Source organism: Pseudochaenichthys georgianus, chromosome 14 (assembly GCF_902827115.2).
Source record: "Pseudochaenichthys georgianus chromosome 14, fPseGeo1.2, whole genome shotgun sequence".
Taxonomy (NCBI): domain Eukaryota; kingdom Metazoa; phylum Chordata; class Actinopteri; order Perciformes; family Channichthyidae; genus Pseudochaenichthys; species Pseudochaenichthys georgianus.
In genome coordinates this window covers 22,528,584-22,668,583 of record NC_047516.1, presented here as the reverse complement: position 1 = coordinate 22,668,583, position 140,000 = coordinate 22,528,584, and the positions used below count along the sequence as shown (strand labels likewise).

General features: G+C 40.7%; 7 protein-coding genes across 10 annotated transcripts in view; 5 read left to right on the top strand and 2 right to left on the bottom strand.

Annotated features, from left to right (window-relative positions):
- The window catches only part of taf6 (TAF6 RNA polymerase II, TATA box binding protein (TBP)-associated factor), a 13,746-nt gene extending 11,439 nt beyond the window's left edge, over positions 1 to 2,307 (bottom strand). The window contains exons 1-5 of the mRNA XM_034098977.1: positions 2,103 to 2,307; positions 705 to 862; positions 501 to 587; positions 222 to 375; positions 66 to 122 (exon numbers count right to left, since the gene is read on the bottom strand). Of these exons, the coding sequence (XP_033954868.1) occupies positions 66 to 122; positions 222 to 375; positions 501 to 587; positions 705 to 860 (454 nt within the window). The 5' untranslated portion in view covers positions 861 to 862; positions 2,103 to 2,307. The remainder of the gene's footprint in view (positions 1 to 65; positions 123 to 221; positions 376 to 500; positions 588 to 704; positions 863 to 2,102) is intronic.
- Positions 2,308 to 2,571: 264 nt separating this feature from the next.
- mrps31 (mitochondrial ribosomal protein S31) lies at positions 2,572 to 8,232 on the top strand. Its single transcript, XM_034098268.2, has 7 exons — positions 2,572 to 2,743; positions 3,622 to 4,104; positions 5,118 to 5,270; positions 5,753 to 5,899; positions 5,973 to 6,049; positions 6,964 to 7,104; positions 7,559 to 8,232. Exons 1-7 carry the CDS (start codon positions 2,637 to 2,639, stop codon positions 7,792 to 7,794), a joined length of 1,344 nt encoding a protein of 447 aa, XP_033954159.2. The 5' UTR covers positions 2,572 to 2,636; the 3' UTR covers positions 7,795 to 8,232.
- A 1,453-nt stretch (positions 8,233 to 9,685) lies between these two features.
- LOC117458900 (forkhead box protein O1-A-like) lies at positions 9,686 to 29,734 on the top strand. Its single transcript, XM_034099634.2, has 4 exons — positions 9,686 to 10,439; positions 23,968 to 24,159; positions 24,614 to 25,770; positions 26,447 to 29,734. The coding sequence occupies exons 1-3, from the start codon at positions 9,894 to 9,896 to the stop codon at positions 25,745 to 25,747; spliced, it is 1,872 nt and encodes a 623-aa protein (XP_033955525.1). The 5' UTR covers positions 9,686 to 9,893; the 3' UTR covers positions 25,748 to 25,770; positions 26,447 to 29,734.
- A 12,167-nt stretch (positions 29,735 to 41,901) lies between these two features.
- On the bottom strand, positions 41,902 to 50,371 carry LOC117458969 (uncharacterized). 3 transcript variants are annotated; one of them, XM_034099742.2, is made up of 4 exons: positions 49,964 to 50,371; positions 49,483 to 49,612; positions 46,371 to 46,718; positions 41,902 to 42,746 (listed from the first exon to the last, which is right to left on the bottom strand). In XM_034099742.2, the coding sequence occupies exons 2-4, from the start codon at positions 49,553 to 49,555 to the stop codon at positions 42,640 to 42,642; spliced, it is 528 nt and encodes a 175-aa protein (XP_033955633.1). In that variant the 5' UTR covers positions 49,556 to 49,612; positions 49,964 to 50,371; the 3' UTR covers positions 41,902 to 42,639. The 3 variants fall into 3 exon arrangements, with proteins under 3 accessions (XP_033955633.1, XP_033955635.1, XP_033955634.1); XM_034099744.2 differs by lacking the exon at positions 49,964 to 50,371 and adding an exon at positions 49,744 to 49,946; XM_034099743.2 differs by lacking the exon at positions 49,964 to 50,371 and having other exon boundaries at positions 49,483 to 49,737.
- Positions 50,372 to 59,625: 9,254 nt separating this feature from the next.
- Positions 59,626 to 62,884, top strand: thy1 (Thy-1 cell surface antigen). The gene is made up of 4 exons (XM_071205465.1): positions 59,626 to 59,668; positions 60,220 to 60,263; positions 60,359 to 60,685; positions 60,772 to 62,884. Exons 2-4 carry the CDS (start codon positions 60,233 to 60,235, stop codon positions 60,876 to 60,878), a joined length of 465 nt encoding a protein of 154 aa, XP_071061566.1. The 5' UTR covers positions 59,626 to 59,668; positions 60,220 to 60,232; the 3' UTR covers positions 60,879 to 62,884.
- An 11,132-nt stretch (positions 62,885 to 74,016) lies between these two features.
- Positions 74,017 to 85,136, top strand: f11r.1 (F11 receptor, tandem duplicate 1). 2 transcript variants are annotated; one of them, XR_011644362.1, is made up of 10 exons: positions 74,017 to 74,183; positions 74,309 to 74,415; positions 78,351 to 78,410; positions 78,490 to 78,606; positions 80,083 to 80,226; positions 81,740 to 81,942; positions 82,038 to 82,140; positions 82,661 to 82,768; positions 83,292 to 84,042; positions 84,158 to 85,136. XR_011644362.1 is itself a non-coding variant. In XM_071205457.1 (10 exons), exons 1-10 carry the CDS (start codon positions 74,364 to 74,366, stop codon positions 84,191 to 84,193), a joined length of 912 nt encoding a protein of 303 aa, XP_071061558.1. In that variant the 5' UTR covers positions 74,345 to 74,363; the 3' UTR covers positions 84,194 to 85,136. The 2 variants fall into 2 exon arrangements, 1 of the variants encoding a protein (XP_071061558.1); XM_071205457.1 differs by lacking the exon at positions 74,017 to 74,183 and having other exon boundaries at positions 74,345 to 74,415; positions 83,292 to 83,304; positions 83,967 to 84,042.
- Positions 85,137 to 85,719: 583 nt separating this feature from the next.
- Positions 85,720 to 115,749, top strand: ubash3ba (ubiquitin associated and SH3 domain containing Ba). Its single transcript, XM_034098630.2, has 14 exons — positions 85,720 to 86,441; positions 100,373 to 100,426; positions 102,494 to 102,680; positions 104,383 to 104,581; positions 105,200 to 105,369; positions 107,412 to 107,620; positions 108,902 to 109,046; positions 110,400 to 110,520; positions 110,603 to 110,725; positions 110,839 to 110,931; positions 111,763 to 111,907; positions 112,053 to 112,159; positions 112,609 to 112,718; positions 113,345 to 115,749. The coding sequence occupies exons 1-14, from the start codon at positions 86,314 to 86,316 to the stop codon at positions 113,480 to 113,482; spliced, it is 1,929 nt and encodes a 642-aa protein (XP_033954521.1). The 5' UTR covers positions 85,720 to 86,313; the 3' UTR covers positions 113,483 to 115,749.
- The last annotated feature ends 24,251 nt before the right edge of the window (positions 115,750 to 140,000 follow it).

Sequence of the window (140,000 nt, the reverse complement as noted above, 5' to 3'; positions counted from 1 at the left end):
CTTTTAAAATCTTTCATCCAAGGTTTTTAGCGTCTTTTATAGGAAAGATTCTAAACAAGGCTTACCTGGTGGTGGATTTTCTGGAATAGAAGGTTGCACCCCCTCAATGCTTAACCAGTGGGCTGTGAATAAGTAAACAAGTATGGTTATACAAGGTTTAAGTTAAAAAAACATTTATGATTCGGGAGTATAAGGGCATGTAATAGTGATTATATGGATACCTTTGAGCGACACATCTAGGGGAACTCTGGGCAGCGGCGTGTTAATAATGTCACTGAGGTCGACTTCCTTTTCCTCATAGAAATGAAGCTCTCTCCCACCACCGCTTGCAAAGCGAAAAGGGATAAACTCTTGGGTCTGGAACCCATACAGCGGCTACAACGAGAGGAATTTAGTCACAGTTAGTTAAGACATTTAAAAAAATAAAAAAGGCACCTAGAAAAAAAAGATCCAGCATCCATTCAGTGGTGCTTAATCAAGTGATAAAAGTTCTCCCTTACCTCCACGTTTTTTAGTTTGAGAGCATTATCTATGTCACTGGTGGTTAATTTACGTCTCTTTCCATGATGCATGAATTTGAGCGCATCCTAGGTAGAAAAACAAAGTAAAAAAATCAAACAAAATGTAAGACATTGAAGAATGTGGTTTCAGAGCAGTTGGCAGAACCACAAGAAAAGTGTCTGCTTCAATCATCTGGGACTTACCTGTGCAATTTCCTTGATTCTATAGCTGACTTCTTCACTCAGGGCCGCGCAGCTTTCCTCCTGCAGCTGCCCCACTCCCACAGACTCTGCCATGGCCTTCATGGACTCTGTGGGCACCGTGACCGTGCACTGCTTCGGCCGACGTTCCTCCGCCATGGCTACAAAAAGTTCACAAGTTTGTAAATATCACTCTTCACAAAAATACAAAAAACAATCGAACTATTCCACTTATTCAGGAGACAACCATGTCATCCAAGTACAACATTAGAATAGATTACTGCCATTAATGAACACTCAATGGGTCTGAAGCCACAAACAGCATTCATGACGTTACAGTGAAAGTCTTGAAGTAGTTGTGAGACAAACTATATAACCTTTAGTCTACTTCTATAAGCACCATTGTAAGGAAGGGGCTGCAGGTTTTTATTGCAGGGATTAGCATAATATTATGGAGTGGGTGTTTCACTAAAGTGTATGGAAGGTTTACCAAAAGAAACGTAATGTTGTGTTGTATAAAATCTCTGTTAATGTTTGTCAGAGAACATGTGGGAAACCCAATACAGGAAGAAGTATCTAAGGTCTTATGAGATCATGATTACAAATCAAACACGTTATATTTGTCGTAAACCAAGCAGCTCTTTAAGATCGATAGATAGACACTTTGATGATCCAAAATTGGGAGATTATTTTTGTTAGAGCAGCAATGTGTTCATTACAGCAGCAATGTGTTCAGGCATTACACTATTTAAACAACAGTAACACATATATATGACAGTATATAAATGACAGTTATGTAAAGTAGCTGTTATGGAGAGGGAGAAACTCAAACTATGCGGCAATAACGCATGTTTCATACATGGTGACATAAATGAAAGAGGAAAATGGTAATTCGTTTTGATAATGCAAAACGTATTGGTTTCAAAACTCAATATTGCAGTTAATGGAACTTTCTGGAAAATAGTGAAGTGTCAATATGTTGCACAGACGGAAGGCGGAAAGCTGCCTCAAAAGATTTTCGCTCATCAGTGCCCCAAATTATGATAAATATCCACTTTGATCCAATAGTGTATCTTGTTTATAACTCAACATGCAAAGGTCTAGGGGACAAATGCATTTTAACAATGGTTTTATATACTTTAATTGTGTAAACAAACACTGAGCTACACAGAAAGCGGGTAACCACTTTGACGGATAACAACCAACTAGCTTCATACACCACTCAAGCTACATACAAAGTATATTCAATCAGACCCAACAAAGTTATGCAAAAAATAAAAACAGCGTTCGTTTTAAATTCATTCAAACCAATGCATGGTTCTTTAATATTAACTTTCAGTGAGATGGATTTGATAAACGTTAGCTTGCATGCTAACAACTTAGCTTCCGTTGACATTTTACCTGTGTGAAGTTGTCCTCTCCCTTCTGAATTTAAGCAGGAATGTACACGAATAAAACCAGGCAATGTTAAGATTTGAAATAATATTTTCTTCGCAAAGCTAATTTTTCTCGATGAATATCCATCTCTTGATATAAATAACTAACTCATTTACGAATTGGAGCTGGGACCACCGCTCGTGAATTAGCGCTTATGTTCCATCGCCATTTTGAGTCACGTTCAGGGTTTGATCTCGCGAGACTATAATTGAGGAAATCACAGACAGAGCATCCGTTTGTTTGAAAAGTAATTTATTACAACTCGATTAAGTCACCGTTTTTTAAAATCTTAAATTTACGAATAGTACACTTGAATAGTAATACTTATATTACAACTTAATTAAATGCCAGTTCGACCTACGGGACTCCCCTCCCTTTATACAACAGTGCTCCCCGGTGTCCGGAACCAATGTTATCCTCGAGATTACGGGGGTGACTTTATGGTGTAGCACTAGAGACACATTTCAGGAGCGTGGAAGGGCATTGCAAGAAGCAATCATGTACAGATTTTTATTCCGGACTGTTTACACGGCTCGAAAATCTTCTGTCCGTATCTATGAGGCGTGTGTGTTGCCAGCTAAATGTGACAAAGCTGCAGTTTTTAGGTGAGTGAACAGTACATATGATAACATACTACAGCGTGACTGACGAACGTCCGCAACTACATAACAGGTCGTTAAGGAGTGTGTTCAGTGTTATAACTAGATTATAATGTGCATTTCCAAATAGCTAGAAAATTCTTTCCATAAAAGCTAACGTGTAAACTATTAGCTTATGATGGTACGGGACATTTTGTGTGACATTTCTGTGAGCATAGGTAGGTGTATAGGAACTATATTGCATTTAAAGGTCATAATAACATTGTATTGCACCCCATGTCCCATTAAAGCATCATATAATTAACAAGAGTACACTAGTTTCTAGCACATAATACATTGTGACATTCTCATACATGGTTTTATAGAATCACAATATTGTCACCCCATTACAATCGTTTCATGTACATCATGTGTGTATGTAACCTAATTCATGGCAATATATGTGCATATATTCTAATGGTTTGTGTCTCCATGTCCCTATGTATGTATTCATGTTCATCTCTGTGTATCTGTTCCTGTATATGTGTGCATGATCAGAGATCAGTTATTTTAGGTTTGACTCGTTTCAGCCAGTGTTTCACCGTTTTCAGATCAGTTTGGGTTTCTATTTCCATTGGTTCTGATTTCATGTGTATTCCTTTCACAAAAACGGAATCTAAGAAATAGTTCAAGTGACCCCCTTGTGACAGCCTGGATAACCCAACATCTCACTCACTTTGCTCAGTATTTCACTGGGTGAGAACAGGAAGTGTAATTGTAGCCTAAGAGCTGATTTTCTACTTTTTGTATTGAATTTTGTAGTATTATTATTACTCAAACTTGTTTGCTTCCTTACGATTCACACACGTATGATGATTAACTGAGTTTTCTTCTCTTTAATATAGGTTTGCAAATGGAGGGGGAGTCAAAGCCCTCAGCACATGTTCTGTCAGGCTCTGTGAAAAGAAAGACAATGTTGCCTCATCTATTGAAGAGGAGAAAACCCTTGCAGAAAAACCAGTCGACCCGACAGAAACACCAACTTTGGTGACACAGAAAGCTGAAGATGACAGCAAAGTCATCCAAAGGGAGGAGGAGCCGGTGGTGTTGAAGACGGAGGATGAAGGTACGACGCAGCAGCAGGTGGATGTTAAAACTGAACAGGTTGAGGCAACACCAGCAGAAGTGAAAACTGTGGCAGCTAAGAGTGGGAAAGACAGTCTCCTTGATATTCTTGGAAGCATGAAGGTGGCTGTAACCAGTAAGAGGAAGCTCAGAAACTTGAAGGCGTGGCAAAGCGAGGATTCTACAACCGACTCAAAGCCAGCAGCTATGGAGAGCACCATCAGTATGTTTCAGAAGGCCACCGAGGAGGCTTCATCCCAGAGGTGAGAAGGGGGTTGAAATGTATGGCATCACAGCAGCAAAGGCAGAGTGCAGATTAAAGGGGACCTATCATGCAAAATGCACTTTGTGATGTCTTTTTATACGTAAATATGTGTCCCCGGTGCGTCGGGGAACTCATGCAGCGTCAGGAAATAAAAAAAGGGCTCACCTCGTGATAAACCTGCAAGAGAAAAAGCATTTGAGCTCCATACTATTTCAGAAATAATCCTAGACGTGGTTTAAACAGGATGGCGTTTTATCACAACCGAATTTAACTTTATCTCCGGTAGAATTCTGATCAGGCATTAGCGCCGCCTCCTCTTCTTTATTTATTTCAAGCTAAGGACCCACAATCTGTGTATCTCTAACAGGGCTGCAAAAGAGGGGTTTGAGTAGTATGAGGCATGTCTACAATGGGGGATCTGTTTGGTATTTGAAAAAAAAAAAAAACAGACATGTTTTATATAGGTATGGCCCTACAACATATTTTTTCAAATATAGCATGATAGGTCCACTTTAAAGTAGAAAGCGTAGACTTACATAGAAAAAAAGTAGCAGTTTTCTTAAAAAAAGTCACTATATACACTAGGGATGCCAGCGATTATTCGAATATTCGTTACAGTCTCCATAATCGAATATTATTTTTAAAAATCGATTTTATTTATATATATATATATTTTTTTTTTTATGTATTTTTTTTTTTTCTGGCTTAGTTTCAACCAAAATATATATAAATATATATATACTAATAATAGTAATAGTATTAATAATTGTAAATAGTCATTGGTCACACCACCAGTTTGTTTTACTGTAAACTTGGAGGAAGCCTGCGTGCAGAGCAGACTGCTGCTGCAGCATGCTACACTTTAATTCATTTGGTCTTTTTACAACCAAAGTTCGATTGTTTGACCTTTGTGCCTTCACACTTTGAACTTACACCCTGATCTTGATGACATCTGGTGTGTCTTTCACCATCTTCTTTTAATGAAGTACGCCGCCTTCTTCCTCTTCTTAGTGAGACTCTGGATCCTCAGCTGGTTGCGGCTGCGTCTGCTGCCGCCTCCACCCTCCCCGACAGCAGCCAGGCCGCGTCGGAGCTGCTCCGCCAGCTGAGGCAGCAACAGACCGTCACTGAGGCTCAGAAGAAAGGGGACATGAACATCCTCGGGTATGTATCCAGTATTTTAATGTTAATGGGTAATTATTTGGCTTGTGGTATTGTATTCTATATTTGTACGCAGCAGAAGCTTTTATATTTTATGCTCCACAAATCTGGAGTAAACTTCCTGAACAGCTGACGTCTGCGCCAACAACGAGATTGTTTTAAATCAAGCCTAAACACCTTTCTTTTTATTGCTGCATTTCCCAAGGTCAATTCAATATATGTTGTTATTATATTTCCGCACTTCTTGCAGCATCATCTGTATTTACAGTATCGATTTTAAACAACCTTCTATCCTCAATAAACAAATATTTAACATTGACGTTAAATAAGTTTGGGGTAAATTGTTTTATATGAATATTGGTGTGAAAATCAAGCAGTTTCATTATTAAAAAGTCTCAAATGTGATATTGTTTTTTGTGTTTTCATTCTGTATAATGGAAAACAAAAGGCATCGGTCTAAATGAATCCAACAATGTTTTTCTCAGAGACATCATCGCTGACATGAAAGTAGGAAAGAACCCCGACAGGAGGCAGAGCACCCGGCCGGCCAATCAGATCCAGTTTGATGACGACGGTCCAGGATACACTCACGTAAAGCAAATCAACACAGAACCGTACAATCCTCGGAAAAAGTAAATATCTCTCATCACATCTTTATTTTAAAATAGAACATGTGCTTGATTTTTTTTTTTTTTTTTTCTTTAGGAAGGTCTATATCTCAGGGAAAAGGCTCAACATCTTCCCTCGCACTACTGATAAAGATGGAGTTGAATCGGCAGTTGGTAATAAGCCATTTTTATGTTGTATTAAGACTGTTATTATGTATTAACTGCTTGCTTACAGTGGCTAAATCAATTGTGTATATCAGAGGTTTTCATAGGAGGGCTCTATACGTTTTTAGGGGAGGCTCAGTGTAAGTAACACCACGTAGAGAGAGATAGTTAATAGAGAAAAATACGTTTGAGGGAAATTCTTTTTTTCCAGATTCAGAAACAAAAGGAAGTCATAGGAAATACTTTTTTTGTATTTGTCCGTTATGACAAACATCAATATTAGGGTATCTTGGCTTAATTGTCGAGTGTCTATGGCAGTGTTTCTCAAACTTTTTCATACCAAGGACCACTTAACCAATAAAAAAACACTCGCGGACCACCTAACTCCACAAATATCCAAAATCACATCGTTTTTCTAGAACATATTACAAATCGCTTGAAAATGGGACAAACAAGTGGCAACATGTGTGATGAAGGTGTTGCGCAGGGCTATATCATGCAATTTAAAGTGAAACTTAAGCTCGCTCCATTGCGGAGATATTCCCGCGAGTGTGCGGAAAAACTCAAATTAATTAATTTATGTAAAATGTGAAATGTTACCAATATACTCACGGACCACACTTTGAGAAGCACTGGTCTATGGCATCAAAAAACAATGATGGGCATCTATGAATTGGGCAAAACTAAATAGGTAAACTAAGATGGGAGTCGAGGGGCTTCTTTTTACCATGCTTTGTATGAGGGGAGGTCCTTTAGAAATAACTGTTGTACTGAAAATAAGGCTTCAGTTGTGCTTATTGTCACTGGACAGTACACCATGGGTCTTGGTCTCTCCTAAAGCATTTTAATGTCCCAATGAAAGAGCTGTTGAAATGATCTTCATAAGGACTTCTGCCCATAACGCTGATGTGACTCTTCCACAGCCCGGCCAACTCTATGGGACATTGTTTTGGCTAATGATCTGTCTCTGAGCACCGAACAAACACACCGCAACGGGCTGGAGGAGATGATCCAGTGGACCAAAGAGGGGAGAATGTGGCAGTACCCGATCAACAACGAAGCTGGTGAGTAACACGTATCTAAAGAAAAAAAGGATACTCTCACGCAGGTTCACTCCGGTGCTACACATTTTCTTTGTTTCAAGATTTCTGAACCAAACAGAAGATCACCTTCATGTCTACACTCGCCATTCGCCACGAATCACACTTTCTTTCCTGAAACTCTCCTTCTCCTCCGTGCTCTCGCGAGACTTGACGTCACACTCATACACACATCATAAATGCACTTTGTGTGTTACAATACTGACACCTGCTGGTAATCTCCCAAAACATGTTAGCAATATTGTCTCTGAACATCATCATTTTAACACAACAAGTTATGTTCCTAACCACAAGCAATACGCAACAGCAGCATATCATCTTATACTGCTAACGTTTAACTACTGAATAAACCTGAATGATACGACGGTATGCCACAATGAAGGAATGACACTGACTGTTTCTTCTTACTCTCTGTTAGGACTTGAGGAGGAAGCCAGCGTCCCGTTCCACGAGCACATCTTTTTAGAGGAACACTTGCAGGAGGGTTTCCCCCGACAGGGACCGGTGCGCCACTTCATGGAGCTGGTGGTGGCCGGTCTGTCCAAAAACCCTTACCTCGCAGTCCAACAGAAGAGGGACCACATTTCCTGGTTCAGAGACTACTTCCACCAGAAAGAGGACGTCCTGAAAGAGGCTGAAGTTTACCTCAACTGAGACAATTGCGTCTGTTTTCAACATTTGTTGAATGGAGACACATAAAAGTAAGACCTGTTCACTCAGCGGGGCTTTGCAACTTCGATCATCTTTAGCATTTCAGTTTGATTTTATCACTGTTGAAGTGGCATCAAGTCTGTGTCCTGGTGGCAAACATTGTACATTATCTACTGTTTCTAAAATGTTGATCAGAGTTCTATAGAACCGCTGTTAAAAAGGCTGTGTGTATAGATTGATTGTACAAAGTATACAGAAAGTGTAAAAGAGCAAAAACCCCACGGCTTATTTAATTGTATTCCAGTTAGTGACGCACATGTACTGCATCACTGGTGATTTATTTAACCTTTACTTTCATAATCCAATTCTGATGCAGGCGATTTACTGGCTGATGTTTCAATAGTGTGGTGACACAATAAAATAAAAATGATTTGTATTGTTTGTATCTTGAATACCGTAATGCTTATATCTATCTATCTATCTAGTTGTTGTTGTTGTTGTTGTTGTTGTTGTTGTTGTGATACACACAAGTAGCAAGTGATTAACTAGCTTAAAATATTGTTTTAAAGAATTTATCAAAGCCCGTTCGTTTGTAGATTTAGGCTTCATTTAAAAAAAGCACTGGACCCATAAGTTGAATTGAGGTTTAAGTCGTTCAATTTCAAAGGAAACTGGTGGATGAAAATATTTTTGTGTGACGGGTCAAACAAACACCTTTGATGGTGTTTTTGCTGGCAGGCGGTAACACAAGTGTAACTCATGTGCACAACCTAGGACCTCAGATCGGGTTTACAGTAGGAGCGTAATAAGACCTTGAACCTCGTGCCCTCTGCAGGGGAAGTGCTTTTAAAGTTAAAAAACATGTTAACAATGTACGGCACAGATTCCATCTGGTCTAAAAACACTCTTGGTAATCTATTGTCTGAGAACGTGCGGAAAACGAGAGCTTGACAGTTGAGAGTGCCTCGTTTCCACATTTTGTTCACTTTTCCTTAAACACATGATTGGCATGATAAGATTTTGGCAACACTTCTCTTTTATGTGTATGAAGTTCAAAAAATGTGTTTTTGAGTGTAAGGAAAAGTCTTACACAAATAACCCACTAGATGGCGCTGCTGACAGCTTTGGGACAACAATGGGATATTCCAAAAGAAAAAGTCAACCCTGTGCAGTAACTTGTCCGTACTTTATCAAAACCTTTTGTCAATTGAAGGGACTGTTTCTGATGTCAAAATTATTAAAAAGTGAATTGCCAAACACATTATTTAAGGTTTATTAAAACAATATATGTGTTGGAAATAATCAAATATCCAGTTTATACATACATCTCTCCTAGTAATGTCACATCTGTAGATAGATCCCTATTTAAAAACCACAAGGTGTGTGATATTTATCAATCTTGGATGTTTTGGTGTGACTTGGCTGTAGATGCATGCATTGTCTTGAATATAACAGAACTACATGGCACTTGGCTTGTGGTGCTCAAAAGGGAACAACTGCATATAATATTTTTTTTAAAGTATTGTCTTTCACACAGCAACTCAAACCAAAGTAATCTAGATTGAAAAAAAACGTAACGCGTGAAAAGAAAAAAATATAGTTTTGATATTTCTTTAATTTAGGATAAAGACTTTATTTGTGTGTATATTTGCAGGACATCATGAGTGTTTGTAGTCTACAGCTCCTCATTACTCTAAAAAACCATGAAGAGTATAATGTGGTGTAATTCATAATTTCTTTAGGAAATTATTCAAACTCAACTTCCCTTTGTAAAAAAACCATTGTGCATTTATTTAACACGGCTTCTATTTGCCACCAGAGCATTTGAACGCACCTTCAAGTTTTATGAGCAGGATGACGGAGCCTGTGTGTGGTCCTTGAAGGCAGCATCACACTCACTGACAGTTGAGAGTAGAGACCAGTCGGTGCAGGATGGTGTGACTTCAGTAAAGACTTTGAACCAAACATTTATCCAACTTTTAAATTGCAAACCTCTTGTCTGGTGTGTGTGGACGCAAAACCACATTTACCTGTTGATTCCCCCCCACCCCCATTATTTATTTTTGTATGCGAGTGTCTGTGACAGTGAGTTTGACGCAGGCATGGCTGAGGTACCGCAGCCGGTCGAAATAGACCCGGAATTCGAGCCTCTCTCTCGGCCGCGGTCCTGCACCTGGCCGCTGCCCCGCCCGGAGCTCAGCGACCCGGCCGGCTCCAACACCTCCTCCCCGGCCCCCTCAGTGCAGCAGGAGCCCGGAGGAAATACCGACTTCATCAGCAGCCTCGGCTTGTTAGAGGAGGACTATGAAGAGTATGCGGAGCAGAGTGACTTTCAGTGTCGAGACGGGAATTGTGTCCCTCCACAGCAGCAGCACCACCTCCATCCCCTCCAGCAGCAGCCGCTCCCCGCTCAGCAGGTCCCCTCTCCGGGCGTCGCTCCTCCGGGCAGCAGCACCTCCGGACCGAGGAAAAGCAGCTCGTCCCGCCGCAACGCCTGGGGGAACATGTCGTACGCCGACCTGATCACCAAGGCCATAGACAGCTCACCTGAGAAGAGGCTGACTCTGTCTCAGATTTACGACTGGATGGTGAAGAACGTGCCTTACTTCAAGGATAAGGGAGACAGCAACAGCTCCGCAGGCTGGAAGGTGAGTGAGTGAGTGTTTAAGGTGAAGAAGCTGAGGTGCGTTCATGGTTGAGATGTAACCATTTAACGCCAAACCAGAAGTATAAACATAACATTAACACACGTGTCATTCAATGCTGTAACTTAGCAGCACACCTGCACAATACTTTCCAAAATACTTAAGTTGCTGAACACCTTGGTAAACTTTCTGATGCAGTTTTTCAAAAATGATTTTACTTTCTTTAAATACATGCTATTTAAAATTAAATAGCATATGAGATTAGTTTATTCTGCAGTAACTTAACTCTAGCTAACACTCAACAGAAGTTGGCTAAAATAAGATTGACTTTATTGATCCCAATTTGGGAATGTTTTCGTCACAGCAGCAGTACTGTAAACAAGGCATTGAGCATAATATGAAGATGAGAAAGGGTATACATAAACAAACAAACACTAGATATAAACAAATCAAAATAAAACAAAAAAGTAAAATTCATAATGACAGTGAAACATAGAAATCTGTAGACTATCTGTCGAATACATACATGCATTAACATTACGTGTGCAAAACATTGCATTTTAAATCAAATATGAATGTACAATGCTCAGTGTGAAGACAATACAGATAAATGATGGTTGTTAAAGGGGAACGTGTTGGAGCAGTTAGAAACAGGTTTCTATAATATTCTGTTCAATATTCTCCATTATAGGGAATTTAAGAAAGCATTCTGAAATGTCGCAGTAAATAACAAAAATGAATGATGGCTGAAGTCCATGTGTTTTGTACCTGTTTTTTCCTACTCCCAGTCAGTGTTGTCACAGCAACTGTTTCCCAAAGCAGCAAAATACCTCGTGTGACCTCACTCAGTCTGTCATGATGATGAACCAGACAGAGCACTTTTATAACTTTGCATGTGGATTTTATGCTCTGTACTTTTATTTCAAGCCAATACTTGTTTGCCATTCAGTGCTTTAGGTGATCATTCATTGGAAATATCTTGGCTTACTCATATTTTTATTAACACAGGTTTCAAAAACCGTCAATAGTGTATAATAATAATCATATTTATTCTTTCTTAGTGTCAATAAACTACTGTCTAGTGTATTACATTTCTATACTTCGGGGTATATTGTTTATACCCATTTCTACTGCCAAACTGTATATCCTCAGTACTCCGAGCCATGAATCTAATTGAATCTAAAACGAATGAATACATGAAAAACAATACTTGCTTCTTTATCTATCATTTAAAAGCTGCTCAGTGATTGCTCTTGAGTTTGGCTTCTAAACTTTGGCTTGTTAGTAACTTTGAAGTGTTGAAGTGGTTTCCTCTGTCAGCTATAGCACACGCCTCTCTGCTGTGTCAGTGAGGACACATAACGCTCTGAAGCAGCCAGTCGATCTTGCTGTAAACATCCCAAACATCCAGAATAGTTCTCTCTGTGCGGGAACAATCTATCCATTACAAGCACAACACATACTGACCCATGGTCTATGCAGCATTTCCACAGTCATGGAACATTTGGTACAGTCCTGGAATTTTACAAAGCTGTGCTTTCTGGCCCTGGAAATATCTAGCAGGGAAAAGCAGGAGCCTAATGCCTGTGCAAACATGCTAATCTGGGTCTTAGTAACGTCTCGCCGGGGTAAGGAAGTTACTCAGCCATGATGGATAGAAAGTGTGGACAGAAAAAGTGAAGTAAACGTTAATGAAACAAGCACACTCTAAAATAATTTCTGATTTCAGATGTGTAGCCCTTCCTGTAACCCTTGCGTTCTCACGAGACGTAATTTTGAAGTTATGTCAGGAAATGCCTTTGTGAACCTCCGTCAATTATAGTTTCAATTGTTCAAAAGCCCTTTGTGAGAACTCGATCACAGCTTCTGACTTATGGCTCTGGTTAGCCTCCTTTTCTTCATCTCTCTGCGGTTCATTATTGGCTACATGTACCGTCGGTGCAGTTGCTGGTGGGAGTGCATGGGGTTTTGGCCAGGGGAGCAGCATGGAGTCAACTGTGTCGGTGCTCTCCCCCTGACAATAACAGGAGGCGACACAAACAGCTCAATCAGTGTTGGGGAGTGTGTCGGAGGGGAAGGGGCTTAGGAGAAGGGAATGCTGGGAACAACGTCAAACATCCTCCATTCCTGAGCTGTGCGCTCATATCTTTGTGTCCCTGTCTTCTAGAGTTTCCTCAGCGGATGCTGCAGCCTGGAGAAAGGGATTGCTGCTCTTTATCCTGTCACTTCCTCCTCTGCCCTCTCTCAAGCTTTCTGTTGGAGGTGTTTGTTGGAATTGAGCACTGAGAGTTACACTTTTCAAAGGGCCAACTGCACCTTTATGCACCAAGATATTTAAATATGCGAATATATATCGACACAACTAACTTCAGCTAACTTCAGCTTCAGCAATCAATGAAATCTAACCAGACATTCAAACTACCTCAGCAGGCATCTTTCTCTAATCCTCCGCTGTACTCCACTCTACTGCTACTTAAGTGTGGACACAAATTGGATGTCTGAAATAGAAATCATCTTGTTAATACTTTAGCATTTAACTCCACATAACAGTCTTTTTCGCTGTAGCCACTCTTTGCATCGTGTGCCATTCAATAAAGCAGCAAATCCCTCTTTGACAATAGCACAAAGCTGTTTATCTTTATATTAAATCAACCTCTGCGTTCCTGAATGTTGGCATGCTTCGTTGGGCTTCGGAACCACCGGCTGATAGTTATTTTTACACTTTCCTGTTCAGAAAACACGACAGTCCCCCCCCCCACAATGAACTATGATGCATTTCCTGCAGAGTGGATGGAAAACAGTGCCATGTGTTAACATCCCCGCCCTGCAAGACACGAGGGTCAGGGCTGGAAAAAGAGGAGGGCCCGACAGGAGAGGCCAGACATCGATAAATGGTGTTTGTGTCTAATTCTATGTAAAGTCATTTTATTCCATTCCCCGCCATATGCTAAAAGAAATCATCGACCTGGTTGTTATGATCTTTTGTATCATCATGTGTTGACTTTACTATCCGCATACATGATTGTAATGAAGGATAGAGATAAGCCAGAGACCTCATGGTGGGTGGAGGGCGTTGAGTTTGAACCTCAGTGATTATACAGCTCCACCTAAATAACTGAAGGTGGGTGGAGGGCAGGGCGAGGGCAACGCTGCTGCAGCTATACTGTAGCTTCCTGTCGCCCTCATGTCATGGAAATAATGTTTTGTTTCCCTCCAAAACTGTTGCGGTGATAATGACGCCTCTACCACAAGAGAGGGCCCCTGCCAACTGGGAGGACTGGTTCCCATGGGGTGTTGGTGGGTCTAAGAGTGGCAGTGTGCAACATGCAAGGGTACTTTACCATCTTACTGGTAATGCCACTGTTTTTCTCAGCGAACTGTGACCTTAAACAACGATACTTTTCAAAGGTCATGAAGCGCGTAAAGGCCGTATCGTGCTGAAGCAGAGTCCTAAAATCCGGATATCAGTTCGCATTTTTGCAGTTCTGGGTTCCTTGATTTAAAGATATTGATGTTTTTTTGTTAGTATTGTTAAATGACTGAACCAAGCTTAAGATACTTTAACATTTGGCTCTACAACATCAAGTACGTCAGTAAATACCCAACTTGTACGTTTTTTTGTGTCTTAACAAAAGACGTCTGCTTACAAGTGTCCCTATTCTGTTCATTTTCAGGATCATATTTGTATTTTGTGACTCAACTGGGACATGTCTCCATGCTTTAATGTTCAAAAAGCTCTTTCTTTTTCTCATACTGCCTGTGTTACAGCACCTCTTTTCACCCTCTGTCTGAAACCAGAGCCCAGTCTGCTCTGATTAGTTAGCTAGCCGGCTCTGTTGTGATTGGTCAACCGCTTAGGCTAAAGGGCGGGACATCTCTATCACGTACAATGTTGCCAATAGAAGCACGAGTGGTACATAGTGATATCACTATGTTGCAGAAGTAAACAAAGGAGTCCAAAGGAGGCGTTTTTGGCAGGGGGAGAATGTGTGTGAGAGAAACTCCCTCTGGAGGGAGCTTTTTCCTTTAGCCATTGCAAACCATTTACATGCACAACAAACCCCAAAAAGCATAATAGGGCCTCTTTAATGAGACTGCAGATGTTGTTGTGGACATTAAACGCCATCAGGCCAAACACTCTGCCTTAGCTTAATGGTGTTGACATGTGGCTGAAGTGTAGTTTGTTTGTAGCCGGGGTTTTTTGGCCTGGTGATTGCACAAACCCTTTCCAAATCATAAACATTGTGTAAACGTGGTTTATCTTGCTCAACAAAATATGTAAGTATCATAAACTTCTGTTTGAAATCAAGTTTATTTTCTGCAATAACCCGAAATCCAGTAGAAATATCCCGTTGACCTTTTGACCAGGGAGCCAGAGTGATTTCAAAAATACTTAATCTCTGAAACTCTCCATTGGATTGTAGTCCATTTAGGTATTTCCATGTGTGTATGCAACAGCACTTTACAGACAATTACAATATTAACAAAGCACTTATATACTAATAAAGGACTGGCTTATCTAAAGCCAGTTGAGTAGCACTTGAAACGATTGGCTCTTTGAAACCTGATGTTCTTATATGATTCTGTTTTCTTCAAGGTTGTGTCTTCCTGGTCGAATGTACTTATTGTAAGTCGCTTTGGATAAAAGCGTCAGCTAAATGTAATGTACACAGTTCTGTGACCACCTGCAGTTGTTTGTACTCACTGTCAAGTGGTTTTATAATAAGTACATTATTCAACGCAGATGTCCAAAGGGCCCAGACACTACAAATCTGGCGCCTGATGTCTGCGTACGACCAGAACAAGTCCACAGACGACACTAACACTATTTATTCAAGATATGCTGAGCTGCTAAGTGAAAGAAAGTCACTCCATTGGAACAAAAATCTCCCAGTTCAAATGACAGAGCTCTGATGGAAGTTAGATATAATTGACCTATACTCTGACTTTCATCCAAATTAAGTTTTGTGACTATTGATGGCCAATGAAAAGTAACTAAAACCTAAATAAAGGATATACATTATTAATAAATCAGACCAGAAAGGGACGTTTATTCAGATAACCACAGGTATAACATTCAAACATTCAAAACCCACCTGTTCAAACTGGCATTTTCTCTATAATCTGTACCCTGTGTCCTTTTGTAGTCAATTTCCTGTTGTTTGTCTTGTCTTACCCCGGCTGATACTTCACTAAATACACTGTTTTAATTTGTAGGTAAAATTGTAAATGTAAATCTGTAACCCTGTAAGGTGTCCTTGGGTGTTATGAAAGGCGCCCCCCAAAATAAATGTATTATTATAATTATAATTATAATGTGGTGAGGCTCTCGGGATAGCACTGTTGTGCTATCGGCTTAATCCTGACAGACATTTTGATTCAACCACTGCACGGTTTGCCACACAATTTTACAAAATGAATGTTGCCCTGTGGATGAGTGACTTTGTTGATCCCATGCCTTTTTTCACGAGTCACTGTGAGATCTGTTTTCTGTGGTTATAAGTTTAAAGACTCGCCAACCATTGGATTGCCATGCATTTTGGGACACACCTTTTGTTTGCCGTCGGTGTGAATTCTAGGTGATTTCACGTCAAAGTTGTTAGTTTGTCAAACACTGATATAATGACTAAATACTTGCAAAGTTATGACATGCAGTATATTGCGGTGGTGGCGAAGTGGATAGGGACTTGGCAACTGGAAGGTCACCAGTTCAAGTGCTACCGAGGTGTCCCTGAGCAAGGCACCGTTCCCTACACACTGCTCCCCGGGCGCCGTTCATAATGGCAGCCCACTGCTCCTAACACTAGGAAAACAAATATATTGTTAAGTTTCCTAATGCTGTAGCAAATGATATTGGTAATAGTTAACATTATACTATACAACTTTGTCATCAATGGCAACAGTATAAGAAAAGCGTCACAGAGCTGCTAACATTTATAAACAAAATAACTTCTATTGTTTAATTACAATTGTTTGCTTCTTTATGAGCAACTTTTAAACAAATCAAGGGTTCTACTGAGGGTTTGTGAACTCGGTTTGAGGACACGGACTTGAAAAGAGGCCACTAAAAGAGGCAAGAAAAAGTCTGCTATTTGTCTTGGGATCACAAGGTTAAAAAAGGGAGGCCGACCCTTAACTTAAGAGGCCCACTGAAAGCTTCAAGTAACCCCATGAAGAAAAGGAGGCTTGGGGCAGGGGCTTTTCAATGAGGAGCGCATATAGCTTCTGGGAGGGAGGGGAGCCGTCAGCTGACTGGCTTTCTGTGGGCCGATGCCTGTGTACAGTCTGCTGTCTACACATGTGTGAGTCTGTGGAATCTACGGCATGTGGCTTTCTGCATTGTCCTCCAGTCCCACACAATAATACCCCCCCCCCCCCCCCCTATATTCTGTTCACAAAAAGAACCTGGCCTCAAATACATTATGCAAAAATATAATGGACATGGGTGCAGAGGCAAGTGGAGAAATATTGTGTGAAGACAAAGGAAAGGAATCGGAAGTAATTTAGATTATTGTCCAAGCCTGTACAAAAACAGTTGGCCTTTTTAACCTTTAAAGTGTGCAAAGAATCTCAGGATTAGGCTGTAGAAGCTTATAGATCAAGTTTGTAATCGGCTTAGTTTTTGTTAATATTAAGTTTTCTTGATCAGTTGCACATCAAGTGAGGATGTTTTAAAGTGTTCATCATGCTCATTTCCCTCCTGGTTGTATATTCAAGCCTGAGCTCCCAACACAAAGCTCCCCATTCCTTTTCATAGCCCCACTTTGAAGCCATCGCAGAAGTAGGTCACTCGGTTTGATGCTCAGTGTTAATGAAGTAACCTGTATTGTGCCGGGAGCCACAACGAGGCGACGTGGTCTGCCCACTGAGCTCAAGGGCTCTTCTTCTACAGCGCTCGCCTTTTTTTGTTACCGCCCTGTAACACTAAACTCAGGGCCCACACTCATTTTCATCTTCCTGGGTCAGAGGAGAAAGGGGGAGGGGTGCACAGGAAGACACTGTCAGGAAGTGGCTTGTCCTTTTACTGTAATCTCTGCACGTTCTGTGCGCTCTAATTCTCTTATTCACCCTGCATATCGTTCTGCTCTGTGGTGATATAGTAAAGTGACAACAGATATGATTTACTGTCAGACATCTTCAATGGTATTTTTGCACTCAGCAAGAGTCTTCATAAAGTGCAAGATAAAGAAGCAGTGTGAACACTTGTCTCACAAGATCAAAAATACATTTGCTATTTAAAAATAAGATGGTTTCCCCTTTTTTTCATTTAGCAGCTGAATACATTGCTGTCTTTGTGTCTTGCATTTTAATTAGACAGGAATAAAAAATATGGCTGCAGTATTATCTTTTAGCAGAATATTTTTTGCAATTATTAGACATTCAATTTAAAATAAGTAAGTATGTCAAGAGATGTAATGTGTCCCAATAAGACACACTAACAACAAGCTTTATCCTTATTTTATACATGATCTTTTTTTGTTGCATTAAACCACAGAAGTAATAGAAAGCCAATATTTGTAATAACATTCTGAACAACACAATGTCTTAAGGCACTGGCCAACAAACTGGTCAAGAATAATAGCCTGCCTAAGAGATTAGCACGCTTCCTTATTTGACTCTTAATGTGATTTTTGGACTAATATTCCAACTAGCAAGCCATGAAGCTTGATTAGAAAATATAAACATTATGCAACATTAGCTTAAAGCAAGATGGATACAATCTGGGAGGGTACTGATTCAAGTGAGACTTTACAGAAGACATTATATATTCTTACTTTTACAAAACTGCCACAACCTCACGTGGTTTAGTATTACCAATGGCTAATGGTTGCTAAAATGAGCTAATATTAGCTAACTTTAAGTAACTGATATTACTGAATACGTTTGCTTATTTCTGAACATTTCAATTAACTTGGTGTTTTCTATTATGGGATAAAATCAAAGAAAATTCTCTGGTGACATGCTGAAACTTAGCGTAGCAGTAGCATAAATATAGAAAACGTTAGCAAAATGCTACAATAGCTACACAGCCATAGGCTACCTAGAGTCTGCTAACAATATGCTACTGGTAATACGAGACCGTGGATCGTTTTGGCAGCAGCTTAACCTCTGAGTTTTACATGGTTGTATTGCTAAACTTATAGGCCAAGACATGTCTGCAAATTTAAAGTGACTCTCTTTTTCCCTCCATTATTTTCGTCACTCGCTACGTATCACGCCTCATTGATTTAAAGCGGAGTTACAGATATGAGTAGCAGATGGTCTCCCCAGTGGTTCTCCTGTGGGGATCCTCTCTCCAGTCTGTGGTTGCGTCTGGATCTATATGTAAAACGTTTGGATCAGTTGCACGTGAGGCCACTTTCACTGTATGGCTGCAGCACCTGTCCCTGCAACGGGACCTTGCTTGTTTACTCACCCTGCGACCGTTACTGCGATCTCATGCTTCACTACACAAGAAACAGCAGCTGTGTTGCTTGTTTTCAAGTCCAGTAGGAGGAGTCGCTTCATGCAGCAGCGGTTTGTCACATACAAATATGAACACAGATGATTTTGTGATCATTGAGTGCATTTGAAGAGTTGTAAGCTGTTGGATAATTCGCTAAAAATCTACCATAGAGCAGTTCGACTTGGACAGCAGAGAGACAAATGCTTTCTGCTGAAGATTTACATTGTTCAACATGTTCCATTTCTGAGGGCAAACTGTAAATAGATTTAGTCAGAAGCAATAAGACCTTTCCCATGTCAGGCATCCTTACACCCACTGACCTAGAAACAGAGCGATGTTAAAACTCTCATTCTTCAGTGTAGAGCCAGTTTGCGTCCGTTTAAGTCTTTCACAGAGACATATAAGCTAATGGATGAATTCTTAGCATATTACAATTATTAAAGGCAATATCAAGAATGGAAATAGATGTTCGGTAGCTACAAAGCTTACATTTTAAGCACATAAAAGTAAATGAACATGACTCTACCCAGTACCCGCGAACACAAAGCAAAACAGCATCATATTAAAATATTTTCTAATGACATATTTGTATCTATTGCATCCTATTTCTTCTACAAGCTTGTGTTTGATCACTGCTCAACGTGCTTAATAGATCCTTTACTTCACTTGCAGTCTGTAATCTGTGCCTGGGAACTCCCCTAGTAGCCGTGAAAGGTCAATGAGGAGCACACAGACTTCTTAATGCCCCACATTCATATGCAGCTACAGGTGCACATATTTAACTTCAAAGCCGGTTAAAACATGAGGACCGTGACAATATGTTTTATATAAAAGTTTAGCAGCATATAGGCCACCTTGGGTCAGGCTTTCAGGGGCATGATGTGTGAATGGGGCACCTCCTGAATTAGTGAGGCAGGGGATGTCTTTTGTTCTCTTTGGGCGGAGGTGAGGTCTGTCTCAGACGAGGATTATCCCTGGCAGAGTAGAGAAATTCCTCTTCCCAGGGCCCAGTCATGCAGCCCATGATCCATTGTAGGCAGTCAGCATTTGCATATCACTAGATCTCAGCTGTCTGCGAGCGAGACATGTCGTCTTGGTTTTAGTGAAGTTAGTTCACAGACTGAAGCTGTGCAACACATCGCTCAGATCTCTCGTCCTCGACTCATTTCCTGTCTTCTGGTTACAGATTGAGATCAAGTTAAAGGGAGAGAAGGTCATGATAAAATCATGTCAAATCACAACTATGTTAAAGGAACAGTTTGACATTTCAGAAAATATTTGCTCTCTTATTGTTTTGCACAAAGACAGAAAATGAGAAGACAATCATCTTGCACTTCAAATAATGCACAGAGTGGATTTATTTAATCTTTCATTTTGTGGAGTAACAATTCTATTTATTGAAACACAGACAGGTCACCTTTTTTATCGTCTTTAGTAAAAAACAATCAGACAAAATTAAAGATTTCCCTTTTTAAACTAATCACGAATAGTAAGCCCCCGGCCGCATAAATGATGGTTCACAAAATAAACTAACATTGAGGGAATCTATTCTTAATACATACATAATCATACATCACTTTACTTCTGTATGTTTAAAACACAGTATTTTTTACATGTCTACCCTAATAGACAGCTTATATGAGGATATTCACAGTTATTCTGCAAATAGAAATGACCAAATTCAACCAATTGGGAGTTCTTTTCATCTGTCCTATCCTTAACCTGAGCCAGATTTGTATTGCATTGTGAGGACATGGAGTGAGCGTTAACTCCCCTTCACGTCTCTTCAGCATACAGGATGTCCTCCGACACAGGAAGCTTTATTTAAAAGCCAGTGGAAGAGAAGGGAGGAGACCGGGTGGGGGGGTTTGTTGTGGTGAGTCAGAAAGTACAGCCGGCAGCATGTCTGTGAATCTTCTCCTCTCTCTGCTCCTACTCCATTACATTACATTTCACTTGTTAGACGCTTTTATCCAAAGCGACTTACATACATTCAGTACTGTGGGCAATCCCCACAGGAGCCATTTGGGGTGAAGTGTCTTTCCCAGGGACACAACGACATGCTGACTGCAGTGGGACTCGAACTTACTACCCCCTGATTCGAAGTTCAGCGCACTATCCACTGAGCTCCATTCAACCTGTTTGCATGTCTTTGTGAGCGCAGGCTGAGTAGCTCGTGTTCAGCACACAGTGAAGAGTGAACCCATTGACCTCAGCTCTGCCGGCAAAAACATCTCGCTCTGACGTCCCTCCCCATCCTCGCCTCGAACTCTGTAACCTCCCCCCCGTCTTCTTTTCCAGTAAAACATTTCTCATTCATGCACAGCTCGCTGCCTCCACAAAGCCACTGTGGATGTATAGTTTGAGCTGAAGCTTGCCGTGGTTCAGTGCCTTTGTATGGGGACAGTCATCCAAAACAATGCGCACAATATCCTTAGTATGTTCTATTCCTACAATTATTTGAAGTGTCATTCAGGTTCTAGATAGATAGATAGATGGATGGATAGATAGATATATAGATGGATAGATGGATAGATGGATAGATAGATGGATGGATAGATAGATAGATGGATGGATGGATAGATAGATATATAGATGGATAGATAGATAGATGGATGGATGGATGGATAGATAGATATATAGATGGATAGATGGATGGATGGATAGATGGATAGATAGATAGATGGATGGATAGATAGATATATAGATGGGAGCCATATATGCCATATATAGATGGGATAGATAGATAGATGGATAGATAGATGGATAGATAGATAGATATATAGATGGATAGATGGATGGATGGATGGATAGATAGATAGATGGATAGATGGATGGATAGATGGATAGATGAAAAATATATATACATGTGGAAATACAAATTTTCAGTAACAAATATAATGCAGGATATTATTGTGCAAGAATGGATTATTCAATATTAAATAGAATCTGAATGTAAAATGTCCAGTGGAATTTTAAGTCCAGTTATTAAGAGAAGCTATGGAGCAGACATAGTTATAACTTTGAACAAAATGATTACAAATGTATTTATCTCTCAATCTTCGGATATGCACTGAATGCTCCCAACCCACGACCAACATTTAATATCCATCGAGAGCAGTCTATAGTGCGTCTGTGTCCTGTGTGACCATGTCTGTGTTCCTCAATCGTCGCTGTTTTTCTTCCTGAGAGTTACCGCAGGAGGCGCCTCTGCATTCTTTTTAGAGTTCATAACATAGCATTAGAGAGAGGATTGAGTGAGGCTTTAGGTGTATACATGTTAGCATAAGGACAAATGTGACCACACTTAAAAAAAAAAAAAGGGGGCAAGTTGGGTAAACCCCAAAGCAATGCAGTCTCATTTTCTGAAGAATCTGCTCTTTCATAAAAAAAAACTGCTGCTGGTGGAAGGGTGGGAAAAGCATGCGCTGATCAAACATTGTGTAAATCACAGGAAACATGATTATGGCTTACGGTGAGGAGGGAGAAGGATGACCACACTAATAACCTCTAATGTAGGACTTGTTTAAGCAAGCACTGGCTCTTCTGACTTGGTCCGTATATTTATATAGTGTACAATTAATGACATGACATATCCCTTTCTTGCTTCCTCAAGCCAAAGTAACTTATAAATGTTGCTGGAGAGTGTGGAGTGGAAAAGGCTCAGTCGACAGAATATTGTTGACGGAGGATATGGACATATGCATACTTCCTGTTCATCTGCTGGCTTTGACGTCACACTCACCCTCAACAGCTCCTTCTCCACTCGGTATGAGAAATGACAAATAGTTCCTCTGCAGAAATTCACCTTCTCATCTCATTCCCTGTAAGAAGCGCTTAGGGATAACTTGTGCATGCACTTCACCAGAGGGTCAGTGTTGTTTATCACAATACAATAACATTTGGAAAGAAATCCTGTTATTGAGACTCCACATTGTAGCTTCCTCAAAGTCCAAAGAGATCTTGCAACCAGGCTTGGGGAGTAACAGATTACATGTAATGGATTCAATCAGCATACCAAAAATTACTAGCAGGATTACAATGTTACTAAAAAGCTAAAAAAAAGCCTGTTGTATTTGTTTTAAAAGAAGCAGATGTTATTTCTCCTTTGTCAGCTGTGCTGTCCTGTAAACTAATACTTTAAGTGTGAATCTATACACCTACTGCCTGAATATACTTCATGATTTTCACTTTCTTTGGTTCATTTGTTCTTTTTCTAATTCAGCAGGTGAACCTATATGTTCATAAAATAGTGTGTGTGAGCTTAAAGGTGGGGTAGGTAAGTTTCAGAAACCGGCTCGAGATACACTTTTTGTTATATTCCATGGAATGCTCTTAACATCCCGATAGCAATGAATATCTGAAGTGCTTTGACAAAAAATCCATAACAAAATGTCATCTGTAGAAGCCGTAATACTGTAAAAAGTACAACCAATCCGTTTAGCCGGCCCGGCTAAACGGATTGGTTGGCCTACCTGCCTGTCAGCCTTCCATCGGGGCACACACTTATCTCGTGCCCTCATTGGTGATGTGCGCGTTCGTGTGTGTTGGAGGAGGGGCTCTAAGGAAGTAGCAGATTTTCTCCGGTTGTGTATTTTCAAATTCTAGCGATCTTGAGCCGGTTTCTTAAACTTACCTACCCCACCTTTAATTGTGTGTATTAAACTAACATTTTCTGTCAGCTCAGATTTTATTTCTGCTTTTTTTAACTGTAGTATGCGCTCATGTGTTTCATTGTTGGTGTGTAGGCTACTGCCTGAATATACTTCATGAAAGGTTTTCCTTTAAATAAAATCTATGAGCAGAGGACACATTTCTTATCCGAAAATATCTTATTTCTAAGGTGATTTTGTTCTGTTGTCTTGCATAATACACCTATGGGAAAAACATCTTCTTTTCTTTCTCTTGCATTTTATATCTAAAGAATCAGAAATCAACAGAAACTAATGAGGATACATTACCTTCATATTGTGACACTCAGATTAGCTTACTGATTGATTTGTTTAAACATAACTAGTAATTCTATATTTTAAGTCTTCCCGCCTTTCCTCTGTTTACAAATATTCAAATCTTTTCTCCACGCAGAACTCCATCAGACACAACCTGTCGCTGCACAGCCGCTTTGTGCGCATACAGAACGAGGGGACGGGCAAAAGCTCCTGGTGGATGTTGAACCCCGATGGGGGTAAGAGCGGGAAGTCGCCGCGCCGCAGAGCCGCCTCCATGGACAACAACAGTAAGTTTGCCAAGAGCCGAGGAAGGGCCACAAAGAAAAAGGTACAGTCCCCCTTTTTATTAACACTATACTCACTCATACAATCAGTGTGTTCTGTATGTGTGTATTTTTCCCACAGCTCTGCTTAATCTCTGTTAATAGAAGAAGAAAATACAGTCATCTGCTCTCTTAGAAAATTAGCTCTAAGTCACGATTGTCCTGTGGAAAATAATCACAATTCAAGATCGATTTAATCATAAAAAAGTGTTTAAATGGCACTAAAACATACTGAATGTACCTAAAATGACCGTAAAGCAATAATTATATTTATTGCTACAAATATAAGACACGCTTTTTTTTAGGAAATATCATCTTTAGTAAAAAAAAATATTTATTGAAGTAATCCTAAAGAAATATGTCACGCGGCAAAAATGTATCGATCAAGAAAGTAAAAAAATTAAATAGTAATAGTGTTGTTTATTAATGGTAGCCTGGTTCATGTTTTCCTATCTTTAGATGGCTCTACAGGAGGGGGTTGAGGGGGGAGACAGCAGCCCTGGTTCCCAGTACTCCAACTGGCTGGGGAGCCCAAACTCTCACAGCAACGAGGACTTTGAAGCCTGGAGCTCCTTCAGGACGCGCACCAGCTCTGACGCCAGCACCCTGAGCGGCTGCCACTCGCCTTTCCCGCCTGACCCGGACGACCTGGGGGAGTCTGAGGGCCACATGATGTACCCCGGAGCGTCGGGAACCAAGATCACCTCCTCTCTGCCCAGCCTGTCCGAGGTGGCCGGGTCCATACACGGCTCAGAGATGGTCATGGAGGGTCTGCTGGATAACCTGAACCTGCTGCCCCCTAAAACCCCACAGCTAGTGTCTGACTCCACACATTCATCAAATGCTGCCATGCTTCAGAGCGGCCCCTACAGCTCCCCCGGCTTGACCCCGCTCCCACAGAAAGACTACCGTAAATGCATGTACAGCCAGGTCAGGATGAGCAACCTGCCCCCCGCCCCCATGCAGGCGCTCCCACAGACCAAGCCGGGCTTTGGGGCGTATGAGAACCAGTACATCTGCCCTGCTGGCCTCCTCAAAGAGCTGCTGACCTCAGAAGCAGAAGCCAATAGGGAGGTGGGGAGGGGAGGTTGCCAACTGCCCCCTTACAGCTGCCAGAGCCACATGGGGGGTCACAACGGGGCGAAAATGATGAATCCTCCTCAGAGTCACCCTCATGTAAATCCACAAGCTATACATAGACAGGGTCCTCCGAGCTCACACGATTTGAATAGCTGTAACATGATCCCCCTGACTAGTCTAACTAGTCCTTCAGGGGCCCCTCATCGAATGACCAGCCTGAGGACATTCATGCAGCTGCCTCACACACACCCCACACATACTTACTCCGTTTCCACGGGCTACGGCAGCACCAGCGGCTACAGGGCGCTCGGCTCGGTTCACCCTCACCTTCATCACCAGGAGCGGCTGCCCAGCGACCTGGACAACGTGTCCATCGAGAGGCTTGAATGTGACATGGAGACGGTGCTCCATGACACCCTGATGGATGGCGGGGCCCTCGACTTTAACTTTGACCCCTCAGCTGGGTTCCCCCAAAGGGTGAAGACCACCACACACAGCTGGGTGTCAGGGTAGCAGCCATGGTGGGGGACAAAAAGGTGAGACTGACATAAACGCCTGGCAGGAAGTTAATGGTAATGGTGTTACCTTGGTTGCTGATTGGCTAATGGTGACACAAGACAACAAATCGTTATGACATCATAAAGTGGCCAAAATCTGATCAGCTCATTTTCAGACAGGTTTTTATCAGAATCAGAATAGCTTTATTAGTCCCACAGAGGGGAAATTGACATAGTTAGAGCAGAAAAAAGAGCCACAGACAGCTTAATGTTACATATGTTACATGCATTAAAAAGTACTAAGTTATGATATAATAAAAAATGTAAAAAATATAATAACGAAAACCATTTTTACATAATCCTGTAACAGTTCTTAGGATTTAGCAGCCAGGTGGGGGGGGGTTCTACTAGGGGCTGTGCTGGTTCTACTAGGGGCTGTGCTGGTTGTATAGTCTGATGGCTGCAGGAAGGAAGGACTTGCGGTATCTCTCCGTGAGACAGCGGGGGTGCAGCAGCCTGTGTAAATGGATCAGGACAAAGAGAGAGAGAATCTCTTCACACAGAGGGGACACATGTTGGTGTAGAAGAGACATGAAGAAGAGGGGACACATGTTGGTGTAGAAGAGACATGAAGAAGTGGATTTTGCATAATAGGTGACCTTTAAAACAATTTGACTGTTTTTCATCTCTGAACATTTTCTATTCCCCCTCACAGGTTTTCTCAGTTGCTGTTCACCTTCACTCAGAGGCTGGAAACTGTAAACGGACCACCCGCCATCCTTTTCCATCCTAACAAAATGTTATTTTAAAATCTGCCAGCATTAGCAAACTAGCCTTTCATAACTGGAAACACATATGTTTATTTCTGCTGTTTTATTTTTTATATAAATATGTACAATACCATATATTACATATACAGAAGACGGCGTCAAAATGCCGAATAAGAAAAGCCTTAGTCATTTGGTTGGACTTAAAATTTAAATAGAGATTTACCAACTCACTTAAATGCACTTATAAGTTTAGTTTGACCACACACTGTTCTGTTGGTGGTGGTAGAAGTTTTTTATTTGCCAACACCCAGTGAAAGTAGTGTCGGTCCGGCACAGCAGCTTATCTTCAATGAGGTAACATTATCAACGATTATTCCCCCAATGTAACTCATTAAATAGTTGTTGTTTTTTTGTCCAGGGCTTAAAATGTCAAGAGTGATATAAAAACTGCTCCCAGATCTTTAAAAGAGATCGTGATATTATATTCTCGTGGACCATAAACCCTCTAAATATAAATAAATAACAGGAATTGAGACTTTATGTTCACACAAGTGGAAACCTATTGAGCTCATTCAACTCGATGCAAGATAAAACGATATCGCTTGCATATTGATACACATTTACTATATTAAAAAAGCGAATTAAAAGGACCCAGAGGAAAGGTATGGAGAACAGGATGTGTTTAGGGGAATAGACTCTTAAGAACCATAAAGCAGGTAATAAAACCAACTCAACACGTCCCGATCGGCATAGATTCAATGTTTATGAACAGACAACTTCTGCACTCAAATTGAAAACCAGCCATGTCTCCTCGCCTTAAGATGTCCTTAAAGCTTGTCTGTATACGACTGAAATCAATAATCATCCATATAGTGTATTGAGGTATTTATTTTAGTTTTAATTTCAATTATAGCTTTTCTTGTAAAGTAAAATGTGTGCCTACGCTGTTGAAATGTACATACTGCATATGAGACGTGCCTTTTTTCTCTCTTGTTGCATCAAACATATTGAAGAAGGAAATGACGGATACATTATGAGGTGGCTTTCTCATAATCATCTTATCTTCAATCTAAATTGTATTTATACAGCCCAACACCACAAAACACATTTGTCTCAGGGGGCTTTACACATCAACACACATGAATGGCTTTGTAAACTCTAAGTCCATATCAATCTCAATGAATATAGAGACTGTGTCCTCCTAGTTATGTTGGTGCAATAATTAAGAGTATTTTCAGAAAAGCGGGTGTTTGGGACGCCTAAAATGCTCGTATGAATAATGCTTGTTTTTTTAGGGCTAAATGTTGCTTTCAGGAGTAACCTACATGGACCTCTGTGACATTAAGATATTTAAACACACTTTAGTTAATACAAAAAACCTTTCAAAACTTCATTCGGATGAACTGAAAAAAAGGAAATTCTTTAAAAAGGGACATTTTTGAGATTTTCACCCGATTTTAAAATGCATGAAGCAGTGGGAGAAGCAGTAGATTAGGGACATGATGCCTTCACGAGAAACCTACATGAACCTCTGTGACATTAGAGACTTCTACCACAGTTTTAGTTCAGAACAACTTTTTTCAAAACTGTATTTGGATTAACTGGAAATCAATTTTCTAAGTATTTGGGGATTTTCACCTGAAAATGCTTGACGCAGAGAGGCTGATGATGGAAACGAGTGATCACATTTAGTTGACTCATAAATCATGTTTTACCTCCCAGTTTTTATGCACCAAAGCCATCTTACTCTCACTTTTCAAAGAAAGTGTGCCAATGATCTGTGCCTACACTGTCTCACAGACGCTTAAAGGTCACCTATCATGCTATTTTTAGGCAATAGCATAGGTCTCCGATATATAAAAAACATGTCTATGAAGTGTTTTGCTCAAAATACGAAACAGATCACCCATTCTAGCCATGCCTCATATCCCTCTATTTCACTTCCTGTTTCAAAAGTGCTGATTTTATGTATAAAGCTTAACAAATAAATAAAATTGATAACATTTAAAAAAGGAGGGGGCGGAGCTCATGCGGGACCCGGCAGCTACTGTCTAAACTAAATACTGCCGTGATGAAACGCCATATCATGGATTATCAAGGATTATTTCTGAAACAGTTTGGAGCTCAAAGGCTTTCTCTCTTGCCGGTTATACCACAAGGTGAGTTCCTTTACTTCCTGCTTCTTCACACACATGCTCTCCAGTAAAGGTTAGCTCTGAGTGTTAGCGATGCTAATGTAAACACCGACCATATTACGTCCAAAACAGTCGGGCATTGTTTCTGATAGCAGCGTTTCTGATAGGGCCAAGGGCGTAAAGCCAGCCCACATTTCCGATATTACGTCATATCGGACGCAAATCTGAATCAGCTCCGTTGTAGCCCCGTTTTTAGAGATTTGGGTACGGAGGAAAAGAGAGGGTTTTATTTTCTGACGCTGCGTGAGTTCCCTGACGCACCGGGACACATGTTTCTGTATAAAAGACATCACAAAGTGCATTTTCCATCATACGTCCCCTTTAATGCTGTACAAATAATTTCTTTAGCAGTACCTTTTTGTATATGAAGGGTTTAAATGACTTTTTTTGATTGAACTGGAGTATTATACTATATGTATGGTTGTGTTAGAAATGGTTGTTTACATATCTCAGTCCAGATCATATCAATAAATATACAAACACTCATACCTCAAAATATTTTACCTCTGAAGTGTTGAAGGAATTTCTCCTGACATTTTCCTCGGTGAGTAATGGATTGCATTTTTTACTCACATATTTTTGTACATATTTTTTTTTGTATGTATTTGATTAAGGCTGATTGGACCTGTGACGCACCGTTTGCCTTTTTATTTCTAGTATTTTCTTGTGCTTGAGGATTATAGCCATTCGTTTCTAGTAAATGTATTGTGCCATAGACGTGTATTTGTGTGAAAAAAAAACTATTTTGAAAGATTAAATGTAAGAAAAAATAAAGTGGATTCATGTGTTTAGACAAAACTCAAGGAAAATGATTCCCTAAAGAGAATTAATTTATTTCATGGAATAAAACTTCTACTTTTGTAATTATTATTCAAGCTTATCAAAATGAATGTGTGATGGGAGCATTTATATTATGGGTTACATTGCTACCTTGAACAAGAGAGATTTTGTTAGGTGCTTTAGTCAGTTATCTTTTGTTTTTTAAAAGAGTATAATGCATTTTTATAATCTTTGACATTAAAGAAATTATGAAACCTACTCATGTTCGCAATTTCTTTCAGGGAAAGTGGAACACAATTCTGTTTTAGCATGCACAGGTATTTTATAAAAATGCTGTTTTCCATCTATTCAGTGCATCCAATCACCATGTGCACTGACAACAATCTCTGTGTCTTTATCATAGGAGAACATTAAGGATGTTAGCATATATTAGCATATATTAGCACAACAGCAGCTATTGAAACAATCTGTATTTAAGGTATTTTTTAAGTTGAATTTAATCAGTCAACTGCTTTGTTGCCATTACCACATTATATTCAGGGTTTTTAATTAACACCTGGAACATTTTAAGGACACCCGCCATTAAACACATGCAGCCCAGATGCTCTCATCCCGACGCTCAGAGGTCACACAGGTCACTGAGGTCAGTCAACCCTTCGAGTCAAGGGTCTTTGGGGATTTTTCGGATGTGACATAGCACAAATGATACAGCCAAGTCAAATATGAATCATATACAACAAACATCTAGAATATGATCGTCCATTGTTAGTGGTGGTCAATAACTTATTACATTTACCTAAGTACCGTGTAAGGACAATTCTTAGGTACTTTTAACAAATTAATAAGTCTTAAATTGTACATAGCGTACATTTAGCTACTACAAAAAAATCGTTAAAGGTTATTAGATTAGCTCCATGTTCACCAGCTGCATCACACACAATAACACATGAAGAAATATAAACTACTCTGAAAATAGCCTTTTTGCATTATGAATACTTTTCTACTTCTAATTACATTTTAAAAGCAAGACTTACAAAAGAGTATTTATACTTTTACTTCACTATAGGAACCGAATACTTATTCCACCTCTGTCTGTTAATCAGCTGTCCTCAAACACCCTTTTGAAAATGAAAAGCCTTCCTTCGATGAGTGAGACAGTTATGAGTCGAGTCACCACTGCAGATACGGCAGCCTTGTCTAAGTGTGTCCTGCAGCTCATTAACGCTGCTGATTTGAGTCCTTAAATTGGCAAACATCATTTACTTCCACTGCTGGTAAGAAAAGTGTGTTCGCAAGTCTTTCTGCAATAAAAGCACACCATTGAGTCATGCGGGTGTTATCCTAAAGGACATCTAGGCATTTGTCGTAGGAAGTGCAATAAATGAATGAAACAAGTTGTTGTTCATTCAAATTATACTCGCTGTAGCTCCAACACACTGCGTACAAACAGTTCCCAGGGCAAGCCCCCAAATTAAAAGCTACTTTGGTTTCTCCACGAAACGCTGATCACTATCGGAGCACTTTTACAAAGCATCAAAGCATTTCATGTATTCATTGCCATCGGGATGTTAAGAGCATTCCATGGAATATAAGAAAAAGTGTTTCTGAAGTGAATTAACTACCCCACCTTTAATGTAAGTTAACTAAAGTGATGGGTAGTTGTGTGGAGAAAAAAAATCTGTTCTTGAAACAGACAGTTATGGTGTTTACAGTCACTGCCTGTGTCACAGTTATTATCAATTACATTAATGTAATGAACATACTGGGGGAGGGGACAACAAGTATATTAATATCATGTGAATATAGAGTTTTCAGTCTGTATAAAGGCCCTGTCACACTGTCCCGAAATGGACACCCGATGGACACACGAATATGGAATTGTGAATTTCGCACGAAGATGGCCCCGAACCACACACGAAGGCAACATTTACTTTACATTTAAGACATACAACTGCAATGAAAGTACCAAAAACAATTATGTTACAGTACTACGATACTGTACTGATATCTTCAGACTTTGTTCTTTACTTTATCCGTCTTTATATGTAGAAAATATTACGTTTTCTCCGTAATGTTGTTTCCATAACAACAACAATTTCCTGTCAACTGTCCTTCAAAATAATATATTATATCCTTTTTAGTTTCACAGAACACAAATTGGGTTATTTACATAATATATTTACATGATTTTGTTGTGCAATAAAACAACCCGATGGAAACACGATAAAGGAAATGTTCAAATTCGGCTGTGATCGTAGCAACATCGGGCCATTCGTGAGGGCATCTTAAGCCATCGTATGATCGCTGGCGGAGTTTCTCAGGCTCCGGCAGCAACTTCGTGAGCGGAGGCAAAATCTTTGGCATGCCAAAAAATTGCCGAAGGACCTTGAGAAGGTTCATTTTCGTGTTGAATTCGTGTGTCAATTTTGCCCTTCGTAAGGCCATCGTGAGGGCATCTTGTTATCCTCGGTGCCATCGGGCATTCGCCCCGATCAGAGTGAGGGCAAATGCACCGATGATAACACGAAGATGACACGACTTGACAAGATGCCCTCACGAGTGCCTCACGAAGTTGCCGCTCACGAAGTTGCTGCCGGAGCCTGAGAAACTCCACCGGCGGTCATACGAAGGCTTAAGATGCCCTCACGAATGGCCCGATGTTGCTACGATCACAGCCGAATTTGAACATTTCCTTTATCGTGTGTCCATCGGGTGTCAATTTCGGGACAGTGTGACAGGGCCTTTAAGAAAACCTTGAGGCAAAGAAAATAATCACGAGACGTTAAAGGTGCAATCCTAAAACTGGAGTAGGTGAGCAGAATAATCTGTAATTTCTTAATATATCCAAACGCTTCGAATAAAAGTCTAGTTTTCACTTAACATCTTTGAGACTTAGCTGCTGGCTAATATGATTATTCATTGCAAACATCCATGACAACCCACTACTGCAGTAATACTTCCAGGAAACAGATTTTAGATGTCTTCCATGTGGACACCTGATGCTGTTTCTCTACTGTAATAAAAGATCAAGGCTGTTTTGTGTGTGATGTTATGTTAATAAAAGAACAGGAAGCAGGTCATCACAGTATCTCAACATCTATTCACACTTTGGTTGGTAGCAAACGTGACATAACAGGTTTGCTTCCTGTATGAAATGAGTTCATGTTACAGCTACACAGTGGTGTGAAGTACATATGGAGATTTACTTTAGAGATCTGGATGAATGATGTGAAATATAATCAAGTGTTAAATCAGACTTTAGTTCCACCTGGAGTAAATTCACAAGCTACTCTGCAGTCTACAAAGTCATTAAAACCAGCTGCACCTTTACCAGCTTTGAGAACACTTTAATGATCAATCATTATAAAACATATCATATATTATTCTCAAATGGTACGGAGCCCCTAAAGGGACATGGAAAAAAAAAAAAAAAGAGAGAGAAAAAAAATAAAGTCAGTCGGATTTGTTTCTCGTGCGCACGAGAAACAAATCCGTTATCCTGACTTTATTTCTTTTTGAGAAAGTTACAGATGAAATGACAGTGCATACATTATTTGAGATATATTTTGAAGTCAGACTTAATTTTATGGACATTTCGGCCAGGGGTGTAGAGCTATTGGTTTAAGCACCGGATTGGCAAAAAACTGGAGAGTCTGTAAACCAGTCTGCTTTGATCTATGAATTAATGTCCGTGACTCACACACACACACACACACACACACACACACACACACACACACACACACACACACACACACACACACACACACACACACACACACACACTCACTCACTCACTCACTCACTCACTCACTCACTCACTCACTCACTCACTCACTCACTCACCGCCCGTCACTAGCCGTCTAAGTACGATATATATCTCAAATAATGTATGCACTGTAATTTCCCCACGTAAACATAACAGTCTGCAATGAAATGGTTGTCTCCTGTGCGCTTCACTTCCTCCTTGGCGCACCGGTAACTTTCTCAACAAAAAAAAGTGCGCACGAGTTAGTATCTCGTGCGCACGAGAACGTTTCTCGTGCGCACGAGAACGTTTCTCGTGCGCACGAGATACTAACTCGTTATCCTTTTTTCTCTCCCTGTTATTTTTTTCATGTCCCTTTAGGGGCTCCGTACAAATGGACCAATCTGCACGATGACTACTTTTACTTTTGGTACTTTAAGTATATTTTGATGCCAATACTTTTGTACTTTTACTTGAGTAACATTTTGAATGCAGGACTTTTACTTGTAACAGAGTATTCCTACACTCTGTACTTCTACTTTGACTCAAGTTCAAGATCTGGGGACTTCTTCCATCTCTGCAGCTACAATACGAGGCAGTGTTTCTGACTTTGTTAATTCCTTTAGTATTGGATATTTTATAAACTTTTCGTTGTCGATATAAGATCATTTCTTATCTTGTACGCTAATTTCTCTCTTCCTCTATCACTCTATACCTCCAACATCTTCCCTTAATAGTCTGTCTAACACACACAGCCTGCTTCACACACAATTAATCACACAATCAGAACCATTCAACAGCATGGAGGCAGATCACAAAGCCCATACCCCTTAAGTGGTTGTTGTTTCCAGAGCCGCTGGGTCACCTCTGCTGCCTGACTGCTCAATAAAGTGTATTAGTAACAGCGAGGTGAGTGGCTGAGTGGGGTTAAAGGGACGCTCGCTGTCATTTATTTGTTTGACACTGGGTCACGTCTTTTCAGCCTCAATGGTTACAAAACATGCTCTCTGACATACATACGACCCACCTGCCATCTCAACGTACACTCAAGATCAAATATGAGAGACTTGCAGAACAAGTTTTAGGCATTTGCACACAAAGTCATTGGAAAGATGCAAACTAGAGCAGATGATTAGCTTAGCTTAGCAGGCGTTAGCATGCAGAAAACAGCAACACCTGGCTTTGTCCAACAGTATATACATGTCCCTGTAAAACGGCAACTCTGTAGGCTACACATTCCCCCCAATCCATCAGAGATTCTTCCTCCCTCACAGCATTCAAAACATCACTCAAAACCCACCTGTTCAACACTGCATTCAACCACTGACCACCCCTATTTCCTGTTCTGTTTATCTCTTTTTTGTATTTCTTTGTTATCTATTTATTTTTATTTTTTCTCTTGTCTCTTTTTCTCCTCTTAATTCTCTGTCAAAGCGTCTTCTAGTTTCATGAAAAGCGCTATAAAAGTCCCATGTATTATTATTATTATTTCAATTTGTTTACGAACTCATACTTTATTTTTTTATTTAACTTTTGGACAACACCATGCTAGCTGTTATCCTCTGTCCGTCTTTAAGCACCTTCTTATTAGCGTAATGACACTGGAATCAGACCACTAACAAGGTTTTAGTTCTTAAAAATACAGTTGTGTTTTGTTGTTCTTAAAAATAGTCTTTTAAAGTCATTGTTCGACCCATATTTGACAGACTTGCAGAATAAGATTGAGGCATTTACACACAAAGTCAATGGAAAGACGCATCCTAGAGAAAGGAGATGATTAGCTAAGCCTAGCATGAAGACTGGTAGCAGGTATTAGCATGAAGTAAACAGCTTAACCCTTAATCCAACAGTTCATACATTTCTCTTTGAACACAGCTACTTTGTAATTATGTAAATACTGTATAGCCTATTTTTTTACTCACAGGTACGCAGTATTTTTTTTACTTTTGGAAAAGTCTTTCCACTGCTGCCCTCTGTTCATCATTTCCAGAATCATATTCTTTAAACAAGCACTTCTAAACATAACATGCATATGTATTCATAAATATGTGCATGTATGTAAGATTAAATTGAAAGTTAATACTCTTGCATTCATTTAATGTTGGTTTGTTATAACCTGTATCTGTAATTCGTCGTGCATTTATCACTAATGATGTATTTGTGAGTCTGCATGTAGAGATTAACACACTCTCAAGACACAGATGTGATTTAAATGTGTCCTCCTGTGCTCCCACTCCTGGCTGATGCTCCTAATTGTCTCTATTAAGATCTGCTCACATCGGAAGAAGAATGTGTGTTTAATGCTCAGAGCTGACACAGATTATTCCTGCCATGTATGTGTGGCCTGAAGATAATTTATCTTTGAGGCCCAGGCACAGAGCCAGGACATTAGGGGGTCTGGGCCATCGGAGCTTTGCTAATATTAAACACATGCACATGCACACCCGGCACTGCATCTCTGTATCTCTCAGAGGGAGGCCAGGATACAGATTAGTTCATGATGATATTAACCTGGTGGCGGCCAATCAAATCCCATCGCACGATTGTTGAGCAGGAAACAGAGGAAATCAGAGGCCTGTACTACGAAGCAGGATTTGGGGTTAGCGAGGTAACTTCAGGACTTGCTGCCATGACTGCCCTTAAATAAATACATTGTTAAATTGCCAATATGTCTCGTTTCCTCAGACGTCAAGCATCCAGTCCACCAAACAACAAGAGTCGACAACAGAAAGAAGCTGTTTGGCGTTGGAACAGAAGATTTGGCGCATTTTTCATGGGCGAAACCCATAGGCTCATCACACAAATGCATGTTCCTCACAAATGTGTCACCATTTAAAGGGAAATTAACAGGCTTTAATAATAATACATTTTATTTGGAAAGCACCTTTCATTGCTAAAAGTAATCCCAAGGTGTTACAAGAGGCTTTCCAACGGTCCAAGATTTATTGACAAGGAGCATTGTTAGAACAAATAAATAATCCACCAAACACAAACCTCCGTACTTTTTGTGCTCAGTTTATAATATAGTACAAAAAGTATATAGTAGTATATACTTACTTTATTGTCATTTCAACGAGACACAGAGTGTACTATTAAAACGGAATGTCGTTGTACTGGCTTACAGGAACAGGACAATATAAAAACTTGCTAAAATTGTACATATAAACAAATAATAGTGACGTGGTGCTGATACAATTAAAGATAAAGTGTGTGTTTAAAATATAAAGACTTACTATACATATAAATAAAATAGACATACTATATAGAAAATATGTGTGCTTTACACGGCGTAATCTAATCTCTGTGTTACTGGTCTACTTAATATTCAGCAGTCTGATGGCATGGGGGAAAAAGCTATTACAGACTGTTCTGCTCTTAATGCTGCGGAACCTCTTGCCGGAGGGCAGCGGGGAGAACAGAGCATGGTGAGGATGAGTGGGGTCTTCAAATGAGATGTATTGCAAACAATAAGGTAAATAAGCTCATCTTGAGAGATCGGCACGTCAATACACGACAGGTGAACAGGGTAAAATGAATAAATGCTTAGATGTATAAGCCAAATTCATACCACCACTGTACCATCCTTGAAAAACACAATTTCTTGAGCTTTGACAATTGTAAGTCTTTTAAGAGTATGTGCTTTTTTTTATAAATGTTTACATGGACTGCCCCCCCCCCCCCCCTCCCTTAGGGGAATTCATCCACAAAAAACACACTGGACGCTGCACTAGCTCAGAAACCAGAGGAGAGTGTGAAGTCCACCGCAGACTTTCTCTTAAAGGCAGCTCAACGGGATCGTCCCACTCTCAATAGCTTCAAAGGTCAACTCAAAGAATGGTTGAGAAGCAGATGTGCAATCACCGCTATATGCACTTTAATACAGGGGTTTCTCCACTGTTACGCTTGACACATGTGATTGTTTTAAGTGTTCCTTACTGTGCATTGTCCCTGCTAAATAAACGATTAATAATACATAATAATATCACTAATACACTTCCCCAGTTGATTACTTGCATTAAGAAACTCTTACATGTTTCGTATAAAGATGTCACATGATCTAAATCAGCTTTTGATGCATGTATTGTCAAATCTACAAAAGCAAATTAGGGTTATTTCAGGGTCATCATCGAGGTTATTATGTGGGTCTGACTGTGTTAAAGTGTAGTCGAAGGTTATTTATGAAAACAGGAAGCCATGCACGGTATTTGTTCCTTTGTTTTAGGAGAGATTGTAATTCCCATACAAAGCACATTTCCACTGGTTTTTCTGATCTGCACGACGCTTATTATCACAGGAAGTGACTTGCGTGGCAGCTGCTTTTGCTATTCTTTCATATCTCTTTACAGGCAGTGACACTGTTTTGGTTATGGTGCAAAGTTTTTAGAACAGCTCAAAAAGCCATAATTCCGTCAACACGTTTTGTCCTATTACTTCGGATGGTTGGTTGAACTATTACAATTAAAAAAGAACTACAACGCTTCTCCATAGATAGTCCATAGTTCCCTTATTGTCCAATTATTAATAAAACCGTGGGACATTTATTAACCAATGCCTGGAGTTGATTAAAATAGTGCTTGAAACTGACATTACATATTTGTATGAATACTCTGGAGGCATGTGGGTTGAAGACACTTTCTTTTTTGTACAAATGCTGTACCACGTGATGCTGCTTGAGGCTGCTACGAACCAAAGAGTGAGCTTTCCTCACCAGATCCGGTCTTCTGATAAAACATCAAAGGTTTTAGTTCTTCTTTTTTTAAGAGACATCCTCCCTTTGTCCTCAAATGTATCCAAGAATAATGTCACACTGTCTTCCAGGAATGGGCCTTCTATAGATATTGACTTTGTTCTGCTTGTCTGTGTGTGTGTGGGTGTGTGGGTGTGGGTGTGTGTGTGTGTGTATATATATATATATGTGTGTGTGTGTGTGTGTGTGTGTGTGTGTGTGTGTGTGTGTGTGTGTGTGTGTGTGTGTGTGTGTGTGTGTGTGTGTGTGTGTGTGTGTGTGTGTGTGTGTGTGTGTGTGTGTGTGTGTGTGTGTGTGTGTGTGTGTGTGTGTGTGTGTGTAAAAAGGGGGTTGTTGTTGTTGTTGGTTTTGCAAGTACGAGTGGGGATACAATAGTATGTGATGGGCTTGTTGTTCGTATCTTTTTTTCGTGTTTCTTTCATGTTAATATAGTATTATTTAAACTTGGTTTTAAACTGCAGCGCACATTGAACAAAACGACTAGTGGATCCTGATGGTTTTTGGGGCTAAATTGTTTGATCTCAACACCATGAATATAGCCTGTGCTTTAGGAGGCTGTCAAATGGTAGAACAGCAAAACAAGAGCTCCATCTGCAGGACGAAAAGTGGAAACACCTCCAACACACTGACAAATACAGCAACTTGCTTCCAAGTGGGCCCATAATGCTCATTTTCAGGTTCATATCAGTATGTAGTGTCTCTACTTTAAAGAGTCCTCTCCTGCTGATGTTCAGGTGTATATCAGTATGTAGTGTCTCTACTTTAAAGAGTCCTCTCCTGCTGATGTTCAGGTGTATATCAGTATGTAGTGTCTCTACTTTAAAGAGTCCTCTCCTGCTGATGTTCAGGTGTATATCAGTATGTAGTGTCTCTACTTTAAAGAGTCCTCTCCTGCTGATGTTCATGTGTATATCAGTGTGTAGTGTCTCTACTTTAAAGAGTCCTCTCCTGCTGATGTTCAGGTGTATATCAGTATGTAGTGTCTCTACTTTAAAGAGTCCTCTCCTGCTGATGTTCAGGTGTATATCAGTATGTAGTGTCTCTACTTTAAAGAGTCCTCTCCTGCTGATGTTCAGGTGTATATCAGTATGTAGTGTCTCTACTTTAAAGAGTGTGTGGGAGAGAAACTCCCTCTGGAGGGAACACAGGGATTTTAGTCTTGCAGACCATTTACATGCATCTTGCAGTTCACTGCTATGGAAATTATGGGGGTTAAAAAACACCCATCTCTCCAAAACATATACGAGCAGTCCATTATCAGACAGGCAAACAAAATGGTGTCTGATCCCACCCACATACTCCACCCAGAATTCCAGCTCCTACCTTCTGGTAGAAGATGTAGGGTTCCCAAGAGCAGGCTGAACCGCTAAGAACTCATTCCTACCTATGTCCATTAAGCTTCTTAACATTCACATGTAATGAAATGTACTTTTTAAATGTTGGCCATGAGGGGTTGTGCAATAGGTCGCCATTGTCTGTGTATTGTGTTTGTTCAAACGGTGTATGGCTGATGATATGTGTATGTCTCTTAATGTCCACTATGTTTGTATATGTACATGTATGCGTTACTGCAGGACGGAGTCCAGAACAAATGTCCTTACGGGGACAATAAAGTATATCGTATCGTATCGTACAGGAGAGACAACACCCCAAAAAGTTGAATAGGGCCCCTTCAATAACATCTTGTGTGAGAGGAAGGTGTGAGGCACGTTTGATCCACAGTCAGAGCTTCCAACCCGGCATTTAAATCCAGAGATGTTTTTGTTGTTTTTAGAGAATACTTCAATTGTCTTGAGCAAAAACAAATGTGAATTGGCATCAAGCATGTCTGCTACACAATAATCGTCCCAGGCAGAAATAACACACAGGAACCTTTTACTTTGCATAACCTTTATTTGTTACTATAGTTTTGCTATAGCATTTAGAACAGCTTTGGTGGCAGAATAAAATAAACAAAATAAGCTGACCTATTATAAATATAAAGACATCTTTATTACAGTAACTACTTTGCAAATATAACTGAGCAGTGTAGCATTACAAAAAAGATGACAACAGCGTAAAACAGAAGTGCAGAGCGGAGTATTGTCTTTATAAGTCAACAACATAAATAAGCAGCACAGAGATCTTTAAATGCCCCTAATGTGTGTGTGTGCAAGGTTCTGTCTCTTTTGTACTACACGTATACTTTAGCATGTGCGTACTTTTAGAAAGAGAGTGATGGTTAACAATGAACCTGTGCAAAACATGACATTTGATTTCACCATGCTCTCGATGCAATGTCTGTCCATCAGTTATTACTTGAGCCGCCTCGAAGAAAGCAGCTACTCATTCAGCTGCAGCGTCCCTCCCTCTGAAGGCTGCAGAGATCAACCCTCAAACCTCTTCTGCACACGTCTTTTTGTGTTTTCGGGCAGACTCGCATCAAAGCTCTGAGTGCACTGACATGTGAGTATTTTCATGTCATCCCAATGAAGTATGTGTCTTATTGGAAGTAGATAAGAGACTAAACTTGAACCATTTTGCCAACGCCTCTTATATATTGAAAGGTCCTGCAGGTATCACAGATTAGCATCGCTTGCAGGAAAGGCAGTGTTTAAACAGTTATTCATTACTATTACTCGATAGCCATGTCAGCCACTTGAATATCTATACTTGAGCAAACTGGTGAGACTGTAATGTAATCTAAATGAAGGGGGTGTGTTGAGTCTGTAACTTAAAGGGAGCATACTATGCAGGTTTTCATACTTCGGGTTTCTACTAAAGCATTGTGACATGCTTTAAAGTAAAAAAACACATTGCTCTCATACGATCTCAATACACTTGTGAACCCTCTGAAATGACCCGTTTTAGCACCTGTCACCTAAACAAGCCAGTATGCTTTTAATGGCTTGAGAGAAAAATATTGTGCAGCTTCACAAATGAGGGAGACACAATTCTGAATGTCTTGTTGAACACCGTCTATCTGACCTATATGCCGTCTTTAAAACATATGATTGCACAGTTTGTGGGTTGTGAGTGCCCAAGCACTGAAAAGGTGATTTTACTTTTGTCCCTTTTTATAAATCCAATCCAAAATCTCTATTTATGTTGTGTATTGATGGAAGATATTTACGTTATTTTGGTGTATTTAATCTAGCCCATTTGTGTTCAGAACAGGGTTACCATGTTATATAAATCTATAGCAAGCATCTGATTTTCTTCAACATAACACTTACAAAATTAATATTTACCCAGCCATTAACATATGATTGTTTATATATATATATATATATATAGGTCACGATTAATCTTATTTACAAGGGAGACCTGATCAACGGATTAAATCTGTCATTTTAATAAATAAATAAAACAAACACTGTTGCATTTGTTTGTCTTTCATTTGATGCTGTCATGATTTATTTCCTCTTTTGATAGCATTGTGAAATATCAAGGTACAGTGGTGAGAATGAGGTCTATGACATCGAATATTTCACACCTCAAAAAGGTACGTTTTCTAGCACAATGCCCAAAGAAAGGTTCATTTCATCCAGTCTAATTTATTCAATGGCTTCTACTCTCCGTTTAAAAAATAAAAAATAAAAATAAAATCATCTCACATAGAAGGCTTCTCAATACTCTAATTTCCCCTCCTCGACTCCTCCGGTAGTGACCCGGAAATGGATTTCAGCACGCCATGTTGAAGGATATCTCATTTCTCTAAATGCGAGAAATTCGGTTCTCTAAAAATGCAAAAATCGAGGACCGAGCATCGAGGAGGCTCTTTGGAGGAGCTATAATCGAGGATACACTGATGGGTCCTCCACGGATGCATTTCCGGGAATGGTGGAGGCGTGACGCACGGCCGGACTTATCTCAGCCAATGACAGCTCTGCATGCAGCTAGGAGCTGGAGGTGCGTGTTGTACAGTGTGTAGGTGTGTGTGGTCCAGTGTGTAGGTGTGTGTGGTCCAGTGTGTAGGTGTGTGTGGTCCAGTGTGTAGGTGTGTGTTGTATAGTGTGTGTAGGTGTGTGTTGTACAGTGTGTAGGTGTGTGTTGTACAGTGCGTAGATGCGGCGGACAGACGGGTCTCAGTTGGTTTGGTGTCCTCTGCTTACTTTTAAAACTTGTAAATACAACTTTTGGCCCGTAATTTAAATTGCCCATTTCAGCGACCAGAGAGAGGGGGGAGGGGGGGGGGATACCTCCAGTCTCTGATTGTGTTACGTTATTATGAGAGTGCTCTCATACTTGTTTGATTCTGAAATTGTATATATTTATATAAATATGTGTGTGTCCGCATCTGTAGCCTGTTATTGTCTCATTAAACCGCACTGTCAATGAATTAAAAGTAAATATATAAGTCGTCATGAACACATCTGTCCATCAGACAGAGGGCTGCTGTGCCTCCTGTCATCATTAATGGACGTCTCTTTAAAATGACCGCTCAGAGGAGAGGAGTTCTCATTTCTCTAACCGCCTGCTGCTTCCCCTCCTCTCTCCTCGGTTCCCCTCCTCGACTCCTCCGCTCGCATCTCCTGTGGGCGGGACTAAGACACGAGGATAGGAGTCGAGGAGGGGAGTCGAGGAGGGGAAATTAGAGTATTGAGAAGTCTTCATAGAGTCAACCAGCAAACCAGTGAGTCACAAATCATGTAGGAAGCGGCCATTGAGGCGTTACCATGTGATAGTTCATGGACTCAGAAGTCCCAGAGCGACAGGAAGTGTCATCAGCAGGGACAAATACCACGGCGAGGACTTGAACATCACGCTGATCGCAGAGCAGATTGGAAGAATCCCTGAAACAGAGCAGACATTTAGATTAGACCAGGGATGGGCAACTTTGATGGTGGTGGGGGCCACATAATTGATGTACTGGCCACCAGGGGGCCGCAGATTCACTTGGAACACACACACAACAATTCCATGTGTTGTATGTAATTATTAACAAATATACTAAGTCTGACATCTTCATTGACATTTTACAATCAAAGGGAACATCCCCAATAAATGGGAACATCCTCTAATAAGCTCACTAAACAAATATCAGTTCACAGAAATGTTATTTCATTTGTACAAGTGGCATGTTTGTATTGAACAGGTTATTAAACAGTGGAATAAAGCTATTTTAAACTATTGGAAAGCACGGAAATTGTGTGTATTGAGATTAACCCAGACATTAGTTGTCTAACTTGAACCTAAAACACTTGTAGCCAGTCTCTGCATTCTCCTTATTCCACAATAAGGGGAATGTCAACACGCCCGCACTTTGCTGTTCCTCAGCGCCACTCCCCATCCCTCCCGCTGAAATTATGAATGAAAAGCGTAGTAATCATAGATAACACGGCAGGGTCCGTGACAGTTTGTTTTCATCTGATTTCAAATAAACAAAATCTTTTTAAGAATATTAAACTTTTTTCGCCAAATTCAGATGATAAATACAACTTTTAAGCTTGTAAAGGCATAATTATAAGAGGCAATTTAACGTCACAGCAGGCATAACAACAGCCGGTGTTTCTTGTGAGGGTTTCCCCGGGAAACAAACACAATACACACAAATGCATCACAGATTATTTTGTGGTATTTGAAATCATGTACGCAGCTCGCGACGTAACTAGGAGTCTAGTGGACGGTATCAGTACTACAAGTAAAAAAAATGAAAAAATAAATAAATATTTTTTTTAATTAATTTGTTTTAATTAATTACGTTGTTTATAAATTAATATTAGGGCCGCAAAAAGAGGAGGTGGGGGCCGCATGCGGCCCGTGGGCCGCCATTTGCCCATCCCTGGATTAAACATTGTTTCAGGTGTGGTTTGGGAACAGAGATCCCACTACATCAGGGGTGTCCAAACTACGGCCCATTTTTTATCGGCCCTCAGCAAATTCAAAAAGTTATTATGAAATACGGCCAACAAATTAAACATCTGCTATTGTACTTCTTAAATATATATGTTCAAAATAATATATAACACAGTATCGACCGACACATTTACACATATGCACACATTAAGAAGAAAAAAACACAACATTCAATAAGCCCAATTTTCTAATAGATGCAGTCAATTAAAGTTGAGAACATCTTCTAACAAATCTTAGTATATAAGAAAAAAGCCCAATAACACATTTACATCACAACCTTGAAATCTACCCTTCATATTTCCACTTATTAAGCAATCTGAGCCTCCTGTTTTAAGGAATGAGCTGCCGACACAATAATTGAAACCCTACGGAGAGCTGTGTGTTTTTTTCATCAATATCAACCATAATTGACCTACATTTGATAGATTTTTCTAATTTATGAGGCAAAATACCTCTAGTGAGCGGCCCAGCCCTTCGTATATTTTTTTGTATGTGGCCCTCTGTGAAAAAAGTTTGGACATCCCTGCACTACACCCACACTACACCCACGCTACACCCACGCTACACCACCTTCACTGGCTGCAAGTAGCTTCAAAACACTGGTACGGGCCTATCGTTCTGTGAAGGGATCCGGTCCTTCTTATCAAGGACATGGTTAAACGGATGTATAAGACAACTGGAAACAGCGTCCGAGGCGGGACCCCTTTCATTCCTGAGAGTTGTGATGCGTGAATCCGAAATGACCTGACTGAGAGAGAATAGTGCCAGTATCTGAGCCCGTAGAGCGTGTGTTCTTGCGTTTTGTTAACATGCATATTTCCTATCCTTGCTCCAAAATGGTGGAACGAGTTCCCAATTGATATCAAGATAGCAGAAAGTCAACAGATGTTCTGGAGCAAACTGAAAGCTCGCCTGTAATTTGGCCATTAACCCCCCCGATTTGGCCCATTTGAAGCAAACATATCTGCATCTTTCTTGTTTTCTTCATGGTTTATTGTACTTATTGTAAATAGAGTCGGATAAAATCTTCAGCTAAATGAAATGAAATGTAGATCCAGAGTTGAATGACCATTTTAGTTTTCATTTCATATAGCATTGTAAATTGCATGAAATGGCGAGCTTGTTTTGTTTTTGTTTTGTTTTGTCATTCTACAGAAAAGGTGGAAGTGCTGTCACTTACTTTTGCAGACACCAAAATACATGACGTTGATCTAATACTCACATTCATTATATATGTTGAATAAATAGAGATTGTCTTTGCAATGGTACTACATTTAAAAAATTGAAAAATTGTTTTACACATACATTTCTATTTATTTAAAATGCCAAGTTCAAGGAACTGCCTTGTCACTTTGATCATGGAAGTGGAGCCTATAGTTTTCAATAAATAAATCTCATTCATATTTTACATAACATTACATACATTAAATATAACACTGAAATGGTAAAAAAACAAAACGCTAATGATTATTAATAATATCCAATAAATGTCAGTCACCCAACATTACGTCATTGGTGTTACTGCTACACAAAACGCTTTTATTTTGAAGTAATGTACTGTCTCTGAAGTGCCTCCTGTAACAAGAGATCATTTGAGGCAGTGCAGTGCACAAAGACATAAGGAAAGTCAGATACTTCTACTTTGTTTGTTAATGGTGTCATTTTATCTTCAAATTTTACATGCGTCTTTCAAGTCTGTCATTAGTGTTACTCATTGCATAGCCCTAGGGGTGAACATTTCAACGGGAAAAGGTATTCTATTGAAGAGTTAAACGATTTTGATATTGACTGAAGCCATATTTGGTCTGACACATGGCAGCCATTTTGTTAAAATGGTAGTGTTTTCTCCAAATTGTCACCGGTGTTACTCTTCTTCCTGCTAACACGTAACACCAGTGACGTTCCTATGTAAATAAGGTTTGTATAATGTATACAAATAATAAAAATACTTTAAGCTCTACTTGTTGTGGATTCATCAAGTTAAAGGTGGGGTAGGTAAGTTTGAGAAACCGGCTCGAGTGCGCTAGAATTTGAAAATACACAACCGGAGAAAATCTGCCACTTCCTCACAGAGCCCCTCCTCCAACACACACGAACGCGCACATGACCAATGAGGGCACGAGATAAGTGTGTGCCCCGATGGAAGGCTGACAGGCAGGTAGGCCATCCAATCTGGTTGTACTTTTTACGGTATTACGGCTTCCACAGATTACATTTTTGTATGGATCTTTTGTCAAAGCACTTTAGATATTCATTGCTATCGGGATGTTAAGAGCATTCCATGGAATATAACAAAAATGTATCTCGAGCCGGTTTCTGAAACTTACCTACCCCACCTTTAAGAGTTAGTTATTGCTATTCAACAGGTTTTAGATGTGTTTACATTTCAGCAGATTTGTATCACCCAGATTCCACCTTTTCTGTAGAATGACCAAATTAGTTTTATTTTATGTATGTTTGTGTTTTGTGTGTGTGTGAGGACCCCAGGAAGAATAGCCAATGCTCATGCTAGTGCTAATGGGGATCCTAATAAAGAATTAGAATAAGTGAACTCCACTCACTGTGATGGACGGCCATGCTGTTCTCCAGCCACTTCTCCCCCTGGTACACCCTGCATGTGTAGGTGAAGGGCTTCTCATCGGCCAGCGGGGCCCAGGTGAGGCGGCACAGGTTGGGGTACACCAGGCTGACGTTACTCCTCCGGCGGTCCTCTGTGGACACGTAGACCACGGCGTTGGGCAACGTGCTGCCCACCAGGCGGCTGTCCTGCCGGTACTCGCAGTATGGCCCGGGCACCTGGTAGGTGGGGGGGAACTCACAGTCCACCCGCACATTTCGCTCCATGTACGTTAGACACGGAAACATCTGAGGCCCACGAGGAGCGAACAGAAGCGTATAAAACCAGTTCACTGAAAGAGATGCAACAGGACAATGTTATTTTTTTTACATGTTGATATTTGAAGGTCCCCTATTATACTGTTTTTCATCAATATATTATAGGTCTCAGATAGATACAAAACATGTAACTGAAGCGTTTGGCTCCAAACACCAAACAGATCATTGCAGCATTACCCATAATCCCCTCTGTTTCAGCCCTGTTTCCAAAGTGCTGATTCTCTGTCTGTTACTTTAGATGAAAATAAGGAGCCCCTCCCCACGCCCCTCTGAGAGACATTTGGTTACAAAGAACACAATGGTGCTCTAGAGGAGATTCAGGTGATAAGGTGGGGGGGGGGGGGGTTACCTTGGTTGCTGATTGGCTAATGGTTACACAAGCCAAAAAATCGTTATGACATCATAAAGTGGACAAAATCTGATCAGCTCATTTTCAGACAGGTTTTTATATAAATGGATCAGGACAAAAAGACAGAGAATCTTTGTTCCTGAATCTTTCAGAGTCTCTTTACACAGAGGGGACACCTGTTGATGTGGAAGAGACATGGAGAAGAGGGGACACATGTTGATGTAGAAGAGACATGAACAAGTGGATTTTGCATAATAGGTGACCTTTAAGTAGCAAAATACAGAACATAATATGGAACATTTTGCTGTAGACTGCAAGAGAACTGGGTACTTGTGGGTTATCTGTCTCCACTTTAGCGGGTAGCTGGCTCCTCGTCATGAACTTTTTTATTTATCAAAATAACAAACATTAATCCTCGGGGTTAGGGTTATTTAGAGAGTCTGAAAAAACAAAAAAAAGTGGCGACATATAACCCACAAGTACTAATAATTTCCACATTCCTGCACAAAAATACCAATTCTAAACACTGCACGACTTTCATTGTAATCCAGACATATTTATATAGGTTTTTTTCATTATACTTAAACGTGTCTTATATTTATGTTTCTTGATGTTTGAGGTTTCTTTATTTTCAATTAAATGTATCTTGTAATTGTCATGTTAAGCATTGGTACAACAAAGCTTATTCCTTGTGAAAACCTACTTGAAAATAAACCGGATTCTGATTTTGGGTTTTTTCAAATGAGTTTTTAGGGAGTACAAGGATCCCAAACATAAATCCAAAACGGCACAATGACTTCAAGTCATGTGTGCAGCAATGACAGCTTAGAATCTACTATGTTAACTTCTTAGGCTAAAAGCTCGACAACTGCTAACTCTTTACCTTGATGCTGAGTCACAAACAAATGTACACAATTTATTGATTCAATTATTTACGTCATCATTACTTATTTATTTAATATTGAAAATGTTTTCATGTCAAGAAAATAGTCTAAGGGACACTGTTAGAGCTAATTTGAGATAACCTGACCAACAGTAGCTGCTTATTACACCCAGACCAATTTGCTGCCCTAGGCAAGATTTTAGCTGTGTGCAAATGTATTTAGTATCCTATCACATGATTTAAGTGTGTGTGGGGGGGGGGGGGGACCTAACCTCATCTAGGGGGGTCCGGGGGCATATTGAAGTTAAAAGCATCAATCTGGTGCACTTTGAGAGCAACATTAAGAGATCTATGGATACATCTAAACACCCATATGAAACAGAACTGTAAGCAGATTTTATTTTTATTTATGGATATTTTACAAATCACTCCCCTTTTAAACTGTATTCTTGTTTATTAATAACAACTTTTTTTTACTGTCATATAGTATTTTATACTACTCTTATTTTTTTATAACTGTAATGATCATATAAAGGTGTGCCTTTACCTCACTGAGCTGAGGTTATCAGAGCCTCTCCGTCTTTCAGGAGAGAGCTCTCTGAAGCTCTCCCCCCTGCGGCCGCTTACACAGTAAATTCCAATGTTAATAAAAGCTGTATACGTTTTTTGGGAGTTTGATTTATTTTAAATTAACACAAATACAATATTAAAACCTATAATTGCACACTAGAAGAAGAAGAAGAAGATTCAACGTATTGTCATTACGTAGTACAGGCACTATGTAACAAAACGGTTTCTTTGCATTTGACCCATCCTAGTGTTAGGAGCAGTGGGCTGCCATTATGTACGGCGCCCGGGGAGCAGTGTAGGGAACGGTAGCACTTGGTCTTTCCGGGACTTGAACTGGTGACCTTGCAGTTGCCAAGCCAAGTCCCTAAGGACTTCGCCAACATCGCCCCTCACTACACTAAAACCATTATTTTAAAAAATGAACTATTTCACATAAACCTCTGGTTTGTATTGGGTCTGGGGTAGTTCAACTTGATGTTGGGGGGGGGGGGGGGGGGGGGGGGGGGGGGTTGTGTGTGCCATAGTTTATGGGCACAACATCGGGAAATTGTGTTATGAAATAAAAAAAAAAAATTTTTTCAAATATTTTTTTTTTTTAAATCAGCACCCCCCATAGATTGATGCACCCTTAGAATTCGCCTATACTGCCTATGCCTAGGGACGGCCCTGATTACACCCCTTTACAATATTTGTTTGTGACACATTTACATTAAGATGACATCATCTTAGTAAAACTTATTTTTAACTGTAGTGAACATGGGTAATGACACATTTACTGCAGTATTATTGAATGTCACCCTAATCACAATATAAAAACAAATGCACGTATTTTAGTTACTCAAATACATTTTTACAGATTTTTTTGCAACCATTTTCATTTTAAAATGAATCATCCATATCCTGTCATACATCCAACTTTAAACAGCTGAGTGCCCTCCACATTAATAAACATAAACAAACAAAGGATGACACATACTGTGAGTATTTTGATGTGTTACCACAATCCTGCTAAAGAGGATGCAGACGGTGGCGAACAGCTGCAGCTCCATGGCGGATTGGTGAGAGTCTGTCCGACCAGATCAATAACCTTCACAGCACCTCACTGCCTGCCAGAGTTCAACATGGGACAATGAGAAAGTTGCAGCAGAAAAAACACACCAAATGCTACAAAGACAGCCTTAGCATGCATGAAAAAACTGCAGCATCCATCTCCATCAGGCCTGTGTGTGTCCTCTACCGCAGTGATAGTGGGCCCTGTGGTGCTGCTCCGTCTGCAGCCCAAATGCAGATATGACTACGCCCAATGCAGCAAACTGCCCCTCGCTTCATGCGGGTATCTGCTCATTACTGCAGGTGACAGCCATGCAGACTCCTGATCCACGCTAACCCGATCTGCACATGTTACATTCCCTACAATGACATGCCTAAGCTTTTCCCCACACGCAGATGAGTCTTACCTGGCAATGTGCTCGCTGTCCCGTGGTGGAGCTGCGCCGATGTGTCGGTATGCGGAGGAGCAGCAGCAGCAGCAGAGCTTTCTGTTAGACTGAGGACAGACAATTGCTCCGTCTGTACGTAGTCACTCACACGCGCACACATCAGCTTCACAGGAACATGTCCTTATTGCACAGAAACATCCAGAAGCAGGGAAATTCATCCCACTTTCCTTCTATTGATCAGGTAGAAAAGTTAAGAGTTTGGAGCAGAGATGTAATGCTCATTAACCCCTGACGTTTGGCTCAAGCTTCACAAGGAGGTGATGTACATTACATTAAAAGTGTCGTGTGGGAATTTATACATGAAGGCTATCAATTTAAAAACAATAATATCACCACTCATACCGATGTTAATGATTTTTGGAGAGCTGTCATGTCTTGGTGCAAGAGAAGAGTTCCCTCTGCAGGACAGAAACGGGAACAGCACCATAAATATGACAAACAGTTGGAAGAAGCCAAAAATGGTGACATCTAGTCAGGGCCGTTTCTAGCTTTTTGGGGGCCCTATGCAAGATGCTGTTTGGAGGCCCTAGTTTTGACAGTTGTTTAACTACAATGGGGGGGATTCCGAAGCCTTTAAGATGATCTGTGGAGATGCATCAATCTGTTACACTTTAATAGGAAAACGGGCTAATTTCACGAAAACCAAGCAATTGAAAATTACAAAAAATTATATTAAAAGGGTAAACAATAAGGCTCCTCTATGTCAATAAATGCAAGAGATGCAGCATTTTCTCAACAATGTTTAATTTACATTTTGTATCTTCCTCAGACGTCACTCATTGGCTGACAGCCCAACGATGATTTGGACTTTATTACCCCAAAAACCCAAGCCACAGCTTTGCTATCATTGCAGTTTAGTCATGTTTATATCCTACATTGGATTTGTAAGCATATAATGCTTCACCGATCACAGGAGGGGGCTTGGCTGTCTACAAATAAAGACGGCTCATTTTAATTCTCCCCAAATATATTGAGGCTGAACCTGAACTTTGAATTTTCTGCTCCCATCATAATCTTGGCGATCTTGTTAAAATTGTGAATGCAGAATTAAAAATATTATGTAACTGGTTTGCAGTTAATAAATTATCCCTTAATGTGGCTGTGGCGAAGGTGGCTTCGTCACTATGGACTGACGGCTTCAGGCCGGGTGATATGGCACTTTGTTGGCGTGATTGCACAGTATAGGTTGTCTGTGGCTGATGATTGTGTGCACCTGGTGTCCTGTGGTGTCTCCTCCCCCCTCACCTGTGTCTTGTTGTGATGATTGGAGGGTGGGTATTTAGGCTCTGTTGCCCTGTCTGTTGAGAGGGCTGGGTGTGTGTGTGAGATCCTTGTGGCTGCAGGATGGGTGAAAGGAGAACCGTAGATTGAGGCGGTGAACTTTGTGCCCATGTTTTTAATAAATGCCCACGCCGGGTTATATTTTTGGACGTTCTGCCTCTGCCTCCTTGCTTGGTCTGGGCCGCTCAATTGTCAGCTTCACAGTGGCCAAAACAAATTACATGTTATTCAATGCAAAGTCTGAGAGTAGAAATGACTGCATTATACGGATTTGCAATACCGAGATAGAAAAAGTTGGTGCATGTAAATTTTTAGGACTGCTTGTTGACGAAAAACTCAATTGGAAGGACCATATAAATTATGTACAGACTAAACCGTCAAAAACAGGTATTTTGTATCATAGTAAGAACATTCTTGAAGAAAACATACTCTTTATAACAGTCTATTTCTCTCTTACCTTTACTACTGCTCCGAAATATGGGGAAACACGTACTCAACAAATCTACCAAAAATAATAACATCCCAAAAAAAAACTATTACGAATAGTCTGTGGTGTTAAAAAACAAAAAAACTCAATCTATTAAAATGTGTTGAGATAGTACAGCTTAAAACAGTACTGGTTATGCACAACATTTTCCATAAGAAAATGCCTAATAACATTCAAAAGCAGTTCCAAACCACAGCGTGAACATATGAATGTAAAAAAAGTCACTTGAAAATAAGTGTTCACAATGTTTATATGCAATTATGCATATATTATTATTATTATTATTATTATTATTATTATTATTCATTTGCCAAGTACATGTACATTTATATATCGTATTTTCATTTCCAAAAAAAGATAGTGCTATTGACATGTGCAGAAAATGATATCTAGTTTTCGTATATATGCATTTATTGTTTTCCTGCCCTAACTTTTATTTAATTTTTTCTCCTGTTTTCTTTATTTCTTTGTACTCCTTCATTTCTATAAGTTGTTGACGCAATAATGCCGCTGTATTAGGATGATGCACGCTTCTACTAACTTTGTTTATCTTTGTGTGTATGAAGAACCAGCACCTTACCATGGTAGAGAGGTTTGTGTGCCCTGATGAACCTGGGGGCTGTGTTGTCTGGAACCTTGTGTTCCTGGTAGGGTCTCCCATGGCAAATTGGTCTCAGGCAAGGGGCCAGACTAAGATTGGTTCAAAAGATCTCATGAAAGACGACACAGGAAGTGAGGATACCCGGCCCGGAGGAAGCCCGGGGTCCCTTTCTGGAGCCAGGCCCAGAAGGAGGACTCGTCTGCGAGCGTCTGGTGGCCGGGCTTGCCACGGAGCCTGGCTGGGCACAGCCCGAAAAGGCTACGTGGGCAACACCTCCGCTTCTCCGTCCCGCGGGCCCACCACCTACGGGAAACAGCGATGGGGTCGGGTGCGCTGCCAGAAGGGTGGCAGTGAAAGCAGAGGGTCTCGACGGACCAGACCCGGGCGGCAGAAGCTGGCTTTGGGGACGTGGAATGTCACCTCTCTGGGGGGGGAAGGAGCCGGAGCTTGTGCGGGAGGTGGAGCGTTACCAGTTGGATCTGGTTGGGACTCTTTAATCTTGCTGGGAGACTTCAACGCACATGTGGGCAATGATGGAGACACTTGGGGGGGCGTGATGGGGAGGAATGGCCCCCCTGATCTGAACCGAAGTGGTGGTTTGTTACTGGACTTCTGTGCTAGTCATGGATTGGCCATAACAAACACCATGTTCGAACATAAGGATGCTCATAAGTGTACGCCGTATGTTTTGGACACTCGGGTAAAGAGAGGGGCGGAGTTGTCAACTGATCACGATCTGGTGGTGAGTTGGGTCGAGTGGCGGGGGAAGCCTCTGGATAGACCTGGTAAGCCCAAACGTGTAGTTCGGGTGAACTGGGAACGTCTGGAGGAGGCCCAAGTTCAGGAGGCCTTCAACTCATACCTCCGGCGGAGCTTTTCGGGCATTCCTGTGGAGGTTGGGGACATTGAACCAGAGTGGTCGGTGTTCAAAGCCTCTATTGCCGAAGCCGCGGTGGGGAGCTGCAGTCTCAAGGTCCTAGGTGCCTCAAGGGGCGGTAACCCTCGAACCTCCTGGTGGACACCGGTGGTCAGGGAAGCCGTCCGACTGAAGAAGGAGGCCTTCAGGGATTTGTTATCCGGGGGACTCCCGAGGCAGTTGCAAGGTACCGACAGGCCCGAAGGGCAGCAGCCTCATACGTGGCCGAGGCAAAGCAGCGGGTGTGGGAGAAGTTCAGAGAAGACATGGAAAAGGACTTTCGGGCGGCACCAAAGTTGTTCTGGAAAACTGTCCGACACCTCAGGAGGGGGAAGCAGGGGACCATTCAAGCTGTGTACAGTAAGGATGGGACGTTGTTGACCTCAACTGATGGAGTGTTAGGGCGTTGGAAGGAACACTTTGAGGAACTCCTGAACCCGACAACTCCGCACTCTATGTTAGAGGCAGAGCTGGAGTATGACGGGGGATCAACACCAATCTCCCGGGGGGAGGTCACTGAGGTCGTCAAACAACTCCACAGTGGCAAAGCCCCGGGGGTGGATGAGATCCGCCCGGAAATGCTGAAGGCTCTGGGTGTTGAGGGACTGTCATGGTTGACACGTCTCATCAACGTTGCGTGGAAGTCGGAAACAGTACCGAAGGATAGGCAGACCGCGGTGGTGGTTCCCCTTTTCAAAAAGGGGGATCAGAGGGTGTGTGCCAATTACAGAGGCATCACACTACTCAGCCTCCCCGGGAAAGTTTACTCTAAGGTACTCGAAAGGAGGGTCAGGCCGATTGTAGAACCTCAGATTGAGGAGGAACAATGCGTATTCCGTCCTGGTCGTGGAACGATGGATCAGCTTTTTACTCTCGCAAGGATCCTGGAGGGGGCCTGGGAGTACGCTTATCCGGTCTACATGTGTTTTGTAGACTTGGAGAAGGCGTATGACTGAGTTCCCAGGGAGTTACTGTGGGAGGTGCTGCGGGAGTATGGGGTGAGGGGGTCTCTGCTCAGGGCCATCCAATCTCTGTACTCCCAAAGCGAGAGCTGTGTCCGGGTCCTCTGCAGTAAGTCGGACCCATTTCCGGTGAGGGTTGGCCTCCGCCAGGGCTGCACTTTGTCACCAATCCTGTTTGTAATATACATGGATCGGATTTCGAGGCGTAGTCATGGGGGAGGGGGTCTGCAGTTCGGTGGACTAAGGATTGCACCACTGCTTTTTGCAGATGATGTGGTTCTGATGGCTTCATCGGTCTGCGATCTTCAGCACTCACTGGATCGGTACGCAACCGAGTGTGAAGCGGCTGGGATGAGGATCAGCACCTCCAAATCTGAGGCCATGGTTCTCAGCAGGAAACCGATCGACTGTCCAAGTGAAGGTGTTCAAGTATCTCGGGGTCTTGTTCTCGAGTGAGGGAACAATGGAGCGTGAGATGGGCCGGAGAATCGGAACAGCAGGAGCGGTACTGCAGTCGCTTTACCGCACCGTTGTGACGAAAAGAGAGCTGAGCCAGAAGGCAAAGCTCTCTGTCTACCGGGCCATTTTCGTTCCTACCCTCACCTATGGTCATGAAGGATGGGTCATGACCGAAAGAAGGGGGTTGCAGATACAAGCGGCCGAGATGGGTTTTCTCCGCAGGGTGGCTGGTGTCTCCCTTAGGGATAAGGTGAGAAGTGCAGTCATCCGGGAGGGACTCGGAGTTGAACCGCTCCTCCTTCGTGTCAAAAGGAGCCAGTTGAGGTAGTTCGGGCACCTAGTAAGGATGCCACCTGGGCGCCTCTCTTGGGAGGTGTTCCAGGCACGTCCAGCTGGGAAGAGACCAAGGGGTAGACCTAGGACCAGGTGGAGGGACTATATCTCTTCGCTGGCCTGGGAGCGCCTTGGGATCCCCCAGTCAGAGCTGGTTGATGTGGCCAGGGAAAAGAAAGTTTGGGGCTCTCTGCTGGAACTGCTACCCCCGCGACCCGACTACGGATAAGCGGGAGAAGATGGATGGATGGATGTGTGTATGAATTATACTTTTTTAGTTTTTTGGATGAATAAAATAAAAATAAATACTTTCAGCTTGGGGGCCCCCTAGTGGCCGTGGGGCCCGCCGCATAATCCGCCTATAGGAAGAAACGGCCCTGCATCTAGTGTAAAAAGAAAGGTGTGGTGAAAGGATATTCAAACGTAATTTCACTTAAAGGTGGGGTATGTAATTTTGGAGAAACCAGCTCGAGTGCGCTAGAATTTAAAAATACACAGCCGGAAGAAATCTGCCACTTCCTAGTTATTTTAGCCGGGCCGGCTCAGGTGATTGGTCGTGCTTTTTACAGCGCCACGGCTTCCACAGATTAATTTTTTTATGTATTTATTGTCAAAGCATTTAATATATTCATTGCTATCGGGATGTTAAAGGTGGGGTAGGTAAGTTTGAGAAACCGGCTCGAGATCGCTAGAATTTGAAAATACACAACCTGAGAAAATCTGCCACTTCCTTATATCGACTGTTAAGAGCATTCCATGGAATATAACAACAAGTGTATCTCGAGCCGGTTTCTGAAACTTACCTACCCCACCTTTAAGAGCATTCCATGCAATATAACAACAAGTGTTTCTCAAATAAATTACATACCCCAATCAGAGTTTTTTTTAGATAACTTTATTTCTAAATGTCTTCTCTCCACTTTCATACCATTCATCGACTAAAGGCCTGTGGAGTGTTTAAGCCCCTGTCACACTGTCCCGAAATTGACACCCGATGGACACACGAATATGGAATTGTGAATTTCGCACGAAGATGGCCCCGAACCACACACGAAGGCAACATTTACATTACATTTAAGACATACAACTGCAATGAAAGTACCAAAAACAATTATGTTACAGTACTATGATACTGTACTGATATCTTCAGACTTTGTTCTTTACTTTATCCGTCTTTATATGTAGAAAATATTACGTTTTCTCCGTAATGTTGACACAATTTCCTGTCAACTGTCCTTCAAAATAATATATTATATCCTTTTTAGTTTCACAGAACACAAATTGGGTTATTTCCATAATATATTTACATGATTTTGTTGTGCAATAAAACAACCCGATGGACACACGATAAAGGAAATGTTCAAATTCGGCTGTGATCGTAGAAACATCGGGCCGTTCGTGAGGGCATCTTAAGCCTTCGTATGACCGCCGGCGGAGTTTCTCAGGCTCCGGCAGCAACTTCGTGAGCGGAGGCAAAATCTTTGGCATGCCAAAAAATTGCCGGAGGACCTTGCGAAGGTTCATTTTCGTGTTGAATTCGTGTGTCCATTTTGCCCTTCGTAAGGCCATCGTGAGGGCATCTTGTTATCATCGGTGCCATCGGGCATTTGCCCCGATCAGAGTGAATGTGAATGCACCGATGATAACATGAAGATGAAATGAAGTTGCCGCTCACGAAGTTGCTGCCGGAGCCTGAGAAACTCCACCGGCGGTCGTACGATGGCTTAGATGCCCTCACGAATGGCCCGATGTTGCTACGATCACAGCCGAATTTGAACATTTCCTTTATCGTGTGTCCATCGGGTGTCAATTTCGGGACAGTGTGACAGGGCCTTTAAGCATATTGAAAGGTTATATTTCTGACCTCTGCAATAGTTTTCACACTGCAATATTGGTCTGATAACAGACAGAGACTTACAACATTTGATCTGTTCTTGTTTAATATTCAAATGGACCATAGTTTTATTTAATAGCCGAAGGGAGTGATTTTTTGTGAATTAATTCCAACGTGTTTAAAATGGGACATGGCATTAAAGTTACACACACAGCCCAAAAAAACAATTACTGATTAAAGAAAATCCTCGTACAATCCTTATAGAGATACAAATTAAACATGCAAGAGAAATAAGACGCTCAAAAGTAGGAGACATGGTGAAAAACAGTGAATGGGCCATGTTAGCAATTTATGATAATGCAGTCAGTCTTTTGTTAGGATACCTGATCAATGATATAAGTAATTGCTTATTAAAGGACACAGTCTGCTTTTTGGACCATCAGACTTTCCACACACTTTGCAGAGAGGAACGTCTGCAGCAGCAAATTGCTTTAAGATCATTGTATTAAAAATAAAAGTGATTTATATGTAATGGGAAATCAATCATGCAGAAATGGAACCACAATGTTTTGCTGGTCAACGCTGATATATTCAAAAGATTTCTTATAAATGCACACATTATTCTTTGCTAAACAGCGTTTCAGTTGAAATATAATGGAAAATGCACGGATTTAAAGTCTGAATCGATACTTGGTGTAGTTTGACACTATAAGGATTGTTTAGTATAATAGTGTAGCGCACATCTTTGAAGAGGAATTGCTGTGTTTCACCTGCAGTGTATCAACATCAGCATCCAGCAGAGGAGCTGCTACAGAATCTCTAATGAACCCTTTTGGCAGGGCTCACTACACCTGGTATTTAGAAGGAAGGAGACAGCATTGTAAAAGAAAATGTATTGTTAGTGTATTAAAGGCAGTGTAGCCTCTGCTTTCCTTGCTCGCTGAGGGTTGTGCCTGCAGAGAGCTCTGCAACATTTCTGTCAGTGTCCTGGGAGACTGCCTCAGTATGGCAGGAGTTCAGCAACTGTCTTAGGAAGGACCTTGACAAAATGGATGAGCAGTGTGAAAAGGATACAGTGGATACAGTGAGATGATACAGAGGACTCAGTGGAGCTAGCTCAGTGGATTTGACTCGATTAAAACCTGGTTCTTCGTAAGTAACGTAACAGAACATTTGACATATTCACAGTTTCTAAAATGTAGATGAATATGTTGTCATGTTATTCCACTATGCATTGCTCACATGTTCAGATAAAGAAACGCACAGAATACACTTGCAATGTAGTCCTATTATGCAAACACAAGTCAACAGTGTGTCATGATCACAGAGAGAGAAGGAAAACTTGGACAAGAACAAACAATGTAAAGAATTTAGAGGGCCTTTTATGCTTTTTAGGGGCATGATATACATGTAATGTCTTCTGCTCTGAGCATTCACGTTTTTGGGTCATTTTAGAATCAGTAGGCTAATGGGGACTGGTGCAGTGCCTGTGCCATTCTGCTGCAAAGGTGGGAGTGATGTCTGATTTTCTGTTTTCTATTAAAAGAGAACTAATTATTAATGTGTCACATGTCCAAACTGCACCACTTGGCACTACAGAAATGCACCCACCTATGCAAAGCCTCAGATAGCTGCTATTGTAGCTGTAAACTTCACCTGGGCCACTATGTTTCAGTCAAACCTGAACATTGTCCCAAAGTTAACACCGTTTCAAATGTATTATGGGTGTACCAACCAGCAACGTCCGGGTCAGAAAACGATGCAAGTGCATTAAACCTGCATTTCTCTAATAGAGCATGCAAGGGTGTGACGAGACTGGTTGCAAAAAGGAAGTCCAAAAGTAAAGAAGGCTATGAGAAATGGCTTCTTTCAGGTCATGAGAGTAAACTCTAGTATTTTTGATCTAGTTTGGTGCTCGGCAAAAGCCTGTATTTGCTGTAGATACTCGGCAGCGAGAGTTTGTACAAATCTAAACACGACCACCACAAACCAACATTATTATACCCAATAACCAAGATGGCCGACCCTTAAACGCCAAACTTTAGGCTGCTAAAACCAGTCCACCAACCGATGGGTGTCATCACAGTGAGGTCCACCTCTTATATAAAGTAAATGGGCTGTACTGATCAGCCACAACTTTGGTATAGACCACTTTTACTATTTTAATGTAATATTATTGAAGTTATTAACGATAAGCGATTTCAGAATACTCAAACGTCAAACCCATGTATATTCTATTGTTTTCTTTTATGGTGTGTTTTTGTATTGTATGCAGGAGTAAATGTAGTACAGATTTCCAATACATTAGGTGAAAGGAATTATCTGTAAATGTGTGTTTAATATGTATATATTTTTAATTTATGCTGGCAAAAGTAGCTGAGAAAGTGCTGACACGTTTAGTACTCCCACACTGAATGAGGAAATGTCGAACAGCTGCTGAGGTGTCTCAGATAATCAAACCCTCGTCACAACATTTCCTTTTTCTTTCTCATTCAGATCAAATTAAATCCTTCCAAATGAGGCCACGGTGTGTGTATTGACATGCGATCCTCTGTCCTGTGGTAAAACAGAGTGCAGAAATCAATACAAATTATTATACAATACTGAGAAATGTCCCCAAAGTCCACTGGAGCAGCATTTTCTCCCCCCTTCTCTCTGCCTACTCCCCTCCCTCTCTGTCCCACTCCCCTCCCTCTCTCCTCTGTTTCTTCTATAAGCCGACCTCTACTGTATCTACCCCTGGCATCACACTGCAGAGCACTGAGGGAAGCTCAAACTGCATCAGACAAGGTGAGAATGATTCATATACTGTTATTAGCTGGATCTGAGCTTTGATTAAACATTGAACTGTGCATTGCAGTCTGGATGAAATGTTAGCTCTGACACTGGAAGCAGCACTAAAGCAAATATTGGTATGAAGGCGGGAGACGCTCTGCATCAAGCAATCAGAAAGAGATGAACTGGTTTATGTGTATTTTCTTAACATATTTAATACAAGTAGGCAAGGAATCAGAGCATTGTTCTCGAGGGGGGTTAAGCTCAGAAATGTGTCAGTGCTGGCAAGTCACCAGAGAAGTTTGCAGTTCATCTCTTTGCAGCGTAAAACAGTGAGGCTGTCTTGTACTCAGTATTATGGTACAGTGACTTTTCTACAGTAACCTCCGCAGTTAAGTGTGTTATTCATGAAATCTGACCCTTCTCTTTAAGCACAGTCAGCTGTATGTGATTCAAACCTCAATAATGTAAAGACGTGACAGCCAAATAAATAGCTTGCTGTTTGTTTCGGTTTATAATTGCGTGGTGAATATTTTTATTTTCTTGTGCCTTCCTTTTTTGTGCAGGGCAATTGGGAGAATGTTGTTCCTTTCCACAATTTTACTTTTTGGTAAGATCATTGTTTTTCATAATGTTAAGAGAGGACATAATAAATTCATTTTCTAACCTGAGTGAGTTCTTCTCTGTGTTTTAAACTCCACAAAGGCTTTGCGTCAGCCCAGAAGGTGATTCAGTTGAACTACTGCTCAATAGATGAGCACCACCTCAGGATGGATTGCAAATATGCGGTTCCCGCTGAGTCACCAACACCTTATTGCAAGTACACAAACGGGGAGCGACTCTTTGACACCACGGACCCGGACGAGGAGCAGCATGCCCCCTTCAAGAAGAAAGCCAGGGCCCGCATCTTCCCTGGCAACATCTGTCGCCTGCTGTTTAAAAACCTGCCCAACGGCAAGTCCAACTTCACCTGCAGCATCAAACTTGCAGACACGGGTGCCACAGCAACCAAAACCTCAGTGGTCTTCAAAAGTAAGCTGCTCGCAGTCATTGTTTTGGAACAAATAAAACATTTTGAGTGACTGCAAAACAAACCTGTATAATTGTTCTTATTGCAGAGCTCCTCCTCCCTTGCTCTGCGTGGAGTGTCCTATTTCAAAGCTGCAGTGGCCTGATGCTGACCTTGATGACACTTCCGATGCTGCTGGATATTCACTGGCTGTGAACGAGTCGCCAAACTGCTGCATACGTTAACACTGCACCCATACTCATCCGGTGACTGGTGACTGAAGTTGTGTGTATGCACAAAGTGCAATAAGCTGAAGTGAATGAACGTATAGTGTAGATTTGGTATGTCACGCAGGCCTGCATCATGCACAATACTAAGCACATGTACTACTGCATTATACTCTACAGTACTCTCACATATACACAGTTATTGCAAAGTGCAGTAGAAATCTGTTGGATGCATTTCTGACATACATCATTAACAGGGTGATGAGTAAAATGCATGAATGTGACTTAAATGGAAAGTCTATATTCTGTAATATTTAATATTTACATTCAATAATTTAGAAGTTATTCAATGTAATTTAAAGAGCTTTAGCCTTCAGTCTTAATAACAAGAAATAATTATCTATGAGGACAGCGACTAAGAGGGGGTTTTACAGAGAGATGAAAACGGATTACCCAGCGAGGAATTACAATTTGGGGAGCTCAGAAGTGATGCAGCGTTAAGCTCCGCAATGTGACATTATTGCTGACTATCATCACTCTTTGAAGTGAGCAATCTATTTTGCTTGAATGAAATCTGTCCCCTGTGAGTCCTTCTTGGCATGATGAGGGCAGACAGAGGCGACCTTGTGCCACACAGGCTAACAGGGGCAGATTGTGTTGTATCAGTCGATAGGAACTGGGTAGGGCAACACAGATAGCTTTGGCAGGGATTCATCTCATGACAAGCAGAGAAACAAAAACTTTAAAGGGGCCCTATTGTACTTTATTGGGTTTCCCTTTCCTATCGTGTTTTGTATGGGTTTTCATGCATGTAAATGGTCTGCTAAATGTCTAAAATCCCAAAGTTCCCTCCAGAGGGAGATTCACTCCCACACCCCCCCCCGCCTGAAACGCCTACATCGAATTATTTCGTTTTCTTCCGTAACATAGAGACATCACTATGTAAGACTAGCGCTGCTATTGGCAAGGGCTCCACACATTGTATGTGATAGGCTAAGGGGCGCGACATCTCTAAGCGGTTGACCAATCATAACAGAGCCGGCCAGCTAACCAATCAGAGCAGACTGGGCTCTGGTTTCAGACAGAGGGTGACAAGAGGTGCTGCAGCTACAGGCAGTATGAGAAAATAAAGAGCCTTTTGAACATTAAAGCATGGAGACATGTCCCAGGAGAGACACAACATACAAATATGAACCTCAAATGAGCAGAATAGGGCCCTTTTAAAACTGGTTTTGACTGACTTCTAATGTATGCATGAGCAATAAAGTTTCTATCTACTCTACTAGTCTAAGGAGACGATGCATACAGTCTCTCGATTGTTGTGACAAACAGAAACAAAACACAAACTCTGTTTTTATTTCGCCTTTCACTTGTGCCTGAGACACATGATCCATGTTCAGCCGAGGCTTGCCGTCATTGATATACAGTAGTATGTTTCTGAAGGCTATACGTTTAGTCAGATCCACATGGTTCTATTTATACGCTGAATATGCTTTATATCGTGCAGTGTCTTGTCTTAAGGATTTGTACTTGTGTATATAGTTGAGTAGGTGGTGTGTAGCCAGAGCACAATCATTTAAATGCACTGAAGAGCACTGCTGTACTATGTACCGTATAATGACAATAAACTGTAACAGCATTAAAGTAGAAACACGCTTAATAATGAAGCTAACCGACACATGTTTATGCATGATCTCGACTGTGCATGTGCAGTTAGTATGTCTGCTATGCTGTTGGTTTCCTGCAGAGGGAAGCACTGGGTGACACAGGATTGTACTTGCAAAAGTGTCAACAAGAAAGAGGAATTGCAGACATGAGGAAATACGGAAATACCAGAATTTCAAAAAAATGCAAAGCTGAGAAATGTGTCTGAGCAGTGGGTTTTTGACATTTTCAGCATGCAATTTGAAAAAGACTGCATTACACAGGCTAAAGGAATGTGTCTGTGTTTTTACAATATCCTGAAAATGGTTTACCTCAATGGCTGGAGTACAGTCTTTACAAATGAGAGCTGCTGAATACCACAACTATCCTGAAATTATGCAATAAACTTTATACAGCAATATTATCATTTGTCTGTGCAAAGCAACATTTTTCTTCATGTGTTCACTATTTTCTGGAGGTTTGTTGATAAACTATATTGCCAGAAGTTTGTGAATATCTGATGTACTGTGTGTGTGCTGTGTGTGGGATTTGTACGGATTATATAAGAACTTTCAATTGAATTAGATTAGCTTAATTCTTTGTTAAGAAATTGTGCATTTTACATTTATCCACAGCAAGTAACCACTATTCCAAATGCATTTATTGTAGTCCAAATTAATACAAAAATGGCAATGTAACCTAATATTGTTCCTATTATAAGGTTTTATAGCCCACAATAAAAGTAATGGTAATACTAGTAATGTAATAATTAAGTTGTATTCATTGCCATATTGGCGCATTGTTTTTTTCATTATATTATGACAGATTTCATATGGTTTTCAGATAATAACTTAACCCTAAACATAATAATAAATAACATAATAATAATAAAATAAATTCATACACAATTATAATCACAATAAAACAATTAAAAGTTCAATTAAAGTAAATAAAAAAATTATATAAATACATAAATATTGAATAACTAAAAACCAATAATTGTGTGGGAATAATGATGATAAAATATTAATATTTAAATAAATGAATAATAATAAAAACAATAATAATACAATTATACAACCAATTATAATAAAAAGAAAGTAAAACATGTAATAAATACATAAAAAAAAAAAATACCATTATATAAATGCACTCAAAATAATAATAATAAAAAAGTATGATAAAAAATACAATGAATAATAAAATGATAATAATAAAAAAATACAACATTTACAATAACAATTACAAAAAAAAACATTAAAAAAAGTGCACAAGCCTGCTTTCAACCTCCAACAGACATACACAAAGAATGGTAAACTATAAATTAAACAAAACAATATAAAATATAGCGGCGGGGCTTTGGGTGGGGACGGTGGTCTTATCTGATAAATGACACATAAATTCATACAAATAAAAACATATTTATTTCATTCTTAGTGAAGGGATGTGTGTGTGTGTGTGTGTGTGTGTGTGTGTGTGTGTGTGTGTGTGTGTGTGTGTGTGTGGTGTGTGTGTGTGTGTGTGTGTGTGTGTGTGTGTGTGTGTGTGTGTGTGTGTGTGTGTGTGTGTGTGTGTGTGTGTGTGTGTGTGTGTGTGTGTGTGTGTGTGTGTGTGTGTGTGTGTGTGTGTGTGTGTGTGTGTGTGTGTGTGTGTGTTTTTTTTGTTGTAGGTGTTGGTGGCAACCCTCTCCGCGTCGGCATTAGAGTGAGGGAGCACTAGAACAAGTTGAGCTATTTTAGTGAGCCTCCCAAACTGGCTCAAACCGGTCACCTTTAAAAAAAGGAACCAAGAGACTCTATTACTCAAATGCTTTGCTTTTGATTTCAATTGATTATGTGTATGTCATGTGGTGCCAAATATTTCTTACCTTGCACTTGATTGAGGACATACTCCCCCAAAACTCCTCAACATTAAAGGTGGTGGGATCTTGGGGCATGGGGATATCCATCAGCTGATATTCCAGGAACTCCTCACACACCTTCAGTGTGAGAAAAACAATAATAATACAATTATACAACCAATTATAATAAAAAGAAAGTAAAACATGTAATAAATACATAAAAAAAAAAAATACCATTATATAAATGCACTCAAAATAATAATAATAAAAAAGTATGATAAAAAATACAATGAATAATAAAATGATAATAATAAAAAAATACAACATTTACAATAACAATTACAAAAAAAAACATTAAAAAAAGTGCACAAGCCTGCTTTCAACCTCCAACAGACATACACAAAGAATGGTAAACTATAAATTAAACAAAACAATATAAAATATATTAATAGATAAATATAATAATGCAGGGCTCTCAAGTTTTGAACAGAGTTCAGAGTGAGATTTTGGCAGCGGCGGGGCTTTGGGTGGGGACGGTGGTCTTATCTGATAAATGACACATAAATTCATACAAATAAAAACATATTTATTTCATTCTTAGTGAAGGGATGTGTGTGTGTGTGTGTGTGTGTGTGTGTGTGTGTGTGTGTGTGTATGTGTGTGTGTGTGTGTGTGTGTGTGTGTGTGTGTGTGTGTGTGTGTGTGTGTGTGTGTGTGTGTGTGTGTGTGTGTGTGTGTGTGTGTGTGTGTGTGTGTGTGTGTGTGTGTGTTTTTTGTTGTAGGTGTTGGTGGCAACCCTCTCCGCGTCGGCATTAGAGTGAGGGAGCACTAGAACAAGTTGAGCTATTTTAGTGAGCCTCCCAAACTGGCTCAAACCGGTCACCTTTAAAAAAAGGAACCAAGAGACTCTATTACTCAAATGCTTTGCTTTTGATTTCAATTGATTATGTGTATGTCATGTGGTGCCAAATATTTCTTACCTTGCACTTGATTGAGGACATACTCCCCCAAAACTCCTCAACATTAAAGGTGGTGGGATCTTGGGGCATGGGGATATCCATCAGCTGATATTCCAGGAACTCCTCACACACCTTCAGTGTGAGAAAAAGTTTTTAGAGAGTACTTGTCCATGGACAAGTGAGTTTGGAAATGTACTTGTCCGAATACATTTTTCACTTGTCCAGAATGGACAAAAATTGGGGCCACTGGAATCTTCTTCTTCGTCATCGTATTTTACATTTTCCCACGGTTTTTATGACACCGCTAACGTAAGTGAGATTTTACTGCATCAAACATAGGGTTGGGTATCGTTTGGATTTTAACGATTCCGGTTCTGCTTTTCGATTCCGGTTATTTTCGGTTCCGGTTCTTTGAGAGGGTAAAAATAAGTCCCATGACAAACTGGGAGAAAAATATAGTTATGAAAACATTAAGTCAAATCTGTATTCCTATTTACAAATCACATACTGTTTAATTTCTTACGGTTATTGAATACAATTATATAAAAATAATCTCTGCATTGTTTAGTTAGTTCTAAGTGGTGCAGTTTGAGAATGTACAATTGGCCCAGTCTCCTCTGATGTTACACTGCCTGTGAGACAGAGTCCAACCACACATAGGACATAACCTAATAATAATAATAATAATAATACATTATATTTATAGCCTATAGGCCTAGCGCTTTTCTACAACGCAAAGACGCTTGCACGCTTACACACGTCCTGCAATACACATACTGCAGCTGCTCACTGTTTGTAAAAGTAAAGAAATAGTATTTTCATTTCCATAATGTACTTTCTATACCCTGCTTCATAAACAATACTGACATCCTGCTCCTCCGAGGGTCCGGGGATGTGAGGACAGCGCGAGGACAGACAGGGAGGCTGCTTGAAATGGTGGTTAATATTAACAACACAGGAGTTAAAACGCTTAATAACCTTCATTACGTGTTAGAGAAAGAACATAAGAAAGTTTGACAAAGATGAGGCTGTTAAACGGGCAGCGGATCCGCTGTGTGTAGAAAGAGAGAGAGAGAGAGAGAGAGAGAGAGAGAGAGAGAGAGAGAGAGAGAGAGAGAGAGAGAGAGAGAGAGAGAGAGAGAGAGAGAGAGAGACGCTGAGCCGCACGGAGCAGCGCGATCAGCTGATACGGAGCATAGAGAGAGCTGCAGTCCGCGGGGCTCGGCCTCGCCTCCTGTCCTCACAACTCTTATTAATCCCGGTACCGGAAAAATTGTTATTTGTTCCTACTCGGAACCGAGTGTTGCTTCCCAAGCCTGCCACTGTGCTACACTTCCCGCCCCGCTCCGCCCCCGTCTAACGGAGCGTCCACACTACAGCTCCAAAAATAGCTTGGAGCTGGGCGTGTCTGGAGCTTGGGGATTTTATTCAAGCAACACGGCCAACAACCAATCACATGAATCTCCCGCCCCCGACATACAAAGCAAAAACCCCCGGGGATTTTATGCGAGCAATATATATATAAACTCCCCAAACAGGCGAAAACCTACCAGTTTCCCCCACTGTCTCTGCCACCTCCCTCCATGCCTGGTTCCTCCGGTTTGTATCCCGGGAGGTGAAGAGGGTCTGGTCATACAAAACCGGGTGATTTGCTATGGCGATAGTTAGTTTCTCCTCCGACTTTTTTTGAAATATAGAAATGAACGGCGGGATATCTCTCCCAGCTTAGACGCGGTTTGATTGGCTAGCGCTTCAGCTGTCAGATTTTGGGAAACGGGATTTGATTGGCTGGCGCTGGCTACTCCGGCGTCCAGGCGACCAGAAGTTGAACAATGTTCAACTTCTGGTCGCCTGGGTCGCCTGACGGCCCGTCTACACTACAGCGTCGAAAGCTCCAAGCTGCTCCAAGCTGCTCCAAGCTGCCCATTCACTTTCAATGGGGTGACGTCACGTAGCCGCGCTTTTTCGCCGAACTGAATTGTGGGTAGCAGAGCGAGGCGTCTCAGGCGACCCAGGCGACCAGAAGTTGAACATTGTTCAACTTCTGGTCGCCTGGACGCCGGAGTAGCCAGCGCCAGCCAATCAAATCCCGTTTCCCAAAATCTGACAGCTGAAGCGCTAGCCAATCAGCCAATCGCCGTAGCGAATCACCCGGTTTTGTATGACCAGACCCTCTTCACCTCCCGGGATACAAACCGGAGGAACCAGGCATGGAGGGAGGTGGCAGAGACAGTGGGAGAAACTGGTAGGTTTTCGCCTGTTTGGGGAGTTTATATATATATTGCTCGCATAAAACCCCCGGGGGTTTTTGCTTTGTATGTCGGGGGCGGGAGATTCATGTGATTGGTTGTTGGCCGTGTTGCTTGAATAAAATCCCCAAGCTCCAGACACGCCCAGCTCCAAGCTATTTTTGGAGCTGTAGTGTGGACGCTCCGTGAGACGCCTCGCTCTGCTACCCACAATTCAGTTCGGCGAAAAAGCGCGGCTACGTGACGTCACCCCATTGAAAGTGAATGGGCAGCTTGGAGCTGCTTGGAGCTCTCGACGCTGTAGTGTAGACGGGCCGTAACTGTACAGAAAGCGGCGAGATGCATTTCCTTAGGAATCGACAAGCAGAACCGAAACTAACACTTCTAAACGAACAATGTCGGACACGTACAATTTGCGAATGAGTTCTGCCTTTTGTAAACTGAATGTATCAATAATTTGTCAATAAATCAGGTCGAAAAACGTCACTTGTCCGCCGGACAAGTCAATTGAAAGATCTACTTGTCCGATATTGTAAATAACACGTCCCGGATGGTGGGACGTGTACCTTTTTGCACACTGACCTTGTCCTGTTCCTCCGGCCCATGGAAAGGTAGTCTAAAAAGAGCACCATGTGTAAAGAACTGATTAATGTATTCAATCAAAGTATTGAAATCCTGGAAAATGTTGAAACCCTTACCTGTCTATAAAGTATAGGGCAGAATGTCTAAATCAGGGGTGGGGAACCTTTTTCCTCTCAAGGGCCATTTACATGTTTCCAACTTCCTCCGAGGGCCGTACAAATGATTGACCTCTGCTTAAAAATACTAAAATCACAGCCCATTCATTTGGCCTTTCTTTCATGCTGTGCAAAGAAAAAGTAACCTCTTAATCCAGATATCTTACCATGACTCACACATGCATGCACGGCACGTGCACGGTTGTGGCATGACCACCAAAACAGAAAGATATTGGACACAACATTTGTGCAAATGTAGTTTCCTATCCATGTGAACATGATTTAAGTGTGGGGGGGTCTGAAAAGATTTTTTTTTTTTAAAGCATCAATCTGGTGCACTTTGAGAGCAACATTAGGAGATCTATGGATACATCTCTCAACATCCATATGAAACAGAACTGTAAGAAGATTTTATTTTTCTTTATGGATATTTTACAAATCACTCCCCTTTCAAACTGTATTCTTGTTTATTAATAACAACTTTTTTTTACTGTCATATAATATTTATACCTGTTTACTTTATTCTCTTATTTTTAAATAACTATATAATGATCATATAAAGATGTGCCTGACTGGTTGTAGAAAAACCCTCATATGTGTTAGCATAGCAAGCTAACCAGATGCTAATAAGAACAAAGTAATTGACTGTGATCAGTATGACAGATGAACAGATCGCCACTGGGCTTACAACTAAAGACACAGCAACGCAACAACTGCGGCATGTGTACGGCTCCTTATGGGTACTGCAATTTTTGGAAGTCCCGGAGCGACGTTCCGGTGCTCTCCGGCATAACGGCCCGTCTACACTACAGCGTTGACAGCGTCGAAAGCTCCAATCTGCCCATTCAGATGTTCAACTTCTGACGCCGGAGTAGCCAGCGCCAGCCAATCAAATCCCGTTTCCCAAAATCTGACAGCTGAAGCCGTAGCCAATCAAACCGCGTTTAAGCTGGGAGAGATATCCCGCCGTTCATTTCTATATTTCAAAAAAAGTCGGAGAAGAAACTAACTATCGCCGTAGCGAATCACCCGGTTTTGTATGACCAGACCCTCTTCACCTACCGGGATACAAACCGGAGGAACTAGGCATGGAGGGAGGTGGCAGAGACAGCGGGGAAACTGGTAGGTTTTCGCCTATTTGGGGAGTTTATATATATATTGCTCGCATAAAATCCCCGGGGTTTTTTGCTTTGTATGTCGGGGGCGGGAGATTCATGTGATTGGTTGTTGGTCGTGTTGCTTGAATAAAATCCCCAAGCTCCAGACACGCCCAGCTCCAAGCTATTTTTGAAGCTGTAGTGTGGACGCTCCGTAACTGCACCCCAGAGGAGACATATACCACGTGATGACACCAAGCGGCAAACTCTGGGGAAGAGCCGGGAAGCCAATACGGAAGTGCCACACACTGCAGTTCATATATTGGCCGATAGGCGATGGCTGCAGAAAGGAGCAATTTCCATAGACCCCCATGTTAAAATGCCCAACTTTACAGCAGAAAAAAACATGTTTCTACCCCTGGCTCCATACATTTTACATATTATCGATATAGTTAGATTGCACCTTCATGATTATGGATCTGTGAGTGAATTGTTTTCTAACGCGACCCATTTATTTATATTAGGTCTTAAAGTTTGTACATAAATTAGGGCGTGGTCACATTGAGTGACGGCTCTGTCAAGTGCCTGCCGCTGTTAGCTTCTTGTCTCTCTGCTAGCTGCTCCGTGAAGCTAGCTACAGGGACTCTGCCTGCTCAGCTCATCCAGGAAACACAACTTGTAGCCGGCCGTGGTTGTTTGTTCTTCATGCTTATATATCGGACTATTGTGACTCGCTCTGCGGTTAAAACAGACGGTGCATGAATGCGGTAAGTACAATTCGAGTGCTTTATTTATGTGTTAATGATTTTAATCAGCTACGTAATGAATGGTAAGGCTTGGGTTAGCATGTAAGCTAGTGGTAGCTACATCGGTGCTAACGATGCTAATCGTAGCCTCCAAGTTAAAATCATAGACTGTATATATAAAGGTTAAAACGAAATAGACAAGTGTTAAGTGGGATAATACTGTTGAACAAACGGCTTCTGTTTGAGGTTTATAAAATAAGGTTACATCCTTGTAACTTAGAGATATTTTATTATGTAGGTAGAACTGGATGCATCTAAGGTTAATTTAAATTGGCTATGCTCAAGTATGTAGACAAGCTAATGTCGAAGTAGTGTATGTGAAATCAACCTCACAATAAGATGTGTGTATATTACAATTATTAATGTCATATTTCAAGATGATTACTTAGATATTACAATATGGTTGGTTGAGCTGGAGTTCATTATTGAGCTTACACGTTAACGTCACAGTCATCTGAAGAACGAACCCAAACCTTGTTGTTTTTATTAATTGCATTACCAAATGGGTATCAAATAAACAGTAAGCATTGGTAACACAACTTCCAAAGTTACAGTAAAATAAAAAGGACCCTAACTCGGACAATACACAATCCAACATGTTCAACAGAAGAGAATCAGTTATATTGTTTGTACACATGGTACTTTACATATATATATATATCTGTTTGTTTAAGGTGTCCAGGTGATGCAGACAGGCTGGACCAGAGAGTGAGAGACAGAACTGGACTCCTCACAGCAGTGAACTTCAGCACAGGTACTAAGACTCTTTTTTCATACTGTACAAAGAATCAAGAAAGATATTGGTTTAAATGAATGAAGTATTGACTTGAATACACTGATATACATTCCAATAAACAATACTAAATACCAGATCACCTACACATCAGTTAAGTTGAGGGTTTTTTCCATGCAAAAAGTTACATTTAGATATTTAGCAATATGACTTTGTCAGCTTTCTAATTTAATGTATTGAAGGCAAAGATATTTAACACAGTGAGTACTGCTACTATTTATCTCTCAATATTGTCTGTAAAAAACGTGGTAAAAGTTATTCTTTCAGTGAGACAACAGAGCAAGCTTCTACAGTTGCACTACGTTTTGTAACAGTTAAATATTATTTTGATAATAACATATATTTCAATGTTGATGAACTTCATACTGTTCATTCATAATCTGATTGCTCACTGTTAAAATAAAATAAAAACATTACAATTACAAAATAATTATATCTACAGCCCCATAACACACAAACACACCGCTTTCATAAATAACACACTTGTTCTGCAATAATATGTTTTATGTTTCCTGTCATTTTTGTTAGGAAAGGACATGCCTGAAAGACACAACATTTTCTCCTTCTCTGAGGGTCAAGAAGAACATCCACGAGGATCATTAAAAGCTGATATTATGAGATTTTAAGACCAGTACAGGACAGGACATTCACTAAGAAACTACTTTTATTGTAAAAACAGTCAGCTGATCGAATGCAGCTATTTCCACATCTACACTCCATCCGCTGATTATTTCTATGTGCCTCACTTTATGAGCTTCACATCACTTGTGCCTTGTACCGCAGAGTTTGCAACATCACAAATAAATGGGGCCAATCTTCAGTCAGATGTGAATGTGTAATCTAACATTTTCAGTAAGAATAATGGACAAAAGGATACAAATACAATTTATTGAAATGTGAACCAAAAGTTAATCAAATATTTTAAATAAAAAGCACATATGGACAGAAGGTGTAAACCTATTAAATGTATAAGTAAACACATTTAGTCAAATAACGTGACAGACTAGGCCTGTGCAGTTGGTATCAGCTTTGCCCAGCATGGGCTCCTCCATCAGCCCTGGTCCTCCTCGCAGAGGAAAGACCCTCAGTCCTCTCCAAACCAACAGACAGGACGTCCATCACACAGAGGTTTCTCCCTGAAGTCTCTGCTGCTCTCTGGACACCAGGCTGTCTCAATCCGTCCACACTGAATATGAGAGGGGGAAAATGAAAATAATAAATGCTTTAGAAAATAAGAAACATAAAGTTGACTGTTGAGTTGCTCCGTTTTTTTAGATTGTCAATACTATTACTGTATAACTAATATCTCAGGTTAAGAGGCACCTTCAAATAAAGATTGGTCTTTAAATACATTTTGTCTTTTGAATTGTTTGTCTAAAGTCAAGGATCTAGAACTGGTACTTAGTTTTAATGATACAGTCTGGTTATTATGCTGTATGGAGGAGGCCTCACAGGTAAGAGCACTAACTAGCTACCATCACATGTACCTTAGCTTGACTTAAATGTATTAAACGTATAGTTAAGTGATATCAAAATATAAATAACTAATGTCATGCAAACATTAATATTTGCTTGATTCCAGTGTTGAATTTAGCACAATTGCATACAAACGTTAAGGGGTTTTAAGATTCTGAAGTATTATGCTAAAAACTCAATAACTTAGATTATTATTTATAGTTTTGCTGAATAGTTTCAAGGCCGCTTACCTTAGAAACGTAAAATGCGACGGCAGCGTGCAGATGGGGAGCATGTTAGCTTAGCTTGGTAGCTTCAGCTAGCTCTGGAACTTCCAGCTCGGTGGCAGCAGGTCCCGCCTCGGCTCCGCCTCTTTGCCCTTATTTGGAGAAGGCGGGAGTTGAACTCTGACGTCACTGTTGAGCCGTTAGTGGCCGACTCCGCCTACTAAGGGCTTCACGGCAACTCTGCAGAATCCTATGGGTGACGTCACGGACCCTACGTCCATTTATATATACAGTCTATGGATGACACGTTAGGCTCGTGTTGTGTTCAAGGACCCTGAACTTGGCCAGGAAAAACAGGCACTCGCTTGTTTAATTTGTTTGCGGTCTAGATTTTATTTTTTATTTGTTTATAAATTACCTCGAGGACCGTACCAAATTGTCTCGCGGGCCGTATAGGGCCCGGGGGCCGGAGGTTCCCCACCCCTGGTCTAAATCCTACCCGTATACAGCCATGTTATTTTCTAATTGGCTGTTCGACAGTTTACATTCTTTTGATTGGTTGATGCGTGGCTACAGTGATTCTGTACTAGTTTGTTTACAAAATTGCGGCGCAACTTGGTGGGCTGTACCCTGGAAAGAAATCTCTGCGTGAGAAATACAAGGTGTGGCGTGTGAATGGAGTGGAATGCATGTGTCTCACGCCAAATGCGTGAGACTTGACTTGAGAGAATAAAACCTCCAAGGGACAGTCCCCCGTCGGCGAGGGACGGTGAGCCCATAACCATTATTGCTGTGCAAATGTGGGTTCGAATCCCGAACATAGGCAGTACAATCAAACCCCACCACCAATAACATAATCATAATACATTTAAAAAAAACGTTGCATTCAAAACTGTTTTACAACACCACAAAAATGTAAATAAATAATAATTACAATTTGTTTGTAATTGGGGGCAATGATTTTTATTTGCTGCTTTAAGAAAGAAACATACACAAAGGTGCAGGACTTTTTATGTTTTCATTTCCTTTATCATCTTTGTGAGTTTTCATGTAATGAGATATTTTGTGTCCTTGCCGGTCCTTGCAAGCCTAAGGGTTGGCAAGGACACAAAAGAGGGACGAAAAAAAGGCTGAATATTTGTCGGAAAATCTGTCGGGCCATAGGTCTACAAATAATTTAAAAAGTTGCTTAAGTTTACTAACATGTCCAAATCGCACATCTTGAAACTAAACCAGTGTTCTTGTGTGCAATACCTCACCACAAGAATAAAGAGGAAACTTAAAGTGGGGGAGGGTTCAAAGACCTGAACCGTACTGTCTGTGTAAATATGGTGTTGAAACACACCACTGGCTCTCTGCTTGTGAATGTGCTTTGTAACAGCTTCTGGTCAAACCAGTTTTTCCACTCTGTCGTCACCGAGGCACCTGAGAGAGGATCCTATTACCGGAAGTTACATAGCTTGTTGTCACCTGGGTGGACTCCTCAGGTAAGAGCACACGGTACATTCTGAAGAAACAGCGATACAGTCAATTAAGAGTTGCGAAATATACGCGTCTGGTTCATTATTCGACGTAAGGAAGATTCTTTTCAACTTTCTGTTCCTTTTTCCAGGATTATAGTACAGAAGGGAGGCGTCGTGTAGCGGAACAGGACCGAATTGGTCGACATGTTTTCCACCGGGTTGGTTTCGGTGGCTTTGTTCTTCCTCTCTGCAACAGGTGAGTTATTTTGGAAATCGTTGTATTATTTCACGTTTTAGGAAAGACAAATATTTGATAACATAATCTAATGTTGCACAGATTAACTCAACAATGCCAACTATAGCCTACTAATGGCTATGTTGTCCTTAAATAATAAAATGTTTTTGGTATGTGTTGAATACCCAAATGAACCTCGGGGCTTGTCCTCACTACAACATGTCCGCCTGCATGTGAATTGGACAAAAGCGACTTTAAACAAGGATTTCCCATTTTGTAGTCTATCATTTGCAGGATATTTCAATATGTGTCCCTTTTTAAAAAAAGAAGCAGAATATGTAGCTTACCACCAGTGGTGTAAAGTACATGACATGTACTCAAGTAGCCTACTGTACTTGAGTACACTTTTGAGGTACTTGTACTTTACTTGAGTATTTCTATATTATGCTACTTTGAACTTCTACTCACTACAATGCTGAGGTACTCAGATATTATTCTGAAATGGACCAATCCGCATGATGCAGGACTTTTTAAAAAAAAAAGTAAAGTATTCTTACACTTTGGTAGGCTACTTCTACTTTTACTCAAGTACAATATCTGAGTACTTCTCCCACCTCTGCTTACCACCAGACTCAAAGACAGTTTTATCCCACAGGCCATAAGACTACTTAAACCTTGCACTAATTATATTGTTGTATTTGTTTTATGTCTTGTAATTGCATTGTTTAGGAACCTGTGACCCAAATGTTTAATTCATAACATAACTTCACCGTAGTTGTGTATATGACATTAAACCCTTGAATCTTGAGTCTTACTACGCCCTGAGCTGTAAAACCAGAGAGATCAGATGCATTAGTTCCTCTTGTTCTCTTGTTTTTGGAAGAATGCTCTTAAATACAAATGTCTGGTTCCCTAATTCTACTCTTGATTTACAGTGGCCACATAATGAACAGTGAAGGCCCCTGAAGGTTTATTAACAAAACAAAACAACCTTGCTTCGGAGTGTGTACAAATCCCATATTTGTATTATTCCAGTCACTTGTCCGTGCAGTATCTCTTTATTTTTGTCTCTTAATTAAATGTATACTCTCTCCATATATATATGTGAGACACTTATTTTCACAAACCCTCTCATATGATCAATGTATTTGGATTTAATGTATGGGTTGATGGCGCATTATTTCCAGGAGACAGGGTCTGACATTAAGCTTTCTCTTCACTGAAATAGCTCAGTTGACCTTTTTACAGATCACTCATGACACTCTGAGATCTATGTAGTAGAAATGAAAACACTGAGTAATCACTATACAGTAGACCAGGGGGAAAATGCATACAACCGTATCCTCTATTAGTTGTTATATTCCTTACAAAAAACTGCCATGGAGAAAAAGCAAACATTGCATTACCCTGTATTTTGCAGGTGTGCTTAATTCATCTCTGCTAGTGTCTAATTAGGTCCTGGTTTTTAATATGGGTGTGTTTATTTTTATTTAAACTGTTACGCAATGTTTGCATTATACAACTGACAATATTCGGTCAGGGTTATATGAACCTTAAAAGTTGCCTAAACACTTCATCAAACTACATGTTCACAAGTGACTGGCATCAAGGGACTTCATTGTAGACCAAGGCAGAGTGTGGTTAAACCAGTTGACATACCTGGTGTTTCTGATTTCTTTCAGCTGCTATCCGGCTGGTTTTTGTTTGCCTTTGCTGTAATGCTCATCATTGCACCTGCAGTACAGTCTGCTAAATGAAACGGACGCTATACAGCACTTCACACATGTTTTCTCATACTTTAAACTTGTGTTTTCCCCTGCCCTGAAACTAAGTATGCAAACAAAAGAAGTCACGGAGTGTTCCGGTTTCATTTTACACCCGCCGCTTATCTAAACCAAAACTGTGACTGTGCGTCCTTATCTCGGCTGAGACCGCCAGTGAGAGACATCTGAAGGGCAACAAGGAAGTCATTTAAGTAGCCACGGTAAAAATGCCAAATGCTTTAAACAATTATCAAGTCTCTCCTTTTGTATGATTTCCATTTGGAGTCAAATGTGGTGATGTTTACAAGGAATGACCCCACACACAGTTAATGATTAACTGGCTGTAGTTGGAGCTTACAGACATGTCTGACCAAAAGGTGGTAATCATGTAACTCAACACTTAAAGTAATGTCAGTGTGGGGTAATGGATGCTAATGTTATGTGACAGGCGGCCTTTAATAGTCAGGTGTCTCCGCTGCCCTACTGAGCCTCGAAAGACCCAGTTTCAACCCGACTGTTGATGGTTTCTCCGGAAGTCTTCTGGCTCAGCGGACAGGAATGTGTCACTATTTTTTCTCCCACACCCTAAAGGCTTGTGAGCATGCTCTCTGAGTGTTTGAGTCTTTCACAAAATACTCTTGGCCTCTGAGATTTGACTGCACACTTTATATTTATTGCTGTGGTAGATGTTTTACCCTAGCCAAGCTCAGTTAATACATCGCGTTCTCAAATCTTGTGTTTGGGGCTTTTTTAAATCTATAAAAAGGCAGAAACCACGATGATGATAATAATACTGTTTAAATAATAAAACAATAGTTATTAATAATTCATATTATCCATATCCGAAGGTTCAGTTTTTGCTGATTTATTCTGTAAATGGATACTTTCCCTTTGTTAAACAACCACCTCTCATTATTAATCATGTGACCTAAACCTGTTTGCAGGCAATGCTGCTATAAACTGGATGCTTAATATACTTGTATTATTAATGTGGAGCTATTGAGAAGCTCTTGTATTTTAAATGCAGTGCTTGAAACAGTTTGAATTGCATTACTGCCACAATAATCCACTTTCAGATTGATTGATAGGCATCATAAAGATAAACTGTATGGCAGATGAGTTTCAGCTGATTGGTGGAAGAAGTACTCGGATATGATACTTGAGTAAAAGCAGCAGTAATGTTGCGAAATATACGCTGTTACAAGCTGCATTCAAACTCTTACTTGAGTAAACGTACAAAAGTATTAGCATTCAAAAGTACCGGGGGGGAAACAAAGTGACCTGTTAGGCGCATTCGTGGAGCTAATTTTAATGACATACTGCTGCTGGATATTTGAACCTATAATTATATGTAGTTGCTATTTATAATTTGTATTGGCTAATTATCTCAATCTGTAAAGTAAATAAAGCTGTCGGATACAGTAAATGTAATGGAGGAAAAAGTAGAATACTTGCCTCTAAAATGTCATGAATAAGAATTTCATGTCACTTGAGTTGTTAGACCCTTTTATCCAAAGCGACTTACATACATTCAGTACTGTGGGCAATCCCCACGGGAGCCATTTGGGGTGAAGTGTCTCAGGGACACAACGACATGCAGTGGGACTCGAACTTGCTATCCCCTGATTCAAAGTCCAGCACACTACCCACTGAGCCACAGCTTCCCTAGAATGATAAAGTAACATCAAATGAAAATTGTCGCTAAATTATTAATATTTTAAATTGTGTTTGAGTACAGTACTTAAGTAAAGGTACTCCACCACTGCCTATGGTGTGTCCACATAGTGTGTGTACTGCATTACTCCAATCCTTTTAAATGATTGTATCCTTTTTTTTCATGTTCATTTAACAATGTTAGGAGAGTAAGGTGATAAAACCAGTCTATGGATAAAACCCACAGAGAAGACTCTGCCGTCACTGACTCCATAATCAGCCTAAAAACCAAAGCTGTGTTTACAGGAAGTGAGAATTTAGACTCGGCTTAAAATGTGCTGATGAACGTCTGCCAAGTCTTTCGTGGCAATAAAAACTATAGAACTGAATCAGTCATTTTTAAATGTGTAAAAATAATACCTTTACATACAATATGTTTGTATAGTCCACTGATCACTTTGGCACATTTCCTGGGATGCATTATGGTCACATGTGACTTCATTGTCTGATGACATGTTTCCTTTGAATCTCTGTGTCCAGGTGTGAGAAGCTTTTCAGTCACCACCACCAACAACAATGTGCGGGTCAAAGAGAATGAAGGTGAGTCAGACATCCATTTACAAATATTACCTTTTTATTGCTTATGACTTAAACGTAATTGTGAATTGTGTTTTTCCAGGGACGGACCTCACATGCTCGTATTCAGCCGACTTCGGTTCCAGCGCCAGGGTCGAGTGGAAATTTAAAGACATAAAAGGCTCACAGACATATGTGGTGTTTGATGGGAAACCAACACGTGAGTACATTTACAATCTTTATTTGTGTCTTTTTTTAGAGCATATTGACTAATGACTTTTCACAAAGTACATGTTATGTTTATTTGTTTGTTGTTTACTCTCTTTTGAGTAAGAATACTATATATATAAACAGTGGAGAACCGTCAGGGCCTTCAAGGTATTCAGAGAATACCCTGGAACACTCAGATAAAACAAACAAAAATTCGATTTAATTATATAAATAAAATGTATATTAAATGAGAATGGTATCTGTGTTGTTGATCTGTAATATTACAGTGTTACGTTGATTTGTTTGTCCTTCTCGGACCATGCACTACGCATTTCAGTGGTTTTGTGTTAGAAAAGAAAGCAACCAATCAGATCTTGTTCTGGGTCTCTGGGTAGAACATCCTTCAACCAAGGTATTCTACATCCTTGATCGAATGCCCTGGCCGTTGCACTGAATGAGAGCGTACGTTTGGACTGACAGTTTGATCAACCAATCATATATTGATTTGTAGCCAATGGGCATATTCCTCCAGAGTTCCCCTCGGTTCCAGGGTACTGTAGAAGGCCCGCTAGTTAACTGGCTCGAGACAGAGGACCTAGATGAATGCGACGAAGCAATTCATGCCGTTTTATTGTTTTTAACGTTGAAATGACAAGTGCAACAGGTGAAGTTGATGCAGAATTGTTGTGAGTACCCTTTTCAAGACGACAATTCAGTGAAAAGACGGACATTATAACGCCGCGGCGGAGGGTGTGTGTGTCTACAGAAGGTCCAGTTGTGATTGACACGGTTCCCCACTGGTATATAATGAATCAAGCTTTTCTAGACTTCAATGAAGTTTGGTGTAAAGTGGGGTCAAGAAAGACGGGAGTCTAGTCTTTTCAAAGCGGGCAGTATCTAGTCAGATTTTTTATAAACACACCCATATATCTCAATCCTTCTTCAAAACATCCCAAAAAGTTATTCTTTAAAAACACGCATATTATTTCGCTATAATTATAAAACACTGTTGTTATTTTAGCCTGTACAGTGTGGGGTAATATGAGTGTATTTTCTAAATCCATTCTGCCGGTGGTTGTTATCCTTTCATCTTTGTCATTTTGTCATCATTGAGTCGTAAGTACTCCATCATTTGAATATATATTAAGATATATTTTAAGGTTGTGATTGTTATCCACATTTTTGTCAAATTCAGCGAGTACTTCCTTATCTGTTCATTCTGTGTATGCTGATACAATTCTGGTGTTAATACGCAGACCTGGCTTTGTAAATAGGAAAGGGTGGTTCTGAATATTATTAGATTTTTACATTTGAAGCTACTGAGGTTTATGTTTATGTAATCAGTGAAGGAAACATTTGCATTATGGAATTGCACACACATAAGGGGACACAATTGGTTGTTGGCTAAAAAAGCAATTCCCCAAAATGTGTTGGCAAGACATTTTAAATGTCCGTCAGTCCGTGTAACACTTCCATTCGCCCACAGAGCCGTACGCCGGCCGAGTGACCATGTACGGCAATAACCTGAGAATCAGCAAAGTGACCCGTAAAGATAACGGAGTGTACGACTGCGAAGTGTCCGCCGGCGAAGGCCAGTTTGGGGAAGTCCGGGTGCAGCTGACTGTGATGGGTAAGGATCCTTTTCTAGTTACATTCAAACATTTCTACTCTACTTCGACTCACATTTTTACAATAAAATGTTCCCTATTTTTTGCATCTGAGTGGACTACAGTATTGCAATACTCCATGTAGAGTGTTTTTCCCTTGCTTTAAACTAAAAACGTTTACACAAATCGATAATCAGCGAAAATATTGAAAGTCAACCCATTTTCGAATCGTATCGTATTGTACTAATGTTGTTATTTAAGTTCTAAAGTGTATCTACTGTAATCAGTGGTGGAATTGAACTAAGTACATGTACAAGTACTCTACTTTTAAAAAAAAGTTGAGGTACTTTACCCATGTTTTTTTACTCCACTACGAAATGGAAGACAATAATATATGTTTTACTCCACTACATTTATCTGACAGCTTTTGTTATTTTGAAAACATCTTCCCCTCTGTCATGAACCTTGGAGTGACCTTCACTAGGACTTTTCAATTGGACAAGCAGGTCAGCACCGTAGTCAAGTCCTGCTTTTTTTTAAATAAGACTATTGGCCAAGACCAAGTCGTATTTATCTTTTTAAAGACCTAGAAAGGGTTATTAACGCCTTTGTTACCTCGAGACCGGACTATTGCAACGCTCTGTATGTGGGTATGGACCAGGCCTCAATGAGACGCCTGCAGCTAGTTCAGAACGCAGCTGCACGTCTTCTGACTGGCCACAAAAAGCGTGACCACATCACCCCAATTCTGGCCTCACTGCACTGGCTTCCAATTCGGTTCCGAATTGATTTTAAAATCCTTTTATTTGTTTTCAAAGCCCTAAATGGGCTGGCTCCGGCCTATGTAGCCGAACTCCTCCATCGCTACACCCCAGCCAGAGCTTTAAGGTCTGCTGACCAGCTGCTGCTGCTAGTGCCCAAGACCAGGCTCAAAACCAGAAGGCACAGAGCCTTCGCAGCAGCTGGCCCCAGGCTCTGGAACAGTCTGCCCCTCCATGTGAGGTCGGCCCAGAGGGTTTTTAAATCCTCACTAAAAACTCACTTCTTCTCCCTGGCCTTCTAGTCAGAGCGGAGCATGTGTTTTTGTTTTCTATAGTTCTGTTGTAAATTATTGTCTTTTATTGTGATTGTAGTAAAGTGATTTTATTACATGTAGGCTAGAGCACTTTGGCTCGACCAAAAATCACTTTTAAATGTGCTATATAAATAAAACTTGATTTGATTTTACAGATTCAGAATATTAGCTCATTCAAAATATAAATCAAATAATGAAGTAACATAGACACATAATTATAGGTTAAGATGTAAAGATGTATAGATAATCAATATTCATGATACAATCATTTCAAATGTATGAACGTGAAATTGTCGGGACTACTTTTACTTTAGTAAGATTTTGTATGCAGGACTGTCACTTGTAAAAAAGTATTTTAACAATTTAGTAAGTAAAGTACCCGAGTACTTCTTCCACCTCTGACTGATGCAGGTTGTGTATTACTGTACATGGAGACCAGCTGAACTGACTGTTTCCCGCAGTGCCTCCATCTCCGCCCATGTGTCGGATCCCGTCCTCAGTGACGACGGGCAAGGTGGCCATGTTGACCTGCCATGATGGAGACGGCTCCCCCCCCCCCACGTACAAGTGGTACAAAGACAACATCCTTATGCCCGTTGATCCCAGCAAGATAGCTGGCTTCCGAAACGCCACTTACAAGCTGAGTGCAACCAGCGGCAACCTGGTGAGCTTCAACCTGTTACTTGGCAGAATATTTACATCGAAAGCTGTGGTCCCTATGGCCTTTAAAATGAAAGATGTACCCTGTTGCCGCTTCAGGAGTATCCTGCTGTAACCAAGATGGACTCCGGACATTACTACTGTGAGGCTGTCAACGATGCTGGTGCTCCGCAGCGCTGCAAAGGCCTGAAAATGGAAGTCCGTAAGTGCTTTTTGTTCTTCCGAGAGGCCCTATTAAGCTAAGGGGCGGGACATCTCTAAGCGGTTGACCAATAATAGCAGAGCCGGCCAGCTAACCAATCAGAGCAGACTGGGCTCTGGTTTCAGACAGAGGGTGAAAAGAGGTGCTGCAGCACAGGCAGTATGGGAAAAATAAAGAGCTTTTTGAACATTAAACGCGTTAACATGCCACAGAGGCACACAATACAAATATGAACCTGAAAATGATCCTATTATGTCCTCTTAAAAAAACATGCGGAACTTACTTATTAAAGACAGTCATTTCTAACTAGTCTCAGCCTGTGCAGCATGCTATTTAAAGGTTTATGAACAGGTTTAGCTGCTTTGAAGGAACCAACAGACACTCATCATTTAGAAACAGCTGTCAGTTTTCTTTTATCATTTGGGTGCTGCAACTGTTTCAATTATTACATTTTAAACACTCCACATTCTTTGACTGTAATTCAGCTAATGCAATATAAAATGTGATGTTTCTCTTCAAGGTGACAGGAACACTGGAGGAATTGTGGCCGGGGTTATTGTGGCTCTGCTGCTCCTGCTGCTGCTGGGACTTGGCATTTGGTATGCCCACAAGAAAGGATACCTTCCCAGTGAGTTTTCCACATTATAAACACTAATTATAGTATATCTGTGATCATCAATATTCTGACATTCAGCGTTGACATTACCAGAAACTGTTCACATCTGAAAAGTTGTTCCCTCTTTTCACAAGTTGAAGATGTTTCTCAGCTCCCACACATAGTCAGCACAGAGTTAATTGAAATAGTGCCAGGGGAGCAGTTGGGGCGCTCCATATTTGACTTATTATTCATATCGTTATTAACTCCATTTTGTTTTTGCTCCAATCAGTACTTAAGATGGAGACCCTTTTTGTTCCCTACAGACTGAGCTAATGTTTAGCCATGCTATGCAACTCAAAATCCACAGAATATAATAGAAGCCTAATACTGGATGTCCAATACAACATTTTAAATATTAATCATTTTCTGGGAGACAATACTACCTGTCATTTACAACGATAAAATAAGCAGAGTATTGCATATCATTTGTATATTTACAATATAAACAAAGTACTTTATCCCACTGATGTTTTTCTCATTCTTTCCTTTACAGAGAAGGCAGAGAGGTAAGAGGATTCCCCCCCCCCTTTTTGTTGTTACTTTCTAGTAGATTTTAGGAGATAATCTATAAACATCACAATCAGTAGAAAAATGTTTTTTGATACTCGATTGATTTTTGTCTTCTCTAGTCTTATGGAGGTAGATTCGTTTCAATGTTATTTGTGTGAACAGCTCAATAATCTGTCTAAAATGGGTCATCTGTAAATGTAAAACACCTTCCACAAATGCAAAGAAAACATGTGTAAACTCACAAAGATATCTGCAAATACACAAACAAATTCCATAAATAACACATTGATAATAATGAGACAAATGTACTTCCATATACTGTGGATATGTATATATTTTAATTGTATTTTATTACATTTTTTATATTTTCAACTTGTGTAATTCTTGTTAACAATGCTGCTGTAACAAAACTATTTCCCAATTCGGGTTGAATACAAATATTGATATATCTTGATCCTCAAAACCACATTTCTGATTTTGAATAAATACTTAACATGCAAAGATCAGTGGCTTCAACTGCAGAAGAAGTAGAGCGATGATGTTTGATGTTACAGGATCTGTGATGAATGAAATGCAGATCCCACTTTTATTTGTATTTTATTTTATAATTATGTCTCTTGTGATGAGCTTCAAATTAGTATTTAAATTCTCCCTGCAGCAAACCAAAGCCCAGCGTGGTGTACCAGCCGACGTCTTTGCATTCTGGCGACGGTGGTGGTGGTGATGATGAAGATGTAAGTATGAGCATTGTTCAAAAGATTTATAACTCAATCACGTCTGTCTGTTAAGTTGAGGACATTTGCAGGAGGAATGTTCTAGTTCTGATGTTTTTTATATGTCTGTTTTTAGGGGGAATTCAAACAGAAGTCGTCGTTCGTGGTATAGTCTTCAAATGGGAGATAACCTTTGTTTTAAATGTCTCTCAGCATGGGACTTTTCTGAAGTTTTTAGTGATGTCTGTCATTTTATTAGCTCCTAAATGACAGTTTTTTTACCCACCATTGTGATTGTTTGTGAGTTGAATTGGACTGTGTGCTTTATTGTCTCGCATGCTTCCAGGTTATAGGACATCATTTAGCAAATGTAGGTTTTCAGACCGCTTTAATTATTTTATAGGTTGTTTTAATGAAATGACTCGTGGCTACTTGTGACCTGTTTCAGCCTCAAACGATTGACCATCTATGTTTGGATTGTGTTTCTGTGTGTTTGCGTTATCTTTTTACACAAACTTCTCTAATGTACAATATTGTTTTTCTATTAAAGTTTGTTTTTCTTGTAAATAACTAAACAGTTTTTACAGTTGTAATTTAAAATCATCTTATCCCTGTGCTTCCTTACATTAACTTGAAACTATACTACTACTGCTTTTAGTCATTAACCATTTAGATGCACATTCCCATTTCTAGTTAAACTTGTATTATATTTGTCTGGTCTTGGTGTCTGATTTGTAAGTATTTTAAACTTTTTTTTTGCTCAACTAATTAGTATTTATCAGGGTGTAGACTGACACTTCAGTCAACTTCCTGTTGAAACAAACAGACATCAACCTTCCTGTTGAGTGGAAGTTGATGATGTGTTAAAGTTTTTAAATAATGACCTGCCTGTTTGCAAGGCCTCTTGCCTTATACCAACGATAAATTACCCAAACTCTTGTGAGACGATGGTCCTAATATTAGTTCTGTCTCCATGCACAAAGATTATATTATTTGTTACCCTTGACATTTTTTTAATTCTCAGATCATGTGTTTTAGTGGTACGATCATGTCGGACCATCAATATATCATCTTTCAGTTACAATATTCACATTTAAAACACTATATTTTCTAAATTGTGTCTACTGTCATGTTTATAGTAGGTTATATTTAACTTTTCATAAAGACATTTGAGCTACAGTAGGCTATAAATTGCTTATCTTGCTACTTCTATTTTTGTGAAGATGATTTTACAGACATGAGTAATGAGTGGTGAAGACTCGCATCTATTCAATGAAACATCTTGTGACATATGATCTTGAGTTATTCACTCAAACCAAATGTAGGCCTATATCAGAATCATAATAGGCCTACCTTTATTCGTCCCACAGAGGGGTATTTGTTACAGCCGAAAGAGCCAATGCAGCTCAGTAGTAACTTACATAGCCTAACAATAACGTTACTAGTTTGTTTACCAAGCCACATACACATATACTTATATGGTTGAGTAAAGAGGATAATAAATTGGACAAAAATTACGTTATTTTTTTGTGTTTACAGAGTTTGCCATCCAAGTTGCTAAGGCAACTGAGGATGGCGTTTTTTTTTCTCCTAATCGTTCACTGCGCATGCGCGCAGTGTCGACACCCACTTTCCAGACAGGAAGTGTGACTAACTTTTTCCATCGTATGGCCCTACCTCGACATTTTTCATCATACTACCTCATCTACACGATAGTACACACAGCGCTTGGGTGTGGGTGTGTTGCTCAGTTTAGTTCTTGTTCAGCATGAGATCTTAATGTACAGGACTTCCGGTCCCCTCACACATCTGTGTACTGTCCCTTTAACTAAGGGGGCCGCACAGTTGAAGCTGCAATATTTTACAGCCTGCTGCTCCGCTCTCAGGACCCATTCATAAATAACACATCGTGTGGAAAAGAGAGCTCATACAGCATCTGATTTTTAATTAATCGGAACTACGGACGAGGTGAAATCAGACATGTTCACCTCGGCCGGGGACTGTGTATCGGGGGCACAGCTGAGAGAGCAGGAGTGACTTCCCATGGCTGACCCCCCTGCTGATGGTTTTGACTTTATGTGCGAACCATCAGGAGGCAGCTTGATCCAGCTCGGAGCATTTGTCAAACCCAGAAAAATGCTCGTTTCCTCCGAAGGTTTCCTGCGTGTTTCCGCCTTTCACAACTAACCCTGGTTTAAGCCGCTTTCATCCTTCTTTTTTATTATTCTTTTTTTAATTAAATGAAAATACATCAGGAGCCGAGGACCTGACATGCCGATGGAGCAGTGAGTTATGGCAGCTAAAGAGGAACTGTACGCCAAAGTGACGCCGCGGAGGCAGCGCCAGAGCCGGCCGAGCACCGTCAAACATGGGACCACTCTGGACGTGCTGCTGTCCATGGGCTTCCCCAAGACCAGGGCGTGAGTACTGTCCCGAGACACACACTCTCATAGCATCCCTCACAGTCAGTCTGTAGCCAAAGTTTCCTCTGGTCTGTGTGTCAGTGTCCTCAGCAGCTGGTAGAGATGCTACACCTCTGCTCTGAGATGCATGTTGTTTACATGTTCACTTTTATTGAACTGTAGCTTTTACCCTGCCTGTATCACAGCAGGCTTATGCAATATTATTGATTGACCATTTTGTGTTTTTTTTAGCCATCGTCATGACTTTGGTTTCCCTTTTAGTGTCAAATACAACTAAAGTCATAATACAATGCTCTTACTAGTAGGCTACGCTGTTTTGATTCAAAATGCAGATTATTGTGATTGAAAACAATGCAAATGTGGTTCATTTGAAGTACAACAAGTATGTATTGCTGCCAAATGCACCTCAAGTACTAGCTTTCATGTTAAAGCTGCAGTTTAATGTTGTTGATAGTGAACCTAATTGTACAGTCATGTTTAACATACTGTAAAACAAATACTATTGTGTTGTTATTATAGTTATTATCTGCAATATTACATATAGCTGAATATGAATGCAGTATGCATATTTTTTTAGCCATCGTCATGACTTTGGTTTCCCCTTTAGTGTCAAATAATACTGTACAACTAAAGTCATAATAACATGCTATTACTAGTACGCTGTTTTGATACCAAATGCCTAACCCTGACTTATTCAGATCATTGTGAACTTTATATTACAGTCATGTAGTTTAACATACTGTAAAACAAATCATATTTTGTTTTGTTATTATCTGCAATATCACTAATAGCTGAATATGAATGTAGTCTACAAATAAATAAACACAAATTGACTCCGAAAGCATTAAAAAAAGCACAATTAGTATTCTGTTGAGCTTCTGTAGCCGACTTCATTGACTCCACACCAATGCAACAGAATGGGCATTCCTACGTGCTCCGGCTCTACACTTTTTTTCATTCATCCTTGAGAGAAGAAGTTGCCAGGAAACAAGGATCGCTGGCTTGTGAATGTAGTCTATGGATTATGTAATCCTATAAAAAAAAAATGACAATGTGTTGTCTGCTTGCTGTTGAGGGGCAGTTGAACCATTCATGCTTAAATATTGTTTGGACGATTGTAGATGGTTAAGATATGATTGAAGCAGTATTTGGCATGATGTCACAACATTTGAGCCACAGAAGCACTTCTCTTTTAGAACCAGAAACAAGAGAAATGTGCAACATCGAGGCGTTGCATCTCAATACATAGATTTCCTATATGGACTGCAGAAAATAACATGTATGCTTTTATGAAACCAATCTTTGTCATCTTGCCACGGTGCTTATGGCCACAGGCACAGTTTTAATTGAAGTTCTGTACGGCCTCACATCTCAGCCCGACTGTGTAGCTTCTACCTGATCACATCATCTATAGTCATAACGTGCCTTCCCATTGTTGGTGTTGTCAATGACTCCCACATTATCAAACCCGGTGGTTTCAACAGCCTCTTCGCCCACAAAAGACTTTTCTGTGTGTGTAGCGGGCCTCAAAATTGTGTCCCATCATGTAACAAAAGATGTGAAATACTCAGCAGCAGAAGTCTCAGAGTGTCGTGATAAACCCCTGAGATCGATTACTTGTTTCATTTTTCTGAATTGAGTGAAATAAGAGACTGGAATTTAGAAATGACTCGGAGCAGTTTTGCTAAGTAAGCCAAAGCTAGACGGATACAGTATCTCCAAAATGAAGCCTTCTTATCTACTGAAAAGCTGTCTGAGGTCATCGGGCTGTGTTGTTCCAGACTGCAGCTCCTTCTCTAATGAACCGCTGCAGACAACATGAGGGACTGTGGTTGGTTATATTTGCAGACTCACATCTAGCACTGATGATGTACTTGTACTCTCTGAGAGATAACATAATAATGAAGCAGAATAATCAGCGTGTGTCTGCTGTTATAGCTGTGGAGACAAAGCAACAATAAGATAAGCAAATCATCAGTGGTGTAAAGTAACAATTATGAGATGCTTGTGCTTTACTTGAGTATTTCCAGTTTATGTTGCTTTGTATTTCTACTCTACTACAATTCAGAGGTACATGGTGTACTTTGCCTCCACTACATGTATTTAATACCTTTAGTTACTTCACAGATGTGGATTAATGATGTGAAATATAATCAAGTGTTGAATCAGACTTTAGTTCCACCTGGAGTAAATCCACAAGCTACCCTGCAGTCTACAAAGTACTTCAGACTAGCTGCACCTTCACCAGCTCTGAGAACACTTTACTGATCAATCATTATAAAACATATCATATATATTCTTCTGAAATGGACCAATCTGCACAATGACTACTTTTACTGTTGGTACTTTAATTCCATTTTCATGCTAATACTTTTGTACTCCTAAGTAACATTTTGAATGCAGGACTTTTACTTCTAACAGAGTATTCCTACACTCTGGTACTTCTACTTTTACTCAAGTACAAGATCTGAGTACTTCTTCCATCTCTGTGAATAATACAGATAATAATAATAATAATAATAATAATAATAATAATAATAATAATTCCTTACATTTATTATAGCGCTTTTTCCAGTGCTCAAAGCGCTTTACAGATACACATTACACATATTTTTTATTTATACATGCAATGGTCACTGTGGATAATACCCACAGGAGCAAGTTCAGGTGAAGTGTCTTGCCCAAGGACACATAGTACCTTAAATACAACACGGGACACTTGATGTTTTTGAGTTTGGTGTATTCATTTGGTGGGACTTTCCTCTCTGGAGCTTATGGCATTGTAGTTATTACATCGATAGGGTAATACGTGAGAATAGGATGGACATGTTTTGCGCCAACACAAACATGAGTTTCCAATACCATTAAAAACACATCTTTGTCATGTTAATACCCATCACATTTAACATTTGACACGTCAAATAAAGCATTGGCGTTAAATGTATGAACATACTGTACATACAATGCATTTCTTTATTTAGTTGGTAATGTAATCCAGTTAAAAATATAGTTTAGTCTGATTCAACCTGAGCTGAATAACACTCCCCAATTCCCACCAAACCTTATCAGCATCCTCAATGGCCTAACCTTTTAAAAGAACTCTCTGCTTATGTCCAGCGAGCAAACTTTACCTCCTGCTTTGAGATGAATAACCAAATGAGAACTTTCCATGGCCAGGCCTTGTTGTCACGTTATGTCTTTGCCTGTTTTCCATGTATTCCCTGGGAACCTGCTCCTATTTAATGATTGGCCTTACAATCTACTATGTGTTCGCTGACGTTGCCGATTGCACTTGTGAAAAGGGGACTTCCTTGTATCATTACATTACATTTCACTTGTTAGATGCTTTTATCCACAGCTACTTAGATACATTCAGTACTGTGAGCGATCCCCACAGGAGCCATTTGGGGTGAGGTGTGTGGCGCAGTGGCTTAGTGCGCTGATCTTCGAATCAGGGGAAAGCAAGTTCGAGCCCCACTGCAGTCAGCATGTCGTTGTGTCCCTGAGACTCTTCACCCCAAATGGCTCCTGTGGGGATTGCCCATGTAAGTCGCTTTGAATAAAAGCGTCTAAGATGTGAAGTGTCCCAGGGACACAACGACATGCTGACTGCAGTGGGACTCGAACTTGCTATCCTCTGATTCGAATATCAGTGCACTATCCACTGAGCCACAGCCTCCCAACCCCTGAGCCTATCATAGTTAAATATTCTTTGTTGTTTCTTTTCCCTCATATTTTTCAATCTTTGCTTTTATTGTACTTGTGAAGGATTACCAGTTAATTACAAATCCTAAAAAGGTCCTCATTCGGCTTGATTTGACTTCCAACACATTGTTAGCTTCTGTAACTTCTGCAAACAGAACATACTGTGTGAAGTAAATAGGTGTTGGGTGGAGGAACTAGACACACACATTCTGGTGTATGTGCAGTTTTTAAATGTCATGTTTGTGGCCAAAATAACTTGAGCAGTCACACCTTAAAATCATCACCCTGAACCTACGACCTGTATTACAGTAAAAGAACTATAGACCAAGCGAAGATCTGAGTTTTAACCACTTTATTTTAGACTGCTATTTTAGAAGCAGCCTTATGACCCTAAGTAAACAGATGGCATGTCTGCGGCTCCTTCATGTCAGCCATGCAGCAGTGGAAGACCGTTCGACTGAAATAGGAACCTGTTTAATGATATCGAAGGGTTAAAGATTTGTGTAATCATCCACTTTAGCTCTGTGTTGTTTCAGAGGAATAATGTGGCAATTGTGAGCAAGGGAAACAGGAAGTTGATGACCAAAATGTAACAAAACTGACTCTAGTGACGGAGGCTGAGGCGTTTTTACTTTATCTGGTACTTTCAACATGTAGACGGAGTCAGCGGAGGAGAAGTTCGTCATGTGATATTTTAGGACCAATCGCAGATGTTCTCACAGACAGTGACGCTGGTGTGTGGAACATTCAAATACCATACAGGGAAGTGTGTGCTCAACACAACAACATGGCCTCTTTCTGAGAAGTTAAAACAGTATTCGCATAAAAGCAGTCAGGATTGGCTAATCGAAGATAATAAACACCTAAAATATGGAATCGGGGCTGGCACACGAATATAAAATTCTCCTGTGATAAATAAAGTATTTCTGATACATACTCTGAGTTACTGGCCAAAATGGAAGCATGGTGGCATTTCAATAATGTTGGAGGTGAAGAGACCGGGCGCTTCTAACCTTACAGTTATCACACATTTATAAGGCCTAACTTTTTAGTTAATAGAATTTTAAAGTCCAAATCTCCCAAAGATGTTCACTTTACAAAGGCATTTCATTTCATTTTTATTTGTCCCGCTCATGGTACGCAAAACCAAATGTACAATAATTGCCACAAAACATGACTCCACCATTGAGCGATAAAATCTTATGTGACCTTCCCCTTTCTAAAAAAACCAATTAAATACAAATAGATGGTCTGCCCTTCATAATAATATATATTTTTTTTTTCCACAGCCAAACATAAAAGTATCTTAGGATACTAAGAGAAACACAAAAAAATAAATACTTATTTCCCACTTGACGGTTAACGGAAAGAAACAAAACGACACCAAATGAATAAGGAAAATAAATAACACGAAGGAAAGCAGACAATCCTCACATCTGAGAAGAGCACGTTTTATTTTGTGCACTATTGACGAATGGTTGGTGTCCAACACTAATCCCATGGTGGCGGCCTGTGATGCGGCACCTAAACACAACCATGCACGACACGTTTTTATATTTATGCTCGTAATTGTCCTATTTTTCCTCATGTGGAGTTGTGAAAGGTTGTGAGCCTTCACTGCTCTGATTCTGATTGTATAAAACTATTGTTGAATTGATAATATTGAATTCAACAGGATTACACATCGTCATCTTGGTGAGTTTCAGTTTCTAAAACAAGTACACAATCTTATTAAAAGCTCTGTTTCGTATCCTTTATGGAAATTCACAGTTGAGTTTCTCTTCATTTGCGCCACTTCATGTATTACTCTTACATGTATGGTCTGTTTCATCGTGTTGTTCAAACTTCAAAGCCTCTGTGCTGCTACACATCTCGCTGACATTATGTTTGCTATTTCTTTTCCCCCTGCTACTTCGTGAAGCCTTTTGTGTGTTAAGAGGAAGTCTCTGTGAATGCAAACTCTTCTCCTACTTACAATAGTTTCATAACTCATGCCTTAACAACCACATGTATAACTCTAACATGCAAAACGCATCGCAAGAGACATATTTACATTATTGAGGTTGTAAATACTGCATATAACTAAACTCATGCATACATGTGATACATTGGCGGCTTTGAAAGAACAAACTCTGAGCTTGTACTCGGAGACAGTCAAGAGGAAGTCGCCCATTTCCGGAAGTGGCTTGTGACCTTCACTGAGCGCTCTGTTGAGATGCTGGTATGGGGGCGGCTGAATCACATAGGGAAGAAAGGTTTGATATTCTAACTTGGTTATCAATGTTTTTCTCATCAAAGATATGCCTGAAGACTATCTGGGAACAGAATAAAAGCTTGCTGAGGCTCCCTGGCAGGAAAGAAAATGTTCTATGCTCGAATTGGGTGATAAAAGTGACCTTTTATGACATGAATTTTCCTTTAAAACATAGCTGTGAATCTCATCATATGCTGTAAGCTGCTTATGACACATCCTGGGACTTTGAGGAGTGTGTGATGCATCACTGTTCTGGCACGGTGCCTCACTGTTAGTGAAACATTTGCTTGGTGCACTTTGACTTATTTCACTGACGTCACTCATGCAGTGCTAAAAATAACACTCAAGCTCAGAAAAACGGTAATTTATGGGTTTGGCAGACGCTTTGATTTGTATTTGCTTAATAGGTTGACTTGATGGAACTCTGAAGAATATTTTGAATTGTTCTTAAGTCGCACACAGGCCAGCACAGTTCATTAAATGGCCTCTGTCGACCCTCGTCTTCACAAGTGAGAAGAGGAGAAGCAGTTCCAGACACAGCGGTACACAGCTAGCTTTGTTACAGGCGTGCTGCTGAGACTTTAACTCTGAAGAAAGCTTTATAATTGTACACCAAGCTGGCCTTGTTAGTGACCCTGAACAAAACACTCAACAGTTACTTCCAGAAATAATGCAATAGTTTGACATTGCCTGAAATACACTCGTTCACTTTCTTGCCAGACGTTAGCTTAAACTATTTATTCCACGGTCATGTCCGAACAGTAAACATGAAGCTAACGGCTAGCAGGTGGTTAGCATAGTGTTGCGCATAGATATGGAGACAGATGGCCTGACACTGCTAACAGCTGTATTCATGCTTTGTTAAAGCTGTGTGCAAACAGAGATGTAAAACACATTAGCAAAACTCCAATATGACAACCATAGTTCTAACCTATTGCTTTACTTTTGGATTAGACACATACGATTGAATCCTTGTGCATAGCCATTGCATTTTTCATTTTTGTTGCCTTAAATATACAGAAAATATATGCATTTGTGTTCTTACTGTCGCATTTTGCTAAAAATTGACATTGTAAGGGTTGAATATGTAGGTAGTTATGAGCATGACTGTTCCTTTTAACTTTTTAAAAGTGGAAAACAATATTTATTTATAATGTTTTTTTATGGCAGATATTTTTTCCTCTATGGGATCAGAGAAACTTTTTTTATTCACAAAAGTTAACTTAATTTAATACTTATTTAACACTTTAATAATGGTGACCCTTAAAAACATCTAATTTCTTTCCATCCCGGGAGAAGGATCCCTCGTCTGTTGCTCTCCCCAAGGTTTCTTCTACTTTCCCCCTGAGGTTGTTGTTGGATATCTAGGACAGAGGCTGTACACTCCGTCAAGCCCCCTGAGGCTAATGTGGAATTTGTGATATTGGGCTATATAAATAAAACTTGATTTCTTGATGGATTTCCTCTGTCTTGATGTCCCACAACACACCATGAGCAGATGTGATGCACACTGTCTGTCTGCTGGTGTAAAGGTTGAAGGAAGGGCGGTACCGCTGGTGTTTTGGTCACCAGGCCCGAGCGTTATAGTGAAGAACGTTTCCTCTGCTGACACGGCTCTCCTCAGGGTGCTGCAGGCTGGCGTCGGGCAGCGGCTCTCAGCGCTCTGAGGGATAAGTGGTTAGTGATGAGTGTTCGCCGTCAGCTTGTAAACAGGAAGTGTGTGTGTGTGTGTGTGTGTGTGTGTGTGTGTCCAGACAGACGGGGTGACATAGATGCTTTTTACTTTTGCCTTTTAATCACGATGTTCCAGTTGTTGGAAGTAGCTAAGTACATTTGCTCAAGTAAAGTAAAACATGTAGGTACTTGTACTTTACAAAGCTACTTTTCAGAATTAGAATATAAATACGAATGTAGCATATACAGTCATTCAAATAAACCCCACTTTTACCAAGTGCAACATTGAAATGATGAACAGATTGTAATACAATCATTTAAAATACATTGTGCTTAAAATCTGCACGAGTTTATACTTATAGTATATTATGATGCTAATACTTTTACCCTAAGTGCACTTTTGAATACAAGACTTCTACTTGTGACTGAGTACTTTTACACTGTAGTATTTCTTCTTTTACTTAATAATCTCTACTTCTTCCACCTCTGATGATTCCCTTTTTCCATTTCGGCCATTATGAATCCACAAAGGCCATCATATTTATGTAGTTGAATTCTTGTCACAATATCTTCAAACAGTGTTTACAGTTAATACAAACAGTGCTGCACGCTCATGAGACTTTATGAAGAGTGTGCAGATTTCCTGATAGAAAGGCATTTTCTCCAACGGCCTGGAACATATCCAAGTTGAGCCGAAAGGTCAGCTTTAATAAACACTCAAAGTAATGTTTACATATATGAAAAACCAGAAACACCGCTGCTGGAACACGCAACAGGCAGCCTGGACATTTCATCTGCTGTGGGGTCATATGTGGAAACAGGAAGTGAACACATATGGGTGACATGTTGCCTGCAGGATGTGCAAATGAAGTCAAGCTCTCATCTAATGGCCTGTTAATAATGCAAACAGTTTGCAGCTGATAAAAGGCCGTTTCAAATCCAGAGTGACTTCTCTCCTTACCGCTTTCTAATCTTTTTTATCTTGGGCTAGCTGTGAACAGGAAATGCAGTTTATAAATAGCTCTCAGTTCTTGCTCGGAGCAAAGACAGGCCTCCGGTTAGCTGCAGCTATTGAGGGCAGTTTGTCCACGACCGTGAATATTCAGTTCAACTATCAAACATGACATATAATAGAAGGAAGGTTTGTATTAGGGATCCCTCCTCTGTTGCTCTCCCTGAGGTTTCTCCCATGTCCCCTTTAAACTGTGGGTTTTCTTTGGAAGTGTTTCCTTGTACGATGTGAGGGTCTAAGGACAGAGGGTCTAAGGACAGAGGGGGTCGTTTTTCTCATACTGATATTCTGAACAATCTGTGCTGATGTATTTGCTGTAAAGTGTCTCTACTGTAGGCTATTTTTATTATATGTACAGCACTTCGGCTCGACCAAAAATAGTTTATAAATGTGGTATATAAATAAAACTTGATTTGATTTACCCAAATCTAAATCAAATATGGGACAGAAAACAGTCATGTACAGAGAACTCTTTACCGGTCCACATCATTCAGGAAAATTCTCACGTACATTTCAAAAGGTTGCTAACAAATTATTTATGTATTATAAAGTAAATTTGAACTGTGGCTATATATGCATATATTATTATGTACACTTATTTCTATTTACTTTTGTTTGGCCTTAGTATGGCGACCATTTTAGTTTTCACTTCATTTCACTGTAAATTGCATGAAAATTATGTTTTGTGTGTGTGAGGACCCCAGGAAGAATAGCCAATGCTCATGCTAGTTCTAATGGGGATCCTAATCAAGACAAACTCAAACTAACTCTAATATAGATTTATTTGAAATATATGTAAGCAGTGGTGTAGTGGAGATTTTTTTACTGTGGGGACGCTATTTTAAATTAGGTCATCCCAAACAAGTGCGCACGCGCGCAGTGCACTCACAAAACGGGCAGACAGGTCCACAGAAACTACCGGTATGCTTAGTCCTACTTTACTTACTGTACTGCAAAAAGCAGACGGCGCTCAACAGACACACATACTCAAAACCATGGACACACTGGCACATACGTTACATAAACAATGTATAGGCCTAAATTGCATAAACTACAGTATTGCAACTAAGCAGACAGCGCTGCTTTTCTCTCTCTCTATCTCCACTTTCAAAATCTATTTAAAACTCATAACAAACAAAATTCCCAAAGTTGTCCTGAAATGAACTTATTAAATAAACAAAACGAAAAATATATATAGCCTACTAATGCAAACATTGAATCTGGACTGGAAATTATTCTGATTAGGCCTAGCCTAGATTGCAAATAAGCAGACAGCGCTGCTTTTTTCACACACACACCTTGCGTTTTGAAGACTGATACATCAGATATGGATGAACAAACTTTGCAGCCCAGTTTCCCAGATTTGCAGTCTATCCACGGGTATGTCTCTTGTTTCCTCCGCCACATCTCCTCCGTCCATACCTCTGGGAAAGGTGAGCTTGAGCTAGCCAGGGGAACGTTGCTAGCGCAGCTAACGTGCACGTTAGCTAGCATTATCCACGTCTAGGCGGCTCTTCTGATGATGTACTGTAGTACTAGTAGCAGCTTCACTTGTAGCTTCGGTGCTGCTAGACTCTTTCTTCTTGTGAATTATATTATTTTTAGAAAATAAGTCAAGTAAAAAATGTTTGCCTGCCATTATAGAGCTTTTTCGTTAGCGTTCTTGAGGGAAAGAGCTGCCGCAAAATCGGCGGGCGGTAAGCTGGCCGTGGGTGTGTCACTGACACACCCCCAGCTCGCCGCGGGGTCACGAGCCTGATGACTAATCATAATTCTTTAAGGAAATCGTTTTTATTTTTTATTATAATTACTGTGAAATGTATTGTGTTTTTGTCATTATTACAACAAATACACACTTGCAACTGATAAGACTGGCAATGATTTTATATTTATTAGACTATTACAAAAAAGATCATGCTCCAAATAAGTGGGGGTACGGCGTACCCCCGCGTCCAACGCCCACTACACCACTGTATGTAAGTGTCACAGAGCTGACGCTGTCGGGCTTTGGACTCCTCGTTGAGAGAGGAAGTGAGTGAGACACTTCTGCTAACCTTTTCTTCCATTAAGAGACGATTCGGTTATTTTCAGCAAATTCCTTGAATGATTGCTTTTCGTGTCACTAAAGATAGGTGGGAATCTTTCAGTTGTATTGCCTCTGGTGAACATTGAGACATTTCTTTTATACTATTTCCCAGAAGCCGCACAAAACATAACAAGACCAAAACATATGATCATGGTTGGCCTTCTGCTCGCTGCATTCCTGCCAGCATTAAGAAGGGACATTTTTCATATTTACTTAGAATTTGGGGTGTCTTGAAACAAGAAAAGAACATCTTCCATGTGTTTTCTTCCCAGTAGTTTGAATTGTTTGTGTTGTGAATATTTTTGAAAATGTGTTCCCAATCTGCTTTGGTATATTGCAGGAGAGTTCATTTCCTATTTAGTTTTTACATTGATAACACTAAGTTCATCATCAATGAAGCACTCGCTATTTCATGCTTGATACTGTATTTCTTCCAATACCTGGAACACGGTTTGTTATGTCAGTGGATTAATGCCAAGGGGCGTCTTAAGGGATATAAAATACAAGAGATAGGAAGCAAGACATGTACCTTTCTCGCCTGGATCAGACTTTGTGACGTCTCGGTCACATCTGCTTGTAATCCTATCATTCCTTTATGAGAGAAAATCCCCTTCTTCCTCTTCCTCCTCCTCCTCCTCCTCCGCACCAGGTGGATCTCTGAGTGAAACAACTGCAGCCACAGCCTCTCTGTCTAAGCCTTCTGCGTGTCTAAGGGTGACTTGTAAATGTAAAAATATGTTCTGTTACATATACTGTAGCTACCTGTACAAAAAACCTAACCTAATCTGAGTATCAAAATATAAAAGTAATGTAACCTCTCTGTTACGTTTGGATTACCTCAATATCATCTACAACGCAAATTAATACAAGAGAAACTGTAATACTGAAGTGTTTGATGTAAGACAACAGTAAGGTGGGAGAAGTACTCGGATCTTGTACCAGAGTGTAGGAATACTCTGTTACAAGTAAAAGTCCTGCACTCAAAATGTTGCTCAAGTAAACGCTCAAAAGTATTGAAACACATGACCACATGCTACAGTTTAAGAAAGCAGAAATATAATCTGAGCTGACACAAAATGCTCCGTCTCACACAGTATTTTATGAACATATGTTTTATTTTATTTTAAAATTCAAGATTCAAGGCTTTTATTGTCATGTGTTCACACTGTAGCTACAGTGTATGACAGTCTTAGGTCACAGGCTCCTCCAACAGTGCAACACAATAAAACAGATAATAGTGCAAGTAAATAAAATATAATATAATAGAAATTGTGCAGAATAGTCTAAGTAATTGGAATATTGATATATATAAGTATACGTTACAACAAGATGGATGTTCTTTCAAAAGGCACAACATGGAAACCTTGAAATGATTATAATATGACACATACTACGTCCTATTGAAAGCAGTTTCTTTGGCGAGTTAAGGTTGAAGGCCATGTTAGCGCCCTAAAGGATGCTTGAGGTAGTTATGGTGAAGCTCTGTGTGACATCTGTCACGTCTCTGCAGCCTCGGCGCTCACACACTGCTCGCTGCGCTCTGTCAGGGCGCGCTGCCCCCCAGGGTTCAGGGACGTTGCCGTATCTAGGACCCTCTCACTGGGACACATTTTATAAATAGATAATCGAATTTGTACGCTAGAGTGGCGCGATGAACTCTGTCAATGTCGGCGCACACAGAAATGCTGCACCACGTCTATACCAAGCTGTGACTGACACACAGAACACTTCCTGCGTGCTCATTCTACTTCAATATAAACTGTAGATGTGTCATCGAATGGCCTTTCAGAGCAGTGGCAGTAAGAGATGATACTGTTTGTATTCATCACAAATCATTGTGAAGGTTTTGTTCAACACACAATCTAAAGGATGTTGGATTGCATGACAGTTGAGTACTTTAGTTACAACTAATTTCCTGTTGCTCAATACTGATATGAGCTATTTACCAGAAAGCAGACATCTCTCTGAAGTATCTTGTCCATAATCCAATCTTTTGGCTTTTAAAAGGACATCGACAAAAAGATCAATCTTAAGCAAGTTTCCACTGGTCCACAGAGCCAACACGCACCAAGGGGTTGTTGCTGTTATTCAGGGGCATCTACTTTGCATTAGAGAAGCTTTCAAATGAATGAACACCTCACTGTTCCTAAAAAACCTTACCTAAACTAATCACAGATATACATTTCGCTATATTAAAGAGGATCATCAGGTTCATATTTGTATTTTGCACCGTGACATGTCTCCATGCTTTAATGTTCAAAACGCTCTGAGGGTGGAGAGTGTGTGGGAGAGAAACTCTGGGAACGTGTAGCCTTTACAGATCCTTTACAGATCCTTTACAGATCCTTTACATGCACACAAACCTATAACACACTAAAAGCCCCAAAAAGCACAATAGGTCCTCTTTGAGTAGAAAGTTTGAGCTCCTGTGTGCCGTGTTTTTCAAGACATATCTCTTGGAGAGCCAGTGTTAAATAAAGTCACATCTGGATACTCTGTCAGTCTCGTGAAGCCCACTGAAGCTGCTGGAATCAGTGAATCCCTTCAGAGGCGGCCCGCAATACCAGAGCTTTTATAAAAAGATGCTAATTAGATTCTGAGCACTCACGAGTAATCATCAACTCTCTTGTTTCAGAAATGTTTTATGAGAGCTGGAAGAGAACTCTCTGCTCCATAGTTTCTCTTGAAATAAAACCACGTTGTACATTGTACACATATATAATCTGTTTATATTTGATATTCCATATGTCATATATTTTTGAATATATATTTGTATTTATAATATCCACATGTATATTTTCTATTTTATTTTCTTTCTATTCTTGTGTATTTGTAGTTTTGTTTTATTGTAAAATGCCTTGTCTTTTATGCTGCTGCAACAAAAACAATTTCCCAAATTGGGATCCATAAAGTATCTGTCTTATCTTATCTTATAACATGACACAGATACATCCTGATGTAGCACATGTGTTTAATTATTAAACATGTTCTTACTGATGTTTGGGAGGGTCTTTATACCGTGACATTTGAAATCTTTTTTTTAACAGGACTACGTTATTAGGGTTGTTTCACTGCTCTCTTGGGTTGTTCGATTTCTGTTCATTGATCACGTGGAAGCACATCTCCAACTAATAAACACGGCCGGAAGAGAAGCTATTGATTGATTGACTGACTTTGATCTCATTTTCTCTTTGCAGATTGAAAGCTCTGGTTTCCACGGGAGGGAAAAACGTGCAGGCAGCTTGTGACTGGTGAGAGCAACACACACTTTTACACACACCGTCCCACACGGTACACACACCCTCTTGTAATTGTAAATATAACATGAACTGACCTCACCCCTTAACATCGTCTCTAACAGTGCTGCCCTCTGCTGGACGTCGGCTGCCCCTCTCTCCCCATTATTTTTCACTTCTTAGTTTTTTTATCTAGGAGAATCTTCTTTATTCGTAAATGGATGAACATATTTAGATAGAAAATGACCAATGATTATATACTATCCTCACTTCAATGTGCTTCCCCTTGCCACTAAACTGAAAACATATCTTCCAAAAATGCTTTCATCTCAACATTTCTCCAGTATTTTTTGAATTTTTAATGACATGGTGCTTTATAAAGAGGGGAAGTCCCGCCCATGTACTTCCGCCCCATGGGACCTTATTTCGGGAAAATTATGCATTGAAGTCAATGGAGAGAGAAAACGTATCTTTCGATCCCGTTTGAATTGTGCCATGAATTACATATATGATGTTTGTCAATCTTAAATAATAATTTCCATGTCAAAAAAGTCACAGTTTGTCGTAAAACTGTTGAAATATAAGACTATGAAAAATACGCAACTAGAAAGACTACAAATCCCAGAGTCCCGGTCCCGCATGCTGGCTCTTACGGAACCGACTAACTCCCCTTGTGTGTATGTACAGCTCTCAACATGCCCAGACTTGGAGTGATTTTCACCTCGTTTAATACTTTTCGCCTCATTCTGAAAGAAAGAGGTGAAATGTGCCAACGTGACGGCCGTCTTGGTGTGTGGTGCGAGGTGGGAGATGTAGTTCATTGAGCGGTTTCACACAAACAATGTGTTACTTCACAGTTTTACGACACATTTTAATTTTTTTGACTTGTAAGATTATCTTTTAAATTGACAAACATCATATGTGTAATTCATGACACAATTCAAACGGGATCGAAAAATAATCTTTCTCTCTCCATTGACTTCAATACATAATTGTTCTGAAATAAGGTCCCATGGAGGTCCCCCGTAAAGGGAGGGACTTCGCCTCTCTATAGAAAGTCACTAACAATTGTGCAATATTAGAAAAAGCCCCACAGTTTGCTAAGCTAATTTATTCCTTTTTTTTTTTTTAAACACAAACATGTTGTTTAAAAAGGAAAAAAGTCTAAGTGTATAGACTTATATATTAGATTAAAGGAAAGCACACAATATAAAAAATATATATAAATGAGAAACAATATGAACACTATGGTAAGAAAATAAGCAGGTAGCAGGTAAGTGAATATATAAAGTATGAAAGGAGCCTTTCATGTCTGCAGCTCATTCAGAATGCAGCGGCTCGTCTGGTCTTCAACCTTCCAAAATGTTCCCACACCATGCCGCTCCTCCGCTCCCTCCACTGGCTTCCGGTAACTGCTAGAATCCACTTCAAGACACTGGTACTTGCGTACCATGCTGCGAATGGGTCTGGCCCTTCCTACATCCAGGACATGGTTAAACCGTACACCCCAGCACGTGCTCTACGCTCTGCATCAGCCAAACGGCTCGCTGCACCCTCGCTGCGAGGGGGATCCAAGTTCCCATCAGCAAAAACACGTGGGTTTGCTATCCTGGCTCCAAAATGGTGGAATGAGCTCCCCATTGAAATCAGGACCGCAGAAAGCTTACACACCTTCCGGCGCAGACTGAAAACTCATCTCTTTCGACTCCACCTCGAGCGATAGAACTAACAAAGCACTTATATACTAATAAAGGACTGGCTTATCTAAAGCCAGTTGAGTAGCACTTGAAACGATTGGCTCTTTGAAACCTGATGTTCTTATATGATTCTGTTTTCTTCAAGGTTGTGTCTTCCTGGTCGAATGTACTTATTGTAAGTCGCTTTGGATAAAAGCGTCAGCTAAATGCAATGTAATGTAATGTAATGTAAAAACAGATTGTAAATAAATTAATTTGTTTAGTAAGAAAATGTGTTGTTGTGCGATTTTTGTTGTTGTTTTTGTAAACAAGTATTCTTGCTCAGCAGTGATGGTACAGTCTGTATTTGTGTTAGTAACTCACTGTCTTCCTGTCCTTGCTCCAGGCTCTTCTCCCACGTAGACGACCCCTTCCTGGACGACCCTCTGCCCAGAGAGTATGTGTTGTATATGCGCCCCAGCGGAGTCCTCCTCCAGCAGCTGTCTCACTTCTGGCAGCAGTCCCGCGTCTCCTGTGGAAAGAACAAGGCCCACAACATCTTCCCCCACATCACCCTCTGCCAGTTCTTCATGGTCAGTGTCTCTCAGTGCTCACGTTATAGGTTTTTTACAACATAAATAGGACATACATGGAGACACAACTGCACCTGTTGTACATCAGGGTTAATCATTCATGCCCTCATTGGACACTAAAATAAACCATTTCTTGATGCTATCGATTTTCATATTGTGCGTTTTTTGTTGTTTTATTCTCTGTCAAAGTGTCTTTGAGTTTTTAGTAATGCGCTATATAAGTGTTGTGGGGGAAACTTCTGTGTAGCAATGCAGGAGGACTCAAAGGAGACACGGGGAGAGCTGGAGCTTTGATGGCAAACACTGATGGCTTTATTTGGAGCTTCGGCCGGAGAATTCACAAATCAAGTCACACAGTCAGAGGTTCTGACTTCACGGTAGAGTTGCCACGTCAATTCTGAAGATCTCTACCCCAGATGTATTTAGCTAGTTCAGAGAGAATAATCAACATGCTGCATGACAAGATAGAATCATAACACCTCTATCAGCTGACGCCAACAGGCAGGAACAGGGAGACACAACACTGAGAGCACAGCAGCCAAGGTTACAGGTGCGTGTGCTCAGTCAGGACAGCATGAACTGATGAACTGGGTAAAGTTATGGGCCTTGGAAAATATTTCCCCAACAAGTGTCATGTATTATTATTATTATTATCATTATTATTATCAACATATTACAGACATTATCACTCCCCCTCATCATCAATCATCATCATCAAAATGATCACACAATACCTGAACCATTATGAGAGTAAGAACCAGTGCTTTACCATCTAAATGAAACAAGTACAAGTGCAGTGAATACAAATAAATGAAAAAGTAATAAATAAGTAAATAAAGAGGTGCTTCTAGAGTTCTAATTTTTCTTCGAATGTATCAGTTTGCAGCTGTAGTCTTGCTGTGATTTTCTCCATTAAATGAACATGTTTTACCCTGTTTCTCCAATGGAGCCGTTATAGGTTTTTAAATCCCTTATACATCTACAAGTTGTACAATAGCTGCCCATTGCTCCTGTTACTAGGATGTGTTAAATTAAGAGGTCAACGTTCACTGTGTGTGGGTGTGTGCATGAACATGTGTGACCATTAAAGAGGGTTTCATTCTCCGATTCTCAAAAAAAGAACAAGGCAAGTTTATTTATATAGCACTTTTTTATATAGCAAAAAACCAAAGAAAAATACAAAAACATTTTTTTTTAATGTTTGCACAATATGAAAATCGATAGCATCAACAAATTGTATGTCCTTTTAGTGTCCAAGGAGGGCATGAAAGATTAACCCTGATGTACAACAGGTGCAGTTATGTTAGTATCTCCATGACAACATTAAAACATTACAAAGCAAAGACATGAATAACACAGGTATGAATAAAAGTTACAGTGCCGTGTGAGATGTGAATAGTTCAATTAAAAGCAGCGGCAAAAAGAAAAGTTCAGGATAGATTTAAAAGTAGTCAGAGTTGCAGCGGACCTGCAGGTCGTAGTTTGTTCCAGATATTTCACAATATCCCGAACCAAATTCTCACATGGCTCTACCCCTAGTCTTCCTAGTTCTTTTGAAACCTTTTTATATTCCTTTCATCCATTTTGAACACATTTCCCCTGTTTCACTGTTACCCGAACCCATCTTTGATCTTTAAACCACTTTTCTTTTCCATATTCAGAATTAGGATATCTAAACCTGATGACTTCTTCTGTTGTTTAGTGTGCCGATGGAAAGGTGGAGGCTCTGACCGAAGCTCTGCAGGCAACCGTGGCCAAGTGGAAGGGTCTTATCCCCATGCCCCTCCCTCTGGAGCTCTACACCTCCTCCACCTTCATCGGCCTCTTTGTGGAGGAGCAGATGGCCGAGGTGCTGAAGACTTTCGCCTTGGACTTTGCCACCGAAGCCACAGCTAAAGCAGGTTAGAGACCACCCATATCTCTGTGATGGAAATACTGTCTTTACAGGGGGAACTGCTCCTAAACATCAAATAAAAAGTAAAAGAAATGAAGCAGCTTACATGCAAAGTTTGGGAAGGGGCATTGACCTGAAAATGGTGTACAATAGGACAACAATGGGATAGGTAATGCATAAGTATTGTGTAAACCCTAACCCTATTATTTATTTTATATTTTATATTTCATATTTAATATTTTATAATCATTTTTTTAATTTGTATTCAATTAATTGTTTTATTATTCTTCCCTAATACTTCTCTATTTGTTTATTCCTACTTAAAATGCACTTCTTCTTTTACTGAGTGACAACCTAAGAGCAGCGAACCTTAGGGAAGTGAGAGAAAGGGATATAGGTTTGTGTACATTTTTTATTTAAATATGTATCACCCGAAAAAGAAAGATACATGCAGACAGTTGTGAATTTACAGCATATACTGTAACCATATTTGAGCAGTTTCCCCAGACCATATATTTTCAGTGTATTGAATATAGTAGGCCATAGAATGGAAACAATACTTAATTGTCATGAGTATACATATACAAACATCTGCTGTGCACATTTCTCTCTTTGCGTTGTCCAGATGTTCACGTCGAGCCTCATAAGAAACAACTTCATGTCACGTTGGCGTATCACTTCCAAGCCAGTCACCTTCCGAATTTGGAGAAGTTGGCCAAAACGGTGGAGGTGTCTTCAGGCTGCGACTGGCTGGCCGTGCTCTACTCCCGGGACATTCGCTTTGCTAATCATGAGGTAGATTTGTTTCCTCTTGAAATGTGTGTTTTGTGTGTGATATTTGGCAAAATAAATGTTGCTAAATCCAGAGGTGGGAAGTAGTGGAGTACAAACACTTTGTTGCTGTTCTTAAGTACATGTTTCTGGTATCAGTACTTTACTCCACTGCTTATTTTTCTGACAACTTTTTACTTTGACTTCTTACATGTTGAACACAAATACCTGTACTTTCTACTTCTTACATGTTGAACACAAATACCTGTACTTTCTACTTCTTACATGTTGAACACAAATACCTGTACTTTCTACTTCTTACATGTTGAACACAAATACCTGTACTTTCTACTTCTTACATGTTGAACACAAATACCTGTACTTTCTACTTCTTACATGTTGAACACAAATACCTGTACTTTCTACTTCTTACATGTTGAACACAAATACCTGTACTTTCTACTTCTTACATGTTGAACACAAATACCTGTACTTTCTACTTCTTACATGTTGAACACAAATACCTGTACTTTCTACTTCTTACATGTTGAACACAAATACCTGTACTTTCTACTTCTTACATGTTGAACACAAATACCTGTACTTTCTACTTCTTACATGTTGAACCCAAATACCTGTACATTCTACTTCTTACATGTTGAACTCAAATACCTGTACTTTCTACTTCTTACACTTTGAACACAAATACCTGTACTTTCTACTTCTCACATTTTGAACCCAAATACCTGTACTTTCTACTTCTTACATGTTGAACCCAAATACCTGTACTTTCTACTTCTTACATGTTGAACACAAATACCTGTACTTTCTACTTCTTACATGTTGAACTCAAATACCTGTACTTTCTACTTCTTACATGTTGAACTCAAATACCTGTACTTTCTACTTCTTACATGTTGAACCCGAATACCTGTACTTTCTACTTCTCACATGTTGAACTCGAATACCTGTACTTTCTACTTACATGTTGAACTCAAATACCTGTACTTTCTACTTACATGTTGAACACAAATACCTGTACTTTCTACTTCTTACATGTTGAACCCAAATACCTGTACTTTCTACTTCTCACATGTTGAACTCAAATACCTGTACTTTCTACTTCTTACATGTTGAACCCAAATACCTGTACATTCTACTTCTTACATGTTGAACTCAAATACCTGTACTTTCTACTTCTTACACTTTGAACACAAATACCTGTACTTTCTACTTCTCACATTTTGAACCCAAATACCTGTACTTTCTACTTCTTACATGTTGAACCCAAATACCTGTACTTTCTACTTCTTACATGTTGAACACAAATACCTGTACTTTCTACTTCTTACATGTTGAACTCAAATACCTGTACTTTCTACTTCTTACATGTTGAACCCGAATACCTGTACTTTCTACTTCTCACATGTTGAACTCGAATACCTGTACTTTCTACTTACATGTTGAACTCAAATACCTGTACTTTCTACTTACATGTTGAACACAAATACCTGTACTTTCTACTTCTCACATGTTGAACTCAAATACCTGTACTTTCTACTTCTTACATGTTGAACACAAATATCTGTGTTTTCTACTTCTCTCATTTTCCAAACAGCTGGTTCCTTTTGTTTGAATGTGTGTTTGGTGGCGTGGTCATTATTCTTTAGAGTCATTGCGTGCCTATTGATTTGAACACGATCCGTGTATCCATCACTTCCTGGTCTTCTCTAAAGAAGAGCGACCAATGGAAACGTTGTCATGTTGCCGTTGTTCAGCATGGAAACATTCATTTGCTAACAATGACATTATTGTTCTATTCATATAAAGGGAGGTTGGGTACTCTTTAAAACAGCTGCTAGTTATGGGTACTTTTTACTTAAGTACATTTCAAAGCCCTCTTTACTTTTACTTGAGTAAAGTAGTTTAGTCAGTACTTCTACTTTTACCAGAGTATTTTTAAACACCAGTATCTGTACTTCTACTCGAGTAAAGGATGTGAGTACTTGTGCCTGGCTAAATCCCTGAAATGGCTTCTCTCTAATGGCTCTTTTCACCCCCTGTAGACGCTGCAAGTCATGTACCCGTACGTGCCTCAGAATGATGACGAGCTGGAGCTGGTGCAGGGAGACTTCATCTTCATGTCCCCTGTGGAGCAGAGCAGTGCCAGTGAGGGCTGGGTGTTCGGCACCTCGCTGGGCACGGGGCTGTCCGGCCTGCTGCCTGAGAACTACGTCAACCGCGCTGATGAGTCTGACACCTGGGTCGTCCACGGGTAAGAAAAGGAAGCGGGGTAAATCCATCGCCATGTGTTTCTTGCATTTGCAAAATTCCCCGGAGGAGCTGGGAGGCCCTGGGATGAGGGTTCGACTGATCAAGCGCAAATACAGTAGAAAAACAGACGTAGCGTATTATCACTGATTGCCCCTCAAAGCCACAAAGACATCCGTGGGTGTTACTGCGACGTCAAATAAGTGCATTCGACCAAGAAGATACAAACTTGAAGAAAACAGAATCATATAAGTACATTAGGTTTCATAGAGCCAACACATTCTAAGTGCTACTCAACTGGCTTTAGATGAGCCAGTCCTTTGTTAGTATATAAGTGCTTTGTTAGTATGTAAGTGCTTTTTATTTTGTTTTGTTTTCTGTTTTTCATTGTATTGCTCGAAGTGGAGTCGAAAGAGATGAGTTTTCAGTCTGCGCCGGAAGGTGTGTAAGCTTTCTGCTGTCCTGATGTCAATGGGAGCTCAGTCCACCATTTTGGAGCCAGGATAGCAAACCCACGTGTTTTTGCTGATGGGAACTTGGGTCCCCCCCGCAGTGAGGGTGCAGCCATCCGTTTGGCTGATGCAGAGCGGAGTGCACGTGCTGGGGTGTACGGTTTAACCATGTCCTGGATGTAGGAAGGGCCGGATCCATTCGCAGCATGGTACGCAAGTACCAGTGTCTTGAAGTGGATTCTAGCAGTTACCGGAAGCCAGTGGAGGGAGCGGAGGAGCGGCGTGGTGTGGGAGAATGTTGGAAGGTTGAAGACCAGACGAGCCGCTGCATTCTGGATGAGCTGCAGAGGTCAGATGGCACATGCAGGTAGACCAGCCAGGAGGGAGTTGCAGTAGTCTAGGCGTGAGGTGACGAGAGCCTGGACCAGAACCTGCGTCTCTTTCTGGGTCAGGAGGGGACGCATCCTCCTCAAACTGACAATCCACGGATCCCTTTAATGTGTGTTCTCTACAGTTCAAGCACAGATGCACACCGTTTCCACTAAGCTGAATGCAAAGATTAAAGGGAAAATTAGTCATCTTCCTCTTTTCTAAAACTGTCTTTGAACCGGTTGTGTTTCCTCCCTTGCTCTACCCATTTATTCTTCACTATATTGATATTTCCAAGACACTTAATTTGATCCGTGCCCTGCTTATTCCTGTGTGTCCTTACTCTCATAAGATTGTACCAGTGTGTTGGTGCTCTGCTAATGTTCCTTCTCTTCACTGTGGATAATCAGTGCTATTTTTAAACGGCTATTTGAATAAAATGGAGTCCTCTGTCTGATCCTCAGGTCTCACTCCGTGCTCACCAGTGCCTCTCCGTCTATCTCCGGCAGCAGCGTGGCGGGGTCATTGTTTGACGGACAGCTGAACGACAGTCTGTTTGACACTCTCATGGATCCTCCCGGCCTTACTGGCCTCTGTCCTCCTATGCAGGTATTCAGCACTCCTGTATTTTGTGAATAATACTCCCTATGGCTTACAGGCTGCATGCTAAATGACCATTACATTCTCTCTGGAGTGTTTGCACCGGTACAAGAGGCAACCTTTGGTAGAGCGTAATGTAACCAACACACAACAGTGTCATTTTAGACAGTAAAAAAGGGAGATGTAAAGTACAGTTTAACTAACAAAATATGCTGTATTCATTGAACTTAATTATAGAAAAATAAGCAAGTAGGCAGCTGAAGAAACGTCAGGCAAGTATTCTGAAGTATTAAATAATAGTATATTATTACCTGAAACATGACATAGCTTAGTATGTACCTTTCATAAACCTAATGTCCTTGTTTTTCCTCACACATAACACATGCTTGCATCTGTATTATACATTACCATATCATGACCCAACTATCATTGCATTCTGTAACTGCATCCTAAAATGAATTAGTTCAAGCAGACATCCATTATAAATGTTCCCAACTCTCAGAAATGCGAATAATTTGACTGTAACTGCCGGCGGCTAGTGCTGGTCATTTGCATACTAAGAGACCCATTTTGCTGCAAATGCATATTACCTCATTTAAATATGTGCAAATAGCAAAGGAGCACCAAGATACTTTTTGCCCAGCAGTGAAGTTAGGGATGCATTAAAGCAAATTATTATTTTGTCTTTTTACACAGGTTTAGCAGCCCCAAAAGCAGCACAGTCCTTTTGTCAATTCCTCTTTGAGAGTGTTAAAAACGAATTAACTGTATGCTTGTAGCATGAAATAAAAAAGGCCATATTATGCTTTTGGGGGTTTTCCCTTTCCTGTCGTGCAGGGGTGTCAAACTCAATTTCATCGCGGGCAATTAGCATTATGGTTGCACTCAAAGGGCCGGTGGTAACTATATAAATATACACATATAAATATATAATATATATAAAATAATTATATTACATTATTGCCTCTGAATTGGATTATTATCGGATAGGGTAATAACTTAGTAATTAACTACGTCTGAAAGCAGAAGTCCAGGGCAAATAATTGCAAGTTTATTCTGTGCGCATGTCACAAAACGAGATGCATTGTGGGACATGTAGTGTATGGGCAACCTGCTTCTGTAAAGTGGCATGTAACCGTATAATAAACGTATTATATCCTTTGCAAGCTCTTGCGGGCCCACATCAAAGGAAGTCGCGGGCCGGATTTGGCCCCCGGGCCTTGAGTTTGACACCCCTGCTTTGCCTGATTCACCTCCGTTGGACTCCTTTGTTTACTTCCGTAACATAATTACATCACTATGTAACTCTTGTGCTTCTATTGGCTTTATTTATATTATATTTAAATTGAATCTTTTTCTCAGGTGTTGAGGCCAACCTGTCAGTCTTCCCTTTCCAAGATGAGACTGTTTGTGTGTCGCCATGGCGAGAGGATGGACGTGGTGTTTGGGAAAAACTGGGTCTCTCAGTGCTTTGACGCCAAAGGTAAGCACGCACGGATGTTGATTACACATTTTTGAGTTGAGTATTTGCTTCTTCTGTAAGATCCTCATTTGTGTTTGTGTAGGCCGATACATTCGCTCCAACCTCAACATGCCGTCCAGCCTGCCAGCCAGAAGTGGAAGTCACCGGGACTACGATAAAGATTGTCCAATTACTGTGTTCGGCTCCACCCAGGCCCGACTTGTAGGTCAGTACATATGAAGTAAAGTACATTTGATCTTGTTGAAAAGTTACTATAGTTTGAAGGGTTGTTGAATACAGCAAAGGGTACAATTGAAATGTATTTTTGGTCTATTTCAGGTGAAGCTCTGTTGGAAAGCCACACAGGAATAGACTTTGTTTACTGCTCGCCTTCTCTTCGCTGCGTCCAGACTGCTCAGAACATTCTGCAGGGTAAGACCTCGTCAATATTCTCACTGCAACATCTATTCAGTTTCTTAACTGCCATGATGTTATACTCACATGTCAGAGCTGATTTCAGAGCTACTGCTGCACGACAATGTTGGACTATTAGTGTTAGTTTTGGATCTGAATCTTTAAGATTTGCGCACATCCAATACGAATTCTTCTATTAACATTATTATTAAATTATTTGGCAAAAAAACAGATTTTTGGGGCTTTTCGGAAGGTATTTATCTTTCCCATTACTTACTTCCTTTGACCACAGCAAAACACTTACTTAAAGGTGGGGTAGGTAAGTTTGAGAAACCGGCTCGAGATCGCTAGAATTTGAAAATACACAACCGGAGAAAATCTGCCACTTCCTTATCTATAAGGCTCTAGCCCCTCCTCCAACACACACGAACGCGCACATGACCAATGAGGGCACGAGATAAGTTTGTGCCCCGATGGAAGGCTGACAGGCAGGTAGGCCGTACAGTATTACGGCTTCTACAGATGACATTTTTTTATGGATTTTTTGTCAAAGCACTTAAGATATTCATTGCTATCGGGATGTTAAGAGCATTCCATGGAATATAACAAAAAGTGTATCTCGAGCCGGTTTCTGAAACTTACCTACCCCACCTTTAATGTTTTCTTTTTTATCTATACTGTATTTCTTCATGTTAAGAAACATAGGACCAAAACTATTACTTTTTGCACAAAGTCTTACATTTTATGTGAAAAGGTATTTGTATATTTCCCATAAAACTGAGGTGAGTGACATTCCTTAATAGATGTAGAGATATTTTAACGTTCTCTCTATGATTCACTGTCTGTTAGGTCTCCAGCAGGAGGCAAAGACAAAAATCCGTGTGGAGCCTGGGTTGTTTGAATGGACCAAGTGGGTTTCAGGCACAAGTTTACCCGTGTGGATCCCCCCAGCTGAGCTGACTGCTGCCAACCTGAATGTGGACACAACGTACAGGTACACCAACCCTATAGCATCACGACACCTTCATCTGTGATTCTACAATTGAATTATAACCTCCTATATATATATATATATATATATATATATATATATATATATATATATATATATATATATATATATATTGTTTTGTCCCCAGACCTCATATTCCCGTAAGCAAGTTGACAGTATCAGAAAGCTACGACACCTACATCAGCAGGAGCTTCCAAGTAACCCGCGAGATCCTGACAGACAGCAAAAACCTGGGTAATGGAGTAAAGATTCTTGGCAGAATTCACTACAATGCCAGCTCTTTTATTGAGATGATTACCCTTAAATGCTTCCCATTCTTTCTGTGCGTAATGCAATCTCTGGAGGCCACTTTACACTGAGCATGAGCTAATGAAATCAAAACTAAACAATGGGCTCCTGCCTTGATGGTCTTAAACAAAGAAAAATGCACCTGACACTTAACACTATCAGAAGGCCTTGAAACGGAATAGTGTCACACAATAGGCACTTTGTTTTGACTCTGCTGGCCTTCTCAATCAAGATGTTTGATTTGGATGTGGGCCAAATCTCAAAATAAAAGGCAATGCATTCAAGAGCCTGAACATTCTTCAAGCTGTATATCATCATCTGCTGAGTGCCCATAAACAAACAGCATAGAAGCTTATGGTATCTGTGGAATGCTTTTCTTTACCTCTTTCACACAGGAAACACGGTGCTGATTGTGGCCCATGCTTCCTCCCTGGAGGCCTGCACTCGTCAGATACAGGGCCTCAGCCCGCAGAACTCCAAGGACTTTATCCAAGTTGTCCGAAAGGTCAGTCCGCGCTTAACTTAAAACAAGGGCTGAACTCCATGTTATGTAAAAAAAAAAAACTATTATAAATTGAAGCAGAAAAAATTGCTAGGTAATAACTTCCTTGTAATGTGTTATAGGTTTGTGAGCATGTAAATGGTCTGCTAAGGCTAAAATCCCCAAATTCCCTACAGAGGGAGTTTCTCTACCACACTCCTGAAACACCTTGATTGGACTTCTATGTTTACTGACAGAACATAATGACATCACTAAGTAACACTCGCGCTTCTATTGGAAAGCGCTCCAACATATTGTACGTGATAAGGGCGGGAGTTCTCTAGGCGGAGCTGGCCAGCTAACCAATAAGAGCAGACTGGGCTCTGGTTTCAGGCAGAGGGTGAAAAGAGGTGCTGCAGCACAGGCAGTATGAGAACAATAAAGAGCTTTTGAACATTAAAGCTTGTAAACATGTCACAGTCGAAGCACACCATACTAATATGAACCTGCAAATTAGCACAATAGGGCCTATTTAACGTTTATATTGAAGAAGATTCAAACCATTTGGTACAGCCCTAGTTACAACATTTGTATCCCCTTCTCATCTTTTTGTCTGTGATAACACACACATCTGTCTTCTCTCTTTGCAGATTCCTTACTTGGGGTTTTGTGCTTGTGAAGAATTGGGAGAGACCGGGGTGTGGCAGCTGGTCGACCCGCCCATCTTGCCTCTGACACATGGACCCAATCACAGCTTCAACTGGAGGGAAATGCTAATGCAAGACTGAAGGATTTGCTCTTTGGCTCTCTTATATTTTGGTGACCCTGAACTGCTGAAAGAAATATTTATTTTGAACCCACTCTGCTCTAAATCCAGCCCAACTACCAAAAAAAAAGGAAAGAAGAAAAACCACGTCTGGCTTCCTTCAAAGACATCATGCAAAAAAAGAAATGCATTTATTGAAGCAAATGTATTCAGACACACAGCTCAGGAATGAGAAAAAATACGTGCCACAGATAGAATTGCAGTTTGGTGTTTTGAGAATTGTGGATATTTCTTAAGACTTGCTGATGAATCAGGTTTATTGCCATGAAAAAAGTGACGTTAAGTCTGTGACTCCTCTTCAGGCTGGGCGGTGAAGACTTGCTGCCTTCACACACACTGTGACAAGAAGTAGACGAGAAAGACTACCACCACAGAAATATTTTTCCATGTGTCAGAAATTATTATTTAACTTGTAGCTAAGACCCTCCCGCAAAAAAAAAAAAAGAGAGCGCAAAAGAAATGTTGACAATCAGACAGGGGAAAACTGATCTTCATTGTTTCTGGTGCCGAGATGGGTGGTTTATGATTCCTGTAAATGTCATATCATTAAGTGATTTTCTCTAAGTTAACATTTAATTGCCAACATGAATCGTTTTACTTTCCTGCAATGCAGTTGTATTACCACCACAGGAGCAACCAAGGCTTAAGAAAATGTATATAATTTAATACAGACCGCTTTTGGGTGCATTGACTAAAAATATTTGCTTGTTAATCACAGCAGCACTGTTGAATTTCATGTTTTTTGTTAAGTCAGATGATTTAAATGCTTACTGCCTATACCAACTGTTTGTTATTTGAGACCAAGCATCTATTGATACTCTCAACAATTAATAAAGCAAGGATGTGGAGATATGAAGGCCTATACATATAAGCCTGTGCCATGTGTTCTGTAAAAAAAAATCACTTCTTTACATAAGATATTAGTGAGAATTAAGTAGCTCATCATTTTTGGTACTGTTTTACACAAATAGCTTTGCAGTTGTTTATTAAATAAAGATATGCAGGCATTGCAATGAACAAAGAGCTAACTAATTTAACGACAATCTTGTGTTAATGTGCTGTTTATGCCGGACTTAACATTGACAATATGATTTTACTTTACAGAGCACCAGGTTGCACTAATTGTCACATTCAGAGCAGTATTGTTGCATATTAAGAGCACATAGAAAGGCCCTTTTCAAAGCAGACCTTTTGACTTGTTGTAGTAAGAAAAGAAAAGCACAGGAGTATTTAAAAAATGTCTGAAGCCTCTGTACTGTTCAGTGTTCGAAAGAGACATCATGCACAATACCAGTCCCTCCATTGAGTGCATCATTAATCATCATTAATCTTAAATGCTGTGCTTTTGCTGCAATAATGGCAACATATCCTATTGGACTTTTAGTTATAGAGTGAGTAGTTACATTCAATAATTCTGATTTATAAGGTAATATTGTTAATGATGCATTCAGAATACTGGCTTTAGGTGTTTTTGGCTTCTCTGTCTGGATATCTCTAACAGGAAAGACTCCTCAAGGAAGAAGCACGTTTGGACAGTTTGGACCCTGAGGTGGATTCATTGCTACCTTAAACAGCTTTAAGTTAGTCTAGGGATGTAGAGAATGGCTATGAAAACTGCACAACGCGTTTACTTGTGCGATACAGTAACATACAAGTTATGCTGCTTTAGTGAGACTTATTTTGGCGAACTAGTTAGCTAACAGTCACAAGCTAAACGTTATCCTCCTTGCCCGTCTCTTGCTAACTCAGGTAAGGGCTTTTTTTAGTTCGTGTGTCGGCTGAAACGTTAATTGTATTGTTAAAACCCTAACCTCAAGTGAGTTACCATTTCAATGTATTAACTATAGAGGTATGAGAAGCACCTGTAACCTGTGTAGCTAAGTGTTAGCATATAACAGTTTGACATGACTAGCTAACGTTGTTACCGTTTAACTGGTTACACCGGGGAAGTCGTTACGTTAACGGTAGGAATGGGGCGTGTACTTTGAGGAGCCATTGTCGAATAGCCAGGAAATCCACATTTCGATCGCTTCTTTTGTTGTTTACATTTATCTTTTGGTATATTTGGCTCCATAGGAACACTTTGATGCACATTCAGTATCAGTGTGTGAGGTTGTGGTTGCGATGCCGATATCCGGACGCGTACAGCGAGGACTACAAAATGACAATGAGGTGACTGGGGATGTCTGTTCAAAACATTGCAAACGTGAATAAATCATTTCAAATATGTATTTGTCTCCGACTGTCATTTGTACATCGTTGTTAATGTGATGTTTAGTAGCTTTGATAGCTGTCCATACCTCCAGACAGCCTAAAAGTAAGACACAAGTTGTTTACTCACAGCCCGAATGCAGCATCGAGATCCGTGGCCAGCTGTGATCCTCTCGATTAACTTGTGACAGGATTCTGTAGCTATTCTCCAGCGAGCAAGGTTTTTATTAAATACCTCCATCCCTCTCGTCACAACACGACTCTACACTGTGCAGAAAAAAACAACATAAATGAAAATAACCTTGCTGGATAGTTTAGAATGAAACAAACAAACTATCTTCCATGGCTGACACTGATGTCACAGTGACGGGTAAACCACAGACTAGTCTAGCGGGGGGGCACACGTTGAATTCATATAATGAAATTGTTATTTTATATATATATATATATATATATACATGCTATATATATTTATATTTATTTCTATCCTACATTGTCTAGGCTATATAAACTGGCGGAAGTGTCACAACTTTCTTGGTTTGTGATCGAGATACTGTAGAGATAGACATAGAGAAAGATCGGCTGTGCGTAAGTGAGGTGTGTGTGTGTGTGTGTGTGTGTGTGTGTGTGTGTGTGTGTGTGTGTGTGTGTGTGTGTGTGTGTGTGTGTGTGTGTGTGTGTGTGTGCGTGTGCGTGTGGGAGAGAATAGCTGTAGGGCTAACCAAGAGGGGATGGATTCAGGAGTTGTTAAACAACTGATGGATTTTATGATCCACGATATTTATGCTGATGGCTTGGAAAAAAGAAAATTGTTGACAATTATCCTTTATTATCTTGTATGAATATATCTGGTATATTGCTCATTTTCCATAAAAGAAAAACATTTATTTGAGTTTTATCTATCTCTATCTGTCTCGCTATCTATCTCTGTCGCTATTTCTCTCTCTATAATCACAAACCAAGAAAGTTGTGACACTTCCGCCAGTTTATATAGCCTAGACAATGTAGGATAGAAATAAATATAAATATATATAATATATATATATAGCATGTATATATATATATGTATATACATATATAAAATAACAATTTCATTATATGAATTCAACGTGTGCCCCCCCGCTAGACTAGTCTGTGGTTTACCCGTCACTGTAACATCAGTATCAGCCATGGAAGATAGTTTGTTTGTTTCATTCTAAACTATCCAGCAAGGTTATTTTCATTTATGTTGTTTTTTTCTGCACAGTGTAGAGTCGTGTTGTGACGAGAGGGATGGAGGTATTTAATAAAAACCTTGCTCGCTGGAGAATAGCTACAGAAGTCCTGTCACAAGTTAATCGAGAGGATACAGCTGGCCACGGATCTCGATGCTGCATTCGGGCTGTGAGTAAGCAACTTGTGTCTTACTTTTAGGCTGTCTGGAGGTATGGACAACTATCAAAGCTACTAAACATCACATTAACAACGATGTACAAATGACAGTCGGAGACAAATACATATTTGAAATGATTTATTCACGTTTGCAATGTTTTGAACAGACATCCCCAGTCACCTCATTGTCATTTTGTAGTCCTCGCTGTACGCGTCCGGATATCGGCATCGCAACCACAACCTCACACACTGATACTGAATGTGCATCAAAGTGTTCCTATGGAGCCAAATATACCAAAAGATAAATGTAAACAACAAAAGAAGCGATCGAAATGTGTATCTCCTCAAAGTACACGCCCCATTCCTACCGTTAACGTAACGTAACGACTTCCCCGGTGTAACCAGTTAAACGGTAACAACGTCACAGGTGATGGGAGAAGCTGATGTAGCCACACCAAGCTGTTGATTGTGTGGTATAGTAAAATATGATAATCAAAACAACAAGCAAATATTACATTAAAGGTTTACACAATATATAATTGTAATAACACTTTAGAAACACTGCCTTTTAACAATGCTCTTGATACGTTTACTTAACTAGTAAGTTAAATCTTAAACCTAAATCTTGCTGCTTAAGTTTTTCGAGGATATGCAATTCATAATTAGCCTAAAATACAAGGATTTGACAAACAAAAGGCAAAAGTGTTAAATGTATCACAGCAAATTCTCTCTTTCAGGGCTTGCAGTCATGTTAGACTTGTTGACAAATAAGAAGAAAAATATGTAATACTATATAAAGTATAACAGTATTATAATGTATTCAGAATTGAATATGAAGGAACCTTTTGTGTACTAAAATGTTGACAACAGTATATATCCTACAACATCTGCTCACTAATGCATATTCACAGACTGAGTGTGAAACAAAACAAACACTAGGTGGTGCTGTAATAGTTCCTGCAGAGACCTTCACACTTTATACAGCTAAACTCTTCCATGGGGTTATGTGCACTAAAATTGGTGTTTTTCTCAGATAGAAACATTTAAAAAAGGTTAAATATTTTTCATAGAATAAACAGGTTAATGTGGTATTGTGTATAGTTTTGACCCCGTGATTTGGACTTTTTCATCAAATATGATACACAGAGTGATGAGAAAACTCTTAGCTCAGAGTTTGCGTCTGTCGGCATCTGCATTGACTTTACATGTAATCAGGCCGCCCCCAAACATCGCATCGCGTCCGGTGTGAACGCAGCATTAGTGTACTTTTTGTTTACTTTGTTTAGTTTTAAACAAGACCACATGGTATATATGGTATATTTCGAAACACTGATTACAGTAATATATTTGTTTAATTCTAATGATAAACTCTTAGCTAGTGTGTATGTCTATTAAATCAGTCCTTAGACAACTTTTTAGCAGAGCCAAGACTGATGGCCATATTTCAGAAACACTTTGTGTTATATTCCATGGAATGCTCTTAACATCCCGATAGCAATGAATATATTAAATGCTTTGACAATAAATACATTAAAAAAAAAATCATCTGTGGAAGCCGTGGTGCTGTAAAAAGCACGACCAATCATCTGAGCCGGCCCGGCTAAAATAACTGGATGGCCTACCTGCCTGTCAGCCGTCCATGGTCATGTACGTGTGTGTTGGAGGATAAGGAAGTCTGAAGGAAGAGGTAGATTTTTTTCTAGCGGACTCGAGCTGGTTTCTCCAAAATTACATACCCCACGGTCCCCACCTTTAAGAGAAAGTGATGTATCCTAAACCTGACAGATTTTCCTAACGGGCAGTGCAAAAGTGGCTTAAACCTGCCTTCTGTCAAATGGCCAGCAGGGGGCGACTCCACTGGTTCAAAAGAGAAGTCTGATTCTATAGAAGTGGTTCTACTTCTCACTTCTCACTTGTGTTTATAGTTTCTAAAACTAGTTTCCATTCTGCTTTAATACAGCATGTTTCTATTTTGATTTGTAGGCTAAAATAGAATACATTTAAAACAGAGTACGCTTTAAGGCGAGGTTACCTTGTGATTGACAGGTTTCTACAACAGTGTTGTCTGATTTGGGTGAAGTCATTCCTGTTTTCTTCACACTATGCTGGAGACACAACTCAGACATAATACACAAATAGTTGCCCCTTCAGTCCAAAATGCACTATGGCTGTTTTTTTACTGTACGTACAGCACTTTTTTAGCCCTGTTATCCCGAACGCTACCTTCTGCTGTGGCATGAAACAGTGTTAATGAGAGCAGTGACAGTCATTCAGTATAGTAGAGTTGTAGAAAATAAAAGGAAAACATTCATATGAAATAGGAAAACCCTTCTGAGAACTGAACTTTTTTGATCAGCAACATTTGCATGACAGATAGTGTGATGATAATTTGTCATAGTAAACATATATATTTGAGATGGTGCGACTGTTACATGCTAAAGACACATGCTTCTGGACTATCAACACCTGTCCCATACTCAAGCAAAACATTGCGACAAATGTTTCGGTTGACACGATAAGTTTAGACAATGTAAAATTAGAACAAGGCTGTGATTAGTCCGTATAGAATTATTTTTTGGTGATTACATCTTTTGGCCTTTGAACAACAGAGCTAGTCATCCTGACCTCTAATAGGGTTTGACACAGCTGTCACGAGTTAGTGAGGCCACTGCATGTTCTCAAGATGGGCAGAGCTGGCTGGAGAATGAGAATATACTGCAGCAGATACAGATGTCAGCCACACAGACAAAGATGCCGTCTATAGGTTGCTTTAATTAGCAAAGTCTCTACCGAATTAACTATAAAGGGCTCTTTTTTGATGCTGGTTTTCTGGTTGTGATTTAAATATTTCACTCTAGAAAAGGTACCAAATGGATGACTAACTTTTCTGAAAAGCGAAGCATACCAAGTTCCCATCAGCCAAAACATGTGGGTTTGCTATCCTGGCTCCAAAATGGTGGAACGAGCTCCCCATTGACATCAGGACAGCAGAAAGCTTACACACCTTCCGGCGCAGACTGAAAACTCATCTCTTTCGACTCCACTTCGAGCGATAGAACTATTAACAAAGCACTTATATACTAATAAAGGACTGGCTTACCTAAAGCCAGTTGAGTAGCACTCAAATGTTTTGGCTCTATGAAACCTGATGTACTTTTATGATTCTGTTTTCTTCGGTTTGTATCTTCTTGGTCGAATGCACTTATTGTAAGTCGCTTTGGATAAAAGCGTCAGCTAAATGTAATATCAGTTCTGCTTTTAACCCCCTTTAAGCACTGTTGGTCTTTCAACAAATACTAGGCAAGTGAGAGCTAGCAGCAGCAATTTGAGGCCAGCTTTAGCCCAAGGGAGGCATGTAGTAATGCTCCCAAAAGCCTCAGCGGGCCCCTCCCCCCTTGCCTCTTTTTATAAATATGAAATGTCAACACCATTGGCATTGTTGCTTGCTCTGCTGGGTTTGCACGTTGCTAACCATTAATGCACAGATACCGTGTTCCCACTGCGGGTCAGTAACGCAGTCGTTATTCGGGCGCTTTATGTGAATAAGATGCTGCCATGACCTTTTTTGCACAGCAATACATTTTGTATTTCAATGTATCTCTGTGATGATTTTGAAACCAGCATAACATGTTTGCTTACAGTATAAACAAAAAATTTGAATGAACTTATCGTAAGAAGAAGAGTGGATAAACAAAAAATAAACATGTAAATAATCTGATTACCTCTCCCTTGTCACCTCTGTATCATACCACTCCTTACAGAGATGTCATCAGTGGTGGAAAGTACCTAATTGCATTTACTCTTATGTAATATCCTAAGTATAATTGTAACACTTATTTTTCTTCTGATTTCTACTTCTTTCCCACTATTATGTTGTTTTAATTGTTTTTAAATTGTTTTTATTGTTTTTGTTGTATTGTTTCACCCTTTTTAATTTTGTAGCACTTTGAGTTTTGTTTACGCAAATGAAAAGTGCGCTTATAAATCAAATATATTATTATTATTATAAATATGTCCTACCATTTGCTAGTTGCATATAATATACTTAAATGATATTATGCAGTGCAATACTCATAATGTAGACAGTAAAGTGTACTTTAACCAGGCAAATTGATTAATGTTGAAATGGCTTTACATGTATTCCTCATGGATAAAACTAAATTATATAATATAACAACATAACGCTTTGCAACGAGCCCTTTTGCAATCAGTCCCTTTACTTCAGATACTTTAAGTACATTTTGCTGATAAAAGAGAATTGAGAAAGGAATCCTTTAATTGCCCCACAATGAGGATCATTTCATCGTACAAATTAACAATACTTCATTACTTTTTAATTTGGGACTTTTAGTTGCTTTGTTATCGTAATGGTATTTTTTTAACTTTTTTTTCTAACTTTAATTTTCATTCATTAACATGGCAAAATAGCATTGTACATACACAGCCAGTTATTCATATATAGTTATACTCAAAAACTAAACAAAGGCAATTGGTAGACAGTTTTCCTCATGAGTCCAAATTGTATTTTTACTTTTATATAGGTAAAGGATCCAAAGTTTATGATTTTTGGCAACATTTAATTTTTTTATCTCGAGAACAGTTTTTAACAGTTTATATCAAAGGTTTTTGGTTATTCTGTCAAGAAAGACATGTTTTTCTATTGGATGCAAATACAATTCACACCGTGTTGCTCCACTTATGGTCCATAGTTTGGTCTGTGAATTATGCAAGTGGACAGATAAAGGATTCTGTATAGTACCTACATATATTCACTGGGCTACAAAAAGAAACTTCAAGTTCTTTTCTGTTCTTGGAGAGGAGAGGGAGGGGAGGAGGAGGAGGAGGGAGGAGGTGGAGGAGGGAGGTGGAGTGAGGTTGGAGTCCATAAGAGGAACAACTGGCAATGAGTTTTATACTGAGCTAAGCTGTCTACTGTATGCCTCTCTCTGTTTTCACTCGCTGGCCGTCAGCATGCACCTGTGTTCGAGCACTCTCCGTCTCTCTCACTCCAACTGCTTCTTTCTCTGCTCGCTGTCATGCTAGCAGCTCCTGCAGCTGGAGAGAAGCACAACTGGACCCGGTGGACTCAAAACAAGAACAACTCTCAGCAAAAGAACTGTGTTTGGAGACTTTCTGCCTCCATCTTGAGATGAAATAATTTGAGGGACATACTTGCCGAGCTGGAATGAAGGACTGTCAACAAGCATACTTGTGTGCAGAAGGGTAAGTTACTCACAAGCAGCTGAAGTTACTCGAGTTTGTGGCGTTTCAATATAAAAAGTTTTTACCTTGTACAACATCCGTGACACCCTTCAGTAACCGGTACAGTACTGTAACACTGATACAGTTGAAGTGTTATTTATCTCTTTGTGTGTGTGTGTGTGTGTGTGTGTGTGGGGGGGGGGTGTGTTGTGTTTGGATTTTACGATGCCTTGGCTGCTCTGAGGTTCATCTTTCAATTAGACTCAGCTGCTCCGGTTCTGTCAGGGCATGTCTTGTTATCTTTTGTTCATTCGTTCGGACATCTCACACATCCAGAAATAAACACACGCACACACACACACACACACACACACACACACACACACACACACACACACACACACACACACACACACACACACACACACACACACACACACACACACACACACACACACACACACACACACACACACACACACACACACACACACACACACACACACACACACACACACACACACACACACACACACACACACACACACACACACACACACACACACACACACACACACACAGGAAGCGTCAGGACAGTGTGATGTCTCCACAGAAGAGCACATTCACTCCGGCTGCTTCAAGTACCAGCAGCCTACGTTAAACCGAAGTGTATACTCTTTCTCCGATTGAATCACAGTCAAAGCAATTCTTTTAGTGTCGGTGGTGAGAATTACCTTTGTCTCACATTGTGGCTTTGTACACTTAAGTTAAAATCCCACGTTTAATATTTCGGTCAAGTCTTCTTCAGTGGTGATTCATGGCATTCATATTCTGTGGAATTGTTTGTCTGCTGTTTTTCACTTGTTGTGTTCACGCCAAGGCCGTGATGAATGTGTGCATGATGAGAGACACAGCCGGCTAATTGTGTGGCTGCTTGTTTACGTGCAGTAGTGTTAAACACTGATGTCGTCAAACGAGGGGAAATGGATCACTCCCGTTGTAATGAACAAAGAAGGTGGTACTCGGTTCAAGTTAAATGAGCATCGTGGGTTTTCTTGTATTGGAGAATTGATCAGAGCTTAAGCGTCCAGAATGTTGAACCTAATCTGAGGAAGACCTTTGGAAAATGTAGGCCTGATATGTATAAATACATTTTCAAAAATGATGAGCAGCCTCGTGTAAACGCAACATATTTGTATGAAAGCATTGTGATATCACGAGGGATGGTGATATCGATCAACACTTTATTTATATAGCACTTTTCATATGCAGAAGGAAATGCCTCGCAAACCAAAAATATAACACAGTACAACCACCCCACTTCCCAGGCTATAAACACCAACTAACACATGACTTGATAACAACATTAAAAACTAGTACAAGTCAATGAACACAGGAACACATAAGAATACACAATATAAATCACGATGATATAATGTATGATGGTAAATAGTAGAAATGTGTCCACTGGTAGATATTTGGCAAAACTGTTTTCTTTTGATATACTCATTTGTGTGATTTTATAAATAATCATGTTCATACGCTTGTTAATTGCTAAACAGGCATTTTATTTTACATTCTGTATCAAAACATACCGAAAAGTAGCTGCTTAAAAGTTTAATTATAATATAAAATAATGTACTTAGCATCGTGTCTAATTGTTCTCCTCAGTTCAATGTGTTCAGTTTAGCCTTGGCACACTCAGAATGGCGGGGCATCAACTCCAGTTAGCGTCTGTCGTCAGGCAGCTTCACAATCTCCTCGCTGTCAGAGGATATCCTGCAGGGAAACAGGTTAAAATAGCTCTCCTGTGTTCTCACTGGTCTCTCCAATCATTACTGCTATTCGAAATACTGACCAACGTCATTATGGCTGACAATTGTGTTACAAACCTGGTGTAGGACATCCAAAGACATTGTACGGGTGTGGATGGATGATGGAATTCATGAAGATCAATCTTTAAAGGTGAATTCATCTGAATGGAACACATATTGGTGGTACTGTATGGGAGTAGTTTCAAAAAGTGGTGGGGGTTATTGGGAACAGAAAGGCATGTTTCAGGCTCGGCATGCTTCACATTCTTAGCTGCTGACCTCTATGGAAAATAACAACAGCCGGGCTTGAAGGTTACGCTGTCATGGCCAGAGCCCGAGGCTCCTCACTGCTACAGACCTGATGTTTGTACACTTTGTTCTTTTCTATTCTGGATTTGAGTAACGTTTTAGGGAGGGCTTTGCACATTGATGATGAAAATATAAAAAGCAGGTCCAGGATAAATTATGTGACAAATGTAATTTATAAAGTTGGAATGTGGTTTATCCAGAGGAGACATGGAGATATATTTGAGAGAATTAAGGTGTTTTTATAGGAAACCTTGTTTTGTTTTATTAGGGATGTGTCGTCGGTATTCGAAGGATCTTTGCAATCAGGATCATTAAAGAGGCCCTATTATGCTTTTGGGGGTTTTCCTCTAGTGTGTTATGTGCTGAAGAAGAACCAGCACCTTACCGTGGTAGAGAGGTTTGTGTGCCCTGATGAACCTGGGGCCTGTGTTGTCTGGAACCTTGTGTTCCTGGTAGGGTCTCCCATGGCAAATTGGTCTCAGGCAAGGGGCCAGACTAAGATTGGTTCAAAAGACCTCATGAAAGAAACAAGAACAAGAAGTGAGGATACCCGGCCCGGAGGAAGCCCGGGGTCCCCTTCTGGAGCCAGGCCCAGAAGGAGGACTCGTCGGCGAGCGTCTGGTGGCCGGGCTTGCCACGGAGCCCGGCCGGGCCCAGCCCGAAAAGGCAACGTGGGCAACACCTCCGCTTCTCCGTCCCGCGGGCCCACCACCTACGGGAAACATCGATGGGGTCGGGTGCGCTGCCAGAAGGGTGGCAGTGAAAGCGGAGGGTCTCGACGGACCAGACCCGGGCGGCAGAAGCTGGCTTTGGGGACGTGGAACGTCACCTCTCTGGGGGGGAAGGAGCCGGAGCTTGTGCGGGAGGTGGAGCGGTACCAGTTGGATCTGGTTGGGCTCACCTCTACGCACAGCGTCGGCTCTGGAACCTTACTTCTGGATAGGGGTTGGACTCTATTCTTCTCCGGAGTTGCTCAAGGTGTGAGGCGCCGGGCGGCTGTGGGGATACTCACAAGTCCCCGGTTAGGTACTTCGTTGTTGAAGTTTACCCCAGTGGACGAGAGGGTCGCCTCCCTACGCCTGCGGGTTATGGGGGGGAAAACTCTGACTGTTGTGTGTGCTTATGCACCCAACAGCAGTTCAGAGTATTCGGCCTTCTTGGAGACCCTGGAAAGAGTCCTGTATGGGGCTCTTGAAGGGGACTCCTTAGTCTTGCTGGGAGACTTCAACGCACATGTGGGCAATGATGGAGACACTTGGAGGGGCGTGATTGGGAGGAACGGCCCCCCTGATCTGAACCGGAGTGGTGGTTTGTTACTGGACTTCTGTGCTAGTCATGGATTGGCCATAACAAACACCATGTTCGAACATAAGGATGCTCATAAGTGTACGTGGTACCAGAGCACCCTAGGCAGAAGGTCCATGATCGATTTCGTTATCGAATCATCGGACCTGAGGCCGTATGTTTTGGACACTCGGGTAAAGAGAGGGGCGGAGTTGTCAACTGATCACCATCTGGTGGTGAGTTGGGTCGAGTGGCGGGGGAAGCCTCTGGATAGACCTGGTAAGCCCAAACGTGTAGTTCGGGTGAACTGGGAACGTCCGGAGGAGGCCCAAGTTCAGGAGGCCTTCAACTCGCACCTCCGGCAGAGCTTTTCGGACATTCCTGTGGAGGTTGGGGACATTGAACCAGAGTGGTCGGTGTTCAAAGCCTCTATTGCCGAAGCCGCGGCGGGGAGCTGTGGTCTCAAGGTCTTAGGTGCCTCAAGGGGCGGTAACCCTCGAACCTCCTGGTGGACACCGGTGGTCAGGGAAGCCGTCCGACTGAAGAAGGAGGCCTTCAGGGATTTGTTATCCCAGGGGACTCCCGAGGCAGTTGCAAGGTACCGACAGGCCCGAAGGGCAGCAGCCTCATCCGTGGCCGAGGCAAAGCAGCGGGTGTGGGAGAAGTTTGGAGAAGACATGGAGAAGGACTTTCGGGCGGCACCAAAGTTGTTCTGGAAAACTGTCCGACACCTCAGGAGGGGGAAGCAGGGAACCATCCAAGCTGTGTACAGTAAGGATGGGACGTTGTTGACCTCAACTGATGGAGTGTTGGGGCGTTGGAAGGAACACTTTGAGGAACTCCTGAACCCGACAACTCCGCCCTCTATGTTAGAGGCAGAGCTGGAGTATGACGGGGGATCAACACCAATCTCCCGGGGGGAGGTCACTGAGGTCGTCAAACAACTCCACAGTGGCAAAGCCCCGGGGGTGGATGAGATCCGCCCGGAAATGCTGAAGGCTCTGGGTGTTGAGGGACTGTCATGGTTGACACGTCTCATCAACGTTGCGTGGAAGTCGGAAACAGTACCGAAGGAGTGGCAGACCGGGGTGGTGGTTCCCCTTTTCAAAAAGGGGGATCAGAGGGTGTGTGCCAATTACAGAGGCATCACACTACTCAGCCTCCCCGGGAAAGTTTACTCCAAGGTACTTGAAAGGAGGGTCAGGCCGATTGTCGAACCTCAGATTGAGGAGGAACAATGCGGATTCCGTCCTGGTCGTGGAACGACGGATCAGCTTTTTACTCTCGCAAGGATCCTGGAGGGGGCCTGGGAGTACGCTTATCCGGTCTACATGTGTTTTGTAGACTTGGAGAACGCGTATGACCGGGTTCCCAGGGAGTTACTGTGGGAGGTGCTGCGGGAGTATGGGGTGAGGGGGTCTCTACTCAGGGCCATCCAATCTCTGTACTCCCAAAGCGAGAGCTGTGTTCGGGTCCTCGGCAGTAAGTCGGACCCATTTCCGGTGAGGGTTGGCCTCCGCCAGGGCTGTGCTTTGTCACCAATCCTGTTTGTAATATACATGGATCGGATTTCGAGGCGTAGTCGTGGGGGGGGGGGGTCTGCAGTTCGGTGGACTAAGGATTGCACCACTGCTTTTTGCAGATGATGTGGTTCTGCACTCACTGGATCGGTTCGCAACCGAGTGTGAAGCGGCTGGGATGAGGATCAGCACCTCCAAATCTGAGGCCATGGTTCTCAGCAGGAAACCGATGGACTGTCCACTCCAAGTAGGGAATGAGTCCTTACCCCAAGTGAAGGAGTTCAAGTATCTCGGGGTCTTGTTCTCGAGTGAGGGAACAATGGAGCGTGAGATGGGCCGGAGAATCGGAGCAGCGGGAGCGGTATTGCAGTCGCTTTACCGCACCGTTGTGACGAAAAGGGAGCTGAGCCAGAAGGCAAAGCTCTCTGTCTACCGGGCCATTTTCGTTCCTACCCTCACCTATGGTCATGAAGGATGGGTCATGACCGAAAGAACGAGATCGCGGATACAAGCGGCCGAGATGGGTTTCCTCCGCCGGGTGGCTGGTGTCTCCCTTAGAGATAAGGTGAGAAGTTCGGTCATCAGGGAGGGACTCGGAGTTGAGCCGCTCCTCCTTCGCGTCGAAAGAAGCCAGTTGAGGTGGTTCGGGCACCTAGTTAGGATGCCACCTGGGCGCCTCCCTAGGGAGGTGTTCCAGGCACGTCCAGCTGGGAAGAGACCAAGGGGTAGACCTAGGACCAGGTGGAGGGATTATATCTCTTCGCTGGCCTGGGAGCGCCTTGGGATCCCCCAGTCAGAGCTGGTTGATGTCGCCAGGGAAAAGAAAGTTTGGGGCTCTCTGCTGGAACTGCTACCCCCGCGACCCGACCACGGATAAGCGGGAGAAGATGGATGGATGGTGTTATGTAGGTTTGTGTGCATGTCAATGGTCTGCAAAGGCTAACATCCCTTTGTTGGGAGTTTCTCTCCCACACCACACATCCCTGAAGCATCTTCATTGGACTCCTTTGTTTACTTCAGTAACATAGTGACATCACTACGTAGGGCTGCTTAATCGTATTTTAATCGTATTTTAATCGTATTTTAATCGTGATTACGATTATGGCTTGTTAAGATTACGAAAACAAAGCAATCGAAATAAAACGATTATTTTTTTATTAATATTATTACTTTTTTTTTTTTTTCAGTTGAATTATACTTAAAGTTCGGGGTAATCAACTGTTGAAAACATACTGTTCAAATGTTTTTTCTCCAATAAATTGATGTTTTCAAAGTAAATGGATAATCGTTTTTAATAATCATGATATGAATTAATGACCCAGTGGAGTGAGTGGAATATGTTGAATATGTTTTCAGGTTGTGACAATGCACTGCAACATGTTTGTTGATCTTGTTTATTGGTATTTATTATTTTGATATTATTTATTTAAATGTAGACATGAATGTATCATTTATTTTACTTTATTTTGTATTGGTTTTTCAGTTGATTACCCTGAACGTATAATTCAACAGTTAAAAAGTTCAAATTATTATTTGTATTTGTTTTAAAGTCCAATAAATGGATGTTTTCAAAGTCAATGAATAATCGCATTTAATAATCGCAATTACAATTATTGACCCAAATAATCGAGATTATAATTTTTGCCATAATCGAGCAGCCCAATCACTACGTAACACTTACGCTTCTATTGGCTAGCGCATTAACACATTGTACGTGATAGGCTTAGGGTTGGGACATCTCTAAGCTGTTAACCAATCACAACAGCCGGCCAGCTAACCAATCAGAGCAGACTGGGCTCTGGTTTCAGACAGAGGGTGAAAAGAGGTGCTGCAGGCAGTATGAGAAAAATAAAGAGCTTTCTGAACATTAAAGCATGGAGACATGTCACAGTAGAGACCCTAAATACAAATAACGAAACCTGAAAATCCACCTCAGTCCTGTTGAAGGGACCGAGGTCCTGTCACAGTGAAGCTCAGGATATGACGGAGGAATAACTCCGCTGTGCTAACAGGCACGAGGCTAAAAGTATCATTGCTCTGATCACACTCCATTTCACTAAATGGTTTAGAGTAATCCCTAAACAAACCAAAGGTCAAAACATTAGTGGCAGTGAAAACATCTGCCTGGCTGATTGCATAAACAAATATCTCTTAATATAAATGTTTTTCTTTGACACTTTTTCTGAATATTTGTGCTGTAATATGCGTTTTTGTGCTCGAGGTTTGAACACATTTGTAGTGATAGTTACTGAAGCATCATTCTTGGCGAAGACTCATTTTTTACATCTCAGCTATAATATATATTGAGTTTAAATGGGAAGTGTTGGGTGTTTGACTTTAAAGGGTTTGCTTCATATTAAAAGTGTTCATAATATTCTTTTGTGGTTTGTCCATAGCTGTGTCAATAAACCAACATCATTTAAAGCTTTATTCAGAAATACATTTGACTTACAACATGCAACACTTTAATATAGTTGTGCAGTGAACTGTTTGGATGAGATTAATATTTATAAAAAGTTCACAAGGAGAATCATCACATGGAATAGACACAGCTAAAATCCCTTCACGTCTTGATGGTGTTAATGTGATGAGGAACTGTAAACTAATTAACACGTTGAGACTGTGTGTGTGTGTGTGTGTGTGTGTGTGTGTGTGTGTGTGTGTGTGTGTGTGTGTGTGTCCTAGCATTACTATACTTGTGGGGACCTAAATCTGTTTACACAGTCACGTGTGGGGACTCGCCTCCCTTATGGGGACAAAATGGAGGTCCCCATAAGGGCAATCATTAATTTTAGGGTGAAGACTTGGTTAGGGTTAGGATTAGGTAAGGGTAAGGGTTAGGGTTAGGCATGTGTTGGTTAAGGTTAAGGTTAGGATAAGTCTCCAGGAAATGCATGTAAGTCAATGTAATGTCCCCTGAAGTGATGTATATGTGTGTGTGTGTGTGTGTGTGTGTGTGTGTGTGTGTGTGTGTGTGTGTGTGTGTGTGTGTGTGTGTGTGTGTGTGTGTGTGTGTGTGTGTGTGTGTGTGTGTGTGTGTGTGTGTGTGTGTGTGTGTGTGTGTGTGTGTGTGTGTGTGTGTGTGTGTGTGTGTGTGTGTGTGTGTGTGTGTGTGACAAATCCTTCATTTGTCCCACAGCGAGGACATGTATAGTGTTACAGCAAAAGGGCAGAAAAAAAAGTAAAATAGGATGAATAGACATGCGTATTAAATAAGAAACACCAGTTAAAACGGATGCAAGGTACACAACATATTTAGCAGGGCTTTATCGAAATAGCATTATGCACTAGTGCAATATTCAGATCGCAGTAAGAGCAGTATTTGGTATTGAATAAAAAAAGTATTGTACAGCTGCAGAGAAGTCCAAGACTACCAACACTATTGATCAGACTTGATCATTTAAATATTTTTTCCAATCATAGATAATGAGTCAAACTAATAACAGTTATTTGGTCCAAATTGTCCACCCTACTAATAGCATTATTAGATTTAGTTGACATAAAAAGATGATTTGGCAGCCAGCTATTTCAATGTGATATTTCACAACAGTGTTTTTAAAGTTACAGGGCGTGAAATAGCAACCAGTAACTTAGCAGAGCCATATCCTCCGGGGAAGATGACTGGTCTGAACCTACTCATGATTTTTTTGTTGTAAGGTAGGACAGCCCCTCGTAAAAGAAACGACTCTAATAAACCAACTCCTGGTGTTCCTGCCAGACCACACGCTTGCTGTCCGCTGTAAAATATGAACGTGCTGCTTCCCCTTTTCTCTCCTCACTCCGCCCTTTTGACCCTTTCTCATCTCGTTTATTACCCTCTCTCTCTCTCTATCCTCTTGCCTTTTTTATATATTTTCTTCCTACCTTTAAGGGCTCTCTCCGCCTTTGTCAACGTGCTTTTTTTTTGGTATACTCTTTTAGTCTCTCCCTCTACTGTGACACATGCTTTAGTGTTACAAAAAGTGGTTTTATAACGAGTCCAATGGAGGCGTTTTAGGCGGGGGGGGGGGGGGGGGGGGGGCAGTGTGTGTGGGAGAAAACTTTGGGATTTTAGCCTTTGCAGACCATTTTGCACCACCACAAAACAATTATATTACACTGCAGGAAAGGGGAAATCCCAAAAGCTTGATCGTTACATTTTTTTTTTTCCCGTCCACTTTTTGATCCCAGGAAAAACTGATACGTCATACTGAGCTCAACTGCTTTTTCTTCTCACAGAAACAATGCCAGTTCACGATGTCACATGAAGCAGACTTACATATCTTTGACAAATGTGCCTATTGACTGGTTGTTTTTACGCCGAGGACCTCTGTGCTCACTGTTGAAAGAGCGCCTCGACACAAGTCAGATCTCTGTCTGCTTTGTGGGGCCTCGCCGCCTCAGTCCCAGTAACCTGGAGGTTGCTTCTAAGAAATCTGAATATTGACTGTAGAACAGGACCAAAATAAACAACATACTGTGAGGGGATTAAGAGCGTCTACAATTACAGCCCTCAGAACATAACCAGATGTTGCCGTCCTGTCTGATCCTCCTCAGGTAACACATGTGACGGAGCTGCAGTGTGAGAGGAACGAGTTGGGAAGACATGGAGAGCAGCACTCTGAGTGATATATTTGAGTGCCGTCCTTCTCTCCTGCTGCTGCGATCAACCTGCTGGAAAGGCAGTGTTTGTTTCTTATAGATTGTAAAGCTTTTGTGCATTGCTTATGCTTTTTGGGGCTTTTCCCTTTCCTTTATCGTGTTTTTATAGGTTTTTGTGCATGTAAATAATCTGCAAAGGCTAAAGTGTCCTTGCCTTCCCCTGCCTGAAACACCTCCATTGGACTTTTTTGTTTACTTTCGGAACAGTGACATCACTACGTAACACTCACACTACTGTTGTTCTAGCACTCCAACACATTGTACGTGAGGGGCGGGACATCTCTTAGCGGTTGACTAATCACAACAGAGCCGGCCAGCTAACCAATCAGAGCAGACTGGGCTCTGGTTTCAGACAGAGGGTGAAAAGAGGCGCTGCAGCACAGGCAGTATGAGAAAAATAAAGAGCTTTTTGAACATTAAAGCGTGGAGACATGTCCCAGGAGAGACACTACATAACAGGGTAAGGTGGTGCATCGGCTACATCTTATAGTATATACTGATATTGAACCTGGGCTCTGCCTTTTTAATTTTCCATATACAGATATACCGAGCACTGCAACATTGTTCTTGACATAAAACATTCGACCCATTTTTAATTGCCAGGTTGTTACAAGTTTGTGATGTGGCTAAAAACATGCTAAGGCCTAGACTCACACAGCTACATCATTACGCTACACAGATAGAGAGACCTGCTAAATGTCAGGCGTACCATTGCGACCGATTAAAATATGCGTCCTGAACTGGAATTCACCTTATTATGTGGTTTTCCTGTGGTTCCTACTAGATTAACTGCCATCTTAGTTTAGTTTTGTTATGCCCCGTTCCTGAGAACAATTGCCATCTCAGTAACAGTTTACTGGATGTTGAACCAGCTTTGCAATCTATTTTGGATTTTCTGTAATTTCAGGCTGGGAAGGCTACGGTTTTGGGTTTTCGAATTTAAAATAACGAGCACACAGCTGGAGATTGGGCTCTGGATTTAAAGTGGGGTCAGTAGAAGTACTCTGGATTTTCTCACATCGCAGCGAGACGTTTAGTTTGTTACTATGAAGAAGGTTATTGCAGGTTCAAAACGAATGCAGTATTTTTCCTACATCGTTTTCCACTCATGTCATTTTAAAATGTTATCTAGACTAGAAATATATATATTTTTCAAATTATTTTGGAAGATTGGGTTTGATTCCGTTTTTCTGTTGTTGTATTAAAGCCCTATCATTACTGGATTTCTAAGTCAGATATCAACAAAGACTAAGACATGTAGTCAACAGGATAAATACTGTACAACTATCATTCAAGGGAACAAGCTGCTATCGAGTCTGTTCTGCAATTTCTTGGTACTTGTTTGATGACGCGATATATTTAAAATAAGGTCATTTTAGCCATTCTACCGACCCTGTTGATTTATTACTATACTGTGATTCATGTGGCTGCATAAAAAGGTACACTTTAGACACAGATATATTCGTGTTTAGAGTGATGACAATATGGGACGATAGAAAGCAAACATTGCATTAACCTTGCATTTCCTGTTGCTTTCATTTACCCCTCAGGGATGGCTGCATTCAATTATCCCTTCAACCACATCAATCACCCAGAACTCCTTTCTGTTATTCACTTATAGTTGCTAGTGGTAACAGTAACTCCAACTGTTGTGATTCATCTGTTGCGGTAAAAGGTAATGAATAACTTTTTAAAACAATTTGACCTCTTCCTGTTCCCGCGCCTCAAACTGAACGGTTTATTGAACGTGTTTGCGGTTGGATGTCTAAAATAGGGGCTGCAGTTACAGTAAGTTAAGCTTAAAAGATTATCACATTTTTCTACAATGATCTAAGACACATAATTACCCAATCGTGAATGTCCGAAGCTTCTATGTGACATAAAAACGGTGGTTTCATACACGTCACCGCCATCACGCTATCCTGCTATCCTCCCATTCCTCATAGTAAGCCTGGGAGGATAAATCGGCAGCATGAGTGGAAAACACAGAGCCTTGAGCCACAGAAAAGGCATTTTATCTGCTTCCATTATGTGGTATCCTTGCTGACTGTACGGTTTCTTAGGAAGCAAAAAGACAGAAGTGTACACTTCAAAGTCTCTCCTTATTTCGGAGAGCACATATGGAAATTGGGTGATGAACTCGTCAATTCTAATTTTTTGGAAAATTCAGATAATGGCCCCTTGTCCAACTCTTAGCCCGCTTCTTTTGGTACCATTAGTTTGACAGCATTCATCTTCAAACTCTATCATCTTCTTGATCTCAATTAAACATCTGTCAGCTATCAGGAACACAACAATCTGTCCATACACACAGACCCTCAATTAAGTAATTACCACAAAATCCATAAAAAAAAGTCATCTGTAGAAGCCGTAATACTGTAAGAAGTACAACCAATCGATTGGATGGCCTACCTGCCTGTCAGCCTTCCATCGGGGCACACATTTCTCTCGTGCCCTCATTGGTCATGTGCGCGTTCGTGTGTGTTGGAGGAGGGGCTCTATAAGGAAGGGACAGATTTTCTCCGGTTGTGTATTTTCAAATTCTAGCGATCTCGAGCCGGTTTCTCAAAATTACCTACCCCACCTTTAATTGATCATTTTGGGAAATATAACATCATATGATCATCTCATCATGATACAATTCCCTTATTTTGCAATACAATCTAATTTAAAGGGGACCTATCATGCAAAATGCACTTTGTGATGTCTTTTATACATAAATATGTGTCCCTGGTGTGTCGGGGAACTCACGCAGCGTCAGAAAATAAATCCCTCTCTCTTTTCCTCCGTACCCAAATCTCTAAAAATGGGGCTACAACGGAGCTGATTCAGATTTGCGTCCGATATGACGTAATGTCGGAAATGTAGGCTGGCTTTACACCCACGGCCCAATCAGAAACGTTGCTATGGTCGGTGTTTACATTAGCATCGCTAACACTCAGAGCTAACCTGTACTGGAGAGCATGTGTGTGAAGAAGCAGGAAATAAAAAGGAACTTACCTTGTGGTGTAACCGGCAAGAGAGAAAGCCTTTGAGCTCCAGACTGTTTCAGAGAGAATCCTTGATAATCCATGATATGGCGTTTCATCACGGCAGAATCTGCCGGTAGAATCTCCCGCATGAGCTCAGACCCCTCCTTTAAAAAAAAAAATCAATTTATCTTTTTTTTTTAAGCTTTATACATAAAATCAGCACTTTTGAAACAGGAAGTGAAACAGAGGGATATGAGGCACGGCTAGAATGGGTGATCTGTTTGGTATTTTGAGCAAAACACTTCATAGACATGTTTTTATATATTTTTATATATCTGAGACCTCCGCTATTGCCTAAAAATAGCATGATAGGTCCACTTTAACTTTATCTATTCAATGTACAGAATGAAGAATTGTCTAATAACTAAAGGCACTGTATGTTCTACCTGTTTTATATGTTTTGTAAAATCATTCAGAAATTCTTAAATGTTTTCTACCTACTGTTTTGTTCCATATCCTCAAGAAGATGTTGTTACATTACTATACTTTCTTTGTCCTTTTTTTTACCAGAACTTATGATGCTGTTAACCACTAGTTCAGGCTAAATACTCACTTCCTGTCAAATCCAACTGAAGTCACGTTATCTTTTGTTATCATAACTCCTTAGTAGGGATGCTCCGATTGGCAATTTCGGGGCGATCGCCGGAATCAGTATCGGCCGATACCGATCGCCGATCCGATCGAGTGGGCGGGGCCTAAATGGAAGATTTAAACATCACTTTAAGTCTTCCATTTAAAGTGATGTTTAAACTCAGTTAATGGGGCTCATTCACTGGAGCTTCCACACACAACAATCAACTTAATTATTACATTCAAATGATGTACATTATTCAAGTTTACATTCACTTTGGATAATAACACGGGATAAATGAGCGGAAGCGCTCTCTTTTCCTCTCTCCCTCTCTCTCTCCCCCTCTCTCTCTCTCCTGACAGCCGGTCAGTATCTCATGCAGCTCACTGATCCAGTAATGAGTGACCCGACAGTGAAGAATAAATATATTTATAATGACTAGTTTAGCTTGTTCCAGAGGTAGATAAAATAGCTAAGTGTGTTAGGTCTAACTCTTGTGCGTTCCGCTCACCGGTCCGGCGGGCGGAGCTGCAGGATTTCTGCTTCACACATACGTTGCATACCGCTATTTTACTGTCTTTTTCGGACACCTTAAAATAATGCCAGACCGGCATGCCAGCTTGTTTTGCCGCACACAGAGAAAAGTGTCATGTATTTTACGTCATGCGATCGGCTCTCGCGATCGGCATGTTTAGAGAGCACCGATCGATCGGTAGAGAGTGAGTATCGGCCGATCTCGATCGGAGCATCCCTACTCCTTAGTGAGTCGTTGGATGTGTTCGACTGACAGCAGTTGGCATGCCAATCCCTATGCTGGGAACAGTAGCTAACAAATACATTGACATGTTTTGTTAGCTGAGATTTTGTTGTCTATGAAGTTGACGTTTTTTGTTTCAGTAAGACATCTCATCAAATATTGGATGGATTTGCGTAACATTGACATTTTGACATATATTTCCCCTTCAGGATGAATATTAATACGATTGGGTCACCGTAACTCTGCATCTATTAACATCATAAACTCAAATGTCACTTTGTGCAGTACTTGGTGTAGTTTGTGTATTGAACTGTTTGCGAGATGGTGAACATTCTAAACATTACGCCTGCTTAACATTAGCGTCGTCATCCTAAGCATCTAAACGTACTCAAATCAGCTGTGAGCACTTCTTCAAGATGGCCCTCGCCGTTCCCTCTGCCTCCATGCGTCATTCCTTTAGCATTTTAGATTAAAGAGGCCCTATTATGCTCATTTACAGGTTAATGTTTTTTTTTGTTGCCACGTACAATGTTGGAGCGTTAGCCAGTAGAAGCGCGAGTGTTACATAGTGAAGTCCTTATGTTACAGAAGTGAACAAAGGAGTCCAATGGAGGCATTTCAGAGTGTGTGGGAGAGAAACTCCCTCTGCAGGGAACTTTGGGATTTTAGCTTTCGAAGACTATTTACAAGCACGCAAAAGAACTTCAACCAGAAAAGGGAAAACCCCAAAAACCACATTAGGGCCCCTTAAGGTTCTTCCTTTTTGAATAAATAGCCTGTCAGTGTTTCCCATGGACTGAGAACATTGTTAATTGACAATTGCTCGCTCCGGCCTTCACCTCACACTTTTCAGATGTAATTGGCTGCTGCTGTTTAACTCGATAGTTGCATCTCTATTCCTAAATTAGTTTACACTTTTGTTGTGTGCCACATGAAAAATGTCAACTCGCGTTCATGTCCTGAAATATTACAAACTTCTTTTCAGCTTTAACTTGTTTTTTATGTCAGCATTCTGCTTTTTCCACCCAAGTAAACAAACACACTGTACCTATCTAGCAGTCAATGGAACAGAGAAGGAAGGGCCACCTGGTTCCTGTGTGTTTCAGAGAGCTTTACTTTTAGGGCGAGCCTCACTACTTAGTTAAACAAAAGGGCCTCCGTGTTGGTCCTCTAGATAAACACACTTTCCTGAGAAAACACGGGCACGGTTACACTTTAACCTGCCCAGGGAGGCCACCGCTACATCCTCCCGGACAGTTTAGGTCAGACTGGGCTATAGTTCAGACCCGCCGCGAGAATCATGCGCTGCACGTGAAACCATGCTGGCCTGTCAAACAATGGAGCCTTTGACAGCTATACCCCCCTCCCTAGTCGGCAGTACAGTCAGAGCACTGTCTCTCTAGGGCTTGGGTGTCACTCCCCATCTCTGTTGTGCCTCCCTGGAGCTGACCAGCTGGCTGCGAGGCTCTGGGATGTGAGAGCAGCAGCACAGAGGAGCTACAGTCAAAGTTCAGGCCAGATTAGCGCTGCGGAGAGGCCAGCAGCAGCAGCAGCAGCAGCAGCATCTCTGCTCTGCCAAGTTCAAGCTAACCCTGCATAAATAGCCTGATGAGCCACTTGAGAGGAGGTTGAAGTCGTCCTCTTTAGTCCGACACACCCCAGATCACCTCAGCTCTGGTATGGCCCCTCGGTCCGGCTCAGGGATGCTTCTGACTTTAACTTTGGCTGCTCTGTCAGGGGTGGAATTTACACTCACTATGGTGAAGAACACGGACAATACAATATCAAATTCATCTCGATGCAATATGCATAATTTGGTGTTTGGGAATTCATTTCCAAATGACAAAATGCAAATTATCTTCTTTTCCTGACCGTAAAGCAGTTAATATAAGTACAACGTTAATGTTTTTGATCTACTTGCCCAAAATAATGTTTTACCTGCCCCTAAACAAGTGGTTTTATTAGCTGTTAGCAACAAAGACAACAGTTCATTGTGGTGTTTAATATTGAATCTGCTCAAGTAAATGGATCAAAACAAAAACACAATGTTCGTCTGTAACAAAAAACAATGTGTATATATTTTTTATACAAGCAATATTCATAGCTTTTACACAAATATAAGTAGAAGTACCAGAATAGCTTTAAAATGAAGCTGCATTTAGCTTATTGCAATAACTATGTTGTCGACTAGTGCACATTTTCAGCTGCAAAAATACTGTGTGCATTACAGGTGCTGTCATCTGTGTTTAGTTTGTATTGAGTTCATACCATAGACTGTATATAAAGTACATATACAGTCATGCATTTCCCTCAGTACCTCCTGTGCACGTAAAACAAAAAGGTGAACAGAGGAAGCATACAGTAAATCACTCTGCCTGTACTTCAGGATAAACAAAGGGTCGACTGTATCGAGGCAGAGATCCTGTTTCTCTGGGACTTTTGGGACTTTTTCTACAGTAAAAATGAAGGGTTGAAATCGATTAAAAAGCCAGAAGACGTTTACAGATTTCAAACAATGAATGTGGTTATCTCCTTGGTAGATGAACATAAATAAAAGCGATGAGTGTTATCTGCTGTAGTTATGCAGCGCTGCCACCTCCCCCCGGCCAGCGGCAGTCGTGTAAACAGACAGCGCTCTGGAGGAATGCTGGACTCTGTGACCTCACGCCCCGAGTGCTGTTACAGAGCATTGAGTTCAGCTGAAACAGCCCGCCCCATGCTGCGCCTCCCCGAAGCTCCACCTCGCCCAGCCTGAGGCCCCACAGGGTGGAAAAAAACACACCTCTTTCACCCAACACCACAGCCTCCTCACGTACACGCACATACACAAACATGGACACACATGCGTATAGAGACAGAAAGACAGACTCAAGTTCTCCCTTTCTTTACCGCCACAGCTGTCAGAGCAGCAAGTCTCTTAGGAGTATCGACAGATTTTCACCATCGACATTTGAAGTTCTCTGGCTAGTCACTGACTTCTCTATTCATCTTGTTGAGAGGATTAGGAGGAATGGTAGCTTTGTAAGCTTTAGATTTTAGTGACAAAATGGCGATTCAAAGTTGTGTTTCACGATGAACTCCTTAAATCAAAGGCTTTGTTTTCTCTTGTTGGTCAGTAGTTGATATCTGCTTTTCAAGATGTACCAACATACTGAGCTCGACTATGGGTTTAAAATAAAAGTAACTTTATTTGTATTTAGTTAGACAAGGTGAATACATGTTTTTTGAGAAATGATGCTGTCACTGCTTTGAATACACAATCAGAGGATGTCATTTTGGAGAGGCAGAGAATAGCTTTGAGCAGACACTGCCATCTGCTGGAGTGCAAACGGAGGTAAAGGGCAGGTCAAAAGGGACGAACGCCCTGAGGTGTTGGTGTGTGAAGTCACACAGGAAGCCACGCAGCAAAACTGGAAAATGGGATTGATAGAAGTCCTTCTCAAATGGTTACATGCCAGCTGTAACCCCATTCAAATCTCATGAATAAATCAAAAAACTCATCAAGTGAATTTAACACATAACATGAAGTTGAGTTGCGGCGGCTCACCTGTCATGGATTATGAATCCTAAATGGATTTTATCATTGATTGCCGAGGAGGAGAAACCAGACGGTGATGATTATCACTTTGCTGCACCTCCTCACACAAGGGGCCTTACACGTGTGTGTGTGCATTGCTTGTGCACACTGTTAGACATGTTGATAGGCACACACACACACACACGCACGTGAGCAGACACACAATCGCAGTTAGCCGTTGTCTGAGGAAA

Coding starts and splice junctions, on each gene's coding strand:
- mrps31 (XM_034098268.2), top strand. CDS start 2,637: ATGTACAGATTTTTATTCCGGACTGTTTACACGGCTCGAAAATCTTCT. Junction 5,900..5,972: donor CCGTACAATCCTCGGAAAAA/GTAAATATCTCT, acceptor TTTTTTCTTTAG/GAAGGTCTATATCTCAGGGA. Junction 6,050..6,963: donor TGGAGTTGAATCGGCAGTTG/GTAATAAGCCAT, acceptor ACTCTTCCACAG/CCCGGCCAACTCTATGGGAC.
- LOC117458900 (XM_034099634.2), top strand. CDS start 9,894: ATGGCTGAGGTACCGCAGCCGGTCGAAATAGACCCGGAATTCGAGCCT. Junction 10,440..23,967: donor ACAGCTCCGCAGGCTGGAAG/GTGAGTGAGTGA, acceptor TTCTCCACGCAG/AACTCCATCAGACACAACCT. Junction 24,160..24,613: donor GAAGGGCCACAAAGAAAAAG/GTACAGTCCCCC, acceptor TCCTATCTTTAG/ATGGCTCTACAGGAGGGGGT.
- LOC117458969 (XM_034099742.2), bottom strand. CDS start 49,555: ATGGAGCTGCAGCTGTTCGCCACCGTCTGCATCCTCTTTAGCAGGATT. Junction 46,719..49,482: donor AACACATCAAAATACTCACA/GTATGTGTCATC, acceptor CATCTCTTTCAG/TGAACTGGTTTTATACGCTT. Junction 42,747..46,370: donor CAGCATGGCCGTCCATCACA/GTGAGTGGAGTT, acceptor GCTCTGTTTCAG/GGATTCTTCCAATCTGCTCT.
- thy1 (XM_071205465.1), top strand. CDS start 60,233: ATGTTGTTCCTTTCCACAATTTTACTTTTTG. Junction 60,264..60,358: donor TTCCACAATTTTACTTTTTG/GTAAGATCATTG, acceptor AACTCCACAAAG/GCTTTGCGTCAGCCCAGAAG. Junction 60,686..60,771: donor AACCTCAGTGGTCTTCAAAA/GTAAGCTGCTCG, acceptor TTCTTATTGCAG/AGCTCCTCCTCCCTTGCTCT.
- f11r.1 (XM_071205457.1), top strand. CDS start 74,364: ATGTTTTCCACCGGGTTGGTTTCGGTGGCTTTGTTCTTCCTCTCTGCA. Junction 81,943..82,037: donor GTGCAACCAGCGGCAACCTG/GTGAGCTTCAAC, acceptor TTGCCGCTTCAG/GAGTATCCTGCTGTAACCAA. Junction 84,043..84,157: donor GTGGTGGTGATGATGAAGAT/GTAAGTATGAGC, acceptor GTCTGTTTTTAG/GGGGAATTCAAACAGAAGTC.
- ubash3ba (XM_034098630.2), top strand. CDS start 86,314: ATGGCAGCTAAAGAGGAACTGTACGCCAAAGTGACGCCGCGGAGGCAG. Junction 110,726..110,838: donor CACCCAGGCCCGACTTGTAG/GTCAGTACATAT, acceptor GGTCTATTTCAG/GTGAAGCTCTGTTGGAAAGC. Junction 111,908..112,052: donor AATGTGGACACAACGTACAG/GTACACCAACCC, acceptor TTTTGTCCCCAG/ACCTCATATTCCCGTAAGCA.